The sequence below is a fragment of the Helicoverpa armigera genome, chromosome 12 (genome assembly GCF_030705265.1).
Source record: "Helicoverpa armigera isolate CAAS_96S chromosome 12, ASM3070526v1, whole genome shotgun sequence".
NCBI classification, from domain to species: Eukaryota; Metazoa; Arthropoda; class Insecta; order Lepidoptera; family Noctuidae; genus Helicoverpa; species Helicoverpa armigera.
In genome coordinates, this window is record NC_087131.1 from 8,035,773 (window position 1) to 8,157,668 (window position 121,896).

At 36.0% G+C, this 121,896-nt stretch overlaps 3 protein-coding genes and 1 non-coding gene across 6 annotated transcripts; 3 read left to right on the top strand and 1 right to left on the bottom strand.

The window, feature by feature from the left end:
• The first annotated feature begins 4,382 nt into the window (after window positions 1–4,382).
• LOC110383998 (cytochrome b5-related protein) lies at window positions 4,383–19,735 on the top strand. The gene is made up of 6 exons (XM_049838716.2): window positions 4,383–4,555; window positions 7,612–7,839; window positions 9,673–10,082; window positions 12,552–12,740; window positions 14,551–14,775; window positions 19,213–19,735. Exons 2-6 carry the CDS (start codon window positions 7,624–7,626, stop codon window positions 19,505–19,507), a joined length of 1,335 nt encoding a protein of 444 aa, XP_049694673.2. The 5' UTR covers window positions 4,383–4,555; window positions 7,612–7,623; the 3' UTR covers window positions 19,508–19,735.
• Window positions 19,736–40,327: 20,592 nt separating this feature from the next.
• On the top strand, window positions 40,328–114,388 carry LOC110384032 (uncharacterized). Of its 3 annotated transcripts, XM_064037206.1 has the most exons (37): window positions 40,328–40,535; window positions 65,279–65,337; window positions 80,641–80,719; window positions 84,508–84,532; window positions 98,430–98,511; window positions 98,604–98,917; window positions 99,040–100,161; window positions 100,247–100,426; window positions 100,533–100,715; window positions 100,839–101,123; window positions 101,217–101,494; window positions 101,572–102,002; window positions 102,083–102,399; window positions 102,484–102,665; window positions 102,763–103,648; window positions 103,736–104,229; window positions 104,312–104,525; window positions 104,607–105,077; window positions 105,232–106,073; window positions 106,160–107,043; window positions 107,136–107,515; window positions 107,605–107,770; window positions 107,865–108,116; window positions 108,207–108,748; window positions 108,834–109,046; window positions 109,136–109,291; window positions 109,383–109,524; window positions 109,820–109,891; window positions 110,032–110,222; window positions 110,314–110,487; window positions 110,569–110,745; window positions 110,837–110,998; window positions 111,251–111,375; window positions 111,519–111,669; window positions 112,101–112,299; window positions 112,463–112,788; window positions 113,287–114,388. In XM_064037206.1, the coding sequence occupies exons 3-37, from the start codon at window positions 80,648–80,650 to the stop codon at window positions 113,316–113,318; spliced, it is 10,722 nt and encodes a 3,573-aa protein (XP_063893276.1). In that variant the 5' UTR covers window positions 40,328–40,535; window positions 65,279–65,337; window positions 80,641–80,647; the 3' UTR covers window positions 113,319–114,388. The 3 variants fall into 3 exon arrangements, with proteins under 3 accessions (XP_063893276.1, XP_021200736.3, XP_021200737.3); XM_021345061.3 differs by lacking the exon at window positions 65,279–65,337; XM_021345062.3 differs by lacking the exons at window positions 65,279–65,337; window positions 109,820–109,891.
• Trnar-acg (transfer RNA arginine (anticodon ACG)) lies at window positions 48,119–48,191 on the top strand. Its single transcript has one exon. It is a non-coding gene; the product is annotated as a tRNA-Arg (tRNA).
• Window positions 114,389–115,468: 1,080 nt separating the features above from the next.
• On the bottom strand, window positions 115,469–121,615 carry LOC110383901 (probable phosphoserine aminotransferase). The gene is made up of 8 exons (XM_064037207.1): window positions 121,386–121,615; window positions 121,137–121,267; window positions 120,175–120,290; window positions 119,686–119,847; window positions 119,018–119,112; window positions 117,573–117,742; window positions 116,185–116,448; window positions 115,469–115,716 (listed from the first exon to the last, which is right to left on the bottom strand). The coding sequence occupies exons 1-8, from the start codon at window positions 121,434–121,436 to the stop codon at window positions 115,611–115,613; spliced, it is 1,095 nt and encodes a 364-aa protein (XP_063893277.1). The 5' UTR covers window positions 121,437–121,615; the 3' UTR covers window positions 115,469–115,610.
• Window positions 121,616–121,896: the final 281 nt, after the last annotated feature.

Sequence of the window (121,896 nt, forward strand, 5' to 3'; positions counted from 1 at the left end):
ATCGCATCAAAACTACTGAACCGAATTTAATGTTTGCTGAACTGATAATCTAGAGCCCGAGAAAGGCATAGATAGGCTACTTTTTACCTAATGTCGGTAGATGTTTCGAGATGTATGTACCCCCGAGAATAGCCGATAGGTGTATTTACAAGGTCATGATTCACATTTTCTTATACCTAAGGATCTCACAATAAAACTAGAAAACCCATCGCAGAACTAGTTACTACGCGATCCTCGCATTCATATTGTAAATCGCATGAGCCTACATCGCGTAAAGTGAACCGATTCTTAGCGAAATCGAGTACCATGCCAGCGTCCTGTATAAAATTCATTCCTAACAATGACTCGTGTTGCGCCAGGCAGGACCATGAAGAGTGTATCAATTGCCACTCCCTGCACCTTTACAATGGTTGAGGCTACTTCTACGATTTGAACGCGCAGCGTTCCATCCGCGAATTTAAGTTCTGTTTCTACACTTTGAAATAATTGGCCATTGGCCCGCATATGTTTAGCTAAACTTTCACTGGCAACGGATTGTTTCGCACCCGTGTCTAATAAAGCCGTACCGTTAGCACCAAACACTTCTATATTTAATAGAGGATGCACACGCGGTTTAAACACAGTATTACACGCCGACAACGACTGAAATGTAGATGGCGCTGTCGACGGCGCAGAACGTCTTTCCTTGCACACGCTGCAGTTTGACCTCGTAACACCGAGCGCACCGCATCCGAAACATGTTAGGTTAGGTTAGGTTAGGGAAGGGCGCAGCTCCGGTTGTGCAACTGCAGCTGGTTCGTTCTTAACTGGCTCCTGCGCGGGATTACCTTTATTTAGTAATTTACGGCACTCTTCTTTTAGGTGGCCGAACATTTTACAAAATGAGCACCTCGGTCTGACCCTGGCTTGAGGGGCTTGGTCCACAGTTCTGATCGCAGGAGTATATGAAGACGTTGACGGGTGGACGAGTGGAGGCATCGGGGCGGCTGACGCAGGTTGTGCCCTTCTCGCAGGTGCAGGAGCGCACACTTCCTCGAGCACATCCTCCACTGACCGGGCGTGCTGTAGTAGCTCGGAAAACGTGGAGAAAGAGTTTCTCGCTACTCGCTCGCGTATTCTTCTATTAAGGAGCCCGTACACCATATCCAGTTGTACTGGATTTTCAGGTAGGGTGCGCGGCGGTAACTGGGCAATAAATGCTCTTACTCTGCACACGAAAACGTCCGTGCGCTCCTCAGCTTGCTCTCGACTAAAGATCTCTCTGTAGACTCTGTGAGGCGGAAGTCGTGGACCAAAAGTCTGCTGAAGTAACACAATGGCTTCCTGCCAAGTCGCGACTGAGTGCCGAACTCCTTGCCACCAGGTAGCTGCAAAATCAGTCAGCAGCATTGGCAGGCCTCTTAGTGCAATCTCGTCACTAACACCAACACAGTCCTTGTAAATCTGTACGGCGTCGGTAAAGGCACGCACTGTATCTCGCCGAACAATTTGACAAGTTTGCACTTACTGATGGAAGCGGTGCGCCTTGTGCAGGCTGCGACCGTAACGCTTGTAGCAAGGATAGCAGTTGGTGGTCCGTCATGACCACGGGTGTTGGCATAGGTGGTTGCGGTGAGGCGACGGGCGGAGCATGCCCGTGCTGTGGCATTACGGAGTAGCCAGGCAGCTCACGCCCGTACAGTGGCGGTGGTGATGAGGCCGGGGCGCCGGCGGACGCAGGGCGTCCTGCCAGCGGTGGCGTTGACGATCGCATGTCAACGAAAAACGCGCCTCCATCCGTATTCGACGGCATCGCACCGTCCAGCTGCTCACTAGGCGCAGAGTACGTCTCTGCTGGCTGCTGCGTCACCCGCGAAGCACTACTTGCGCGTGACCGCGTAAGCACCATGGCTAGTATCTTTTTTGTAACAAAATTTACAATATAATACAGAACTCGCACGAAACGTCACTGTCACTGTTTTTTGTTTTTCACAGCGAAGTATGAACTCGAAAACGGCCCCACGTTGGGTGCCACGTATAGTTGGGCTTCGTTCCGAGACTGATTGAAAAGACGGTTGGTGGTAAATAAACGTATAATGCGCACACACGACACACGTATATATTTAATACTAGGGACCTTAAGTAGCGGCACGCGAGCGACGCGGACGTCCGTCAACAACAGAGCGCATGCGTCGTGCTTCGCGGTTAGTCGGTCTCTGTCAACTCTCCGCGCGCGCCGCAAAAGCTGCGCGGCTATTCCACTTTTAATTTCGGTAGCGAGCCGGCGCGCGTCTTAGCCTAGAGGGGCGCGGAGGGGCAATAGATAAGGTCCGCGCTACAGTGCTAATTTACCTTCCGTGATATAATATTATTTATTGTTGGCTAAAAACAAATTTACTTTTGCATCTACTACTTTTAAACTACAAAGATTAAATACATATAAAAAAATACTGTTTACCCTTAAGTCGAACTTTAGGGAAACCCCAAAATTAAAGTAAACACACGGTACTTTTAAACATTTAATCAATTTGATAGATGATTACAACAGACAATATACCAATGTAACAAATTCCTAAATCTTTCAAAGAAATTCCTTTGTACAAAAAATCCATGTTCTGAATCCTTTTCATGTCAATCTATATTGAAGGCATTGATATGAAAATAATTTATAAATGAGCACAAAAATGTACGGGGTAATTCTTGGTAATATAATTAAAATAAAAAAAACGTATGAAGCATGAGGTTGATCGCGACCTTCAATGTTATGTAACTATCCTTATTTATTACAAACATTTAATGATTTATTAAAAACGATTTATCTATATTTTTTCAGGGACGAAATTATTGATTGGGGCCTCCACCAGCTGGATACCGTAGTCGAGAGAATCGATTACGCGGGCAACCATTTCAAATCGATCACGCGGTTTGGCGATCATGCTCTGCATCACTTTTTCCCCACACTAGACCATGCGGAGTTGAAATACCTATACCCGACCTTTTTCGAACATTGTGAAAAGTTCGAATCGCAATTAAAAACTAATACTTTCTATGAAGCGATAATTAGTGCTAGCAAACAATTAATAAGAAAACGCACAAATAATTTTAAGGATGGCAAAATTGTGAAATAAAATATAGATAAAATTAATGCCCAAATGATACCAACATTTACAAGACTGAGGCTGATTTACTTATTAATACATATAGGTATTCTTTGACAAAGAGGTTTTACAAAAAAAAAAACAAAGTTTTGGAAAAAAATGTGTCTTTACAAAAATCAATGCATATTTTACATTAATAATATCACCAAAAATGTTTGTCATATATTTTATCGACACGGTGCAGGTATCGCATGTAAATTAGGAGACCTATAATTAATTAAGATATTACTATGACCAATGGCTGTGGAATTAAATATATAGACTGTTTCAATATACATAAATCATTTTTGTATTTAATTTCCTACTTCGATAAAAAACATCCCAAAACGGCTTATTGAACTAGGCTAATGCTGAAATGTCAAGACAAAAATACTGTATGCTGTAAAATATTTTACGAAATTATCCATATCTCTCAGGGCTTTTTAATTCCTTTTCGTCTTTTTCTCTACTTCTTTCACTTCATCACTGATCTTCTGAGACTTTTACTATTTGTGAAAACCACTTAAACGGACTTAACCACTAAGACAACACATGCTTAAATAAGCTTTAATTTTCCGTGATTTCACAGAGAACTTTCTTCAAAAACACTCACAATAAATACTTCTAAACTTAACCCTGAAATACCAACACAAGAAATCCACATAGCAAGTTGCAACAAATGTTTAATAAATGTCGGACATCTCCGCTAGTCGTGCAAGTAGTTCGCGACACTCGAGCAGTTGAAGCAAAACATTTGTAACACTCCGCAAGTCTGATTGTAGGGATCCTCCCCTTTTGTGGAAGAACTTCGGAAGACTCTTCACCGGTTGCCTCTAGATTATTTTTGAATATTTGTGTCCTTATTTTCTGCGAGACTTTTAATACTTGTACTAAATGGACACATATTCACAACACATCATCATCCTTGATGGGTCAACCTGTACGGCTGCTAAGCAGTAATCCGCTAGCTTCTCAATAGTATAATCAATTCTTATAATGTCATGTGAAAGAATACACCTACATACATATGTATAATATCTTGGCAAGTCGCAGGTAACAGTTAGTAGATAAATAAACAAATACCTATTAAGTTATTATTTCTTTCACATTCTAGTGTTGGTAGATGATCGATTATACTAATTACACTTATCTTTAATCAACGAGTTAATGCAACTTGATCTACTGACAAAACTGGTAGATTAGAATGCTTCACGCAAATAACAAGTCATTGCAGAACCACTGATACAAGTAATTATGTGTGGTAAGCGTAACACTTCGGTATCAACGGAACGCGATCGCGTGCGTCTGCGCAGTCAGGGCCAATCGGCGCCCATTGGCGGTCGCACTTACTGTAACTTTTTAAAACAATAGCTACTTATTTTGTGTTTACTGTGATTATATCAAAAAATTAAAAAGAAAACCGTGTTTTTAATCCGAAGGTATGTTTTTTGAAAAGTTTTATTCATAATCTTAAAAACATTAATTAAGTAGGTACTTAGTACTTTAGGTAGGTATATTAGTATACCGATAATTACATATCAGTGTTTGACGTCAAAATCATTTGGTAAACAAATTGAAGTATCATGATTAATAGCACTATCTAACACAATAAATGGTCGTTACGATAACTTTCCACAATTTGTTTTTCGGAACAAAAACAAAAGAATGCTGGTAATAGTAAACAAAACCGTTTGTCGTCAGTTTTGCTCTCAGATTGCAGATAATTAGATCGAGTTGCCGCGTATCCAATGACACGAAATGTTTTCTTCCATACTAACTATATTGTATTTATTCATTCTGTAATAGACAATTGTTAAAATTAAATTACATAAACAATTCAAATTCTAAAAGTGAACATTCGATTACAATATTTATAAGGGCGTACAGTCGTACATTCTATCCCAACTTATCTTTGGTTGCGTTTTGTTTCTTTTTTTTTGTTATTATTATGTACGTATTGTTTTCTACGGCCCTTTCTTTAACAAAAACAGCGTAATTAACGTCAATTACGCGGGTTTTAGATAACATCATCTGATAACTAGGGATAAGATAAACAAAAATAAGTACAATTATTATAAAATATTAGATAACTCATCATGATATATTTTAATATGGATTTTAAATTTAGACACATTTTAAACACATACCTTGTTGCACATGAGTTGAGTTTTATGGAGTTCAATGACCTTAACTGTCAAAACATTTTAATTACTTCATCTTCGATAAACTTTACAGGCTAATTTCCGAAGACCTTGACCCTTTTTAGATTACAATAGATTAAATATTAAACTTTATGTTATATAATTTATTGCAAAGAAGCATTAAAACAATATAGGTCTTATTTGATGCAAAAACGTTTCATACAATTACTTCCCATCTGTTTACGCCTGGCCTCCTTAACCTTTAATGTAAACTGGTTTATATAAGAAAATTCCAAGTTTAATTGACTAGGTACTGCAGGTTTTCTTGTATGTGTCATTAAGATACTCTGATTGCGATCAAAAAGCCGGTCTTACTATGTAGACAACATTTTATTATGTGCGTGATCAGAAAAGTGCCAAGAGGGACTGAGGATCGAGACGTGTGAAGACGGGATGGGGAGGCCTTTGTCCAGCAGTGAGACAATATAGGCTAAGAAAAAAAAGAAGGACTAACTTCACAAAAAAATACTTGACTGGGGCATATTATTTTGAGCAGAGTCCATTCACACGTAAAACCATTCTCAAGAATTAGTGATTAATAGATCCTTACATAGCTTTAAGTTAGAATGTCTATGTATGTATTCGAGAATATCGATGTATTGATTAATGAGATTTAATTAAAAGGTTATCAAGAAGTAAACTATAGACTTTGTCAAAAGGTATAAAAAACATCGGATGAGATGCTTATATAAGCCTCACTTACTGCTCAATAGATGGATGTTGTTTATGTTGCAAATACTCTGAATAAAACATTTGTTTGGCGCAGTTGGGTAAAAACAAATGAAATGCTAACTGCACATAAGACACGTGATTCGTGAAATTAGTACTTTTAGTGCATGCCATTATTCGCATAATTTCTAAGTCATCATAAATTTGACAACTGCACTTGTAGCAGAAATTACTCTGAATTTCATATAATTAAGATGTGGTTTGCAGTAGATCTTGTTATATACACATATAATCAAAATTAATGAGAGCTTCAACTTTGGTAATGTAAAGTAGTTTTCTGCAGTTGAATGTTAGGACTCAGTGCTAGTTAACACATCAAAATTAAAGTTAAGTTAGGTACATAAAGTAACCAAATAATATGAGTTATTCGGTCTTTTTGTTGCTTTTTCACTCTCGCAAAAAACAGGAAGTAGTGAAGGTTAATTGTTTTGATACAAATGGTTTAGCAATTTGAAGTAAATGTCTGTAAATCTGAATTCAACAAATACTTGGTTTTTTTGACGTTTTCAAAGGGTCCATTCGCAATTTAATCCTTAAAAATCCCAATTTCAGTTTCAGCCTTACTTTTTATCACAAGGCAGCACATACATTTATCTTTATACTAATGTACCTACTTATTACTGCAATTCTTTTTAAAACAAACATGATTCAAAATTATAACGATCAAAACTTTTTACTGATAGTTTTTGTACAAAACCTTCTAAAACGTGATACACGTGTGCTGCAAAAAATTATAGCACCTCATAAAATAATGAACAGAAACTTAAGGCTAATCTACATCGCATGCTTAAAGTTTATAGCATACTAGCTGTTTTCTCGTGGTTTCACCCGCGTCCCGTGGGGGCTGCTGCCCGTACCGGGATAAAATATATCTAGCCTTTGTTACTCGCAGATAATGTAGCTTTCTAATTTTAAAATCGGTCCAGTAATTTTCGAGTTTATCCATTACAAGCAAACAAGGTTTTCCTTGTTTTTCTAACCAGATGAAGCTAAGAACCAATGCTTGAAACAATGTTCTCCTGTAGGTATCTATTATAAAGCCACCATAATCTCTCACTCTTAAACAAACATACCTAGTAAATCAGAACTTAATTATAGTACAACATCTTTTTTATACATAATTTCATGGTACATGCGTCAACTTGTTTTTGTGGAATTAACCCACAAACAATTTATACCGAACTAGTGGTCATTTCGTTAACATTAACGTCAATGGTTCTACGAAAAAATCTTTATATTACAAAAAATCCCATCATCTGATAACGCATAATGAAACATTACCAGTCTAAAATAAATTTTATAATTTAAGTCTAGTTGTAATAAAAATATATAAATACTCTAGGTATACTTAAATCTAAAATAGAATCTAATACTTCATCAGAGTATAATAAATAGTCAGTTATAATGAATTTTTATAATAGAGACCGGTTTGATGGAATGAGCTGTAAAAACTTATTTTAGCCAAAATTTAGTCAATATTAATTTATTACCTTATGTAATTTTTTCTACTTACTATTAACTTTGTCCTTAACCTTGTTGTCTATATTTATTCTTTATATACGCAGTACCAAGACAAGATGGCGCCTGATACCGAAAGACGGCAGATAAGCTTCCCCCAATTGGAGTATCCGATATTTCGCGATGTGGCGCCAAAATCCGCCCAGAACTGGATCAAAGGAAAGCGTGTGCAGGACGGCGCCGAGGGTCTGTGGAGGATACATGACAACTTGTATGATTTAACTGACTTCGTGTCAGCACATCCTGGAGGTTCCGAGTGGATTACTGCCACTAAGGTTAGTAGACATAAACACCACTCCCTCGTTGCTACAAAAAGAAATTTTCACATTTCTCGGACGTTTTGTATTCAAAATGACCGAATGAGTGACCTGGAACACAAGCATTTTGCAATTTTCTTACATGGGAATATAATGAACATTCACTAACACTTTGGCTTAAACGTACCCTTATTTGAATCCTATGTCTACAAGAATCCATTTCATCCATTCCATTCAAATCCGACTTAACTGTAAAATTTTCTCGCTGCAATGAGCAAGGATCAACGGTCATATTTCTCACGTCCCCATTCAAGTTAGCCGAACTTCGCGTTTTGTCTGTTCTATTTAAGTTAAAAAAAAATATTTCCTCTTTCATTGGACGATAAAAAATGACCACTACAGTCCGGCTGGGATACGATCGCGATAAATGGCGACAAGCTCCATTTCTATCACATTGAGACCTGATACTGTCATTTGTAAACAGCCAGTGTACAATAAATAATAGTACTCTGTTACAGTCGAGGCATTATAGGCTTCGACTGTTATTTATTGAATACATACATATCCATACAATTATGTAGCTTTCGCGAGTTTCATCAATGCTGAGTGTAAATCGCGAGACCCTTGATTTAAATATTTTGTATTGCAACCGTTCACTAAGAACAGGGCTGTGTTTCAAGAAACTTACAAAATGAAGAGAAACCCTAGCATTCGATAAAACAAGTAAATAAGCTTTAATGAGGTGAACAATAGAAGAATATAGCCATACTTTATTAATTATATTACTGAACGGTTGGTTGAGTACCTAATAAAAATGTTGCACATTGTAGTTGTAGGTAATGGATAATCATGTAAATGGTTGGAGCAAAAGTGGCTTCATAATGTTTTCAGATAAAATGCAAATCGCTTTATAATATGCATTACGTGTAGCAGTTTGTACTTTGTAACAAGAAGGTTTGAATGATATTCAGTTTTTTTTTTCAAATCAGGCATGATAAATAAATGCTTCATCAAGATAATATTGCCTCATGAAATAGTCACATCATATTGGATTGGCATATGTCTAAATATGAATAGCAACTAAGTAATGAACACCAATAAGAGCTTGCACACTGCAAACTTTTAGTCGGCCGATAGTTTGTTTGGGCTCAGTATAAATCAGTGTGAAGATACAATGATAACAATACAAAGATCGGGCGTTGAGCCTTTATCATGCCGAATGAAAACTTTGATTGAAATTAAGATTATATTACTTAGGTAAAAGAAAAAAAATGCAAACCATCGAGTCAACTAGCGGCCGATTGTTAAGTCTGCAGTTTGCTACTTTTAACATAATAACAATGCCATTTGACAATACACCTTACCTTCAATTATTTATGAATTTAACGGTGTATTATGGTAATTAACTGTCAATTCCATTTGTGGTAATATAGTCAGTGGTTTGTTGTTCAACGTAAACAGTACACTAATGATACATTAAATAGTTTTGAAGCTATTTTACATTTCGTTCTGTTAGGTTATTGGCTGTACATATGTTTGAATATAAGTTGTTATTTAAAATTCGTGAAAGAATATTGCCGTGACATCATCGGACATTTTATCTGACACTATTTAATTATTAGACACACTCTGAAATATTCGTTTATTTCGTTTATAAACTTATTTTAAAGAAAACGTGTCTAAATCCAGTACTTAGGTACTTAAAGACTCGTGCATAAAATTCTACACAAACAAGTAAATTGTGAATGGATTTTATAAATCACATTAACAACGCTCATTTCTAATGAGTCTGATTTGAATATTTATTTAAAAAATAAACAATTCTAACTTAACATTTTTTCTATTCTTCAGGGCACAGACATCACAGAGGCATTTGAAACACATCACCTAAAAGGAATAGCAGAGACTTTATTACCAAAATATTTTATAAGAAAGACAACGAAGCCCAGAAACCAGCCATTCACGTTTAAAGAGGATGGATTCTACAAGACTTTAAAATTGAAGGTCATGGCACAACTGCCTGTTATGCCAAAAGATTTAAGAAGAAAAAGTGATTTTGTGACAGACTCCTTGCTCCTCGCTGTCATAGTATTAAGCCCTTTAAGCTGTTGGGGCTGGAGCGAAAGTTTCCTACTAGGAGCCACATTAACAGTATTGAACAGTTTCGTGCTAAGTTCCGTTATTACTTGTGCACATAATTATTTCCATCGAAGCGATAGTTGGAGAATGTACTTATTTAATTTAGGAGGATTATCGTACAGGTGAGACTGAATTTTAAATTGTATTTTACAGAGTAATATTAATGTAAGGTGAAGGGCGATGACTTAAAATGGACAAGCTTTAAAATAACCTCATAATATTTATACTTGCCTTGAACTTGGTCACCATATTTGATATGCATGCCAAAATTTATTGAAGTTTGGTTACACTTCTAGCAAAAAAAAGTTATTATAATACCTATGGTTTAGAAACTGACGTCAAAACAAGAGAAAAAAATACTGGAGACAATAAAGCATTATAAATTCTAATGTCTACGATCTCCTTGGACTTGAGTTATGACCTCGGACATGAAAACCATAGAGTAAAGAGTAATTACCAGCTTACAGTGTTGCAAGTTTTTTTTATTCTTATTAGGTACTTATTTATTTTATATTTTATCCGGAAACTGAAGAAACTATTTCATGCACATTGACCATTAGCGAGACATTCAAAATAAAATGGTTATTTGATGGTTTACTTATAATATTATGGTAACTGTAGAAATGAGGCGTGATCTTATCGATTACGGTAATAATATACCTCAAATAATTTGTATGCCTTTGTTAAAAATACTTACATTTCAAATGCAATCCGATAAACAATATTGCAGATTACCGATTGAAGCAAAGTAGCCGCCTTGAATAAAAGTTACCAAATAGGTACATTAAATCCCAAAAATAAGTCATATGATAGTTCATCCCAAAAAGTTATAAATATAAAACTATGAACAGAACGAAGACCATTGTTATTTGACGTGACAATGCTTGTCGTGTGTTGACATATTAATAAAATCTGTTCAAAATAGTTACTCATTTAACGTACATTACAGATGTCTTTCATCATTATGGAACTGAAAATGTAAAAGTGCTTTAGGATCGTGCTAACTTTTTAGTATGCTTCTGAGTCACAAAATGTCTAATTATTAACACCACGACAAAACGGTACACAAATGTGTGAAAGCAGGACATACAAACAAATTCGCTTTCACATTTCATTTTTATTAGTGAGTTCGTGAAATGTCTAGTACACCTGCCGCCTAGATATAGGTATATGAAAGAATCAACAGTATTACATACTTTTTCAACTTTTTTTTTACAACTTATAATTTGCATTTGACATTGGATTACTTTTCATATGGTTATACCCGAGTACACGATAACGTCGAAGTAACGTCGCGAAAGTAATGCAATACTTAGTTTAATAACATTAGCTCAATAAAATTGCTTAAAATAAAAAAATGCATTATTTAAACATGTTTTTAACAAGTCAAATCATTTGGTGCGATTTAATTATGTTACTGGACAAGGTAATAATTACTTTTTCTACCTTCCTAAATATTACTCAGTATATTAATTACGCAAGTCTGTTATATTAACAGAAGCTTACATGGTTTAACTTTGACACAGAAATGAAAGGTATATAAGGCGATATAATTCTAAACAACATCTCCACGAATTTGAAATGTCCCACAAGTTTTCATCCTATTCAATCCAAAGTTTAAGCACTTAATACTTGTGACTCGCTTGACTTACACCCAGTTTTAATTGATCAATTATCTTTATTAATTGGCTTTGCCTTAAATAGATATACATACATACAACTTACTAGCATTTTTCCCACGGTTTCACCCGCGTCCCGTGGGAACTGCTTCCCGTACCGGAATAAAGCCTATAGCCTAATGTTAATCGGTAAGAGTGACATAGGCTATATATAGCTTTCCAACAGAAAAGAAAAAAAGAAAATTTTATTTTTAACCAGTCCAATCGTTTCGGAGTCTTCAGGTACCCACAACAAAAAAGATTTCTCTTATTTTTATTACTATAGAAGTAAGCATGTAACCTATGTATTTTAGATAGAGAAGACTATAACCATTACTATGCTAGGTATCTTTTATTTACTTGTGTTTAAAGTCTTGCAAATAATTTGGCTAGCAAAAAAAGTAGCTCAAAGTCCAAATAAAGCAAGTAAGAGAAAAAACTAGTCCAAGTTCAAGGTACAAGTTTAAGTATACCTACGGAATATTTTGCCAAATGTGACGTAGATACATGTTTATTATTCTACGAATAGTACGGACATTATACCACAACGCCCGTGTTATGAGTAGTTAAGTATAATAATAGAAAACTATTCTCGAAATTCAATTTCTTGAGCCTGATGCCTGGGTACATACACAATCCTTACTAATCGGCCATAGATGCTTCTTCTCTGTCTTCTTGTCTCTCTTTCTGTTTGTTGTGATTTCACGCCAAAACTATTATATGAAACGTACACAGACAGTTTAAAACCTGAGAAAGGACAGAAGCTTATTTTTACCTGGTTTCAGTAAGTGCTTTTCCCGGGACGTAGGTGAAACTGCAGGCAACAGATAGTATACTTATAAGCTAGTTAACAGAGTAAATAGATACTTTTGCGACTCCATAAAGCTACTTATATATTGTTGTGTCTAAATATTTTTATTCCTTTATTTTCAGTGACTGGCGGATATCTCATGCGATGTCCCATCATCTGCACACCAACACAGCCCAAGATATAGAACTGTCTATGATAGAACCATTCCTGCAGTTCCTACCATATAAGGACAAACCTATATGGGCTCAAATGGGCGCATTCTACTACCCAATTATTTATGCAATGTCGTTAATTACATTGTTAATTGCTGAGTAAGTATTGTTTGGCATACTGTTAAAAACCAAGATTTTATCTTTCAGAATTATTAATTTCACTTTCCAAGGCTAAATATAATGAGTTTGAACTGTAATAAATTAAAAAGTCTTATTGAAACTGATACTTTAAAAAAGGTCATAATTACGTATTTAGGACAAAACCACAAAGGTTGTAACAGTTGACAATCTCTGATCCCTTAAAACAACATCTAGAAAAGTAATAAAATGCAACAGTACAAAACATCGTCTTAACGAGTTACAAGACGATATTACTTATTAAGTTTCGATAACGAATACGATTCAAGGTTCGATCGTATCGAGAGTTCAATAAATATTGCGTTGGGTTCGTTGGCACATCTATCGATACATATACGTATCTATAAATAGCGTATTAAGTGCATACTTTACTATTACAACATATATACTTTACTTGAGTTCTATTTCTGGGTCCATTAAGTACTTTTACATTTCAGTTTTAACAATTCGAACACAACATGCAAAAATATAAAATGCTTTCAAATGTAATGATATGTTTTATCTAAAATTATTGATAAATAAATCAATACATTAAATGCTTTAAAATTATAATGATATGTATTATCTAAAATAATGATACATAAATCGAGCCCAGTTATTAACTAGGACAAACCGCTACTTGTCGAAGTATTGATAATAGTTATGATAATGTACGCCGACTGCCTCTATAGATTTTAGTCAATAAAATCGAATTAAATTCTTCACCGAATTACAAAGTTAAGCTCTACACGTGTATAAAATTCAAATAACACCATTTACAAGTTATAGAAAGCGTTCTGTGTCCCAAAACAAACAACTTACATGCTAACAATACCGGTTTGCAGAACATTTCACTCTAATAGCCGAACGAAACAGCCTTAACAAAGCGGAAAATTTTAACGAAGTCGTAGATATGGTCAAACTGTCGGGATTATCCTGTCGCCACGCTATTTGATTTTACTGTGTATACAGGTACTTTAATTGGGTCCAATAATATTTGGAAACGAGATAAAGTTTTCCCTTTAATTAAATCGGGTAAGAACAATAGTCGGATTTTAATTGGTTGATGATTCGTGTTAAGTACGCCATTAGACGAATTTTGTAATATTGTATTTGATATAGATTCTGCTAACACTTTTGCGAAAAATAAGTGTTTAGTTAAATTATTACTTCGTAGACACTGTAAACAGATTATGTATATTTAAAGTCAAATATAAAAAAATCCTGGTAATAAAAAACAAATTATCATAGATTATGAATTTCGTGAAAAAAAAACGAATGGCCTTTTGGCTTAAAATCACAAAGGTCCCGCAAAAAAACATGTAAAGCTATAGTCCCTAAACTACATAATAAGTGACAGGAAAGGTCAACAAAGATAATAATTGTAGGCATCATTACGCATGTTTATTCCATTGACACTATTAAGAACTCAAATGGTATGTTGCAAGTTACGGTAAAGACTTAAGTTATACACATTTTAAAATTAAACTGTTTGTTCAAGTTTCTACGAAGCATTTTGACAGCATTTTCGCATTTTGTAATTGCATTCAACTTTTTAAACTGTGTCCTCAAGTAAAACAGTTTCATACAATTCTAGAGAGTCATTTCATCATCATATCATCGTCCAATGCTGAACGTAGGCCTAGACCAAGGAACGCCAACCATCCTTGAAGGTCATTTTCTGCCCTTCAATTATTACACCTCCATTCAAATAAAAATTTATTCTTGTATAAAATCCCAACACAACATGTACAAATAAAATTCTAACGTAAACTCGGTCTCTCATTTTCAGACTGGTTTTCTGTGCAACGAACTATGAAGGCAAATCTTTAAGTTGGAAGAACTTGATACCCTTCACGATTCCTACCTGGATGTACCTGATGGGAGGTCTTCCTTTTCACTGGACTATTGCTGTATGGCTGGTGACGTTGGTGCCAGCCAGTTTCTTCTTCGTATTCTTCGGGTTGACAGCTGGCCATCACAGCCATAGGAACTTTTTTGAAGGCGATGTACCTAGGTAAGAAAACCTTTTTGGTTGGTTTTGGGCTAGAGTTACCTATTTTATGTTGATGAAAAAACAGTCGGTTGCCCAAAGTCTAATAATTTGTATTCCAACCGGATGCTTATTAGGGTGGGTCAATTTTTTTTTTTTTCGTTTTTTAAAAAGGCTCAGCGATAAAAAGGTGCTAAATGGTTTACTTAATTTATATGTTAAATTATATTTCATTATTTTAAGTTTAACTGCCTCCGGATTCTGAAAGAAATTTTTGAAATAGCATGACTATGTTTCCGACACTTTTTTCAAGCTTTCAATGTCCGGTTTCGTACTATACGTATAGTTTTTAATCACTACAAATAAAGGACGACGTTTGCTTGGCTTAATTCAAGGTCACGGAGACGGCGGGTAAGGAGGGGGCGGGGTGGAGTTACAAGTGACGCTTGATTGGCCTGTGAAACAACAGTGTCACACGTTGTGTTCTAGAGTGCAGTCATTTTTTGCCCATTATTGTAAGAATGGAACGTACGCGAAATAGTTGGAAGTGTCCCTTGTTTGGTGATCTATGTGATTTAAAAGACAACATTTTGCCAAGCTATGAAGATGTGATGAAGTCTTATGAGTGGACCAGGCACAAGTTGAAACATGAGAGGGAAACTAAAAAGGAGCCAACGTATAAAGAAATCGAGGCCATCGTAGTTCCAAAATTGATAGAAATATGGGTGAGATCTTCTATTCCTACTGTAGAACCAAAACGTGTAAAGGTAATGTTACAATCATATCATTTAAAGTGCAAAAACTTACTTAAATCTCACCCAAAAATACCCGAAAATAAGTTGAAGGAGTTTCGTCTTGGAAGTAAAGTGCTATTTGATATTGCGGCTTGCAAGTGTAGAGATTTACTCCAATGTGCTTGTCCTAAAAACAAAAAAATACCTCTAAGAGAACACAACTTCATAACAGATCAACGAACAGCTAGGCAAATGGTGATAGGTGGCATTGACGTTTGTACAACTAAACAGATTACAAGATCACTAAAAAGAAAGCTACTACGAGAAAAATCTGCAAGCAACCAACCAAAAGTAACCAAAGTAAGTACGGAAATATTGAGTAGCTCTTCTGGATCGGAATGCACCCAGTCGGATTGCGAAGAACCTATTCAAATTCAGTCACGAGCTTCAAGTATTAATTCCGAGAGTACGAGCATCAAAACTGCAGTAGATTATGCTTTACTTTCAAAAACCTGCGATAGATTTGGTGTGTCAGACAGGGCAGGAGCAGCTATCGCATCTGTAGTTCTGCAAGCGTCGACTTCACAAGTAATAGACAAAAATAAGCTGCGCCGAGAAAGGAAAAAAACTAGAGAAATCATAACTTCGCAACAAAATGAGTCACTAGTACCGGCATTGTACTTTGATGGAAGAAAAGACCAAACCTCAACTATATCTGAGAAAGACGGAAAAAGGTATAGGCGACGCATACTTGAAGAACATATTTCTTTGATTAAAGAACCTGACTCGAAGTTTTTAGGTTACATTACACCTGCTTCAGGCACTGCAAAGTGTATAGAACAAGAAATATTTAACTTTTTCATGAATAAGGATATATCGATGGATGGTTTGATTGCAATCGGATGTGACGGCACCAACGTAAATGTTGGTAAGTACGGCGGTATTATACGGATGTTAGAAAAAAGACTGGATCGACCCTTGCAGTGGATTATTTGCCTTTTGCACATGAATGAACTCCCATTTAGACACTTGTTTGAACACATCGATGGCACTACGTCTGGACCACGAACATTTTCAGGAAGCATTGGCAAAGAGCTTGAAAATTGTGAAAAACGACCTATAGTCCATTTTCAACATATTCCAACGGATTTACCAGAACTTTCCACTGAAGATATTAGTACAGACCAGAAATACTTGTACAAAATAGTTGAAGCAGTTTCCACAGGCACCTTTCCTAACGATTTAGCGAACAGATCGCCAGGCAAAATGTCCCATGCCCGATGGCTAACTCGTGCCAACAGGATTCTCCGTTTGTATGTTTCAGTGGAAACTCCTTCTGAAAATCTCATCACTCTGGCAACATACATTGTTAGAGTTTACGCTCCAGTATGGTTTGCTATAAAAACGCACCCTTGCTGTAAAGATGGACCTCGACACTTGTTTAAGCTCATCAAGCTCACCAGATATTTACCGACAACTTTGAAAAATATTGTTGACCCAGTTATTCAAAGAAATGCTTATTTCGCACATCCAGAAAACTTATTACTTGCAATGTTGACTGATTTCCAGCCGCACATACGTGAATTAGCTGCTCGTCGAATTTTGAAAGCTAGATCAGCAAAACCTAAAAAATTGCGTCTGTTTCAGTTGCCAGAGGTGAACTTTAATGCGTCAACGTATTATGACCTTTTAGATTGGCAAGAAAATATCACTGAACCGCCAATTTTAAAGTCTGTAACCGAAGAAAATCTGCGATTATTTGTTGCACAAAAAGGAGAAGGCGAATTAAATTTATTACGCCTCCCTTGTCACACACAAGCAGTAGAGAGAGCAGTTAAAGCAGTGACTGAAGCTTCTGCTACTTTATGTAATAGAACAGCAAGAGAAGGATTCATCAAAGCCCAGATAGATTCGAGAAAATCAATGCCGAAATTCGACAGTAAAAAGGACTTTTACCCCTAATTAAGCTTCGATAATGACCGTACTGTAATTATTATTTTTGATTTTATCTGCAGTTATACTTATTTGACACGTAAATTCACCTTTAATAAACACAATTACTATTGATTTAAGACTTTTATTTATAAATAGCGTTGATCACTGTAACTGATTCTGCCATACCATTAGGACCTTTCAAACCACATTTTCTTGAATTTCAACGTGAAACCGGAGGCAGAAGATTAATTCCGAATACCATCAAATTTCATAGTCTGTTTATAATTATGATTTGGCACCTTTTTATCACTGTGCCTGAAAAAAAACTTAATTTTTTTTTTTCTCCATACTGATGTGACCCACCCTAATGCTTATCCTTTGCCAAAGGAGTTCAAGTATAATTTTTTTTAAGTATTTTTAATACTTATTAGTTAAATTCTCACTAATTAATTTTAATTGGCTACAAGGACTCATAATTACGCCTTAATCTACCATTGTTCTTCGAAAACTGCATCAACATTTTTTTTATTACGTACCGGCTAATGCTAATATGCCTTCCGCGATACAATATTTATTCTTAGTTAAAAACAAATTTACTTTTGCATCTACTACTTCTTAAATAAAAACTAATAAATACACATTCAAAAATACTGTTTACCCTTAAATAGACCTTAAGGAAAACCCCGAAATTAACTCAAACACACAGTTCTTTAAAATGTGTAAATATTGACAATTCGAAATAAAAAACTGTAAACTGACCTCGCTGCTGAGAAAATATACATAAACTAAAATGCACGTGACTAAACAATGGTTTACTTCCTTTTAAAAATAAACTACTGCAAGATAAATCAAAAGCCTTAACAATAATTTCGCAACGACCTTTCATGGTCTATAATACAAAAAAAAATACTTAAAGACTTCACATGTGTCACGTATAACAAATAAGGTGTCATTCATAATGTTGTTCAATAAAAACAACACGAAGCTTTTATATTAATTTGCTAGATCATTAGGAGTCGATTGTTTAACACACGAATATTTTTTGTCGAAGGAATATAAATATTATGTTCCTATGTTGTCGTATTTTTGAGCCTTTAATCAGCTATGAAAACAGTCAAGTTTTTCTTCAACTAGTATTTTAGTTTGATCCTCAAAAGGCGACAAATTGAACGTTACACCAATTAGCAGCTGCAATTTACCTGCAGTCGATTGAAGTTTTATCGCCGGAACCATCCTGCTAAACTGAGCCAACTTGAGTCCGTTCAAACTGCACCTTTCACTTTAATTACAATTAACTTTTACTGCGAACACCTTTGAAACACTCGATTCAGCTTTCCTATCGATAAAGGTCTCGTTGATTTGATAAACTATTAAAATCGTCTCTTTGATAGTGTTGGAACCTTCTATATTTCGCATGCCGTAAATCATACATCAATCCTTTTTCGTGAAATAAAATATGAAAAATAATAAACAGTATTTCGAAGTTAATCACTTTGATAGATGACTACAACAGACAATATACCAATGTAACAAATTCCTAAATCTTTCAAAGAAATGCCTTTGTACGAAAAATACATGTTCTGAATCCTTTTCATGTCAATCTATGTTGAAGGCATTGACATGAAAATAATTTATAAATGAGCACAAAAATGTACGGTGTAATTCTTGGTAACATAAAATAAAAACGTATGAAGCATGTGGTTGATCGTGACCTTCGATGTTATGTAACTTATCCTTATTTATTACAAACATTTAGTGATTTATTAAAAACGATTTGTCTATGTTTTTTCAGGGACGAAAACATCGATTGGGGCCTCCACCAGCTGGATGCCATAGTCGAGAGAATCGATTACGCGGGCAACCATTTTAAATCGATTACTCGGTTTGGTGATCATGCTCTGCATCACTTATTCCCTACGTTAGACCACGCGGAGTTGAAGGGCCTATATCCGACCTTTTTCGAACATTGTGAAAAGTTCGAATCACAATTAAAAACGAATACGTTCTATGAAGCGATAATTAGTGCTAGCAAGCAATTAATAAGAAAACGCCCAAATAATTTTAAGGACGGCAAAATTGTGAAATAAGATATTGGTAAATTAATGCCCAAATACTTACATTTACAATGAGGCTGACGATGTTAAGTTATTACTTCATATTTTTTGACAAAGAGATTTTACATGACAAAAGTTTTCAGTAATCAAAACTTTTCATGTACAATATTTACAAAAATCTATGTATATTTGTACACAGATTATATGACCAAAAATGTTTGTCACATAATTATGTATATCGGCACGGTGCAGGGAATGTAAATAAGGAGACCAAGAATTAGTGTTAAGATATTACTATGGACTTAATGGCTGTGGAATTAAATAAATAGACTGTTTATATTTACCTACATAGTTTCTGTATTTTATTTCCTACATCTTTAAAGAACATACTAAAACGGCTTATTGACATTTGACCCCTTATTCTTTCTGCAGATCTAGTTCCGGAACGTCAAGAGAAATCCGAATTTACACATAGCTTCTTGGACCTTTTAACCCCTTCTTCTTCCTTCTTTACTTCTATCCAGCATCTGCTTTTGCAGCGACTTTTAATTTGTAGCAACCATTCCTAAATAAATACTTAACGAACTTTATCCTGTTCATCACAGCATACGTAAATAAACTTAAATTTCGCATGATTTCATTGACAATTTTCTTTAAAAACACGTCTAAACTTAAGCCTGAAATACCAACACAAGGAATCCCCATAGCAAGTTGCAACAAATGTTTAATAAATGTCGGACATCTCCGCTAGTCTTGCAAGTAGTTCGCGACACTCGCGCAGTTGAAGCAAAACATTTGTAACACACTGCAAGTCTGATTGTAGGGATCCTCCCCTTTTGTGAAACAACTTTGGAAATCGTTTCACACGTTCAGGTATTTCTAGTCAACTTTTTCTCTCTCACGCTCGATTATTGTTGAACACCTGTGTCAATATTTTCTGACAGATAATTTTTGATATCTACTTCAGAAAAACAAATGAAATTCTAAATAGGCCTTTGAGAGGCAGGGAAAGTATCTGCTATTTCTCTCAGGTTTTCTTGCGTCCTGAAAACAGAAGAACCAGATCTGATACCAGTTATCAACACACACCTCACTACTCACACTATAAATAAACATTTAGACAATCTCATGTAACTAAAATTGGGTAACATAACTTAGAATGAATAGATTGGACAACTTATTTCGAAACAACATATTTATTTCAACCGCTTGATTAAAACGAACCCCTTAATGAATGTCCCAGTTAAATTCACGTAATACACCATAATAAATGGCCAATAAACGTTAAGATAGTGCGGCAGATGCAGAGGTGCGGCTTGCGGCTAACCGCGCGAGGAGGCGACACTTGTACGGGTACCCGCAAGACCCGACATCCACCCACTTTGGAGCTCACCCGTATGTCTTTGGTTAGCAGGTTATTTATATCTGCTAATACTATAAATAGATTAAGTTAATAGAAATAAGTTTTGACTAAAATATTGCGAAAGGACAAATATCGTAGCAAATATCTAAACATTTAATTTTAAACAACCAAATAGCATTTTTCAATGAAATAAAAGTAATAATTTAATTTATTTAGGAAACACGCGACTGTAAAACAACACACAGTTTGCTCAATGAGGTAATCCATATAGTGAAAATCTCATCTTTTCTTTTCAAATAAATTCTGCTTCATTCTACTGATCTGTTTTATTTATATCCAACTTGAAAATAACAGCAATTAACAGCTTTCATTTGAAAACAGTAAACACCGTATTAATTGGTAGGTTCACTGTTGAAGAAGAACTAAGCTCTCTTATACTGAGAAAACGAAATGTTATTGTTTGTTGACGGAACCTAATGATGTTCAACTTCTACTGAGAAAATAAATAGCGGAGCTTGAATTTAATTTATCCAATCACGCAAAACTTCAGAAAGTCTTCGTTTAGAACATAACTACGAAAATCAGCTTTCACAAATTACATTCTTAGGTTTATTTTGGGACCTGAATCCAGTCTAGAACTCCAGCAGTCAAAGTCGAGCCAAAAACATTTTAGTGTATATTTTAAATTATTTGGAAAGCTATCAAGAACTTTTACTATTCTGATATGCAAATTCAATTGCTTGCGGGCTATTTTGACTCTGCAACTTATTGACCTGAAGTAATGCGATACAGATTGAAAAATATACATATTTCACAAATTCTTAGATCTTTTGTTTCTTCAGATAAATGACAGGTTGACTAGACATCTTTCTTTTAGAGGCCTGAGGCCGCAGAAAAACAAGGACAAATCAGTCCTTATTCTAAATTTAAGCCCAAGATCCATTTCTATTCGAAATTTAAAATTGCCTGACGTAGCTCTAGGCTAAACCTCCGTCAATGTTCATTATCCTCTTGCCCTTGTAGTGCCCTTTAGTCTTGTAGAACCTTAGGTACGTCAGCATCACGCGTCGTTAACTGTCTCTAAGCAGTCCCATAGGTATCAGACCCTAACAAAGTTACTGACGTAATGAGCGAACCAACAATATTCGAAGGACCGAAAACTTCTGGCAGATTATTCCTAATACAATTAGGTGAACGATTTATGTGAGTAATTTCATTTGTTGTGACAAATACGTGACTAGTTAAAAATAATGAAACTTTTCAGTTCTCAGATTTTATTCAACGATTCTTTAAAGACGTTTGTCGAACTCTGCTGAATTTAGTTATTCGGTCCCCAGTAGTAGAAAGCAGTATCTCCTAATTTGACCTTTATTTATTGTAAATTGAACATAGACGTAAAGTTTCTAACAAACATCAGTCCATCTGTTGGAAATTAGAAAATAAATAGGTTACAATACTTTCCTTTTAAAAGTTGCTGTCGAAGTCCGGCGTCGGGGAACTTTGACACGAAACAGAACACAAATTTCTTTCAGTACCATGGTTTTAGAATAAAGTTTGATACAACTTCGAAATAAAAATATGATATAAACTTTCTTCTAAAGGCATAGTAGTACGTAGGAATCATCATATGAAAATCTGTAAAACAAACTCAAGGTTTTTAAAATAAATATTAAAGAGTAATGTTACTTTTGCCAAATCATCATCCTCCGAGCCTTTTTCTCAACTATGTTGGAGTGGGCTTCCAGTCTAACCGGATTCAGCTGAGTACCAGTGCTTAACCAAAAGTTTAATATTTTGGTTTGAAAAGAATGCTGTGGATTACCAGTATGTAACAAGAAAAAAAAAGATTTCCTAAACCTTTTTTAACCAATAAATGCCTGGAACTAAAAATCAAACTAACGTCAATCTGCTATAAATATCGGCTCAAGTAATTTTACCTTATTTCTTTCATTTATTTGGATACAAAGATAATTGCTTACACAATAGGCTCACAGCCAACTTTGTATTATTGATGAAACGCTATGAGTATTATTATGGTAATCCGATTAATTGGGGATCAATTACTATTAATATATTTATGTGTCCTCCATTGGCAAACAGACGACAAACCAATAGAAACAGAAAGTATGATATCATTTGTTGACTGTTATATACGTTACACAAAAATATCTTAACTTTGTTTTTCGATAAAACCTTTGAATTATTAAGCTAAATCAAACATGAAAATGAAAAATATTTTTAACTGATAAAATTTTTACTATAGTCAAGGCCCAAGATACCACACTGGATTCCCAGTGTTTTGGGATCTGGGATATAATTGTACGATTTAAAAAATTGCCTTAAAAAGAATACAATGTACGCAATTCTATCGTCCAATTTCTTTCCCACAAATGCTAAAAATCCCTAAACAAACCAAAATTCACGACCAATGTAAAAAATCATGCTAATTACAGTACATGTCATCGGTTAACTCAATAAAAGGCAATTGGAGTAATCACCTGAAGTCTGGGAGAATAATTACAAGCTGGGTACAAAAGGCACACATCGCGACCCGCGAATACCAGTTATTAGCAATCAATTTTATACGGACTTTTCAGCTGAAATACCGTGTTTGAGGCATTTGAAAGTCAATGTGGCTGGATAACGCTTCAGTAAATAGAATAGCCAGTTTGTTTAAGTAAAATTTTGAAATAATTAAAGATGGTATTTAAATACTTTTTTTCATATTATTTGCCCAAAGATTGTCTATGAAAATTTCCATTTTCTTCTTGCTAATAATAAAGGTTTTAAGTATCTATTTTTACTAGAAGTGCCAATTCCGACCTGAGACCTGTTTCGAGCCTAAAATAACAACGAATCATAAAGGTTTTTTTGTTCTATTTCAGAAGTCTAGGAAAATTAATTTTATTTAAATAGTGGTTAGGAAAAATGTTATACTAATTTTGACTTAGCTAGAACTGTTTTATGATGGAACTCGGTTAGCTACTATTATTAAAACAGGACGTAGTTTAGTTCCAAGGATTACGCTAACAAGATAACTTTGAGAGTTCTCAATTAACAGTCGATAGAAGATAGTGACGAGCTTGTAAATGCACCTTCGCTTAACGACAGGTTCTCTACGGGTATTTGCATCGCTCTAGAATACATAAACTATATTCAAAGCTTCCAATTTGGGGTGGTTTACATTAATTTTGAAATAACTGTTTTACAACAAGAAATTTTCAAACATAAACATAAAATATCAGTAGCTATAATTAACTTTTACGTAAGGTGAAATAGAAAACATGTCACAGACATGATTAAAAGCAAAACACTTTACAGAAATTGGAACAATCTAATCTACATGAAAACCGTATTAAAATACGTTTTAATACGTTAGTACGTAGTCAAAGGGGAAATTATGCCGCGAAGTAGTCTACAAAATACATCTAATATTAAAGCGCCTGTAAAATAACTTTGAGCAATAAACCAGTGGACGTCCTTGCTATAAGTAATTTTTAAGTACGGCCACACATTTCAACTTTCGTTTAGACACTAAAACCCTTTTACATAAAATGTGGAATGGAATCTTCTTCACACATAAAATTAAAGTATAACGGAGCAAAGTTGAATCGCGTTGGTGCCACCCTCATTACGCTGTCTCGTAATTTCTACTCGCTAATACAGCATAACCCGGAGAAATCACCTGTTATGGCGCACAAAAGGAATTTATTTAGACAACTATAAATTCAGCTTAATGTAGACGTGATGTAGTAAAATAAATCGTCGGTGTATTCTATAACAAGAGGGGAGGTTTCGTCTAAATTACATTTGATGAGGATGAGCCAAGCCAGTGAAGGGTTAAATGTGGTCGGTGTTGGGTTTTCAGTTTTCATTCAAAAACGCGATGATGGACACTTCTAAAGAAATAGCAAAGTTCAGTCGCAATAAACTCTATATATAGTTTTGCTACCAACCCAGACAGATTCATACTTTTTCTGTATCTAGGTTTATAGTTCCAATGCAAAAAAGACAGGACACAAAATGCCATATACAAAAATTTCACCCTCAGTCCAGAATCCACGTAAATACCAAACAAACTTTATGGTTTGCCGCCAGTCTTTCTTTATGACAAGTTATTGCATAGAACAGTGGACTTCACCCACCTCTTAAAAGAACTCAGGTGTGAGGCTACATGGTGCACCTACAAATTGGACTATCAAAACTTTATGAACAATGTAATCTGCATCGTAGATACTCCGTACGTCGGAATATACTTTACCTGGTCCTGGTATAAATATTCATAGTCTTGAATTCTGGACTGCTCACCTCACGTTCCAACTTGGAATATGAAATGGGATTGGATTGTGGTGAGCACATATATTTGCCATTTTATGTATACATTTAGTTCAATTGTGAATTTTGTGAAGTGATGCTATGACCTCATGGTATGTAGTTAGTATTTATGTTAAATTAATCTTGAAACTAAGGTTTGTATTGAGATGAGCTTCTATGTTTTTAATTTTTATATTAGCTTCACTTGTAACTAACTATGAATGTAAGAAAATCTTGGAATCTTAATTTGCCCCACCTCCCGGACTTCGATCAGGTTGAAATGTTCAATCTAAACTTGACATGTGCGTTTTCAGACATTTGTGTATTTACATGTTTAAGTGTTAAGTGTGACAAGAAAAATATATAACATGGTACAGTATTAACGGATTGGAATAAAGTGGAATAATATTAGCTGATATTTTTAACCCATCTACTTTTTAATAAAACCAATATTTTGATTGATGTTTGGTTTCTCCGATCCCTAATTCAACCATGTAAGACAAGCGTTGGCAAATCAGTAATTTCAAAAAGGATTTATGAATAAATCAAATATGTAATACTGTTATTTCAACCGACATGCTTAAAGTGATTGATGTGAATTCAAATAAAATTAGCGATGAAAGCATTTTACGAACACGAATCAGCCTGAGTGAAGTCTAGCGGGTGATTATACCTATATATTTGTATATTTGGGGGCGTAATTTTATTGGAATAAAATATAAATATAAGGTACAAGTTATGTATCGTCTTTGTAGATGAATTCAATATTACAAATTGGAGTGCTTCTTAGGTACCAAAGGTTTTTATCGCAAAGATCTGAGTGGGCTGTTTTGAGTAATGTTTTTATCTTTGTATATTATTTTATCATAATATGATAGGTACTAAGGACATTTATTATTTTACACTAGTTTGATGCTCTGCTATCTGCAGCTTTTTGATCTTACTCCACATCAAGTTATTTGCTGGTAAAAAAGATTTTCTAAATATGAACTGCATACAATCCTAATCTACTCAGTATTTAGCCCAAAAAACTTCAAAGCAACTTGCAAAAGACTCTGTAGACTACCATACTCCTACAGTCATATTCGAACAAAAAATCTAAAAGTAAAACACGAGCCAAGTCCAAAAAAAATGGGCAAAAAACCTATCCGCTGCGTTGCGTTGATTACGGCACGCTCTGGTGAGCATGCAGACTGTCTGACGTGATTATTTCCGTCCTTTGCCAGAGCCTACCTTGCAATCCCCAGTTTTACTGCTACAAAATACTTTCAGGCCTCAGGCCCAATTCTGTTTCGAGGACGAAATAGAATACCAATGACGTTTCGACGTGAGCATCAGTTTTTCCGCAAGTTTTTTTTTTTATGGTATTGCCGAGTTTTTTTAAGACTAGTTTTTTAAACTCCCTTTTGAGTTTAGTTAGTTTAGTTAAAGCCTTTTTATCGCCCCACTTCTGGGCACAAGCCTCCTCTCCCATGTAGGTTGGTGATTTCAGACTATTCCAGGTTTCCTCGAGATTTTTCTTTCGCCTTTTTATCAGCCATTGGTGCCTAAGATTTTCTTAGATGGTACACACTCACACATGAGAGGTTGGTGCTTTTACCCACTAGGCCACCACGACTACACTAGTTTTATTTGTTTAAATTAAATATCTCGTGAATAATTAGCCCATTAAAACAATTAATGATAACATAGGACTACTAGAATTTCACAGTATTTTTATATGGGTAATGCCCGAGAATATTACGCACTAAAAAGTATTTTCTGTAAATACGGCTCTAATTAAATTCCACAGTACTCTATGGGAATGTATGAACACTATAGAAACTCTTTTAAAACTTTAACCCGATTTATTTATCGCTTTTATGTTTTTAAACTAATTTAGATTTTCTGGAAAAAAATAGCTTTTAACGAAGCAATTTTTACTTCACATTTTTTAACTAAATAGTTATGATTAAAATTAATAAAACTTCTAACTTTCAGGATCGACTGGATTAAACAGATCAGTTCGAGTTAGTCAAAATTTGTTTCCTAACTGAACCCCGTATGAAAGCGTAATCTAGCAAAATGTGCAAGTTAGACAGAAAGCAAACAAACCGGGTTGCATTGTTGTGAGTAAACATGAATAGGTACAACTTATGTAAAACGTATGCTTAGTTTGTTGGTCTGGACAGAACTAATCTCGAAAAATGGTACCGTGTTAGAAATTGTTTAATTCCTCACTGAATATTGCACTGTTGTTATTGGTATTACAGAATTGTTTCTAATGACAAAGTCTTTTACTTGCTTATTAGTTTTTTTTAAACCAGCTACCTAGCCTACATGCGCATTAAAAGCTGTAAAAATCAACAGGATAAATCTGAATCATATTTTTCATAGAGGTATGTAAAAACAAATATAAAGTATTTTTTGGATTAATATAAAAATAAACTGAAATATTGCGAAAAATATAAGCTTTTTATATGGACAAAAAAAATAATCTTTTAGTCTTTCCTCTGTGCAGGCATCCGAACATGGTAAAGATATTTTCGGAATTTTCATAAAAATACAACCAATACATTTTTTTCAACAACATACACAAAAATGCACTGTAGGTAAGCTCCTACGATAAAGGAAAATACGAAAAAATCACAGTACAAAAACCATGTTTCAAAAATAATCAGTAATTAAATTCTTCGAAAACTCGTAACACTTTGTCAACTAATAAAATGGTAGGTAAGTACATATTTCTGTGTACCTAACTACCTTCCACAGGTATCGGTCCATTTTCTTTTATAGTTATTAAAGATGTAAATAAAATACACGAACAGATTGACCTTCAAAGACAAACATAATTTTACTACGATGCATACAAGCAGTCAAAAAAATATCGTCGATTTGCCAAGACAAATAGCACCTTTCAAAATACCTAACATGTATGTGCCATCGCAATACATTCCCTCAGTGTGTTATCAGCCAAACGTACCGCTTCAGGCGTCACTTGTACGAATATAAACACGAGCCAAAATAAATCCACTGAGTAGTTAAGCTTATCACACACGAGCAGACTATGAAAATAGTGGAGATATCAAGGCTATAAACTGCGAGTTTTTCTTTTTACGACAGCAACCGTAAAGTTAAGCTGTCTTCTATAGTTATTATAAGTTCGCATGTTTGATGCTTTGGCTACATGGAGGGAGAAAATGCACTGAAAAAAATAAGCAGTAAAGAATTGAGGCAGCCTTGTAAATTAGGTACTTATTTTTAACTTAGAATTAGGTAACTGTTATTTTGTGGTAATTAGTTTTGTTTCTTTTTATGTAAAAGCCCTGAGTACCAGTAAAACACATTGGTTAAATAGGAATCCAAACCCTTATATAGTTGAGAAAAGGCTGGGCAGATGATTATGTAAGTGGCCTGTATATTTTTCAACATTCCTGGAAAAATGTTTTTTACCTATAATTTTAAAAACCGTTTTGAACAGACCCTTAATCCTTTTATAATTACACATAACAAATCATAAACTCTCATAAACCATAACAATTTAATAAGGATGACATAAAATGCAAATAAAATTAAAGATGTCGCCGACCGTTGTGGCAATTAAGTTCCAGCTAAATTAGCTCGGCGTGTAATTTGGACCGGTCTGTCACGTCTGGCGCGAAACTTTCAAATTTTTATGAAAAATTCTTGATTGCTACCTACGACTGAGGAACTACTTTTAAATTTTCCTTTTTTTTCAAAAGTGACCTATGGTTTTGTAGATTTGAAAATCTATATGGTCTAATTGCACTTTTCATTCTTCAAATAGACCAACATATCATCATATTTAGTTACATTTAATATCACAACACGCACCAAATCGAGCCACCATCTCAACTTCAACATCCCGTAGAGCCAACATCCCGTACATTGCATCTCACTGCACACTAAAACTACAAAGTCGTATATCCCGAAAACTACAACCAAAATCGTATGTTTTAGTATCACTAACAATTGGCTTAAGGGAGCTAAACCATCTTACTTTATCTAAACGGTTCTAAGCCAACCCAGTACGAGGTTAAGCTGTCAAGAAGGTTTTACAACGTGAACCTCCATATATAATACGGATTTATACTCGAGGAATTGTCCGCTGTTGTGGAGATTTCTAATCTAACTGTCACCGGGATGCTGAGCTTCAGACGTCCTTCTGTCTCAGTGATTAATGCTTAATACCTTTCATATACAGCGCCGAAATATATCTACTAGAGTTTAGAATAATACCGCCCACGATATAACAATGGGCTGGAGATATATTGTTCATAATGTCATTTATTTGATTGCTGGTCTAGTCTAGACATATAGATTGTTTAAGCACTGATATCATATTAGTTCTACAATATTGTAAACTATATATGGGCCGTTAATTACATATATGTCGTAACTAGATACACATCAGTTTTGGAACTATATAATATACTTATCAATAGCCAATTTTATTCACATTTCCAGCCTATAAGTTTAGTATATTGAATCGACAGCTGATTAAGCAAAATAAGGGGAAACAGCCTCTAGTGCATTGATGGTATCAAATCTGATTTCCATAGGGATATTGAAAACCGTCCGACCAAATGGCAAAATTACGAGTTTGACCATCATGTTGTGCAGGTAATATGTAAAGCCCCTACGTGAAAACGCTTAGTTACTGTCTGCTGAGAGACTTATGCATTTGAATAAGGGAGAAACAATATCTGTTGAGCAGCTTGTCGATTTCTCCGAAAATACTTTACTTCTTGTTTCTGCCCTATTCCCAATTTTATTCGGGTAAGACACACAACTTCCAGACTCCGGGCAACTTTGTTAAAGTTTCTGAAACTCACAAAGCGGTTTCAGTTCAATGTGGGAAGTGTCCCCATGCACAGCAATCGCGCTATGCGACTACTAGACCAACGAGGGAGTCTAACTGATCTAGTCTACAAAACAAACATAACACTAGTAATATCTTTCGTTCAATAATAAAGTACATACTCCACCGATTCAACGAACAAAAACCTACAGTTTCAAGCGACACTAAATCACACAGAATAACAAAACCGAGTAAAGAAAATGAACGAGTTTGCTAAACACAATTTACCAGTAGATAAACGGTTCGCAAAGTGAAATGAGAAAAAATAATGGCGATGTATATGCAATTATCCCTTTTTATTGGTCTGGAGTCGTGACGTGTTTAGAAGTAATAACGCCCACGCCATGCAAATAAATCCTTGATAGCTGGGGTTCTTAACTTTACATTTATGAGCCCATTTGTTGCGTAAGCACTTGGAAAGCGCATTTTTTAATGATACATGCTCTAGGGTAAGTGAGTGTTGTTATAATTTATAGCTGAACGTTTTAGCCGGTCTAAGATTTTTCTTGCGGAGAAAATCATTTTGTAAGTGCAAGTTGGCTGGATTTTTTAAGATAAATCACGCTGAAGCAACCTAAAATTGTAAAAGTGGTTGAAACGTACTAAAATATCTGTGATGGAAATACGTATTAATTTATTTAAGTTCTTTTATCGTAGGTTTTATTTATTTCTGTAAATCTTGGAAATTGTTTTCACCAAATCTTATTAAAAATGAAACAACTAAAATTCTAAACCTACTAAAACCACGGCATTTGCTCTCTTTACTTATTCATCTCCAGTGTTCATGTCAAAACATTGTGCGGCCTTATCATGAATAAATCGTGTAATTTGTACCCAGGCCCGCTTAGGGCCTCGCTTAGGGCCAAGGGCACGACTTAATTACGGGCTTTAAGAACTCCAGGCTAACATGACGTTTTGCGTGACAAGAACACTAGACCGTTCTTGAGACTGAATTATCATGACAATGTTAATTCTATGTAATGTTGCTTTTGAATGTCTACGTGTCTTCCATTTAGATTGTTTTATATTTCTTTTATAAAATCTAGGTTTACATAAAATATATTTAAGAAGTGATACCTACTTGTTAGCCATCAGCGCAAGTGTCAAAGCCAAACCACCTGAAACGGATGCAGCTTTAATCATCTTTTGTAGATGCTATCAGGCCATCCAATTTAAGAAGATGGCAAGACAAAAAACCTATTGTTCACTCATAATTCTGAATAGCAAAACCAGTCTACAGCTTACACAAATGGAAGCAAAATCATACTCACGTTCGGCTTCGAATCCATTTAGTCAGACAGAATTACAAACAAGCATGTCTATTAACAACAACGGCGGGATCACTAGACCGATATAGCGGATTAAAACAAAGCAGTAAAGTTCATTCAAATAGTATTACTAAAACGTATTTACCTCGAACAGTCTGTAAAAGCAATAACGCGTTGTATCGCGTGTATCGTCCGCACGGCCGTAAAACTTTTTAATCCGGATAACAGCTGTATGTAGCACCTCCCATAGATTTGCACTCATATTGGTATTGGGAAAAATGTAGATGTACTTACATTTGACTTCTATGATTCAAGTGACCGCCGGGACCCACCAGATTAAAGTGCCTTCCGGATCCATCCACGAACCAAACACGCCAAGCGTTGCTTAACCTTATGATCGATCCATAATATCAATACCTTTATATTACTTGGCGTAATTTTTTTTTTGTCATCGTTTTGAGTAGGTGGGTATTCAATTCAGGATTCACAACACCTAAGTTATTACATACTGCTTTCTTATTAATTTAGCCGGAAGCTTATACCAAGAATATATAGAATATTATATTGTCTAGGTAAACTGTTAAGTGTAGGATGTTAGTCGATAGTCCATTAGGAAGTTCTCGGAAGCAGTCCGGAGTCTGCATTACCTCGATTTTATATTAGCAGCTATTGTTCTAACACCCCATTCTAATTCATAGGGTAAACTACACTTACCACGATTGCGCCATTCATAGATGTATGTCACGTGACATATCGGACCGCTTGTGTTTTAAAACAGGCAGGCATGGGGTATAAAAGTCTAGAAAGGCTAGGGTCAAACTGGATTTCAAACTTTGTGAAGTTGTAGCAAACTGGTAGATACCCAAACTGTCTTAAAATATTTTCGGCTGCATTTTTTAAAACAATGAAAGCTACAATGTCAATTCATTTTAGACAAACACTAGTGAAGTGATGGAGGCGTTCTGCCTACATGTTCCATTAACATAGGCACGATGTTATGATGTTAGTACTTTCACATAAAACATTCTGTAGTGGTTTCCTAGTTAGGAATACATTCACGTACCATTGGATTGCCCTCCAACATACAGAATACGTCAGGCGGAAAAGTCAACGGACTATCATATCCTTGTTGTAATTCTGTACCAGATGCTAAACAGAATAAAGAAACGCGAACAACGTATAAAACTTATACGAACCAACAATTCTTTGAAACATGTCACGCTTATACTATCTGAAGGAGTACGTAGGCATTTTTGTGCGCACTCACAGATTTAAATCATAATAAAAAGTGTTTTTTATTTGTATTATTCAAGTAATATTTGACTATATCGAAATACTAGTGGGAAAGAAGAGTATTTTTCATACAAATAACAATATGAGGCTGACATTGTGATAAGCATGAATAGAAGCTTTGTTTAAAACGGGAACTAAAATTTTGTTTTGCAATCATTGTCATTGTCAAGAAACAGATACAGAGAATAATTATTTTATATAAAATATCGCTTAAGTATAAAAATCCATATGTATAATCACGAAAATTAAATACCTTCACAGCTAATAAGCTGTAGTTGACCAATGTGGTGATTTAGGTCCTTCTTAATAAAGTCATTCACTAGAATAAATAACCAGAATGAACCGGATTACGGAATCAATCCCAACATACTTCGTCCACGATTTACATGAAAGGGAACATACCAGTCCCCAAGTTTGTCTCCTTCAAAACTATCCCCATTCTTGAGAACTCCCAAGTCTGGGAACTTAAATTAAGTCTGTTTCTACACACAACATGTGTATTAATTCGTACTGTTAGACATGTGTGTGTGTGTGTATAAACGTATGAGACTGGTGTGTTGATCTATGTAATAGTTAGAAGCACGTCTAAGCATGAGGTTTTAGACTCAGATGCCATTACCAAAATGAAACATAGCATGGGCTTTTCTGTTACAAGCAGTAAAATCGCTCATCACCTCGGACTCAGCTGATAGAGTAGGTGTAAGTGATTTTCATCATCATCATCATATTAAGCCAATTGCCGTCCACTCCTGAACGTAGGCCTCCCAAAACGCTAACCATCCCGGTCATCATAAAAGCATTTCACTGTTATAAAAACTTCTCAATAGCAACCCGAAAGACTGCTCGATAGATCATCAATATAAAATAACTTCAACTTGCCTTACAGAGCCAACAAAATGTGTCATGGTATCCCTCCGCTCGAGTCTTTAGGGAAAACATAATGCGCGGTGTCATGTAATGTATATGTCGAAGGGAAAAACTCCAACATACACATACCAGTTTATCCTTTGACCCTACAAACTGGTAATTAGGATCACTCCCGAGAGGCCAAACAGAACATTCTCGAATTAAACGATATTAGCACTCGTTTCTTGTTTTTCTTACTTACAATACTCTTGGGAGCAATTGATCCTGGTCAGTAATAAAATTCTTATAATAGGTTTCTTTTTGTGTCGTAAATTGGAGCTTAGTGAAGTAGTTGTAAGATATATTAGGTAGGTACATGTTATCTAAAATTAAATTTAATATTCAAGACAAATTATTGTTGCTTTAGGCAGATTATTTTACTAAAACGGTTGTATTTTGAGCTAGATAAAATATTTTTACTAGATTTTGTATTGAAGGAAAGTATATTTCTCCAAAAATTCCAATGTTGACAATATAATAATGTGCTTACCTACGTTTTGACCTTTTTAAGTAGATGGTAGTTTGTAAACGGTGTCATAAGTAAGTTTCCATTGCGGTTAGTCTTCTAAACTTTGTCGTTCTTGTTAACCTGACGTTCTTTAGTCTCACCTAGGTGGCTTACCAAACTCTCCATTTCTATTTTCTGTCTGAGTATGCAAAATCAGTATGCAAGTAAATTTAAAAATAGCAATAAACTATGGTAATTTACGATGCATTAGGATGATTATCTAACAGAATTATAAAAGAATATTACAATAATATAAACAAAATGCATATTATATTATGCATTAAGAGAGAAAAAAACATAGTCAATATTTATTTTAAAGTTCAACGTCCGGTGAAAGAATGCAGACTTATTTATTGTTAAATAAATAATACCGATTATATAAAAAATATACATATTTGAGGGAAAAGAACATTCACTTTCCAACACAATAACTTCTTCGTCTTTTTTTATTTTAGTCCAAAAATTTTGAAGTACGCAAAATCTAGGTCGATCATACAATATGGGAGTTCACAAAAATGTGTGATCAAAACCGTCGAACAAGGAAACACAAAACGTAGTGAAACAATAGAGGACTCGTCCACGTAACGTTTCCTACTATAGTATTATGTGGGGTTCGAGTCACAGCGGATACTGCACAGCATGAAATACATTAAGTTAATATGGTTTACGAGGACCATACTGGAGTGGACCTCCTCTGTCAAGCAGCTGTTCCGGCTGGCTATGGGCATAGAGGAGAACATAAAGTTAACGGCTAACCTTCAGGGATGAAGAGGCATCAAAAGAAGAAGAAGAAGTATCTTTGCCAAGTAAGTGCCTTTCATGCCTTTAAGGGGTAGCTTTATTTTGACTACCAAAGCTAAATGTTTTTAAAATAAGCAATTTACATTTTACAATGCACAACCTTCTTTCATCTGTCGCGTACACTAGCACCCAGCCTCAAAGCACCCGCTCGCACTCTCCCACGAAATTAACAGACAATTGTTATGGGTTTTGCAAGTGCCAACAGCTATAATAACTTTTTTAAATACGGAATTACACGCACACTTCGTAATAAAACAACATCGTAACTACCTAAGTATCCAAATTAATCTAAAATTGCACACTTTCTAAAACCTCCACGCATAATATCGCCATGATTTAAAATTTTAAACACACCGTTTGACGAATCTATATTTTTTACATCGACACGAACTCGCATAATAAAAAGATTAGCAAACTTTATTGACACTAAATCAGATGAAAGTAAGATAAATGGCTATGCTGATGCTCTAACGAGAGAGATGAAAAGTTATATCGACATGTTACGGAAGGTTTATTCAGAATTAAGTGCTGAAGTGCACTGCTTTATGACTTACATGGAAGTAGTTATGTACACTAGTGGATTGCTATTCTTAGAAGACAAATCGGACTAAATAAAGACAGGCTTACGAAAGACCTTGAACAATGTCTCGGATTTGTAAGGATAAAGAACTGTAATAAATTCTTGCCGGTCTTTTAACACAATTATTTTATCCGATTCTTTCTGCTTGTACAACACAAGAATAATAATTCATGTAGTTACTAACGTAATAAGTCTGAAGAAGATAAGAAAGGAGTTATGGCTCTCGAAATGGCACCTGAATTTGTTAACTAAAGTATGAGGGATGGTGCTAACGGTGCAGCAAATTATGAGAAAAGAAATTTCAGCAAAAATGGTTCGGAAATTACGCGTTATGAGTTCTCTACGGAAGGTGACAGCCGTATAAGAATAGTAGATGAGAATTATTTTATTAGAGATATTAAAATCTGAAATATTATTCATATCTGTCAAGGGAGTAAGGTGCAGAATAACTTAAGTTTACGTAGAAACGCCAGTACAACTTGCAAGCAATTGGTGCCCAACTACCGCAAGTTAGATAAACTGGTGAATATCAGAATGGACTGTTTACATATTCATGATTCGCCAAGCTACGTACAAATTGTTGTTACTGACTGTTCTGCTAAAATAAGCAATGGACTGTTTTTAATAGCTTTGCATGACTAACAATGCCAAATCGTTTCGGGATAAAAGCCTGTAAACTGAAGTTTTGCATACACCATTAAAAAGTACCTAGTTATTTGTTGTGTCTACAATTCTACGTAAGATTTAAATCATCATCATCATCATCAGCCTATAGCAGTCCATTGCTGGACATAGGCCTCTCCAAGTGCACGCCACTGAGATCGATTTTCGGCTTCTCTAGATCTTCTTCTAGATTTAAACGCGTTCACTTTAAAAAAGTAGTATAAAGGGCACATGTCGTGCACAACAGAGCATAAATACAAACAGCAATTATTACGCAACAAACACCACAATGATTCCCGGAAAATATTCCGCGGACACGCAATTACAAAGTTAGTGCGTTAACCTTACGTAATCGAGATACAAAATTAACTAATTCGATAGTCCCAACGAAGCTGCCGTGACATAATTAGCTAATCAGAAGGTAAAAGTAGTTTTTGGACAATGAAGTAGAAGTTTGTGGGTAATTAACAAATTGCGGGGTTAGCAAACTTCCCCTTACTTGTGAAACGGACATCTGTATCCTATATTCGGTCGGCCTCGACGTTTTGAGTGCAGGAAATCCCTGAAGGCAGAACATCTAAAACTGTTCACTTTAATGTTAGAAACTGGTAGACATGGGGTGTTTCGTCTTTATGTGCTTCATAGTAGATTCGTTTGACGAAGGAAATGGAGTGTTATTACTTTTAACTATAGAAAATTCTAAGAAAAAGTAGGCCTAATCACAGTTTCATGTCTTTATCTCTTTCCTGAGATAAATAACAGGTATGCTAATAATGCCTTTTAGTGGATGGTGACATCGTAGGTAAAAGAAACTGACTGAACTGAGTCCAAAAATTAATTGCATTACATGCTTCTTATTACGGTTGATATTATCTGTTTATACTTGCTGCAGCCATACGGCTTGATTTATACAAGACGAAAAAAAACAGAATACAAGCAACCATATAGGTTCAAACTCGAAATAAATATCTAACCTCTTTGAACCGGAGGAATACAACACAAAAGCAGGAAGCGAGCCCGCATGGACATTTTTCTTTGGCCAGTATTATCCGGACTAAGTGGACGGCTCCAATTTATATAAAAGATGTGACAGCCCCGTGAATTATGGTGATCGGTTACCGGTTGACGTGATCCCGGGATCCTATACGTTTTTTAGCTATCAAACGCTTGCAGGTGCGTGCAAAATGTTTTTGTCTGGATTAGGTGTTGACTTACTGCCGCAATATGGCCGGCTGGGACAAATTGCTTTTGTTTATTACTCCGATGCGGTTCGTGCTAGTTGGAATTTTTACTATTCAATTCCAGTATCTCCAACAATAATAGTGTTATTTTTTTATACATTTCTAATAGATCCTCATTATTCTTAATGGTGAACAGACACAGAGACAACATTAAATGCAGCATTCTCTACATTACGTTGTTTATAGCCAGCTACACTAGCATCACATTAACTGCGTTCTTTACGAACCCTAGCAATCTTTATCTTTATGTGCCAATTTTTCCCTTTCCCTATTTCGTACAATTGACGTCACCTTTTAAAACTCGTCCCGTGCCTCGGTGGTAGATCTATATCGCACACAAGTTGGATCAACATTCACGGTTGCAACATAAAAAGAGCAACGAACCACGTTTGGTTGGTTATTTGAACCTATCCGGGTAATAGGGATTGGGGACCACTATGTAGGTCATCGTGCTTCCACATCCCTGTATTAAAGGAAATGAGTGGGTTGGAAAAATTGTGTCGTCACACATCAAATATTATGAAGATACTAGCTTCCGTCGTCGGTTTTGCCCGCTGTTTATGAACGACTCTCCGAACTCAGATAAGTATATAGCCCATACCTGTTATTCTGATGAGCTATACCTATATCTGCATTTTTTTATAATTTATTCAGTAGTTTATGCCTGTTAAACAAATTATTATCTAAACATACAAACTTTTGCAGTTATAATATTAGTAGGATAGAGGTTCCCTTTGATCCATGATCACAGACAACATTTTCAACAAAACATCCTAGCGCTCTCATCCGATAAGGTTTTGTGTTTCAAGAATATTTTTGTGCCAAAAGACGTTGCGAAGGGAATTAACTTTTTATGTCCTTTATGGATATAACGTTCGTGTTTACATGTAAATTTTACTTATAAAGGCTGTTACAAGACAATGTCTTCAAAATTAAATTAGAAATATTGTTTGAACATCCATTAGAGAATTCATTAGTAACTTACTGGTGAAATTAAATAGAATCGTCCCTCGTATAAGATTACTAATTTGATTAATACGCTGAATTTAAATTTCTTTTATAGACACAATTATGAAATTCAGTCTGAAACTAATGAACTCACTTTGTAAGTTTTGATTTACTCTTTGTTCTCAGTACTATTTTTGTTTCTACTTTGAATGAATAAAACCCTTCTAAAATCTAAGTTGATGAAAAAACAAATGAATGGAGTTTTTGAAAGTCACTATAGAGAGTTTATTTAAATTACTTGTAATAAGTTGCTTAGACCAATCCAAGCTCTATTTATTATCTTTTTACTTTGTCCAGCGATTAATCAGCCTATTGGCTACTACTATACTACCAGCTCGCAGCGATGAGGACCAATTTGACGAACATTTTAGTATAGTTGCAAGTTTCGTATTTTTAATCTAAAAAAATTCGTATGTTTATGTTTAAATTGAAAAGACCCCTTCTATTGCTGTTGTTCTTATTGTTTTTTTGAGTTTGTTCCACCAGTTCAAAAACACATAGGAAATGGCTGTCTTTTATAAATTGACCTTCAAAATCTGCTATTTATATTTTTTTGCCTACTTTGAATTGATGATTTTTTAACTTTTATCTTTATTTCTCAGAATCAGAGTCTGACCAGTCTAACAATAAAAATATAATCACCACGCTTAAAACGGTTCATCGTTTGCCCTAATCAGTTCATCCTCAACTAACGGTGCCATGTTTATGGTATCCTTGTAGCATGAGTCGTCGCCCTGGATCGTGACGTCACAGCCGGCGAAAGTACCACATTCTTAACCTATTGTCACACTCGGCCTACTTTGAATGCTTTAGGTAAGTGTGTGTATGATCTTTCGTGTTAAGTTAGGCTTAAGTTTTGTCACTTGATGATAGGAATATGTATTTTGTGGTAGAGCCACCTGGTATTTTTTTTCATGAAGTTATATGAGTTTTTATATAACATACATGTTATTATGTAGGTATGTTAGTTAAAGGTATATATATCTACTGATAATAGAGGCTTAAAAAATTAATAAATAAAATATGTAGTTGTTGACATAACTTATTAGAGAGAGGTCAAAGTATGTAATAAGATTTTTTTTCTACAGCATTGATAAACAATATTATTTTCTTTTAACATAATTATATAGTCTCTATTACAAGTGAAAGAAAATAGAAGCCCCAAGCAATTGCTAGTTATTCAATAAACTAACAAAGCAATAGTTTGTTGAAACGAAATTCAACAATATTTTGTGTATGGAACGTTCATTTGTTTTGACATTGACCCTCTGACTTTAACATTTATTCGTGAAGCCATTTTGTAATAGTAATATAATATTCATGACTCATTAAGTTGTTTATCAATTATCGAAATACTAGGATGTCTAGATTCATTGGAGATTTCGCAATAAATATAAAATTCTGCTAGAACTTGGCAGTATATAGTATTTTTTTATTACATTTTTAGTATGTTTTAGTTAAGTAAAATATTGTAGTGTTGTCCATGTTACCGTGTATGAGTGTGCCGTTGTCTTTTGCGTTAAGTTGAATATTAAATATGTAAGCCACAAGTGTCTTGGTAGTGGTAGTGTGTACAGATAGCAGAGTCGCTAGAATGTAATAGTGGAGTGGGGAAGCGTTGCGGTTCAGAACAAATGTACTGAGCGAAGTGTTGATAAATAAATGCTTTTAATAATTTCTGTAATCATATTTACTGGTGTACTAATGGTTAAAGATGAATTTCAATATCAAGTAGTTATAAATAGAAATAAAGTAATGGTAAGTAAATAATTAAATTGTGTCTAAAAATAGTTTTCTCGAGTTTGCTCAGTACAGAATAGGTCGTTAACTTGACATGTAAATTGTTTAAAAACACCGTTATTTACAAGAATGAGACATAGTGTGTCAAATAAGGTATATCGACGTATCGACACCTTAAATGAAACTAACATGAAAAGTAAATACACACACGTGTTTCAACATTTTCTTTAGCCTGAAACACGTCGATGTCCAAGACGAACGCACACAGAGACACTTGTAGCGGTGTGTAAGTAACCGTAGTCTCATTCTTACCTGCGCACGCGCGCGCGTCGTCTCGAAGAAAGCCTCAGTGCTGACTTGGCGGCCGTCGCGACCGCACCGGCCTGCCGACATGTGGCAAACCTTGTGACTCAAGTGTTGTGAATTGTGTACAAGCACAGTGGCCGTGCGTTAACCCCAACCCCTGATAGTGCTTAACCGGATTTTTAGTTGGAACGCCCCGCGGCGTGCAAAAGGTGGGTACAGCCTAATTCTGTATTATCTAGACGTATCAGTGCTGGTCGAGTGTTAATTTAAGGTAATGTGAAAGTTGTGACGATCGATCGTCGAGTTCGAGGAGTCAGCGATGTTGACACACTTTTGGTTCAGGTGTGGTTGGTGGCAGGTGGGCGCGCCGGCTGTGTGTCAGTAATACGTGTCCGACCAAAATTCCGATCTCGAGAGACCGCTTTCGGCTGAGCAACTTTCTTCCGCGGGAGGTTTTTGACTCTAGCGCTCTATGAGGCTGTTATAACGTCACTAATGAATACAGATGCGGTGAGGTAACAGTCGAAATGCTCGTGATATTGAAAGCTCGAGATTATGCGAGCAAACGGAAGACATCAACGCGCTACGTTGTGTCTTACATCGAAGCGCTTTGCATTGTTACAGCACTTCGTTATCTTAACTGTTATCTGGAATGGGATAGTCGTGAGATTTATCTTAATCTTCATCATTGCATTCACCTGTTTCTTTTTTAAGAATTAGTTTTGCTAGTTTGTTTTACATAATATTTAAATCTGAAATTAAGAAAATCTAAATCCAAACTATTATTTACTTTATCCTAAAAGTTCGTTTCGTACCTAAGCATCTCTACATTCTTAACTCGCATACAAAGTTGATAATCTCCAAAAAGCAAACACTAACAAAAACTCTTTTGTAAATAAAAAGGCTCAACTAAGTATGTACAGTCTAATACAAAGCAACCTCAACACAACGAACACAAATGAGGTATTTAATGGAAAATCAGAATTATTACAGTATAAACATGAGGCGGAGGTAAACGGGGACAGAGCTGAGTATACCTAGTGACGAGGTTGAACCGGTCTCCCCCGCCTCCCCCGCGCCTCGCACCCCTCGCACCTCCTCACTCGACGCGCGGCAACTCGCGATGCGCCTGAGTGCATCCCTCGCATCTCTATTTTCATAAATTATCATAAACCGCTTACACGATATGCAATATTATTAATTGCTACTAAATAATACAGTCAAAACTGGTACTCAGCTGAATCCGGTTAGACTGGAAGCCGACCCCAACATATTTGGGAAAAGACTCGGAGGATGATGAGATAAACACAGTCAAATCTATTATAAAGACAGAAGGCACTACCTATATTTATTCGTAAAAACCGATAGTTGTAATAACCAGTGACAGGTATACATCAAGCATTCAGCAAATTGATTTTGGTTAATTTAACCTGTATGTCGCCATAAACGGTTATGATTATATTGTAATAAACAGTTTCCTGTAAAAAGTTCCTTTTAAATATGAGACATAACTTGGCAAAACTTCAGTTACCAATAATAACTTAATCAAAGAAGACAGCTATACAATCATAAATAAACCACGCTTATGATCCTACACTTAGTGCCAAAGCGCCAAACGGTGCCAAACCTGCACACATTTGGCACAACCAAATAAGATGATATTCAAATGAATCTTCGGTAACAACCTGACAATTCAAACAGGATTATCTTTTCTAAGAAACCATTTAGAAGCTTAACAAAATCCTCACCTCTCAAAATTGTACTGAGATAAGCTGTTAACGCTCTGGAAGTGCCTAATTAGTGAGATTATATTTATCTGTACAGCAATGCTTCATTCCGAGAGACTTAACGAGTACAAACTTATTCTAACTATGCTCAGTTTGCTTCATATTTGAAATCGCTACTTCTCAATTAAACATAATCAACAAGTTAAAAATGTCACAAAAATTACTATTCCACATCGCAACCTCCTTCATTTTCATTCCCCAGAGACTTTTTATTATGTGAAACGGAATTAATTATAATAAAAATATTCAATTCCATATCAATCATACTACTAAATTAGGTTTGTGGTGCCGATAGGGTGCTACGGCGCTCTGATGAATAAATCATTTTCTCGGAGAAATTCGTATGACTCTACCCGAAGGTTATTCTCAAAATATCGCCTTGTGCATAGAAATGTTATTCCTTATGGCATGAATCGAAAGCTCCACATGAATATATACAAATACGTAATGAATAATATTGTAATGAAGAAGAATGATGTAATCAACACTAGTGAGGAGACTAAGAATAATTCTATATTTTCCTATACAGTTAGGAATTTATAAAAGAACTCGTTAACAACTCCACGTGACGCCAAAACAATGCTACAAATCATCGATTGAAATCCATTCAGAAATAAATCGAACAGAGCAAAAAACATGTCAAACCTTCCTAGAAGCAGAAAGAAAAATGACAATAAGCAGGAACTAGACGAAACCAGAAATGCCTCATAATAACGCATTACAAGATGAACTAAAATCCCACGTTAGTAAAAACCTGCACATATTTCATGTTGTGCTATAATTACGAACAAAGAGTACATTATAAACGACTGGCAAAAAAGAAGGCGCGTCGGTGAAGGGCAAAGTAAAGCGTTTATTTGATCATTTCTTAAGATTCCAAAAAGAATGAATCGTGCTCTCGAAATTCAATTTTTGAGATACAGGATCTGATATCATTGTTGAATCATTTGAATAGTCATCATTCAAACAAAATAATTAAACGTCATCGATATCAATAACTGGTTGTGGCGCAAAATTGGGAGAGGCCTTTGTCCAGTCACGAATTGACTAGGGCTGATATTATATTATTAATCATAGCATTGATTTCAGCAATAACTTTCATTTTAACTCTAAAATAAGACACTTTTCTCGATTTCTATGAAATTAAAAATAATAGTTTTATAAAGTTCATGATCTGCAATAAACTCCTCACGAATTTTCATCACTTTCACCGATAAGATAAATTGCTTGCACCTACCATTGGAGACCATTTAAATACCATATGAATGTAATCCATTGCGGACTTGCCCATAACCCATTACCATGGTGCTTCAATGAAATTGAGCCAATTACATGATTCATGATTCACATATGAGTATGATGCTCTGATTGACTAAACACCCATAGCCGTAATTATGCTACCAGAATCGTATACAAGGTGAAAGTGTTACATGCGTCCAAAGACTTTAATTTTTACTATCCACGCTACGAATCGACCCGCATGGAAAGTGGAGTACCTGCATTTGCACCAAACAAAACTATGACGGTTGCAAAAACTGCACAAAGTAAAACTGTATCTAATTGTCACAAAAACTTCGCTGAAAGAGATAAAGTCAAATCGTTGAATTCTTCGTATCTTCGTATCTTTTTGGAGTTTCTTTGGTTTGAATGTACCTAAGCGCAGTAAAGGAATTCGTTAATATTTATACCTAACAACCGGTTGAACGTTTGGTTCCTGACGTCAGTTCTAAGTTTAGAGTTATAAGTTTTTGCTGTCATATGAACTTGATCTTTTTTTGATCAGAAGAATCTAAAATTGACCTTACTAATTTTTTGGTCCTTTTTTGTTACAAGTAATCATAGTCTATGTTAACCTCTAGCTTGAGTTTTATACCTAGGTATTTTAAGTTAACTATCTACACAAGTAAATACTGATCAGCATGTCGATTCTATAAAATATCACAACTCACTTCGACATCACTCTCACTTCGACTTCGATCTAAAGGTAGAATTCCGTGGACGCGACAATAGTCAACCTATGAAAATGTATGGCACCGTTGTCGAGGCCCGTGACAGTCGCGCGCGGCCGACGAATTTCGTAAGCTGCTCGCGGCATTGTCAAAAATTTAATTCTGGTTTTACTAAAATTCTATAGATGTTATTAAGCGCTAGACCATGTTGAGAAGCGTACGGCCGCGAGCGGCTCACGAAATTCGTCGTCCGCGCGCGACTGTCGCGGCCCTCGGCAGCGGTGCCATACATTTTCATAGGTTGACTTTTGTCGCGCGCGGCTGCGACAATCGCGACCCACGGAATTCTACCTTAAAGTTTCGTGATTGACATTGTCAAACTACACTAGCGCTACACTATCGAGCGTGTTGACAAGTTGAACTAAATCAAAGTCGAGATTTTGACAGATCTGTCAAAATCTGTCTATCTATAGGGAGGTAGGGAGAGATGGGCAGTTGGGAGACATGATCAAATCAGAATAAAAGGGGGGTCCTTTTATTCTGATTTGATCATAGTTTTTTTTTTTATTGGGTAGTTTACGTTACCGACTGGTAACGGTGTTCATCCATAGACTATCTGTCATTTCTGTGAGTTGTCAAGAACAAACACTCGTAAAAGTACTTAAATATTTTGTTGCGGTTTCGGATCGTTATAAAGAGAAAACTAATGAAAGGTATGTGTATTTTCTATTATTAATTATTGATTGTCAAAATCTCCAGTTACAATTATAGTAAGTCGATGCAATCCACACCTATTATACCTTTAGAAGAGAGTACTACAGCAATAGTTAATGGGCCCCACGTTTTTATTTTAGTCTAATATGACCGGGACCACCTACGTAGGTTGACAGGTAAGTAACTATTTTTTATTTTCTAGTTTTCAGTGCACATAAGATAAAACCGTTTAACTTAAAAGTTTTTTTACCGATTTTTTTTTCATAAACTAAGTCAAAAGTGTCCAATGCTCCCTATGGTAGGGAGGCTTGGACATACCATGTAATGTATAATTTGTAAATTTTGCTCTTCTTCGTCAGTGAAAATTTGTGAGGTTATAAATCTGCGCGAAAAATCCTTTATAGAATCTTGTTTCAGGTACCGTTGCCAACTTGATCTAGAGACTATTATATTTAAAATAGTGTTTAAATAAAGTTCTAAGTGTTTTAAAGTGATTAAGTGCCTACCTTTAACGATGGCTAGAATGTTTTTGCTTAAATCTTTATTAGAAGAAGCTCATGCTTTAGATAATTTAGAAAAGCGTCAACAATCTGCTAGAATTCGTAGTTTATCTTTATTAACTCGCGATGATGACTATGTGAGCATATATAGATTGTCAAAGGAGCTAATTGACCAACTGGAGTCTGATTTACTGCCCTGATAAAGCCCACAAAACGTCGAGGCAAAGGACTTACAACTCGTGTAAAAGTAAGTATTGACACAGTTTATAGTTGAAAAATTGTAATCAAGCACACAATAATAAGAAAACACTTAGTTCTTAATAAGGAGTATTCCCTTTATGTGGTTTCCCCGCCAGCTGATATGTTTTCAAAAGACTCTGTACTTCAGTTATAATATTGGTATTCTCTTAAGCATGAAAATAACCAAATTGGTCTCAATTTTGTTTTCACTAAATCCAGATAAAGTAGGTATTACATTTTTTATTGATTTATTGTTTCACAGATACTATGTACTTTATCATTCTTGGCTAGTGGCGGTTACCAGAAGGTTATTAAAGAGGGCATCAGAACTTATTTATCGCAACCGTCTGCATCTCGTTGCATAAATGAAGTAGTGGAAGCTCTGAACAATCCGGCCGTAGTAAAAAAATATATAAGGTTTCCTCAAAATCAGCAAGAAAGGCAAATTGGCGCTGTCAGTATTTTTTTTCGTAGGGTAAGCATAGATTATATTCACAGCACGAATTTAGAGATTTCTGTTTATTTTATACTTAAAAGCTGCCTCAAATTCCTTACAATAACAAATTATAACTAAAACATCATATTTAGCTAAAATTCTGTGTCAAAACTGATAAAATTAAAACTGATTAATCTCGGTTGACATTTTGTCGAGTGGGGAAGTCACTAGCACAGCATTGGTCGATGTCGAGCTCACTTCACTTCGCAAGTGATTAGGTGATGTTTACAGAATGCAAAATCAAGGTCGTTCTGAATCGAATGCGAAGTGAGAGTGAATAGCGAAGTGAAATGCGAGTTGTTGTTCGAATTTTATAGAATCGACGTGCAGGCAGGCCTTGGCCCTGTTGCGCCCGCTGGGGTTGCTGACAGTATTCTACTTGTGTAGCCCTTTCATTTGATACCCATATTGAGGGCTGTGCCATTTTTTGCCGGCGGCCATATTGGATTTAATTAAAGGTGTATACAAAATTTCAGACCAATCGGTTGACAGGAAGAGGGTGAAATTTGAATTACTAAATTTGATCCAAGAATAAATAATAAAACAAACGGGGTGAGCTAAATAAAACCGTTTAAATATCTCGTAATGTTGAAACTGATTGTAATTTTTAGGAAAGCTCTTTCATTATATCTAGCCGAATATAAGAAATGGCAATAAAAGTTGATAAAGATCTGTAAAATCTGTTTTTTTATGCAATAAATTGTGAAAAAGTGCCCATCCCTCCCCTACCTCCCCTAAAGTATGAAATGACATTACGAATCGAAGTGAAATGCGAGTTGTTGATCGAGTTTTATAGAATCCCAGTACAGTATTCCATACTTGTTTCTTTGCACACTTCAGTTTGCTCAGAAGAAATTCTCTCTAATAAGCAAATATTGGTTTTCGAACTCTCGAAATTTTCTAAGGTCCGTCAGACCTTCAAATTACTCAAGTTATATAACGTGAGTAGGTAATACCGCAAAGTGATCCGTCTGGAGTTGTGAGTACGTCGAACGGTTACCAGTCCGTTAGAGCTAAGGGGGTCATGCGCGTCGCGTGCGCAACTTTCAACACACCCGACATTAGTTAGTATTCGACCTGGAATACGCGAATATTTTCTTATAATAGGAAACGTGCTGTTACAATTTGTTCTAATGAAATCATTAGGCAAAATACTTTTACTTCAATTTGCATTCATTTTATTAAAAGACGGGCTCTATAAAGGCGTTTCAAAGATAATAGAAACTACAATACTGCCTTTAAAAAGACAGGAGGTTCCACTAGAAATGGCTAGTAATTATAAAAAAACAAACTGAAGATATAATGGAGAAATCAGTCTAATAAAATGATAAGTGTATGTTATAACTAACAATATTACGACAATTAAGTAATAAAAACGTCGAATATGTAAGATGATATCCGAGGGACGCATTTTTGGAAAGTTTTCAGTGGAAGTGAAAGTTCAGAAATGGCATTATGCAAAATAGATGTCGACTATAACTCGATTATTATGGCAGTTATTTATTTAAAGGGATTTACATATTATGCTGTCTGTGAATTAAACAGAAAATAATTCATCAATTCATGGAAAGCATGAATGGTTCAAGCTGTAGTAATATTTCGAAATGATAGAATTAAATATTTGAAATTCTAGGTCATAGGATGGAGCAATTTAAATTTAAATTCTTGGAATTTAAATTTAATTTGTGTTTTAGAAGGAAACAAAATAGAATGAATTTTCCGGGCATGCCATTAGGTAGCATCCCTCAGAAGTTATGTTTACCTGTAAATATCAGATGTTCATATTTTACATTTGACGAAAAACGATTTCTATAACTATATTTTTTTTTTAACTATTGTAAAAAATAATATATTTAAATTAACGTTATTCCTATTTACTAATTTTAGTTTACTAGAGTGTGAAAAAGTAAATCATTCATTGCTGAAACAGTATTCAGAATGTCGTGCGATAGTTGTGCGTGACACGAAGTGTAATAAAACCTTGACGAAATTGATTTTCGAATTGAAATTACCTTCAAAACTCAAATTCGACTTTTTCGTAGCTTTTTACACGGCACAATACAAGTCAATGTTATGTATACCTAAATTTTGTAAGGAAGAGCACGAGGTCCTGTGGCGCAACGGATAACGCGTCTGACTACGGATCAGAAGATTCCAGGTTCGAATCCTGGCAGGATCGAAATTTTTGTTGCTATTTTTAAATTTTTATCATTATTTATGACAACATTAATTTGAAAAATAGCCCTGTACTACACTTGATAATTATAATTTTACCCCAAATACAAAAAAGCTACATTAATTTTATGTAGGTAGATACATACTTACCTTACTTTATCATATAATGATGATTTTCTTTTAATTGCCTTCTAGAAACTGGTGTCATTATTAAAATGCCAGCAAAAGGTCGAATCATCCATTCAGTACTAACAAAAGCAGTAAAAGTTTATAAGAACAAAAACTCTGGACTCCAATTTTGGACCGAAGCCAGCTTATAATTAATTACAATTTGCGACATCTGCAGGTTACTAATTTATTGCAAAAAAGTTTTAAAAGATAAAAAAGAGATACTGTTACTTAATGCATGAATTTCTCTCTGAAGATAAAGGAATATTTTCATAATATAATTAATGCAAAATGAAAGTGGAACTATAGACATTCTGCATTTGTAAATAATATGACGAAGCAGTAAATATTTTACTAACGAGAAAATATGAACGCTGTGTAAATATATTTACAAAATTACTAGCAGCTCAAAATATTGTGCAAACCAGTACCGAAATAACCTCCTTTTCGAATGCTGTAACTAAAATTAATTTCCTAGACAAGCTAAGTGCACTGGACCATTCTAATGTACTTAATTCTCAAAAGCATTTCGAGACATCTCTGCTAAATGTAAATATTTTCCCAACTGATCAATGAGAAGTTTATTTAATCAACGATGCTAAAATATAAGGTACACTTTTATCTAAATACGAATACCAAAGTTCAAGTTTGATGTTGCAAAACAAACTGTGAGAACATCAAATAGTAAGAAATTGCAACAAATGAACATCATATTGCTGGATACTCGAACAAATACCATCGTTGTGTAATCCCATGAATAGAAAATCAATTGTAACGCGAATCAAATGTTCGAGCATTCTTCGACATATTTTCATCCCTAGACACATGAAATCTAGTGTGTTTACTTCATGGAGAACAAAATGACTAACGGAGGTGCCATAACCGAATTACTCCAAAGAATGTAGCGCGCCAAAATGCGAGTGTACGAGGGACGAGGAACGTTACTGTCTTCGCCCTTATACTACGTTTTCTTTGGACCCGACCATTTTCTGTAGTACCAAAAATCGTTGACAAATGTCTCAAAGAACCCGAACGCCTCGCTAGTTCACCCATTACTTACCGTTTCGGTCATTCCCACCGTATGTATTCGTAACCTAAACGTAGGCGCCTGACCTACCTGCAGTATAGCATCTCTTCATCTTTCCTTACTCCATGGTTTAAATCAATCGTAGTTGGATGCTTCCACGCTGTTCCACATACAAAACTTGTTAATTTGCATTCGTGCCATCTCGCATTCAAGCGGCATTATTTAGGAATCGCCGAGGAATCTCTGTGTAACGGTTGACCGAAGAGTCGCCGGCAATCGGTGTGCGGTACTTAGAGCTACTGGTTTTATGTGATCCCTTTGAATTGTATTTCGATAATTAACGATGGCTGAGGTTAGGATGCTGGAGGATTTAAGTTTAGTGTTAGTTATGTCGAGCAAGTAAATAGCAGAAGTATCGATACAATTTTCGAGTAAGTTTGTAATTGTTATTGTAAAAGCAAAAGTACTTTTGACTTCAATGCTTAGTGCACTACGTGCCTGCCAACGCTTTGATCTGTTAACCTTGATAAGAAGTTTCTCAGTTTTTGCATATGACCAACATTTTCAATAAACCGATTCGTGCAAATATAGATAAACTAGAACTGTTACAAATATTGGTACCATTTGCCATTTATTTACTGATTGATTTAAAAGGTATTAACATGTAGTATAAGCCGTTACCAACACTGGTAAAGACAGCTTATCCAAAAGATTAAATAAAGACCGTTCGTGAGCATTGGACAACATTAGAGCTTAGGGCCTTTAAATATTTTCTACGAACTTAGGTCACAAGAATTTATTTATAAAAGCTTACCAATTAAAATACATACAGACAATATTAACGATATGGGAAACAATAGTTATAGAGTATGCTATGTATGTTATTTTCTCTTCATCCCAGAGTTTATTGGCACAACGCTCTTTGTCCTTTTGGCTCCAAGAAACGTTCCGTGACTGAAACGAGATTTAAATTTCAAGCTTGACGTCGAATACACGACAACGTCATACTACATTATCTAGACAAGCCGGGCTTAATGAACCAGTACCGACAGAAAAAAATGTATTTGTATTTGTTCGATGCACGTGGGTGTTAATGATAACCTGACTACCAGACAGATAGATGAAACCGTAACTGATTTGTAGATATATTTGACTCCCAACACCAATATTCAAGTAATTTATTTCAAATTTAAATTCTCAGCAGTCTCCTTCGCTCATTGTAACCTCGAGACTCCAAGACTCAGGTCGAGCAAAAACTATAATTGGGTTTTATTCACCTCCTTTTATTTCTTGTTAGCCGCACATCTTTTATTCTTGTAGGTCATAACCAGTTTTGAGGCAGCTGCATAAATACAAGGAAGTAGTTTTAAATAGCTGAGAAGGCGTTAATATTGGTTCTAGAATGCGAGTAGACACGTAGGCTTAAATCAGGGTTGACAAGACTTGCTATTGGTATTTATTAACTTGAACGTGATAATTGTTGACCTAAATATTTTGATACAGATTATCTACTACGATTAAATTCCTATCAAAAACACATTATCGATCTACCTTTTTCATCCAATTGAATCTAAGAACGCTTAAGAGAAATCTCGTCACCTTCAAGCAAAGAGGTGTCACAATACCAAAAAAATACGTACCTATAAGTAGTAGTAAACATTAGGAAGTTATGTACAGCAGTAATTCTAAATAGAGCGTCGACCCTATTTCAGGTCTCCCTTCACAAATGACCTTGTGTGGTCGCAAGGCCTGCTGTCGTTCGCCTCGTAGGAATGCGAACATAATGCCACCAAGTTGACGAACCTTAAAGATAAATTCCTGCATAGAATTCATTTGAACTGCAACATAGTTGCGAAAGGCTCGGAAGTCTATGTTTAGCTGTTTTAATTAAAATCCAATATGGGATTAAAACAAGCTAACTGAGATACATAGAGCAAAACACGCTAAAGTTAACTATAACCTCACATATTGTTTCTAACTTTTAACAAGACCCAATCATTTCTTAGCAAGGAGGCTCAAATCATAATTGTGTAAACGATAATGCTAACATACTTCACGGCATTGAACAAAATATTTTCTTACCAAACATTTTTCTCAGAGCACGTCAAAATGAAATCGTACCCCGACGTGACCTTTCCGTCTGCATATTATTGTTATTATATGGTTGTGTCATTCAGTCTTGAACTTTAGAATTTTAAAGTGGATACGTTACATAAACTCTAGCTCGATGTATCCTCCAACACGTCTCACAACTTCAGTCCAGTTTTTAAACTAGTTTTTAAGTTAATATGATTGAGAATATGCGACTGACGCAGAACCAATTTGTTTTAATACCGAATTAGGCATTGACGTAGCCTGTTGCAAGCATGAGCAGTCGACAGCCACCATAACGGATATCGAAATAATCCCTTTTATTAGAGCTAGCAAAATAATAAACTAATGATTTTATTACAGCAGTCGACCTCCATTGGTAATTCCGAACGTTGCCAAACCAACCGGTATTGTAGGAGTCGGAATAAAGCTTGCTCCTAATAATTTGTGAACGAACTTGCAATTGGCGCAATCCACGATAGGAGTACCTCTGATTTCGTTATTATTGTGCCTACGTCCAGCATTTCAGAATTAATTACTTGTCATTTACAAACCATTTGACAAAGCGTTCGTCAGGCTTTGTCATTGTCGGTACCACATTCCTTTAATACATGATAAAACTTAAATAGATAATAAATTGAACATTCATTGTCTAGTCTAGGAATTTTTATGTCTCAGGTTATCTTATAGCATTTATCTTGAAGCCAATACAAGCATTGTTTGTAAACTAATTTTCAAAGGAACCATTACAAACGCAAGTACATTTTTAAAAGATTCTGATCTCCAAGACAATTCAGCTCATGAATAAAATTACGTTCGTGAACGCTTTCGACGCCTGCAATGAGATAACAAAGTCTTTACACAATATGTTGAACAACTTATTATTTGAAGAAGCGGGTTGTTACTTTGTCGAACAAAGTGGTATCACGCAAGAAATTGAAGGTGGTTCCAAAGATATTCCAAAACATGTCCCTACCACCATCAACTTGGATTTACGGCGTCTGAGCCGATATTAACTATAATGTATTGTCATTGTACGCTTTTGGCAACTCACATCGAACTATATTACTGTTTTACGATATTAGTTGTCGATTTAGTGGGATCGTGGCGAGATACTGATGATAAGTTGGCCATTGCTCATTGGGTGGAGATAAATGTATACATTTAAGAGGGTTTTGCCCCTTTACCCCATCAGAACAATGAATATTTTTTGTTTGGAAATTCTTTCACCCTCTTCCCCGAGATATTAAATTTCGTTTCCTCTCAAATTCACTTTGCAGTGTTTTGGCTGGTTTTGTTTTTACAAAAAGAAAAGAAAGGGAAAAACTGACCGTAAAGTCCCGCTTACTCAGAATTCTCCGGCCGTGAATATTTCCGTAAAAATAAATACCTATACAAAAACTGTATTCGTGAACAGGTTTGAACGCTCGTTACGAAATTTATATCGTGAAATCAAATTTGTGGGCCTACTTACTTGACAAGTCGACAAACAACTGTATATCAACAGTAAAATTACAGATACTTAGTACCGATTGCCTGTTAAACATAAAAGCTTTCAGACCGTATAAATTACATAAGGATACTTAATTAAGAATGTAGAATAAAAGGACAGACATTGTACAGTACTAAAACTGCATTCTTGCAACTGCTCTGACTAATTACTGACTCGGTCTCATTCAAATAAAACCTTCGAATAGTCCAGCTGTAACCGCAAGCACTGCAATGGACTCGGAACGCCAGAAAAATAAAATTGAAGCTTAAACGCGAAAAATCCCTCCGTTTATTTCAAGTGTTCGCGTAACTGTGGGTAACATTCTTTGGAATTATTTAATCGGAACTCCATCACAGTATTCACAGTCGCTACTTATCAAAATGCATACTTGAGCTGCCAAGAATTTGGGTCAGCTTTAATACGTGCATAGTAGATTATAACGGCGTGTGACCAATATATTGAAATAAAGCTATTACGTTAAAACACGTAACGTTACATGCTACTGATTTCATATTTAGGAAATTGTATAAAACGTCTGTACACGCACTTACGCGCAGTGTTCCAACTTGCAAATAAGTAAGCGAGGTGGCGTATTATACAAATATTCTCACGTATGCCAGTCAATAACCATTCGTGTAGATTACGTGACTGTCAGCTCAGATACGTGTTATTCCCGAGATATATATTATTTTCAAACAAATATCTATAAAGTCGTAATTGGCAATTTCTTACTGAACGTCTGTCATGTCGAAGACATAAAATATTTGTCTAAAAATAAAATTCGTAAATTCTAACAAGCACACGCAAGTAATAAAAAACGAAATTTAAATACCTTCACGTTCATATACTGGATAAGTTACATCTTCGAACTTCAAACAGCTGCAATCCCCAAATCTGCTATTTAAAATCGCTTAACCTGCGCAAAACTGACACACCAGAACCAAATCTTTTCTAAGCCCGTTCAAATCTGAGATTGAAGTCATAAAAATGCTTATTATTCTACACCCGGCTTGGGGCCACTTCCAGAATAATAAATGTTAACACTACACTGCCATTCGCCAAAGAAACTGACGATATCACCGCAGCACTTTCGAACGCCATCGGAATATAAAACAACATCAACCTAGCCTGTTACCCACAGGTAACAGTTATAGCTAAACCTTAAAAGCTAGATAATTGAACCAAATTCATAGTGTGACTGACCTCGATATGACGCCCATTTCGATTTGCAAAACAATTGAACGTTATAGTTATATCAATTCGCTATTTCATCATATTGTTATTCAGTTTTGTGGCTAGACCTGACCGGCTTTAGTGCAATCTGTGTTTTAGTTTGTCGGGTATGCCAACTGTGCAGACATTAGTCAATTTCCAACATTTTTCGCCGAAGTTTCGATTACTGGTTTGACAGTTAGACGCGCTACCAAACTGGTATGTTGTCGAGCAAAATGTAACTAGACATTAATCTCCTTTCAATTTACACTAAACACTTAACGGGCCTTAACTTTGCGTTCGCGTGTATGTAATTACCTGGCATGCATGTCTCACCGCAAATATCTGTACCGGCCATGTGTAAAAATAAAAACTTAGCCAATCATAATTGCTCTGTGAACTTCAAAGATTAGAAAAAATCCAGTGGAACTGTTTCAATCCAATTTGTCTCCACAACCGCACTCGGATTGCAGAAGTTTATCAAGTCGCGCGGACGAAGCAAGGTTGTCACTGCACAGACACACAATTTCTCACCGCTCGTAAAAAAATATCAATTATTGTCAATGTTTTTCAACGGTAATTAACTACATGCAATAACTATAAGATTGTATATGTATGCTTTATCTTGCGGCGAGGTTATGAAACGGTATTTACAACATTGGAGTTTGATGATGGTGAAAAGTAACTGCAAAAACAACAACAGTTTGACGAAAGTCATGTCGCAACAAAATAATAACATCAGAAAAACTCCCATATAGATTCAAGTATATGGGAATTTCTAACCGTTTTAAAAAAGGAGGTTCTTCTGATGTTAGCATTGACATTACAGGACATATTTTTTATAGATTTCGAAGAACTTCGATCAGTTTTCAATAAACTAACTGGAATGATTAAATTTCATATACTGCAGCCCTAGACTAGTTGGCAACGGTGGGTAAAGGCCGGCCGCACCTCTGCGCCATGCGACGTGAATGCCTCTCCGGTGACATCTTTAAACTCTTCCACTCCCATCAAAGGCATTGTGCTTTGACAATACGAAACTCTCGCAAACTTTTCCTATTTCTGTTCCCAGTTGTATTTTTAACTAAAGCCAGGGATTTTCTTGTAACTGGTGTAGTTAACGGGTAATCAGTCTGCGGACTTTGTGAGCTTTAAGACCTAACTGCACTCTGCTAAGTCAAGAAGCAATTACGAGCACATGGGTGGTCTGCAGGATATCATTACGATCGTCTACGCACACATTAGCTTCAGCAACCCTGAGATCTTAGTACAGAAAACGCAAAAACTCTAGATTAAAAATGAATCGTTTCCGCAGACTTTTTAGATGAGGGAGCCGGGGAAAATTGAGCTTGGTTTTTGAGATCAGTTTGAATCTCATATCTGCGCAATCGGATCTGAAATATGATTATCCAAAAAATGGGATGCTGTTCAAAATTCCTGTGCCTCTACTACCTTTAGGAAAATTTTACCCTAATTTTAGAAACAGCAGTGGTAACATAAAAAGGTGAAATTATCTCATTTTTATATCTGCACGGTAACATAACTGAGCGCAAGCAGAACGTGTCAAATGTTCGTTGCGTGGAAACAAAACAGTTTGTATTTGTTTATACGAATAAAGCGGACGTCAGCGGAAGGGTTGTGTGCGCAAGGTCGCGCGTCGAGACACTTCATAGAAGTCAGCAGTTTTGTACACAATCATACTTCAGTTGAAAACATTAATAGGTACTTAAATCTTTTCATCGTCTAAAGAAAACAGTTTCTATTGTAGGTATATCGAGATGAAAAGTTGTCGGAAGACTTTAAGACTTCTTTTGTGTATTGAAACTGTCTACACTGTGTTTTATATTTAAATATTAGTTATCATTTACTTTTCATCGCGTATGACAGTTAAATCACACTGTGAAATTAAATGAAAGACGACTCCTCTACACCTTATAGAGGCATTTTAAATTGCAAATGCAATATTTTTCAAACGAAATACTCTAAAAATATGTTGAGTAAAAATACTACTTCCTCCCAGACGTTTTATTTAATTGTACCTACATTTAATTTAATGTGGAGTTTCTCGACGTCGCGTCGTCATTATTAATTTAACTCAGTTTTGCTTGAATCAGAATCAGACTGGCTACTTTAAGCTCTTTCTCTCATTATGCTGGATTCCCACTCATAATGAAATTTCCTTTTGTTATGATTAATTATTAATTTTAGCACAAATAGCCAGGTATAAGGTAATTTCAAATGTCAAGGATCTTTTGAGGAATGTGAAAATTCGTTTATAAATAGGGTTATGACCCTATAGATATTACTGACTTTGAAATCAAAGTACCAAAGAACTGTCTATACCACGTAATAGAGAAAGTTGAGGCCAGCAATCGCTTCATATATAATTTAATAATTATCTCATGACATATCGAAAAGTAAATACATTTGATGGGGACTGGTGGTCAGAGTCAGTACATCTGAATTATAAATTGCTCACCGATTTCTTCACACTACTGATGAGAGTCAAGTTACAGCGATTGTCTTATGTTTATTCAATGGTTCGTTAATGTATGATGTAAGTAAATATTGCAATGCAAGCCGTGCTGGGTGTGCATCGAACCTTGAACTTTTCGCCTCACGAGAACTCCCAGCGGTTAGGTCGTTTCGTAACTAGGTAGTTAATAATTCACCAAGAAGTATAGATATTTATGTACATACTTGTTGCTTGAACATGGAGTATCATAAATACGCTTCTTATTTACGATTGTAGCTTTATACTAGTACCTATTGTAAAATGTACACAAGTGTGTTTAATTGAACACACGATACTTATTAATCTGATGTTATCTGTTTTATGCTATCAACGCATCTTGCGTGGTAATTATATTTTTTATATCTCAACCGGTATTTTATGCAGATCAACCATTTATAGTACAACTGGTAAGATCTCTGATAGTTCCGTCATTATCATTGACATTTGGAAAAAACGTCTCTCAAGTCAAATTCATACTTGCCTACCTTGTTAGTCACCTTCAGAATATTTATATCTATTAAAAACACAAATAAAATCTGTTTCGTTTTCAATTCTGAGAAAACTAAAGTAGCCCAGATAAAAACATATCCTGTATTTCCTCATATTGCAATCTATTTTAACCACAAAATTCATTAAGACCGATGTAACCATGAAAGCGTAACAAATTAAAATTCAGACATAGAGAGTAATGTTCTCAATTAATAAAAATACAAAGTGGATATTGTTTTACGTTCTAAATGACTAAAGAGCTGCTCCCCAAAACTACAAGCTTAATAACGATGACGAACAATCTTAGACATCCATCGACTAGTGAGGTAATACCTACAATAAAATAGACTCAAGTTTATCGATAAAAGAAAATACAAAATCATTATAAAGATGCTGACGACGTGACTCACGCTGTATCTTGAATAACGTAACGTTATAAATAAAGTTAATCATTAATATTAATAAGCATATCCTCTAGCTCTTAGTCATGCCTATCGTACATAACATTAGTGCCACTATAATTTTTATAATTAACGTTGTTTGCGTAACTATGGTTAGTTATTTCCATACTTGTTCTCCCTAGGCTTGCGTATCGATGCAATATAGTAGCCACCCACGGTACAATCATGACTTCTTGACTCTGGATCACTCCCTTTATCGTTATTAATTTCTCTAGTGTACTTTGCCCTGAAATATAACTACTTTCCTTTTCTAGCCTTGAGTCATTAAGAAGACTTAAATAAATTAAGAATCATTTCTTCCCACAATACGATCTTATCTCCATACTCATTTGCCATACATTTCGTACATAACCAAGAAAACAAGAGCTCTAAAATCACAATAGGATTTCCAAAAGATCTTTTCTGTCACGCCTCACAAAACAGCGGGCATCATTCGACAACTGTCTCGTTAGCTCCATTCAAACACTCCATAGTGTGGACTCTACGAGCTACGTACTTTTTGTTGCTCATTCAACTGTTTATTTTCGATGTCCCTCTAGGACCCATCGTAGGTATTCGCGACTGGACAGATGTATCCTTGGGTATTTTTAAGTTTCCAGTTATTAATAAAATCAAGAAAAGGTTTTTGTTTAAAGGTCTACAATTATCTCTTTACTGTAAGCTCCCATAGCAATTAATTCAGAATAAAAAGTTTAAAGGAATGCACCAAGGAAGGCGAGTAGGAAATGTGCCAAGAAAAATCCCAACCTTAAGAAACGAGATTTTTGATGACTCCAACGCTGCTATTTTAAAAGATTGTCGTTAATGTAAGATAGGATAATAAAATATTTTTGGAGGATATCTCAAGTATGTATAATGGGACCAGTTGGCCTTGTCGTGCAAAACCACAACCATATTATCAGTAATCTGCCATTCCGAGCGAAGCTTCTGTTGCTTTTGGTTTTCGTTGACTTGCGACCGCAGCTCGCAAAACTCGACTCCATCTTTAAAATTTTGCGGAACTATTGCCGACTGAACAGGATTTACAGTTTGACGATTTCTCTTTAAGTTGTGTGTGAAGATGTTTCGCCAAAACTTGTTTGCCTTCGGTTCTACAAAATATTTGCGGTTCAAAATTTCACAACTTCCTAGTAGTCGATTTTTACTGTCGATATAAAAAATTGGTAGAAAAGGTTTCATAGATAGTCGCATCGTGTTTTCAACAGAGGAATTTGATAGTAAACCGGATACTAGAAACAAACATAAAAATAAGAAGGACAAAATAACGAAGTTCTGCACAAAAATCTAATACTCTCGGCACGTAAATCCTCATTGAACACGTATTGGCAAAACACATAAAAACAGGTCCCAAATACAAAGAAACAACAATAAATTACGTAGGAATCGCTTTCATAAAAATGTATTACCAGTTACCTGCGTTAGAGGTCAAAACATCAGAAATCCCACGTCTCGAATTGCCGCCACGCCGCCCGAATATAAGGATTACGACAAAGGCTTTCTTACTGACTCAACCGCGCAGGTACCTTTTTTTTCAAAGGACCTCATATCCTGCAAAGAATGTTATACACGGTAATTATAGCAAAAATAGGCATTAGTAGTTTTCTGTGAAATTTGGAAGCGTTTCTCAGCTATCCCATAAATTACCTGTTTAGTAAGTGAAAACCGGTTTGCCGCTCAAAGTAACATGCCACTTGTGATAAAAGCCGGTTCATTGTCTGACTCACCGGACATTTTCTTTTGAGTAGGTTTTGCTTTTTATTTTTTGTCCTCTTGGCGTTATCTTTGTCTACAAAACCAAATTCTATTTACGTAGCTGTTTCCTGATTAATACACGTGTTTCTACTTAGAGTAACTTTGTTCACAGTTATAATATGAAGCAGATTGATTTGCTGCTAATCACAATATAAATACCGTTTGCCCATAAAATCATTATTATCAACCAGTCTTACAGTTATTCATGTAAAAACTTCTACTTTGCGTCTCTACTTGCAGTAAGCTAACTTTTTGTATCCTCTCAAGCAAGATCCAACCATCATTTACGTTGAACTTTACGAAAACGAGTCATAAAAACCAAAAACGTTGCATTAAGTTACCACCCACTTCGATGTGGAACAGAAAGAGCACTTTCGGAATGTCCGCAAAAGTTACGCCACATTATATTACTCCCTTTTCCGAACAAAAAGCCTATTGACACGTAGCCCTCCTGAAATTAGATGATAAAATATTTGCTCCGTTTTTGCCGAAGGATACCTATGGTTACTTGTTCTTTGAACTCGGCATGAATATGTCCGCCAGTTTAAGCAAATCAACCGCCCGTGAGCAGAACAAGTGATGCGAAAGAAAGGGGCTATAACTAATAACCTTGTATAGTTGTCTTTCACGCCGCGGTTTAACCCATAAGGAGAGATAACATCGCTAGAATATGTTGTACATAGGCACCTACATTACCACCATAAATAATACATATGTATCTCCAAATGTTTAACGAAAACTTAACGACATTCGTCGTTCCAGTCAAACCCGTTTTTGTCGAAACGCGTGAAGAAATTCTTCATTTCTAGTTTTAGCAAGATCGCCAGATACCGGGATGTTTAACGACCAGTGTTATTAACATTAGACACCGGTTGTAAGCAATTAGAAATGTTTTTGTAATAGAAGCCGATACAGGAAAAAGATTTTGCATAGGCGTAAGAAATACAAACATTTTTACGATAATAATGCTCAATGCTCAATGCAGAAATGAAATAATGGTTTCAGTGTTGTATTTGAATGCTAATTTTAAGAAAAGGTGAAAGTTGTCTTTGTTAAACATTGCTAGTTAACCGCATCCATCAAGATGGGCAGGGCAAGGGAAGCCACGATATTTGCAGTTAACATTAAATATCATTCACCCATCTCAGAGTTGGTACGTAATCTCAGTTTCACTTTTGCCATAAAACAAGAAAATTCCGCGCATGACGACTCCCCGCAGGAATACAAAATGGCGGTGCAAAAAGGCGCGAAACCACAAGCGTTTATGTCTCGTTTGAATACAATGTCGCAGTATTTTCCAGATTTAACTTCGAATGGCTTTATCATGTCAAATCACAGGTTTATTAAGTGCGATTGTATCTCGTAACACGTTTACACCTGTCATGTCAGTTATTGAGAACAGTTCAGACACACATCGCACAACCGTTACTGCCGCCACCTAAGAACAGCAGTTACCAATTGGCCAATTGTTATTTGTGTCATGTCGTATGGCAGCCGCGAGAGCTAAATGCGTAAACGGAGTAACGGTGTCGGTTCAATGAACTGAAAGTGGTACTACTAATAATAATCATCACCTGCTGTGTAAGGGAAGCCCGGCCGATGTGCTCGCCATATTCAGCCTATCCTTCCGAACGAGGAAGTGCGGCGGGAGGGGAATGTCGCTGCCAATATGGCGTTACTCCGATCTAAGGTCGTTATTGCATTTGCCACCTATTTGGTAAGCCTACTAACCGGTACCGTAGGAATGCTCCAATTTTGAAATGTTGTGTACTGTACATATACAAAAGATATTTTATATGAAATGATTAACGTAACAATCTGTATCTAACAGTGTATTCAAACAACACGTCGTTTACTATTTGTATTGCAGAGCATATTGTTAATTCTTTATGTAACCCCACAGCCAGCGTGAACAATGACTTTTAAAAGTAAAATAATAAAAGTAAAATCTGGGTGGGGTGAAGCTAATGTGCATTATGTCTCCCACCTGACCGCGAAATTCACTTCGTGCTCAAAACTGTGTTTTCATTCCGACACCCACTTGTTAGTCCAAAAGACATGACCTCACGACACAATCTCCTTAAACACTCATTACGTTGTGTACTTTCGTTTGTTTCTGCACTTACAACTATTTGAACATAACTTTTACTTTCCCGGATTGAGGCGGGCCTCACTCATAATTATGACAATAAAACTTCCTAGATCCGTCTTATCCGAATAAATGAGTTAAGTAAACTAAAAATACTTTTACTGAGATCATACTTGCACAACTAGTTTCCAACTGTTGGCTTCCCATTTTCTAACGAGATTTTTTCTCTCGATAGAAGCGCGCGAGTCGTTCAAGAGTTGGGCTTCTTCCGCGCCAGTGCACACTGCAGCGAGTGGAAAAAGCCACTAACATTACGCTCGAACAACTTAAGTTCCTGACCAATGTCCATTTTTATCCAGTACTCTGATGTATGTACTAGTTTTTGCAGACGAAGTTTAATAGTCAGGGCGAAAGATAACGGCATTGTTCAACGCTTTTGTAATTACGGTTACAAAGACTATTGCAAAATTGTAAAAGATCATACGATTTATGATGCTCTACTTTCGTCTCAGCAAATTAACGATCCAAGAGAATTCAAAATTCTTAAAAGAATTCAAAATGAAATTGCAAAGTTGAGGTCAAAACCCGAATGTATCAATCAAGAGATTTCACCAGAAACCATTAGAATAGAATAGAAGAACAATCGCAATTCTTTAGTGTCAATAACTTTCCCGCGGTTCACTAATTACGTTCTGTCGCAGCACTTGAGTCCACATTTCACGTATTCAATAAGAAAGACAACATAATTGCCGTGCAGCCACTCCGTGAATCGCAGGAAGTTGGTACATGTTAACATGACACACTAACCGACTAAGTCCTTCAGACCAAGTCTCGCCTATGCAGAAATTCCTACTTAGCGTCATGTTTGCTTTCTCGTAGCTAATTACTCGCTCCGGACGCTAAACACCTCACCTTTACTTCAGATACCATACAGGTATGCGGAGTCATGAGGATAATCGCAGATATGAATCATAGCTTGGAACTGAGCCAACCAAATGTATTTTTCTCGAATGCTGATATAATACGGCAATAAAAATGCAAAGTAGCTGATGATTAGTATGTATTTGATCATAACATTGAAATGGTTAGGACTATCAACTTTCAGCGACCATTCTCGGTAGCTCTTTCACTTTGGCGCATAAATATTGAAGTCGCGTACATCACCATTTAGGGAGGGGAGGTATAAAAGGTTGTAACTGTTAAACTGTCAATGGACGAGTGACACTGGCAATGAGGAGCCGCGGCCCGCTTTAGGCAAGCATCACGTATGCGACACGTATCTACGTACGTGAATCGTTTGCGACCGGACCGACCGGCTTACGTACGACTTTCCACCGCGTCACACAAAAAAGACTCGTGAAAAAGTTTTATTCTGTTTTAAAGATTCAATAGGCTTCCTTTGTTGCTTTCGGCATTGTATTTTGTTGGCTATTTCGAAAAATTGCCAAGCCTGTAGTTTCACAGCTTATATTATATAGAACTTTTATGCGAACCGCAGTAAAAAAGACTTTTGAGAATACAATAATTGAAAACTTTATGAGTTGTGTGTTAACTACAGGAAAATTCTAAGGATTGATTAAATGTTCGGAAACTTAGAAATAGATTCTAAGTTAAACCGGAACGAAGAAATTCCAAGAACGAAGTAGGTAATAAGTTCCTGCTCGTAGTTCCTCCACAATTCTCTGCAGGTTATTGAGCTTTTACTATTTCCATTTATTGCATGTGAAATATTGGGCCACTTAAGCCATTAAAAACAAATGATCTTAAGATGTTTATATCCTTGAAACATTCAAAACTAAACCGACGCGCCTTGATATATTATAAGTTTTCCGAGATCTTCATAATCTAGATCAGAGTCATGATTAAATATGGTTATACGCAGTTAACTTGATACCGCGATTATTTTTAATGTCTTTTCTCCATATTTAAATGTAGATGCAATGTAATGATATCGTAACTAACTTCCGCCATCTTGTGGTTCGCTCATGGCGAGTGCATTCCGTTATACGCGAGCCCCTACTTAGGTCGCCAGCTTGATTAACGAAGCGACAAGTCGCGATTACTTCGAATTGTTTACACGTTACGAGAGAATAAGAACTACACCACAAAATGGGTACTTGGCTTAACATAAATTATTAAAGTACTGAAATGCTAGATAACTCTTTAAAACAACGGCACCACGTTCGGTTTCTTCTTACAATTGTTTATCTCCAAGCTTTACAAGAAAACGTTAGCTTTATGCTTTTTATAAACCTGACGTTCTGACTTCAACCTTCATCAGGTACAACATCCATCTTTTTTGCTCCTATTAATAACCAATGGGAACCGGCGAAACAAAAAAGTTTGCGTGACTAAACCCAATCGAACATCGCGCCGGCTATTCAAGCTTTTCATAAACAGTCAATTTTTGCGTCCGATCAAAAATAGTCGAAATATGGCGATACTCGATGTTTTCATGTTCCGATGCCGCGTTGATTGCTTGCTCGATCCAGACGATATCGAATAAACGATGCTTCGCGCAAAATACTTTTTAATACAACCGTGTAATTTGATCTTCGTCTTGTGGATTTTATTAAGTGAATTTTCTTTTTTCTGATGCTGCAATCAAGTTGCCAATCGCCAATTTTTCGAATTCTGTGTTGAAAATATTGTGTGATATTTTTTGAACTATTCTTAGTATTTTTTTTCCGATCATAAATTGCTAGGCTTATGCACTCTTTATTGTTTATCATAACAATATAAATAGTAATTTCTTCAGCCGTCAGTAGGCTTAATAACTCTAGCAATCAAGGCACCTATCGCATAAAATCTAACAGCATCAGTTAATCAATGGCCGCGTATTACATCGTTAGCTATTTCTAAAACATTGCAGTCAAGTACTGTTACGTGAAGTAGGTCACAGACAGTTTCGTACCGTAAAACGATAATATCTTCGCACAATAAAATGCGGCTGCGCTTTATCGTTGCACTACAAGGAATAAGCAACAAATGGAGTGATATGACGTAAATATGCAACATTCATAAATCACAAAAAGACGGTAAAAGCGTTGTGAAATTGACGAAACTGGTCCAGACAGATGCAATTGTTAAAATATATTTTTATGTACACTGTCCGATATCGATACCCAGTTGGCTCAGGTTAGACCTTGTTAAAGGATTAATTTGATGCTGTTTTTTAAGAACCACAAAAGTACTGTTATTCCCGAAAAGGCCCCTTTTCTAACGGCCTTTTGATATTTTTTCATAATCCCTATATTTGTCTCGAAATATCCAAATAGTTTTTCTCAGTCTCTATTTCATTTACTTATCCTGTTTTCCACCCATACGTTAGGAAAATACCAAGTTTTTTGTATTAGGTGTGTTTGTTCGGTCGCTTCAGCCAGTTCTATTTGTGCCCGCATGTTTGTATCAAAGGTTTTGTCAAAGGGAGGCTTTTTATCTGTCTGACGCGGTTTCACTTATCTTGCATAAGCCCGTGTATGCGTTTTAGAAATGACAATCTTGTTTATGTTTTTGTTTCGTGGTCTTCAATTGTTTTTGTTTATTTTTGCACTTTTTTGAGGTTTTTTTTCATATATTTTTTTGTTGATAGCTCTCCCTATAGCTAATTATGTGCAAAATTGCAATCCTAAAGTGCAAAGCCTCTTCAATTATTCCCTTTACAACTTCGCTGACCTCAATCTGCATCTAATTTAATATCACGATTAAAGTAAGAGTTAAATATTCTCAGTAAGAATTACTACAGCACAGTTTGAAATTGTTCTTAATTTTTAATAGTTTTGTTCTCTTTTACAGGTAATTGCCGTCTCTATCACACAACAGTGGAATTAATCGAGAGCGTTCGTAAAAAACAGGTAACAATAGAATAGTATATAGTAGAAAGGTTTTTATAACAGTACATAAAATAGTCATCCGTTTTTGGATTGTTTTTTTTTTTGAAGCGAAAGCTAAGTGTGCGTCATGGAGGAAAAACTTACATAAGCAATAAAATATTTGTCACCGTACCCACTTAAGTAAATAAAGCGCTCCATTCATGAATTTCCCTGACATCTAGAATGTAGTCACGTTATCAACCGGTCAGCAAATGTACAAACAGTTTGAGTAAAGAAAAAGTTACGCCTCTCACTTTCTTCAAAACATATCTCAAATAGTACCACGTGTCTTGAGAAAGTGCCCATTCGTCTGACGTTCTCACCTATCGTTTATTGCAAGCCAGTTATTGCCATTGATTGTCTGGTAACTTTCCCATTAACATAAAGAATTTAGACAATCTGATTATGTAAAACTAATCGTTTCGTGGTTTTCTACTTGTCGGCACACCTGTTTAGTTTGAGAAATTCTGCGTTGAAAATTATCTTTATTGTAACTTTTTAAATTACGGAAGTTTACGTTTTATTTTAAAAGGTTTTAGTAGGAAGCTGTTTTTACTGATATTTCTCTTAAAATATGCAACAAGGTAATTTTATACTCTACAAAAACGCAACAGCACGGCTTTTCATTTTATTTTAAATGTAATTTTTAAATCCCAAATGTGTAGTACATTTTTTGAGAAAAGGTTCATTTTATTAATGGCACTTACTTTTTGATTTATTGCTATGTCTGCAATATAGCATCAAAAATATAAATGAACTGAAAAATATACTGCAAACATTTATTTAGCCAATTGAAAAGGACGAGAAATGTAACCTTCTTGATGGTCTTTTTATATATTTTTTTATACAACATAAAATATTACTAACAAGAATTGTGCAAAGTAATTGATCATTATATTATTGTTAACTTAACTTACATATATTTCACAATAAACTGTCATAATGAGACTCATTACCGTTATTGGGGAACATTATTTATTGCAGAAACCAATGATTAATAAATTGTCACCATCAATAAATAATATTAATTGAAAGCGTAAACATTGTTTCATTGGCTATGAAGCTATTTTGGACTGATGTTTGGAAATGTTGGTTTTAAATGAGTAAACACCAAATCATCTCTCACAGTAAAAACAGGAAAATAAAAACGAAAAAATATCGGTATTACTTTGAATCAAATGTAAATTCAAGAGTTCTGAAGCCTGATCAAATTACAAGAAAGTATTTCAGTGTTGAACAAATTCACATAGGTACTAACTATACCACTCATTTTACATTATTTTATGTAACAACATTGTATATATTATATATCTATAATTTATATTATTTTCTCAATTATATTGGGTATACAGCAACAGTTTAACTGATTACATATTACGAACAACACCTTAAAGCTAATTGATATGATTGATCATAATGTAACAAGTTCGCACGCTTTGTGAGATTTTGTAAACATGAAACACATTTGAATGTGTTTCAATCAGAACCACTTAACGTATTCACACATCGAAAACGTATTACCGAGAGCAAAATAAACGGATTTAACAAACCAAATAAAGCTCATCTGTTAATATAAATTACTTGGTGAGTGTTAATTTAAATAATTAATTGAAATTTTGTTTTAATGTTTAAATTATAGAAACTTTGCTGTTGGACATAGTCTGAGGGTTACCTGCTAAGGGGCATTTCATGCGAGACTCATAGTAAACACATAAGTTTTTCTAGACATTTCTAAATGATCTAAGACTAAGAACTAGAAAGTTGTGTAAAGTTTGATAGCATTCATTTCCATTTTTGAACGGTCATAAAGCGCAAAATACTCAGAAATAAACTTTGTTGCAATTGTGACTGTTTGTTGAAAGCTGTCCCATACAAAAGAGTAAAAGTTTTTAATTTTCCGGAATGAAAGTATCATGTTTCCTTAGTAACAATACTCACATTCGAACATTTTGTTTACAGTGCAGTGTAGATATCGACAATATTTTTAACAAGTAAATTAATATTCATGACAGCGTTGACGACTTTCCTTTGACTGGACTTTTTATACGTAACGAGCTTTAATTGCTATTTTGACCCTACTTGTATTATTTTTAAGAACTATTGTTCTTTAACGGTGCCTTGCAAAAAGGCACGTATGCTTCTAGAGTCAACCCCATATTTACCTTTCGAATAAAACGTTCTGAAAAAATTACGTCTGTCATTTGTTTTGCAAAACCTATCAAGAATTTTTATTTTTAAGTGAGTCCAAAGTCTATGTACCTATACTATCTCCATGAATCACATTTTATGTGTTCGAATACCATAGGCGCATTAATTTACACTATATTAAAGGCTTGATTTGAATAAATAATGCTGACAATATCACGCAAAGCTTACGATGGGATGCTGTGAGAATATTTTTAATGTCTTTCAAAAGGACAGGTTTTATTTATGTAAATAGCAGTCAGACCACTTGTTACTAAGGCGTTTCTCAAGTAAAATTCTATAAGTTCTAACCGCGGGTGGAATGGTAAAAAGTATTACCTTTTACAATACTTTAAACTTAAAAAACTTCTGAGTAAGATTAAAATTAAAACAATAAACGTAATTCTTGGAACTATCTTTTGGAGAAAGGACCAACCAATATTGAAGCTTTTTAAAAAGAGAACTCATTCCGTATTCTGCCGTTGCTCATTTGTTTTTGCATTCTTTATAGTGCCAAAAAGCCTTTTTGGTTTGACATACTTACCAAAAAAGCTCGCGAAGGTTAATAAACTCGATTAAGATTTGATAAATTCCAAAAATGGATGAGCTAACCCAAGTTTCACCAAGGATCACTTACCTACATTCTTATGATATAAGTAAAACTGTAAAAAAATACCGTTTTATCGAAGATCACAGGCAAACGTAAGACCTGCAATAAATATTATATTTTATGAATGGGATATTATAAATTGCATATCAAATAAATAATCGCCTATCAATTAATACTCATCATTTATATTCTTTTTTACATCAAATAACTTAGTTCACTACAAATAAACTAAATGTTTAACAACACTCAAACTGCAGATAATTCGAAATTATACATCAATATGACATTGCTTTTTTTATTATAATGCAATACACTTAAATTTATTCTTGTACAAAAATACTACATACATAGCATTAATACTGACTGCACAGCAAATTTTCCATATTTCATAGCAAAATAACTATCCCAGTCGCATATTAACCAGTAAGTACAACAAAACCTGTTCATCATATTTGTCTTAATTTTCAAGAAGCCATGCTCGACAAATTAAATGATTATTATAACAAAAAAATCCTGTCACATTGCATTATTTCTAAAAACAGAACAAATTAACTGAAAAAGGTTCGCGGCTTCGCGCGCTTTTTCGTCACTGGAGTGCAGAGTGGCGCGAGTGAGTAAGATAGAGTTCAATTAAAAAATATTGTATTAAAAATTGAAGCTAGTAACGAAAACAAATCGCTGCAAAACCGACTCCACGTAGTCTTGTCTGCCCTACCCCTAGAGTGCAATTCAAAACCGCGTAGGCGCGGAGGGGCGAGGCGGCCTGCGAGCTGAGGAGCAGGTAATTTTAACCACAGCTTCGGCTTACTGGCCGGCCGAGCCGGTCAGCCTCAACCGCGTTGGCGAGCGTGAAAATCATCTGCGACGATAAGCTCGCATTTGACCGCCGGAGCCACGAAGCGCCGGAGCCGTGACAGAAGTGATGCTTGCTGCATGTTGCATGCTTACTTCCATGTTGCATGCCTGGTTACATGCTGCATGCCTGCTTTCATGCTTCAGGCTTGTTTGCATGCTTCTTACAGGAAAATAAAAATTCCAAAACTATGCCAAAAGATGATTCTGACTATAAACATTCTGAAATATGATATTATAGTAGTAGCCTTTTAATGACTACTTATATGAAATGTATGCCAAAAGGAAATACTGACAATGACTGACAATGCACCAGCCCTATTTTTTTAAAGAACTATAGTATGTATATGCAAGCATATCATCGGACTTGCGATCCGACTCAAGTACGTGGCGCCAGCTGCAGAAGCTAAAAATGTTGCCTATTATTATTAGGGCAAAAAAGGAAACGTGTACGCCCCGCGAAAGCAAGACGCGCTTTAATAATTCAATAAATTACAATTTTGTATTTAATTTTATATTTTTTTGCTGGTCTCATTATGCCGTAATTAATAAATAATAAGATGACTGAGACAAATAAAATGCTGTTTCATTCTGAAAAACTGCTGTAAATAATATAAAAATAGAAGCTATATTTAAAAGAAAAAGAGTTAACATGTATAATGTGCATTAAGATTATTAGCTGTGCATTGATGAAAAAGCTTTTGCTTTAGGAAAAATCGCTGTACGCTGCGAAAATAAATTGTAGTGTGTTTAGTGATATTTTGAGTTGAATATTTTGCTGTGCAATCAGTAATTTTGATGGGAATTCGGAATCTTATTGCATAGAAAAAGGATATTTTTTGATTTGCGTTTAAATACTACCCTTTATGAATTATATCTCGCGCCAGCCGCGAAAATTATGTCATGAAACTACAAAAAACCTTTTATTTCAAAGTTACAATATATCTAATCTTACCATCTATACTTTATTGATCATTGTTTGCATAACAGTGTGTTCACCGCAACTAAGTTACAATCGTGAGACAATATTTCGAAAAACAGCTGCGATTACCAAGCCAATAAGCAGGTCAGCTTAAGTTTCCCATTATGACAATGGTCAATTATATGGAGCATCGGCCTGACGTGAGAAAACTCCAAATTCCATTTATAATAGAAGATCTTTATCTTTTTCACACAAACAAGCTTAACTCATGCTAGAATTCCATTTTTTTTTTATTATAAGCTGATGACATACATTCGTATGAGGCCACATACAACTGTTTCGTTGCCGAAATTGGGCCTGAGGCCGTAAACGTCAACTACCAATCATGGAGCTCGTCGTTAATTTAAATTATGAATGTTCGACATTCAAAATGGTGATCGGTTGCTATTAGCGGAGTCTTTGGCTCAGTAACATTGTAGGGGTCAATCAACCAAGGTGAGGGATTGTTCACACCAAACGTATTGTCCGCCGCTGACTGTGAGTATACTCACTGTCTGCCCCAGTGTGAACGTCGACTCAATCTGCAGTACGCGTACTCACCAAGCCGACAATAGGCTATAGCGTACGATGCGCTACATGTGTGAACAAAAGAATAGGCTCGTGTAGGTTCACACTAGATGCGTATGCTGAGCGGCTGACTATTCTACACATAAAAGGGCTCAGTATTTGAAGTTGCTCGTAGCATTTTATAAACGATAAAACTAGCGTAATTTATTTTTTTCAAATCAGACGTTTTTCTGATATTTCAATTAAATGATGCGCATTCAGATAGTTGCCATTTGCGAAGCTCTAAAGGAAGACGAAAATAATAAAAAGAGGAGATTGTGGGTACATCCCTTAAATTTGAAGAGATGTTTTCTTGGTCAATTTCATACTTTATATTTCGAATATAGACTTTATCCAAATAAGTTCAAGAAATATTTTCGTATGATAGTAAAACATTCGATGAGTTACTATCTTTAATACGTTTAAGTTTATTTAAAAGGGACACTAATTATCGACGTGCTGTACCGAGGCGCGGCGGTGCGTACGCGGCGGAGCGGCGCTATTCGGCAACTGCGTCCGCGTAGCCAATCCGCGTCCGCCGTGCATAGTCGCGTAGTAAAATAATCGGCCACTGAGAGTCAGCTACAACAGACGACGTAACAGCGTAAAGTCGGTTCGGTGTGAACGACAATTTCAATATATATGGAAAAGCAATAAACTGCGTAACGCGCGCTCACAGTCAGCGGCCGACAATACGTTTGGTCTGAACGATGCCTTAGGCTACGTTTGCCGCGGCTGGTCCTAGGGTACCTTTTAACTTTGCCAGTCACTAGTTTATTAGTAAAGAACACTTTCTTGTTAATCTTCAATCAGCAATAAATAACACGATCCATTGCATTAATACCGGATGAAACCAAACTAATTAAACCAGCAGGGTAACATATTCTCATTCATACCCTTTCATTAACCAATGATAGCGATACATTGAAATCATAATAAAACCAGCAATCATTTGACAAAACAATAGCGGCCCGCATTGTTAAACATACTGTTTTATCGGCTAAATTACAGCGTAGGTGCTCAGCCGAAAACAATGGTTGTGTCAGTCTAATTCACCCTTATCTGGGCTTTACGTACCTAAATTGGGTTTGGATGAGGAATACGGTATGAGTTTTCTTATTAAAGCTTGTCTGGGACTAAATTTATAGTTTATAAGCTTGATACTCGATTTCGTGAGCGTGGACTTCAGAATTGCCAGGTTAAAAAGGTTGTATGTACTCAGTCGTATTGTAACTAATTTGTGTTCTACGAACCAAATCTGTTAAATTGATTTTGCGTGATAGAGTAGCTTTGAATAAACTATCATGTATATAAGATGTACGACTATTTTTTTTACTTTTAATGAGTAAAAGTGAAGATGGAAACACGCTTAATAAAAACTGATGTGACTCATAACTTTGTTAATGTAGCTTCATAGATATCTAACCACCCAAACAAATTGCCACAGGATTGTAACGGTGTCAGACTTTGAAGCCTACTTTCATAGTTCTCCTAGTTTACTATGAAACGACGGCCTAAAACAATGTACTATAACTGAACCGTAATCCAGATATTCAAATAGCATTTGTAAAATAAATCAATAAGTTAAACCAGTACATATTTATCGTGATGGCAACAAACAGCTCGTTATGTGTTTACAGAGAAATTCTTGAATAAATTCCAAATACATAAATGCCGTATAGCTGTCCATTGCATCATGGTTGTTTCATATATTTGTATCTATTTTTATATTTATTTATTTCTATATTTACTGTGGCATATATGTATTACTCAGTATTAGTTATGTACTTATTGTTTATGTAGGTGTGATATTCAGATAAATTCTTTAATTTGCATTTTTATTTAATTTTTTTATATACACACTACACTGTCGACATCTCTGTTATCCTTATTTTCCTTCCGCAGGTATGCTGGAAGAGATTTCTTTAGACATAAGCATTACCTTTGTAAATTATTTTTTTCCTGTCGTATTTATTTATTGTGTGTTTACAAAAACTTGTAAATAAATACCATTGCTATTCACATTTCAATTGTATAATTGAATTCTACACACGTTACAATAATTTGATAGAACTAGTTAAGTACATTTCTAACAGTAACATAACCTGTAACAAACCCTAATGATACAACACAGCGACCGACTTTCGCTTAAATAATAAAATTAATTAGAACGGAACAAAATTGTCTTATCTGTTCAAAGATAGTAGCATCAAAGCGTCAAACTAATCTCACGGCTGCGCCGACGCAATGCTTAAGACAATGGGGAGGGGAGGTGCCGTGCGCGTGAGAACAGGCCACGGGGGCATACGATACATCACGAATTATGAGGAAGTTCTTCCTATTGGTCTCGTTTCCTCTACTCAAGACTTTTTTATTCTGTCATCATCATTACTAGAAACGGAAAACTTGCTTCAATCGACTGCAGCACTTAAATCGTCGAAACATTAGAGACTCACAATTTACATTTTCACAGACTACCTATTGCTTAAACGGAAAGGAAATACGTATAACTAAAACTGGCCAATTAAAATTTGATTCAACAGGTTTCAGACGGACAGTCGGACATTCGGAATCCAAGTTATTCGCAGGTGTGCTTTAATTAGACGCTAAAGTTAATCGCAAGTGATTCCCAGTCTATTGTAGACACTCAGTAATCAGCACGCGCTTTGTAATAGGTTCACGACTGTTCCTATTAACAAAACGGTAGTGGAACGAGAGGCGTGAACATACATAGAAGGAGACAAAAGTGTTTTTGGTAAACCAACTGAGAAATAGGAAACATAAAAAATGTGTGAATAGCTATACGTCCGGTATCGGCGCACTATAGTTCGATGTAAACAAATTGCTTTGGCCAATATTCAAGGGAGGTGAAATAACAATGTCCCTGCACATGATTTCTACACTAACAGTGAACCCTCGTCAACCGCGCCAATTTCAAACATTTAACGAATCTGACCCAATCCATCGACTAGTCGTTACTGCGGGAAAATGTATTCGTGTCCCCAAAAACGAGGGTTCCGTATCCAATCCACAGTTAGTCAGCAGTCGATACAGCAAATACGATTACGTGGAATCCGAAAATATTCATGGGTCGTAGTTTTCCCGTGATATGGGAGTGAAGGAAAATAGGATGTATGCTTGGCTAATCTTTCCGCCCTAGTAGTTTTCTCTGAGAAAGGTTATTTGATGCTCGTACGCAATGAGCTGGCAACGCGTCATTTAATGCAGCTGCAGTAGATAAAACAGACACGTCAACCTCACCTACTTGTAGCTATAAAATACAAGGAATTCCTTTTATTTTTATTTACTTTTTTTTCAAAAAGATTCTTAAACCAAGACTCTCAAAATACGGCATCTCATATGACCCATATGTTTCAAAAATCTGTATTTCATATTGCAAGATGCAGCCACGCAAGGCAGACGATAAGTTCAAAACCCTCATTTGCTTCGGACCGTTAACCTTCTTGCATTTAATGCCTATAGAAACGCAATTCAGTTTTTCTGTTGCAAGTCCTGCTACGGCAAGGAATTGGCAGTCACGATAAATGTAAGAACCAGTTGGAATCTGGTGCCTTTGGGGTAAGGCCTAATGGTGTAAAGGAGTTCCTACTTTGAACAAAAATTAGTTTTTATTGAAATGTATGGAGGCTCGTTTATGTATGCGGCGACCCGGTTACATGTTGAGTTTTCATTTGAAATGTGGTGCTATTGTGCAATGGATATCAATCTATTTAAATTATATTTGAGTCTATTTGGTAATTAATAATATCAATCAGATTGCTATATGTAAGATTAGCTTGCTTAATCGAGACAATTAGGCAAATATAAACCAACCAAGTATCAGAGACAGTCTATTATGTACATAGATACCTGCATCCAAAAACAATTCATTTAAAATACCCTAACAAGCAAAGTAAGTAGCAATATCAAGTCTACAATGTAATGGACGTCATAAAAACTTGAATTCAAGCTAACTTTAGTTTCAAATAACAAACTCTCTAAGTTTTTTTACCTTTTCCTACAACGTAATTGGTCAAATTATAACGAGTTTCATACTAACTGGCGTATCACTGTTGCAATATCCCTAGAAGTAATATTACCTCCTGTAATACCGATTTCCTTTCTTACAACACTTCTACATCCACATTAAACATTCATAATGGTACAAGTCAGTTTCGTTGCTCAAATGTTGTCATTTAGGCTGAAATTGTAATCTTACGCAATGTTTCTAATATCTCTTAATTAACAAATCTAAACAGCAATATGGAGATAATTTAGAAATGTTAGTTAATAATTATAATTTTTGATTAGACGACATACTAATCCAAATAATAATTTTGTAAATATGAATCAATACAATTTCATATTTACAAAACAGCAAATCTTGCACTATTGTGGATGACTGAAGCAAAATCTGCTCTAGATTTTAAAACTATAATTATTTAAATATAGTATACCCTCTCCATGGCTTTTATCAAAGATACCCTGTCTTATTAGATTCACTACGGCCCCGATACTAGTAGGCAAGTTTCCACTAGGTTATTCATCCGTGACACACCGATATTCAAGTTTGAAACCAGGCGATTGTCTGACCTCCTCAACCCTAGCAGAAACCTGATTTTCTGGTATACTATCAGCGTACAAGTAGAGGCTTATTTCTTTACGTTATTAAGTATGAAATTAGCAAACCTGAGGATCTAGTAAGAGTAAGTGAAGTATTTCTAGTTCCAATACGAAAGCGTCACTGGTGTGTGGTTGTCTCTATAGGATACAATATAGAAACGTGTACTGCCGTGAAATACTTCATCACCTAAGCCCTTGAGAAAGCATAACTTCATAGGTATATGTGCCTATTCAGACATACATGATGGAAATGAGGTCATAAAAAAAAATCGTGTTTATTTAACAAATATTTGGGAAGCTCTAAGTAGCGTTTCTTTATATTTAGTCAACACAATCCCGTTTAAATACCACTATAATATTGGTCAATTCATAACCATAAACACACTGATTAAATCATACATATACAAATATTATATGTATGTATATCCAAACAGAGAACTTATGTTAATTAGTCAATTGTTAACATAAAAAGTACAATCGAAACCGGACACGAAGCATGACATCATTGATAGACGGTAAAGGTTACAATGCTAGTTGTTAAAGAAGATAATTTTCAGAGGTTTTAATATAACCGCCTTAACCGTCATCTGCAAGGTTAACCCTTAGTTTTTATAGAGGTATTGTTATTAATAATGAATTACGTAAGACCGAATAACCTTCCTGCATTCCCGAAGAGATGTGATTTTAAAAGATCACCTTACATTATGTACCTACAGCAACTATATTTTCTTACAATAATGTAACCTCTTAACTTAATTTTTTGTTACACATCAAAAATCCTTATTCTCTAAAAGTCAGTCTGTCTCTCTCAGAAGCTAACTCAGAAGCAACGCATTCCAAAAATATATATAATTTTGATGCATTTCTCCTTCCTTTAGAATCTTCCCGAGCGCTTATTATTTAATTAAACTTTAAAACAGTTTTATGTAACTAAAGTTTTATTAATTCATAAACGTCTCCAACTAACTCTTTTTATGGTTTCACTAGAAAACCCTTAAAAATCCAGGAATTACTCACAAAATTTTGTTATAATAAACTTTTATATTACTTACTCAGCTCTCCTATGAGTCCTTAACGTAAAACTTGTAATATAACTAGGATTATACCGTGCTCTCAAGTTAGGGGTAACTTTCATAACTTTTCACATTAAAATTGTATTTCAAACGCACACCGATCCCGTAGCCACAAAGTCCCAAGGAATCGATTGTTGCGTCTAGTGCATAAACTTTATTGAGCTTTATCGATTTTGAACATTTTTTTAACGGATCCTCGATTTCTAGTGTCGGAATAACTGTATAATACCTAGATATAAAGTTACTACTCAATATGATTTCAAAAAAGGAACCTACATAGTTGCCAGCTGGCAGGTAATATTTAAAAAAAAAAACAAAGCATATGATGAACCACAAAATCCTTTTCTCCAGCGTCCCGGTGGTCCATTACACGAAAGAGCATAGACCAGTATGTTATTATGTAATAATCGCGTACACTTACACTACATATGTGAGTACCAATCATTTCTGTACCGTTACAAGGAACCCGAGCATTCCATTACCAGTTTTTACGATCAACAATAATGACATCAAAACGTGTATGCGCATAACTTTTGCTATTTTGTTTTATTTCTACTCAGAATTGATGATAATGTTAATTGTCATTTAGATTTAATAACACTTACCTCTTAATATGGCAGATTTGTTAATATTTTCTCGGAAAAGTCACGTCAATTTTCTCAATTGTCTTAGAACCAGTATTTCCTAGGGCTATCGGAAAGTGGGTTATAAAGGTCAGAAAAGCTTTCGCACTATGTAAAACGTTGGTAGCTAAATCTGATTCAAATGGAAACCAACTGTAACGTAGTTTAGAATATTTGTAAAATGGCGAACCTTCTCGTATAGACTCGAGAATATATTTACGATTAAGATTAATTTGAAAATTGCTTTTACCTTGCGTAAGTAATTCCTTAAACTAATTTCTATATTCAATGCAATAATAAATTGATTTCCTGTTCAATGGTATAAACGACCGTCTATACATTGATTGCCCTTGCTCCACTTACTAATACAAATCGGTGTTGGTACGTTTTCAGCCACTTAGCACGCACACGACAATGTTCGTTGCACTATCATGATGAAACAAGTTTACACAATCAACTCATTGTGCTTTGACAAAGCTTTGCCACTCTTATCTTTTAATTGTAGCGTACTATTCTCATAATTTTAACTTACGAAAAACTGTTTCTTCAATCCCACAGTTAGAGTTATTTAGGAAATGTCGTCTTGCAAATTGGATACTTAAGTACATATGCATGCTTTATAAAAAAACTTTGTGAACTTTATGTAGGTAGCACCTTTCCAAAATTACTCTGTAACGAAAATACATTTTCAAACTGAATTTTATTACGTAATTGGTTTTTGTACTATACCCGCCTTTGTTCGTACCGTCAATCATTGTGTCGCTGTCGCAAGTTATAAACTACTTTTTACAGGTACGGGAGAAAATATAAAAACAACGGATCAGATTGGGTTATGACAGATTTCGGACCATGCTGACAGAATCTAAATAACATAAAGCCAATGAACAAAGCTGAATAGTTTCGAATGTTCCCTCAGATGAATACTTATCTACATTGTTCGCGTTGATGTTAGCAAAATAGAATGCAATTGCATTTGCAAGTATGAAACCATTCCAACACAGAATAAACAGTACAACTTAATACCAACTAGAACTTGTTGTTATTTATTTATGGAGCAACTAACGTTAATACTGAGAGAATTTTAGTGAGAAAATAACATCTAATGTTATTTGAAGTAAATAAACAGCTCGTTTATATTATTTCTCTTAGTTAATCAAAATTCTCTCACGTCTGCAATTTAATGGAAAAATATATTTGCAATTTCATACCGTAATGAACAAAATAAACGTTTATCTACATAAACCACGATTAAAACCGATGACGTACTCATTTAAGCACGCAGAACGGTTGTACTCATTTGGGTGCGCAGACGGATTTAAGCTGGCAGATTAAATTAAACCCAACATTTGTCGGAAAAAACCAATAACCAATTATGATGAATTCACAGTTCAAACTGACACACCTAGGTACTTGCCTGTACCTGATTTAAGAGTAAACGAGCAAACGAAAAATTTCATTTCACGAATCACAATTCGATTTCGAAATCACTACACAAATACGCGGACGATAATTTCAATTAATACATAAATGAGTTGAGAATTGATTTTTGTTATTTTCGTTTCGTCATAAATATTAATCGGATGCCGAAGTCTCGCTGTTGACTTTTTGATTATTTAAAGAGTGAAGCACTGGAGAGGACATGCCGTTAATGCGATGTAATTAACTGCATAATTATTAACTAGCAGTGAAATGTTAAATAAAATCGGGTCTGGTGACCCATTTTTGTAGCACGAATAAGGTGAACTCAAGACATGTGAGAAAATGTCACCATGCGAACCAAAAAGTATCCCAAATCACACACTTTCTTAATACTTAAATGAAAAGCTTTAAATAAAAATCTTTTTTACAAAAAAATTAAACCGACTTCCCAAAACACTAAAAAGCAAAAAAAAACTATTTTTAGGTGCATCGGCCTAGAATTCGGTGTCTAATGGATGTTACTAAGTTAATTTTGCCACCGACTTCTAGGCCGATGCACCTAAAAATAGTTTTTTTTTGCTTTTTAGTGTTTTGGGAAGTCGGTTTAATTTTTTTGTAAAAAAGATTTTTATTTAAAGCTTTTCAGTGATACGTATAGTTGTCACTATCCATACAAGTGGGAAGTTCTCATCAATACAAAGAATATAAGTCCAAATACGAGGTATTTTACATATTCAGTTGTCGAGTTCCCTCGACTTTCTCTGGTCTCCATCATCAGGTCAGCTTCAAACCTTCACTGTTGCAAAGGTCTTGTCAATACAAATAATTTAAGCCCAAACACGAGGTAGTTTACATATTCAGTTGTCGAGTTCCCTCGACCCTCTCTGGTTTCCATCATCAGATCAGCTCCAAATCTTCACTGTTGAATAGTGCTTTTAGGCGTACATCTGAGCATCAAGTTTTTACCCTATGTATGCCTACAACTTTCGAAGGTTGCCCTCGATTTCTCAGGGTTTCCATCATCAGATCCTGACCTGATGACTATGGGACCAACTGGCAGCTATTCTGAGTCGAACAAAAAAAGAATCACGTAAATCGGTCCATAAACCTCGGAGTAATCGATGTACATACATAAAAAAAAAAACATACCGGCCGAATTGATAACCTCCTCCTTTTTGGGAAGTCGGTTAAAGAGCTTTAACGATGCAGCAATACCATAAATGGCCAATGATGAGAGTTTTTCTTATGTATTTAAAATCTGCTGCGATCTCCAAAGATAAGATACCAACTAGAAACCCTTTTTGGACGTTTTATGACCTGCAAACAAGAAATCTTATCTATTCAATCGATGTTTATAACTTACATATATGCACGGACGCTAAGTCAAAGTATTCACTATGATACATTACTAATTCTAATGTCAAGAGTACACGCGTTTTGTTAAACAAAAACTTTAATAATAAAAACATAAATAAAACGACATTGTTTTTACTTGAAATACAAACACAAAGTATTGTAGATTACATTTCACGTAACAAACTAAGAATTTTCAGAGTAGCCAGTTTGCAGTTTGTAATAAAACACCCACTAGTTTTCTGTTGCAACTCCATTTACGATTATAAGTTCGTGGGTGGAGGACTGAAGTACAAACGACAAAAGAATTTAGTATTTGCTTTTACAAATAAATTAATAAGTATCTATGCTTTATTAAATCCAAACTAATATTATAAATGCGAAAGTAACTCTGTCTGTCTGTCTGTCTGTCTGTCTTTTCTTCACGCCTAAACTACTGAACCGATTTGTGTGAAATTTGGTACAGACATAGTTTGAAACTTGAGAAAGGACATAGGATAAAAAATAAAATTTATTACGGACATATAGCGCCATCTATTGGTCAAATCAAAAATCTGCTGGTAGTCACTATTCCACGCGAACGAAGTTGCGGGCAAAAGCTAGTCACTTATATACTTATAGATCGATTGCTTATTATGTCATCTATGGCTGTCATGGCTGGCGGTATATGCCTTGCTATTTTGCAATAAACTGTCTGTAATTTGCTTTGTCGTTGCTCTGATTATGAGGACTTAATAAGTACCTACCATCATTTTTTCCGGAATAGAACAGATATACTACATAGTGCATATTTTGCAGATAAAATCTTTAAAGTAAAAAACATTCTGATTTAAAGCAACAGTTAAAACAAATCTAGTATTCATTGAAGAAACTAGAAAGCATGCTAAATGAGACTTTATTCCGTTGTTATTTCAGACTTTTCTTTTTCCAAAAATATAACGCCTTATTCTGTCAACTATATCCATGTTTCTGTAACTGTGTTGTTAAGAAAAGCTAAGCATTATTATGTTTTGTTCACAGATTTACGATGTTGATAAGGTGTCCGGCGGCACTATGTGTCGTCGCGTTTCTACTGGCTGCTGTGCGAGCCAGCTCAGAGGTAAGCTTTTATTGCTTATTTTATTTATTTATTTACTCAGCTCAACTGCATCTGTTGTCCGTTGTACTGAATGGATGATTGCATCTAAGCGTTCGTCTGTAGACATAAAAATACGTAGCTAGATTAAAATCGAACTTATTTAATGATTTGCTAACTATAAAATACCTACTAAACATTTTAAATAAGTCATCTTAACTTATGTTACTTGGCTTGCATATTTGAATTTTACAGCTTGGCCCATACCATTTGTAAAAAGATTGCAACACGTAAAAAATTTAGAAGCTCAGTTTTTTAAAGAAAAAGTTCAAGCGACTTTTACGTTTATTATTTTACACATGAATACTTAATTCTTAATGCGAGAAACTAATCAGTCTCATATCCCAGTAGACTACAAAGTCCGATATTGTACTCGGTTATAGTTCTCATAATTTCAGGTAAAACATTTTTCTCTCAGAACTAATCTTAAAAGTGCTACTCACTTAAGTAGAAATATAATCCGTTTCAACTTTTTACAAAAGCAATTTGGATTATTCCATTCTAAGATGGAATTTTATATTGCGACATAATAGTAATTACTCTATTAGTCGAATTGGTTAGCTAAACTCGAAATGCCATTAAAATTGGATTGACTATCAATAAAACTAATAACTGAGCCATTAAGGACTAATAGATAGGTTTATTTTGACATAAAATGGTAGGAGACGTAAAAAATAATCAAATCGAATTAGCCGAAAAACAAAGGCTTCTAGAGTCAAGGAAAAAGTTCACGAAGTAGAAAAAAGATTCGCTTTTCTGAGCATATTTTCAAATACTTTAATTATTCGATTTCAGAGCCCTAAAACTTGATCAAATAATTAAATGTTTGCTTAGCACAGGCGGATGTACAGACATCCTTCTCGATCATATTAGCGGAACATCTCATTGTATGGTAAACAAACTGTTATATTAACACAATGCATTGCAACACTATTATTGCAAAGTTGATTGCTTTTACCGAATTATCGAACAAAGAAAATACTTATTGTTCTTTCGTGTTCATTATGTGGAGTATTGTCTTGTTTGTGCATCAACTAAATTATTACGCTGTAATGCCAAAAGGTCAGGCAACGATGTTCTACGAGTATTCCCAGATGCTTGAACTCGCTTGTAACCTATGCAATTTGAGATAGTCAGTCGCGATGCTAAAACCCTTGACACAAATATAATAATGTTGGAAGAAAAATTCTAACATCGCAACATACTTACTTAAAATATATAGCCGACTTAAAAACGTTGCTTTATTCTGCAATATGAGTCAATGTCGAACCCTTCATGATACTCGTATATACGCTTCATATTATAGTAATCAAGTATGCAGTAATCAGCAGTTCTGTATCTGTTTCAACAATACACACAGTCATTAGTCGTAATCACCACAGTACGCTATCCACACATCTGTACCACAATTCACAAAACGTGTTAGTTTTGCCACAGCTAATAATACTATCTATCATTACGCTCGTAACACCTCCGATTCCAATTAATAATTAATACATGTCAATGCCGCAAAATTGCTTCATAATTATTTATCAGATCGACGATTTAAGGCATAGAAATTCAACACTACAAAAGTGGTTAAATTCGACACGGCAGGCGAGGTATCGTTTATTTTACGAACGACGTAATTATCCGTGAACACTGAAATTTTATAAAATTGTCTGCTAGGCCGTCTCATTATAATATAATAACGAGTTACGTAATAACTGCTTGTTCTGTGCAGTCACTCTGACGATCGATTACAAGTCGATTACACGTAGAGACCATAGCCTGTCGGAATCCATTAACTTTCATGTCACCGGGTGTCATGTTGGTACAAATCGGCGGCTATGTGATTTTGTAAGTAGTTAGACAAATATTGCGACTACGAGTTTGCGCTTTCAACACACACTCTGTTTGATTTGGCAAAAGCACCACGTATAATTCCAGCATATATTTGAATGCAACGCTTTCATGTGATATTTACTTAATTAATTATGAATTCAGGTTTTCAACTAGAATTTAATAACGTTATGAGTTGCCGCAACGTTGTGACAAAACCGCAGAATCGAATCAGCAAAATTCACTGAAATAAAACTTGACTCATAAATTCTCTTTTCCTTATCGCTCATAAAAGTTCCCGGCAAACAAAGTAAGTAAAACTACCAAGCTTCCAAGTCAGTTTAAGTGTAGAGGAACATAGTTGATTCAATCCACTTCTGCTGACGAACTGCGTTATATTGTAAGTACTTTCTAAGTATTTGAATCTTGGCTCTCACCATCAATCAGTAGTTGTCGTTATGTAACAATTAAGAGAACAGATTCGTAGTTTTATTAGTTGTGAACAATAGAAGTTATTGTTTTATTTATATCTGTTTTAGTCGGTCACGGGTGGCGAGTGTCCTCGCGAACCCACTTTCCCCAGTTTGGCAAGCCGCTCGAAATGTTTCATTCTGTCACGACCGCCCCGTTGTATCAATTTCCAAATGGAAAACTGTGAAACTGACCACATTTCGGATTTGTTTCGATGTATGCGGTCTGGGAATATCAATCTATAATTTTTTTGTTTATTCTGATTAGCCGCCGGCAGTCAAGTCGACCGTGTTTACAGTCCGTTATATGAAAAGTAGTATTTATTTACCCAGGTACACAATAAACCGTTATTGGAGATTTATTTTATATTTAAAGTCAATCATTCAGCTCCATGTTTATGACATTTGGTTTTCAAAAGACTACAAAGTGTAGATAAATAAGCAATATCCTACATTTCAGTACATTCCTATTAAAATTAATTTAGCGTTCAACCTCAAACTGTACGTGTACGTACGGCCATAACAAAGATTCATTGCTGTAATGTTGTCACACACAAACTAAATTGAGTGGCGGGATAACGAGATTCCCAAATATGGTGACCAGTAATATGACGGGCGGCCTACACAAAGTTTACTTCAGCATAAAGGGGGCACTAAGGCCTTACAATCTAGCCCATATATTAAGTTACAAGTACCTAAGTTACCTGGATAAACGAAGCGGTTCCTATATACAAACCCGGTATAATATAACAGGTTCAGTTGCTTGCATTGGAAAGCACGTTACATCGTTGGCTCTATTTAACTGATTACGTTAATATCTAATCTCATGTAATAAATAAATTCATTCAGAATGAGAGCAAGAATTTAATTAGTCAGTCCGGAAGTTTTGAGGCCGTCTCTGAATATTCGTAAAATGTCGTGGTGAGTCTTTACGCGTAAAACTTCTTTCGTACAAAGGCATATTTTACTTTACTACTGTCTACGTTTGCTTTCTATAACATAGGACTCTTTACGTACAGAGAGATCGTTATCGTTACGACAAAGCCTTAGAGTTGTTACAGAGGACGTTAGTTTTCCGAATAACTGGGGTTCAGAGCGTCCCAGATTAAAGCAACGACATCCAGCTATACCAAAATACAAACGAGATGATTCCGTACAAAGATTTTTAGAATTGAACCTGCCTTTGTTTCTATGTACAACACGAGTACTGTGCAGAGTTTTGAAACGTTGTCCATGACCAATAGGCAACCTTTTAGTGTATAAATTGGTGTGGGTCTTGTACGAGACAGTTTTTGGGGTGAATGACCAAAAGCTTAACTCGATATCGCATTATCCTTCCTCGGCTAGCTACTCTATCGGATCCAAATACTTCAAAACTTCGCAAGATCAAAGTGCTGCCAGCCTCAAACATTTTACAAAACTTGAAGTGCAAATATCTAATAATTTTGTTTTTGTTCACAGGGCAACCTTTTCACGTGTCCGAATGGTAAGTGAAATCTCTTTATTGTTTAATATCTACTTCATACAACTTCTGCCAATACTTGAAATAACTTCGACGGGGATCGGACTTTCTATTTAATTAAAATCGGGGCCAGTGCCTCGGTTTACCTTTGGGAAATATAAAACTTGCTAACATTGTTGTTTTAGCGGTTTAATGAACAACACGCTGTACATGAACTTTCATTGTTTTATTGTGGAGTTGTTTCAGACATATGACTTGTTTGTATTTGTTACTCCCAGTGTGTTCCGTAAGTGTGTTTACTGGTTTAATCAATAAACTAAACAAGTACGAACTAAACTAGAATTTTGTTATGAGCGTTAATTCTGAATTATATTCACGTCTCCGTATTTAATAAAAAAGGGGTTTCTCTGATTATACGAAACTTAATCCGAGAAGGAATTAGTAGTCATCGGGAGTGCTCACTAACTCCCTTATATTGTAAAGCGAGGTGGCCAGAAAGAGTCTGATTATGCCCCTCACTAACGAACGTAGCCTCCTTTATTCGTGTACGCTTTGACTATTAAACCCGCTGTGTATGAGGTTATTAGCTCAACTATATTTCTGTATACGGTTAGTTTTCTTTTTGCACAGAAATATAAATAATATTCAGTCAAATATAACCTCTAAATTGCACATTATTGTTCGTAGCGTAGTCTTGGATACTTTCCAAATGTCATACGAATGTATACTATAGGTATACCTAATAGAGATTTGTACCTATTGTGTTGTAATCAAGACGCAACGGCTGAAATCCTGAATCCTTCTAAGTTATGGAAACTACCAATTAATATTCAGACGTAAATATATATATTTTTTTTCTTAGCCCTTATTGTCCCACTGCTGGGCAAAGGCCTCCCCATTTTGTCTCCACACCTCTCGATCCTTAGACTGCTCCCACCAGTCAGGGTTGTAGGCGTCCAGATCGTCACGCCACCTCTTCCGGGGCCCCGGAAGAGACGTAAATATAATGAAGTAAAATGGCTGAGTAGGTAAACAGCGTGACAATTAATCACATCTAGTAACGTGTAGCGCGCCAGTATTTAAACACTAACATATACGGCTGTTTGTTTAGTGAAAAGCGCAAGCGGAAAGCTTAGAGAAACTTTTCCGACCGATTAAAATTACTCAAAGTCATAATACCACAACAAGCATTTATTTGATAAAGCGTAGGCATGGAAATAATTTTCGTTAAATTGTTCTCTTAAACTTTTTATATGTTGACGAACGTGACTAGTTGGACATGGAAACTTTTTATATGTTCTAGCCTTGAGAACAAAAACGATCACTTAAACAAATATGATAAAAATAGCGATAATTAAATGGTCGAAGATCAGAATAGTGTTATGAGTTACCTGAGATTATTGAAACATATAATGTAGATAATTCCTTTAATCAAATATTGGGACCTAACATTGCATAATTTGACTAATTATTCTCAATCTACTCCCGCTCGCTTGTTAATAAAACTGCAGCCTAATCAGGCAGGTACTACCCACAGCGAGTGCGTAATTATTAAAGCTACCTACGTCGCGGCGCTTAGAACAATGTGTTATGAAACTCTGACGCAAGGTTCTTGTGAGCTTTCAAACCAATATTTTATCAACTGGTTTGCTACTAAATAAAACAACAGAAACAAAACACGCTCATTCAAATCTATCAGTATTAAAGTAGATACACCTTGACATTGATCTACTTAAGAAAAATGTCGTAGGCACTATCTTTTTGCACGTCACACATAATTTTGTGTATCGAATTGCATTTTCAAGTACCTATCTTACTTACTTCCTAAAAACACATTAGCACATGTACCTTTACTTAGGTACTTGTACTACCAGTTGGCATATATTTATGCTGTTAGACATACTTACCTGCTACGAAATAGTATAAATACATCTATTTATCATCTCAATAGAAAGCACACAACTAAAGTAATCCAGAGCAAATCAAAACCAATACCTATTAGAATAAATAGTCGACAATATAATACGCTGTTCATGCAGTTCAATTTCAAAGCGGTTTCTAACGACCTTGCGCTCGCGCATCCGCCAGCTAAGCTAAATAGGCGGTGACCACATCTTGTGGAATTTCGCGTCGCTTTGACTAACGACTTAAAAACTAGCCTAAGTGTGCATAGTGCATAGAACAGACATTATATGTGTTAGGTTGTAAGGTGTGTTGTAATAAGCAAGCGTAATAGATAAGTAATTATGGTGGAAAATAGGCAATAATATCCCCGTGGTTACACCGGTATCGATTGCATCTGAAAGTACAACACTATAGAATTAACTAGCTACATAGAGAGAGGCTTTGAAAATCTGTACCACCTACCGCATGCAAATTGCACAATATTATTAAAATAGCAATCTTATTCGCTGTCGTCATTAGAATGCTCGGAATGTGCTTAAATGTAATAAATTTCTTACTTTTTAAATACGTGCTATTTGTTAATTTTTTATATTGAACAAACAATTATTACTTCCTACATAGTTATCTACTTTTTAGGGTTCCGTAGCCAAAATGGCAAAAACGGAACCCTTATAGTTTCGTCATGTCCGTCTGTCCGTCTGTCCGTCTGTCCGTCTGTCCGTCTGTCCGTCTGTCACAGCCGATTTACTCGGAAACTATAAGTACTACAGTGATGAAATTTGATGGGAATATGTGTTGTATGAACCGCTACAAAAATATGACACTAAATAGTAAAAAAAAGAATTGGGGGTGGGGCCCCCCATACATGTAACTGAGGGATGAAATTTTTTTTTTCGATGTACATACCCGTGTGGGGTATCAATGGAAAGGTCTTTTAAAATGATATAAAGTTTTCTAAAAAACATTTTTCTTAAAGTGAACGGTTTTTGAGATATCAGCTCTCAAAGTCGTAAAAAGTATGTCCCCCCCCCTCTATTTTTATAACTACGGGGTATAAAATTCTAAAAAAAATAGAGGTGATGCATGCTAATTAACTCTTTCAACGATTTTTGGTTTGATCAAAGTATCTCTTATAGTTTTTGAGATAGGTTGATTTAACTGTAATTTACGGAACCCTTCGTGCACGAGTCCGACTCGCACTTGGCCGGTTTTTTTTTACAATGTCTTTGAAAATGATAACAGATGCATTTTTTTTTACAAACGATTTAAAATAAATTTATACTCTGATACAAAAACAAAAAGAAAGCTATGACGCTGTAAGGTTAATGTGTAATTTGAAATGTGTATTAAGAATGACCCTTAGTAGGAAAATAATCTCACTGCAAAACAATAACTTCAATCTCCTTTATACATGACACCAACGCGTACCCCTATTTTTTAAGGGGAAGTCAATCTCAGGACCCGACCTCTAGATAAATGATGCGGTCGCCCTAACATACGTTCGGAGCCCCTACGTGTTAAGTTTAGATAACTTAATGTGTTTTCCGCGTATGCAAAGTGAAAAGAAAGTGCTTTTCTTATTCGAAATGAGTTTTCTAAGTGCACCTATTGCATTTAAAATACCAATTTCCAGTATAAGTACTAGCGTTAGTATTTATTAGACAACAATGCACATTGATGTCGAGAACATGTACCTAGTATATTTTCTCCAAGAGGGAACTAAAATAAGTCTCCAACACGTCCTCAGTAAACAATTCACGGACATGTAAATATCATTCAATTGCTTTTGCAATTAATTATGAAAGAGGAATGCATACAGATACGTTATTTTATGTCAACCCTTTCAAACTGTTTGACCTACTAAAGGATTCTATTTTGAATCATGAGCCGAAACGTAAGCGAAATGAATTGAGTTTGTGACTACGTACGGTTTTCATCAGCCACATAATTAGCCTAGGAAATTGCCTCGAGTCCCGACACACGTGCACTGATGAACTCGCGTAATCAAACGTTGAGGACCTACGTCACTGGGCTAAAGTATTGCCACTGATTGCCTGACAAACAACGGTTTAATGCGAAATGAAGGGTGGATGAATACGGAAAATTTTAATATGGTATCGATTGACGTTTTCGCAGAAATTTTAATCAACTGAAAAAGGAAGAGAAATATCCTTTTCAATTTTACAAGGAACAGAATTTTTAAAATAAAAAGGGGTTTGTTTTTAAAAATATGAGATTAATTATTATCCTTTGCAATATATTACACAATGTTATGATACAATAATACCTAAATACATCAGGTTTTATGTAGTTTAATGTTGTCCATTAGAACACCTACCAACTCTTCATTAAAACAGATAACCTTATTACACTTCATATTAGGAATGAATCAAATACGTTTTTTTTATGAAAATCTCGATTCACATTAAAAGGTCATTGACTCCGTTGCATTATCTCTCGTTCTATTTCCTTACAACGTAACACCTACATAGTTAAACATCAAGATTATTCAACAGAGTTCTCAGCGATTCCTATTACCTACTGTTACACAACATTGCACAAAAACTAGGCTCAGTGCTTAGCAATAAACCACATTTTAGATCTGAAAATAAAGTTAGGGTGCAGCCACAACCTGTTATTTACCCAGTAATATAATTACGCAGGATATTGGAGCAACAGTCGCAAATGGCAATGTTCCTGTAGACAGATTGAATCGAAAATCGCTCCAAGCTGGAATTAACGCGACAGACTTGTGATTACACGTAATTCAATGGAGTTAATCCGTGTAGCTGTTGTTTACAGTACGTCGATATAAAGCTTTAGAAACTCAAACAGCATTACAGAACAAAGTTCCCGCGAAGATGCCATTAGAGAATCGTTTTGACACGAAATTGCGTCTTGTTAATTACTTGATCAAATAAATGGAACAAAAAACAATTTTTACTCGCAAATTAGTTGATTGAGATAATTTGAGAAGCAAATTATACAGGAAACTCAGATCCAAGGCAGTTCGCATAAAATTACCGTCAGCCACAGTATTGCGAAGAAAAAACAAATATTGCTCGTTGGTCTAGAACAGACTTTTTTGACTTTTGCATACGATGTTTTAATACGAAAAAATAGTTGGATTTGCCAATATATTATTATTCTTAATCAAACCTCCCTGAAACTCAATTTATTTAATACAATATTCCAATTACAATTAGTATGTTCGATTTCGTAGAAAAACAAAAACGAATCGCTTTTATAAAACTTTTGAAAAACGAAGGCAGTATGGCTGACGTCAGCTTATCGAGCAAAGCTGCGTAAACGTTAATTAGGAGTACAAACTGGTACATACGTACATACATCTGTTTATTTGTATATAACGAAAGTTAGAGCTAATTAGAACCTAACGAGGATTTAGTCCTTGAGTCAGCCTTGTGTTATATCAATCATAATGAACGGTAATTATTTATGCTCATTGCTCACTGTTATTGTTTAAGCACCATGCGTAGGTTTCAACTCATTAGCTAATTACTTTGATAATGGTTTCGATAGATTGTTAGTTCTTATTAAAGTGAGCTTTACAAAAAGTAAAGGAATATATACCTATTTTCAGTATTTCAGGAATTGCAACAACCTTAATGAATACACATTGAAAAAGTACTTTAAAAAAAGGTTCAACAAAGTACACTCTATTTAGCATAAAAAAGTAATATACAACTCAAATAAAACTGAAAAGATAATTTTAACTTGGCTCCTCAAAGTTCTTAAGGCAATAAACGTGAGATGCTTTAGATATATGATAATCCCTCTTATTTACACTCCCTGAGATAAAGTTAAATTATATTATTCATGAAAATATATAGCTCTGTATCAAATTTCTAATACCTCAAACATTAAAGTTTGTCTCTAAGTTAAACTATAGATTACTTGAGAAATAAGTGAACAGTGTTCTCAAGAGCAACTTAAGCTTTATCTATCTTTATTACAATTCTAGAACATATTACGTGTCTACACACTGTTTCGCTACCTTTTTGAAATTGTGACACAAATAAAAAAATAACTATTTCTCGATATAATAACTACTCCAATGCAAAAAGAAACATGAGAGGTTTTTAACCGTCTTCACAAAAAGGATGCGATTTTCAATTGGGATGTTTGTAATTCATTTTATTTTTACTTTATTGTATTTTTCACAAGTACATAATTACCAATGTGTTTTTCTATCCGTTTCTTTATAAATGAATTGTAAATCGAGATAAAAATAACACAACAATCCTCATCCTCAGTCAATCCGGTACAAAATTACAACCAATGTTAAAAAATGCGGTACACCCACGCCAAATTACGGAGGTCGGCAACATATCTGCATATATTACCAACAGCTCTCCCTTTTGTTTGCTTTCCGAAGCAAATGAATGTCAAAGGTCAACAATTTAATGATGAACAATCATTTCGACGAATAATTGGATTTACTTTGAATTTAAAATGAATAATTTTTATATGTGTAGCTATAGACATGTTTACCAGCTTTCGTTAGCTGCTTGATAAAAGCTCTGTGAAGGCTGTAAAACCATCACTGGCTAAAAATGATTTTATATTTTACTTTTAAAGTTTATATTTGTTTTTACCGTATATTTTTGGGTCACAAAATGCGATATATGCTGAGAGTAAGTCTAAAAAAATGAATACCGGGAAATGACTCACCCATATTTCATAGAACTCCAATAACTTTCGAAAGCAAACATAAAGGTAACATATCGAAGGACTTTTCGTTTAACGGATATAAAACTTTGAAAGGATAAAATGCTAAATTAAGTTGATTACATGATCCTGCAGGAAGTAACGTATGTATATGCAATCTCAATTAGTCAATAGCCTTGTTTGAATAGCTTCTGTCACTGGAAACACTATCGCTCCGGCTCATAGACAAGACCAGTGGTACTCAAACTATGAAACTCCAATGCAACACGTAGGATTTTTTAAAGTCGCAAGACTAAATTATAAGATTATCGAAGGATTGCTAAGCTTCCTTATCTTACGTACTTAGACTAAAAAAAATAGTCCATGAGTTGAAATTGATTTAATTAAAGTTATGAATGATAACTTTTTTTTAATGCGGTACAATGTCATAATTCATAATTTAACTGAACTTACAAAATACATCTACATGCTCAAATATTTACCCATATCTCGTAGTTAAACAAATCAGGCTCATAACGAGTTACGCAGAACAATCGAACAATCTTTGTTCAGGAGATATTTGTTCTCAAACCGATTTCTTTCCTTCCAATGGTACACTTACTGGCAGGAATACAAATGCGGCCGAAAGATTGAGCACCGCCGACGACACTCTAGAGACAAATTAATGCTATATTCTAGTGGGACACTGCGAACACTAGAAAGGTGGTTGCCATTGCACTGAATACTAATAGCTCCTTGAGTGTATGTCGATACTATTGACAATCGAGCAGACGGTTCACCATCACCTGGTACTGTATGCATTTTATAACACGATGCCATGAAAACATGCATAAATGTCACTTTATGGCACTGTGACAATATGTTTTTAGGCTTTGAAAAGACGTATGGTAAAGTCATTATTGCAATGAAGTATTCATTCGGTCATTGTATTTGATGTGCTGAAAAAAGCACAGGTTAACTGACAGTCGAAAGTTAAGTTGATAAAAATATTCCATCATTTTTAGAAGCTTTTAACTTAGGTACTTATGTCGACATTTACTAGGTACGTTTATTTACATTGCGTTCCTAAACGACGCTAACAATGCCATGTTATATAGCACCGCAATACATGTCAGCATGTAGTTTATGCTGGCTTATGATTGAGCAACATTCACGCCTAAGCTGCGCCGACGTGCTACATCTTGCCAACATACCTTGTAAATTATATCTGCATTTGAATACCGAGATTAATATACGCAAGGTATACGATAATGTGAATTGCAAGATGATGTGTTATGGACACTCGGTTTTGCATTCGCAGAAACTGTGTCGCAGGTGTCTTAAAATATTTGTAATGCTTCGAATGAAGAATCTACTTCACGCAATATTTTATAAAACAAGATAATGATTAAAAAATACATGACAGACTACCTATTTCGTACTACGTATGTATCTCTAAAGTCCACAAAGATTAATTAAATTCCCATCACAATTTCTCAGACCAATAACGATGACGATATTGCGTTGACAAAGCAAATACTTTAGACTTCATAAGCGAAGAAAATTAACTCAAAATGTTGGGCAAACAGACGTGGCTATTGTTCAATAAGCGACAGGGCTGAATTCCATCGCTTTCACCGCTGCACCCGAGTTATGAAGCTCCAAGATAAATGCAACCGACTACGCTGTACTTTACACTTTATACGACACGACGTGTTTACGATTTTTCAAGAGCTTTTGACGCTTTATGACTTTTTTTCGTTTTATTAAATCATAGTTTGTCGCTGGCTAGATGTTTTAATAACAGTAAAATCCAAAAATATTTTTGGCTTAAAGTTTTCTATCTGACATTACAAAGCTTGGTGTTCCATGTTGCATTATGGTCATCTTAACATTCGGTACAATAGATACAAATGTTCCCTCAATGTACCTTCAAAGGTCCCTCATAGGGCAAGCATATCAACCTTTTTAGTTTAAATCTCTATTGAGTCACTATCGGATAAAACCTCACAAACCAGTCGTGAACCATAAAAGTAATCCCGTACAGCGAATGAATGCTGTGTTATCGATCTTTAGTAATTGCAGCCCCCAGTTTTCTATACTGGCTGTATCTAGGCGTACCGTTAGATCCTGGCCTACAACTGGGCTAATCATAACCACAGCTACCTACTAGTACGTTAATAGTTGACCTTCTTTGCTTGTAAGTTGTATGCAAACTTTTGCCTTTAGCTACTCATTGGATAGGCTTACTCTGGCCATGTGGAGTTTCTATATCTATATTGCTTCATTAGTTCGTTTAAAGGAGACTTTTACACAAATAAATTGGATTTCGATAAAATAAAAATAGCCTTAAGATGAAAGCAACTTCCATTTATTTATCGGCCTTAATTGCGCGTACGTGACAATATGCTTAATATACGGATTAAAAGAAAAGCCAGACAGCTAAATAAACATAAGAGGATCTAAACGAGCCATCATCTTTTAGAGTCAGTAATAATACTTTAAGTAGTAAGCTAGTAAAACAAATACATAAAATATTTCTAACACAAAGATAATAATTGTCAATTCTATTGTTTATTCGACAACAGCTATCATTTGTTTTTGGTTACGTCATAAAAATGACTTAAGCGGAGTGACCTTTATGCATCTTCCGTATTCAATTTATAAAAATACATTTAGTAGAAAAAATATTAACTTGAACTCGGAACACTAATTTGTTTAATGAGTCAATTGGAGAATTTAGTAAATATTATCTTCTAGGATAAATCAAGCCTTGGTTAACCTTAGAATAACAATTGTTCAAATCGTTTGATAAACGACGGTTATCTCCGCGCGCCCCGATAATAAAATACATACAAATGTTCAGAACCTCCTCCTATTTGAGAAGTCTGTTAAAACGTAAATTGTTCAAAAGTAATAAGTTTTCATCACAAGAACACATCTTGTTTTCCTAACGTGTCTTTGATTACTTGACTGTCAGTTACTGTCACATAAACGTCAGTCGTGCTAAACATAAAGTTATCAAGTGTATTCTAAACTTGGCACGCATCTGCCATGACATTTGGAGCATCACAATCTGGGTCAGTTGTTTAGTATGGCGAATAGCTACTTGCATTCGCTCCCACTAACAATACGTGTGATTGTTCAATTACGACCTACAGGATTTCTTAACTTGGCGTTACATACGGGACTTTAGTTCCTTTTCATGTCAATTTAACTACAAATGCGAAGTCGATAACAAAGTAAAAAAGTTTTTTTTTGCGTGCGGATGTCTTAAAATTGTAAAAACATAGGCATTATCTAAATAACACGCAGGTAATTATGATGTAAGTATATTTTTATGTTGAGTAGGTACACGTGTGTAAATTCAATATGTATACATTCTATATGTACCTATGATTTTTACATGTCTTTGAGGGTTTACCATTATCTCAAGCGCTCAAAGGAATCGAAATGTCTTTTCCTTTCGCATTTTGGTCTAGCTCCGTAATTCCACTATTTTAGATTCTTTTTGAATTCACATACTAACATGTGTCGTAAGACGAATATCATTGATTGATTTTTTTATCTAACGAGACAATGTAGGCTTTGTGCCGCTACAGTCAATCGAGCGGCAAACAGCCAGCCTTGGAGGTTCTCATTTGTAATGAGTGAAAGGCAGCGCCTCGATCATACATAGTCGAGACGTGACTCACTGATGACGCTTTATATACGAATATAACCTATGCACCTTCAACTTTAAGATGAACAGAGGTTTTAAAATTCAGAAAAGTCTCGAATCAAAGACATATGGATGGCGATGAAACATATATAGCTGGGTTAAACCATTATGCAGGGCGAGTGTGCTGCATAACTAATGTGATATCTAAAGAATGATATTCAGTTTTTTTTAAGTAGTGCAATGGCAAATGCGAGAACAATCAAACTAGAAGAAGCAATAATTATGAGTAACAATTCTACTAAATCAGACTGAAACTTCATTGCGTACGACTGCATTTTTCCCACGACCGCTCCGATTAGATTTGCAGATAACAATATAAAAATTAACGCTCCGGGCTACAATGTTGCAGCATTCATTTCGAATTTAAAACTATAATTTCATTTTGAATCGCTAATCACATTACTTGGTATTTACAAATGCAGAATTTGGTATTCATTTGAGAATGATGTTTAATCATGTAACGCCAAAACTACTATTTTTGCAGTATGTAATACGATAGGCTACTTTGATCAAGATGTGGGAAGGAGTTCAGTTCAGAGACAAGTGAAGCCACGGGGAACGGCTAGATTTGTTATTAACCAATGCAGTGCGCTCGATAGAATCAGTAGGTACGTAACTAAGCCACAGAGTAGGCGCGTGCCCTCTACTACAGATCTAAATAGAGCAGTAAGTCAATCTCCGGTGCGGAGGCATATCCGTATATCCTTCAAAGGTTTCAGGTTTGCCTCGCTAAGAGGCACTCGACACAATTGATCGGCAGCCACCGTGTCGGCGACCGGTCGACATTGCTCTCGTCCCGTTTGGAGCCAACCTTATTGACGCAGAACTGTTTTGTATGTGTTTGGTTACGTAGGTTTAGTTTATTGTTTGTGCAAGTTGGTCTTGTCTGATGAACAGTTATATAAGACAAGTGAATTTATTGTAATTAATGTTCGCCGTTAAATTCACACTCATATGGCCAACGCCTTTTCAAAAGTCTCTAAAACTGTTCGCTGGTGCTCTTCATGTTACAAAACATAATTGACTGTTACATTACTCACAAATTAAGTTATTTTGTTGCAAGGCGTAATGTTTGCGAACACGAAGGTCCATCTTCAAATTTTAATGTAATATTTATTCACTTAATTATGCGAACATTGTTTCGCAAAGTCAAATCATTAAATGTCAATGATGTCGTAACTCCATCCGTACAAACACGAATATGAATGCATACCAAACTGATCAATTCGTGCGTAATCGATTAAATACGTAGCTTTCTCCAATGAGAAAAGTAGTCAATCGGTATGAACCGCGTTGATTGAAAGCCCCGTATCTCGATACTCAACAGTTACAAAGCTCAGTCATCCGAGTCCGTAGACATGGGAAATGAATGCGATCCCCTATGAAGCCCACTGATGATATCCATGATATATCATGTGGGAATAACGTATAAGGAGACCTAACTGTAATACAGCTACCATATAACAACATGCTCTCAAGCGTCCTGACTTTATATCGCAAATAATAAATCTACGTTGTGTGTAGGATTAAATTATTCACTTAGAAAAAGTGTACTAAGATATTGTAAACCATTCCATTTTATGGAAATTCCGTACCATTTAGGTTTATGTACGTAGCTCGTACAACTTGATACGTTAAATATCGCCATAGATATTATAGCCTATAATGCTCCACTCAATATTCTCTGATGATGATGGCGAATATCGGTCTGTGGAGATTTTCTATAGCCGCAATAAGCCACAAAATCAATGGAAGCATTGGCTTTGATCCTTCCTTTGCACGTTAGAGCTATTCAGTAAAACTCAGTGACTTGTCACTATGCGGGGTAATTACGTCCATCGCACGTAACTATTAGCCGTATGTAGGTGTTCTCCCGCGAATATTCTCATGCAACAATAGTATTTACTCTGTCGTTCAACTATGTTGATGCAACCCAATAAATCACTAATTGGCATATATTTTACGTTCAGTTTTTTAATAGCACTCAATCTCAATGCTCATGCATTCAGCTTTTAAACTTCATCATGCATTATGCCATTGACTGGTCCGAAACTGCTTCCATACTGAATTGTTTGGTCGTGTTCCGGACGCGATTTGCGAAAAAGACGGGCTATAAAGCGCCGAGTTTATGTTGGCAGTTTTAGGCAAAAGCGTACAATATACTCGTATACAGAGTGATTGCATTTTGCTGCAGTAACATAACTAGCTAAGTGGGTCAAACACATTGCATCGTGGAGCGCGGTGAAGCGTAGATATACCGCGGTCTTCGCGATCGCGCGTCAAACTCGCACGCTCTATTTATGCCTATTTACTTTTTTATCTTGTAAGTTAATGCGCGGAAATTGAATGAAAAATATATAGGTTTTCTTTGTTGTTTTATTTGTATTGTGTTGGAGCTTTCAATTTTTCGAACGACTCATTAAATTGTTTGGGTAACTCAACGCTCGTGTATTAATATTAATGCCTTGTGTCCTCAAAAAGCATAGGTACTAATCTTTTAGTGTTCATAACATTTAAGATAATGATTTATACATATTGTCACGTTAATTCCAATCATTAAAAAAAGATTAGTCGTGCTTAGCTGCAGACAATAATAGCGGGCATTATCACTGTAGAAAAAGATTTGATTTTGTTTGAAACTTTAATGATCATAGTCGATATACACATCTCCTTTAGGTAATTTTCCCCGAAGAATTTTGACGTTCAATCATAAAATATTGTAAATCATGTTGTTCCTAACAATTTATGAACAAACTAGGCATTAACTAAGTGAAATTTACGAACGTAGAATAGACTTGGCTACGAGCGGTTAAGCCTTGTACAAAGCAGTAAGCTTTCCTAACTTAAGCACGTCTTGACGTCCATTATGTTGAGTTTACAGCTTACAAAGGTCTTCAGGGCACGTCAACAAACCGACACATACGAAAACACGTTTATGTAGGTACGCTTCTTCCAAGAAGTTTCATGTTCAACTGAAACATAATTTAACATCTTAGTTTAATAAATACAACATTTAAAGGAACTCAACCAGGGCAAATTACCGTTAACTAAATTTGCAGAGTCGCAAATTTCTTGAAACACAATTAAATACTTCGCTTCGAATTGTTCCGCAAAATCTAAAATCTCTGATTCAATCTCTTATTCGGGGAGTTTCATAGGCTAGTTAAGCACACCTGTTGAATAACTAATTTTGAATTAGTAATCGCTTTGGACTGGTTCAAGTCCACAATCAGGCGCATTCAACTTTTGCTTGAGAAAACATTTGGATCCGTCACCGCGTTTAAGAGTAATTCGATGTTCACGATCCATAGCCCGGACAAATAACTGCGCGGTTACTTTATTACGTCACTTCAATTTTTCGTGAAATTGTTTTCCGTTACTCGAATAGTTTGCGTGCTTAAAGGCTCAAAATATAAACACAATTTTGTTTGTCTCGTTGCGAAATAAATGGCTTTCACCGAGCCCTTTTAAAGTAGAAAGTCTAATACCTAATACCTGTTGATTTTGCACATATTTTCTAATCTTGCTGTTTTCTTTGCGTGAAGTAATGTAGTTTAGTATCTATTAAGAAGTTGTTTGTTTATTTAGTTACTGTCTTATTATAATCTTGTTTTCTTTTCCTTTCAGGATGGGAGTTGAAAGGCTTACACTGTTACAAATTCTTCAACATCAGGCATTCATGGGAGAAAGCGGCAGAACTATGTCGAAGGTAAATATCACACCAATGCTACTTTTTATGGGCATGTGATTTATAAAATATGAATAGGATTTAATAATTAAAATTTGTTTCTCCTTCTTCAGGTACGGCAGCGAACTCATGGTTGTAGATAGCTATTCTGAAAACAACATGACTGCCAGCATGGTGCCAGCCAGCCCCAGCAACAATCACTACTGGCTCGGCCTCGCGACGGTCGACGACCTAAGAACGAACACACTCGAGTCAGCTGCTGGTGCTCTAGTCTCACAGTATGCCGGTTTCTGGGACCTGCGACAACCGAACCCAAAGGAAGGAGAATGTGTCGACGTTCACGTCACATCCGATAGTCAGTCGTGGGAGCTAACGACCTGTGAAACTCTTTTGCCATTCATGTGCCGAGCTACTGCCTGCCCTGCCGGTGAGTAACATCAACAATCAATTGTTTTAAATCAATTTGTAATGCTCAATTACCAACCTACTCGAGTCATACAATGTTAAGGTCACACAAAACAATACTTACACAATTAAAATTTGTTTTAGGAACCTTCCATTGTTCAAATGGAAAATGCATAAACGCAGCCTTCAAATGCGACAAGCAAGACGATTGCGGTGATGCTTCCGATGAAATGGACTGTGCTTCCGAATGTCACTTCTACATGGCCAGCAGCGGAGATGTAGTCGAGAGTCCTAACTACCCTCACAAATATCCTCCCTTCAGCGACTGCAAATGGACTCTCGAGGGGCCACAAGGTCAAAATATCGTGTTACAGTTCCAAGATTTTGAAACTGAAAAGTCTTTCGACACTGTTCAAATTCTGGTAGGTGGCAGGACCGAAGATAAATCTGTAAATTTAGCGACACTTTCTGGCAAACAAGATTTATCTAACAAAATTTTCGTATCCGCTTCGAACTTCATGATCATTAAATTCAGTACAGACGGTTCAGTAGAAAGGAAAGGTTTCCGCGCAGCTTGGAAGACAGAGTCCTCTAATTGTGGAGGTATGCTACGAGCTACCCCTCAAGGTCAAGTACTCACTTCACCCGGCTATCCTAATGGTTATCCTGGTGGTCTAGAATGCGTTTACGTGATTGAAGCGCAACCAGGTAGAATAGTCTCATTAGAAGTCGAGGATCTGGAATTGGGAATGAATAGGGATTACATCGTTATTAAAGATGGTAATACTCCATCGAGCCCTGTATTAGCCAGGTTAACTGGACCAGGTGAAGAAAATCAAAAGGTTGTGATATCGACAACGAACCATCTGTACATGTACTTCCGAACGAGTCTTGGCGATTCCAAGAAAGGATTCAACATGAGATATTCTCAAGGCTGCAGAGCAACAATAATTGCAGCAAATGGCACCGTTACATCACCTGCATATGGTCTCACAAGTTACCCGAATAATCAAGAATGTTTGTATAGAATCAAGAACCCTAACGGTGGTCCACTTTCGTTAAAATTCGACGAATTTAACATCCACCCATCCGACGTAGTGCAAGTATTTGACGGAGCAAGCACAAGTGGCTTAAGATTACATTCTGACAATGGATTCACCGTGAAACCAAGAATAACACTGACTGCTTCCAGTGGCGAAATGTTGATGCGATTTATGTCTGATGCTTTGCATAATGGAATGGGTTGGAAGGCGACGTTCTCGGCAGGTAAGCTATTTACACATGGAATAGAACAAATGTGGAACAAACAAGAACGCACTCAGTTTTTCTAATGTCATCTTCTATTTTTTAGATTGCCCTACACTTAAATCCGGACTCGGTGCTTTAGCGTCAAACAGAGATACCGCCTTTGGAACAGTTATAACATTCTCATGTCCGACTGGACAAGAATTCGCCACAGGGAAATCTCGTATCACAACAAAATGTTTAGACGGAGGAAAATGGTCAACGACTTACATTCCTAGCTGTCAAGGCAAGTAATAAACGAGAAACGGTGGCATTTCATAATGCAATACTACTTTAGGTTATACATTTATATACGTTCATATATACTTATGTAATTTTATTGTTACTTACAGAGGTATATTGTGGTCCAGTCCCACAAATCGATAATGGATTTTCAATTGGCTCCACTAACGTGACTTATCGAGGTGTTGCAACTTACCAATGTTATGCTGGATTTGCTTTCCCGACTGGACAGCCTATCGAGAGAATCTCATGTCTTGCTGACGGCCGATGGGAAAGAACACCGACTTGCTTGGGTAAGTTTGTAAATTCAATGCAAATTCAATTTGACATACTTTGTATTTTGACATTACAGCGAACTTTTATTTTATTCTGAAGGGTATTATTACCTATATAACTATTGTAATTTTTTTCAACAGCTTCACAATGCGTGGCTCTTCCGGATGTCCCTCATGCCAATGTCACAATATTAAACGGTGGAGGCCGTAGCTACGGTACCATTGTTCGATACGAGTGTGAACCTGGTTACGTCAGATCTGGACAGCCAGTATTGCTCTGTATGAGCAATGGAACTTGGTCGGGAGATGTACCAACGTGCTCAAAGGCTTTATGCCCCAAATTTCCAGAAATTAAAAACGGGTTCATCGTTGATCAGACTAGGATTTACATGTTTGGTGACGAAGCCCGTGTTCAATGTTTCAAGGGTAAATATATTTTACACATTACAATATAGTATATACCATATGCGCTATACAAAATTTCATGAATAACTATTTGTTATACAATTATATTTTCAGGATACAAACTCAATGGACCTAGTGTGCTCAAATGTGGACCCAACCAAGAATTCGATAACCCACCAACTTGTGAAGACATCAATGAGTGCGCAAATAGCCAATGTGACACAGCCTCAACAGAATGTAAGAATACTCAGGGTGGTTTCTTCTGCCCCTGCAAACCTGGCTTTGCGCCAAGCTTAGACTGCAGACCTGTAGGTGATTTGGGATTAATTAACGGTGCTATTCCTGATGAGTCAATAACAACTTCTGCTCCAGAACCTGGATATACCAGAGGCGTAAGTTACTTTTCATTTCTAATTATTCATTAAGTTTATTGCTCAACATGTATTAATGTTCACATTGAATGTTATAGATGGTGCGTTTGAATAATGGCGGTGGTTGGTGTGGAAACAACTTAGAAGCCGGAGCTAACTGGATTCTTATAGACTTAAGAGCACCGACAATCATCAGAGGATTCAGGACGATGAGCGTCATGCGTGCCGACGGCAATATCGCGTTCACTTCTGCTATCAGAATTCAGTACACTAACGACTTGACCGATGTATTCAAAGACTACACTAACCCTGATGGCACTGCAGTTGAATTCCGAATTTTGGAGCCCACTCTATCTGTCCTCAATTTACCAGTACCAATTGAAGCTCAGTACGTCAAGTTCAAAATCCAAGATTATGTTGGCGCACCGTGTCTGAAGGTTGAAATTATGGGCTGTGCCAGGCTGGATTGTTTAGATATCAATGAGTGCAGTGAAAATAACGGTGGATGTGATCAGAAATGTCTAAACACGTAAGTACTTCCTCAAGCATTAATTCTAGTTATTTTACATAAAGAGGGAGAATAATAACGATCATTTGTTATCTTTCTAGGCCCGGAAACTTCTCGTGTGCTTGCAACATTGGTTACGAGCTTTATTCATCTAACGGCACAGCTGGATTTGCAATTGAAAAGTCAGAAACAGGTGAACGAGATGGAGATACATACCAAAGGAACAAATCCTGTGTACCAGTTATGTGCCCGCCTCTTGGACCTCCTGAAAATGGAAAACTACTGTCTACGAAGAATTCTTACCACTTTGGAGATATTGTTCAGTTCCAGTGTGACTTTGGATTTGTTATGTCTGGATTCTCGTCACTTCTTTGCACTTCAAGCGGAACTTGGAACGGAACAGCACCTGAGTGTCAATGTAAGGAAACATCATTTGTATTCAAAAACAGCTAAATTACGATTCGGAAAAATACAGTGATATAATGGAAATTTATTTTTGCAGATGCTCGTTGCGTGACATTGTCTGATGATAAGAACGACGGTTTGAAGGTAATCAGAGATGACCCAGAAAGCGTGCTAGTTCCTTACAGGGACAACGTTACAATTACCTGCACATCACCAGGAAGACAGCTAAGAAACACAGTGACATCATCTTTCAGGCAGTGCGTGTATGATCCTAAACCGGTGAGTTTGAATTGCACACATATTTTAACTGCCTAGCTTTGAATGAAATATTAGTTTAGGTAATAAGTAACAAACAAAAATATTTCCTTTTTTACAGGGCCTACCCAATTACTGGTTTTCGGGAGCTCAACCTCAATGTCCAAGAAAGGACTGTGGTACTCCAATGCCTACGCCAGGTGCTGAATATGGCCAGTACCCAGACACTAAATACCAAAGCTCTTTCTTCTTTGGATGCCAAAACACCTTCAAGCTGGCAGGACAAACAAGCAAACACGATAATGTAGTCAGATGTCAAGCTAATGGTATTTGGGATTTCGGAGATTTGAGATGTGAGGGACCAGTTTGTGAAGACCCAGGCAGGCCAGCTGACGGTTACCAAATTGCAAGAAGCTACGAACAAGGATCTGAAGTGCTATTTGGCTGTTCTAGACCTGGTTACATTTTGATCAACCCAAGACCTATAACTTGTATACGCGAGCCTGAATGTAAAGTAATCAGGCCTCTTGGACTGGCGTCTGGCAGAATACCTGACTCTGCCATTAACGCGACATCTGAAAGACCTAACTACGAGGCAAGGAACATCAGGCTCAACTCAGTAACAGGCTGGTGTGGCAAGCAAGAAGCTTTTACCTACGTTAGCGTTGATTTAGGAAAAGTATACAGAGTTAAAGCTATACTTGTCAAGGGAGTCGTTACCTCTGACATTGTGGGCAGACCAACAGAAATAAGATTCTTCTACAAACAAGCTGAAAATGAGAACTACGTGGTTTACTTCCCCAATTTCAACCTAACAATGAGAGATCCTGGAAACTATGGTGAACTCGCGATGATCACTTTGCCCAAATTTGTACAAGCTAGATTCGTAATTTTGGGTATTGTTAGCTTCATGGATAACGCTTGTCTGAAATTCGAACTGATGGGTTGCGATGAACCAGCTACAGATCCTCTGTTAGGTTACGATTATGGATACTCGCCTTGCGTCGGTAAGTGTCTCAATTCCTTACTTTCATTTACATATCTTAAGGTTCTTACTAGAAACAACCAATCATATTTTTCGCCTTTTTTCACAGATAATGAGCCACCAGTTTTCCAAAACTGTCCTCAACAACCAATCGTAGTTCAAACCGATGTCAACGGAGGTTTGTTACCAGTCAACTTTACTGAGCCTACAGCAACAGACAACTCGGGTGCTATTGCGAGATTAGAGGTTACACCCCAACACTTCAGAACACCGATCCAAGTATTCCACAACATGGTGGTACGATACGTCGCATTCGACTTCGATGGTAACGTAGCTATTTGCGAAGTCAACATCACTGTACCAGACTACACTCCGCCAAAACTCAGCTGCCCACAAAGCTACGTTATAGAACTAGTTGACAAACAAGACAGTTATGCAGTTAACTTCAACGATACGAGAAGGAGAATAAATGCAACAGATGCGTCTGGCGAAGTTTTCCTCAAATTCATTCCGGAAAGAGCTGTCATTCCTATTCGCGGATATGAAAATGTAACTGTTATCGCTTCTGACAAATACGGAAACAGAGCTCAGTGCAACTTCCAAGTAAGAATATTTTTCGCAAATAAAAGTGTCGAGGTAAAACGTGTACGTGAAATCACATATTTAACATTACTTTATTTTCTAGGTATCCGTTCAAGCGACACCTTGTGTAGATTGGGAGCTTATGCCACCAGCAAATGGCGCTATGAACTGCTTGCCTGGCGATCGAGGAATTCAATGTATTGCCACGTGTAGTCCTGGATTTAGATTCACCGATGGCGAACCCGTTAAAACGTTTGTCTGCGAAACTAAACGCCAGTGGGTGCCTACATCAGTCGTACCAGACTGCGTTTCTGAAAGTACGTATTAACGTACTTAATACATATACATATGTAAACGTGTTAATGTAATCTAGAAAACTAAACGTCATTTCTTTACAGATACTCAACAAGCTGCATACCATGTCGTGTCTACTGTTCAGTACCGTGCTCTTGGAGCTGTTTCCAACGCTTGCTTACCCAAATATAAGGACTTGGTAGCACAATACGACAACGTATTAAATGAAAGGCTTACCCAACGTTGCTCAGCCGTAAACGTTAACATAAACGTTACGTTTGTCAACGTTATACCCACACTACTTGACGAAAATGTCGTCAAAATGGACTTTGTATTAGCTATCATACCAGCTGTGCGACAAACTCAGCTCTACGATCTGTGTGGTTCGACATTAAACCTCATATTTGATTTATCTGTGCCATATGCCAGTGCTCTTATTGAACCCGTCCTGAATGTATCGTCTATTGGTAACCAATGTCCACCATTGAGAGCGATCAGAAGTTCCATCACTAAAGGATTCACTTGTAGTGTCGGCGAAGTGCTGAATATGGATACGAACGATGTACCAAGATGCTGTGAGTATACGAGTAGCATTTTTATAATTGCTTTTTCAGATATGAGTAACTATTGAGGATTTGTTTAAATATTCAATTACTTATATATTTCAAACTTATAGTTTTTACTCAAATAAAATAACAATTTACTAATTACATTTTGTATGAATTTCAGTACACTGTCCTGCTGGAACGTTTGCGGAAGAGAAACAAAAGACCTGTACAATGTGTCCTCGCGGTTTCTTCCAAAATCAAGCTCGCCAAGGATCATGTCTCAAGTGTCCGCAAGGTACATTCACTAGAGAGGAAGGCTCTAAGGACATAAACGATTGTATACCAGTGTGTGGATACGGTACATACTCGCCAACAGGATTAGTTCCTTGTTTGGAATGTCCTAGGAACAGTTACACAGGAGAACCACCTCTAGGAGGGTTCAAAGATTGTCAAGCCTGCCCAGTTAACACCTTCACATACCAGCCAGCTGCCCCTGGAAGAGACAGGTGCAGGGCTAAATGCGCACCTGGTACTTATTCACCAACTGGCTTAGCTCCATGCTCTCAGTGCCCAAGGAACTTCTACCAAAACCTTGTTGGCCAAACATTGTGTATGGAATGTCCCACGAACATGAAAACTGTCGGCACTGGATCGACAGGCTTGGAAGAATGTTTACCGGTAGAATGCTCAAACAGCGCATGTCAACATGGTGGTCTATGCGTACCTAAAGGTCACGGAGTACAGTGTTATTGTCCTGCTGGATTCTCCGGACGCAGATGTGAAATTGACATTGACGAATGCGCCAGCCAGCCCTGCTACAACGGTGGTACTTGTACCGATCTACCACAAGGCTATCGCTGCTCTTGTCCAACGGGATACGGAGGCATTAACTGTCAAGAAGAAAGATCCGACTGTAGAAACGATACCTGTCCCGAAAGAGCCATGTGCAAAGATGAACCTGGATACGATAACTACACCTGTCTCTGCAGATCAGGATATACTGGCGTTGATTGTGATATCACGGTACGTAATACTATGTTTTAACGTTGATAAAAGTTTTCAAAAATCAATTTTGATCCATGACATATAACTTCTACTTATTTTTTCAGATTGATCCATGCTCGGCTAACGGAAATCCTTGCACTAATGGCGCGAGTTGCATTGCTCTTCAACAAGGTCGATACAAGTGCGAATGCTTACCAGGCTGGGAAGGACAACTTTGTGAAATCAATACTGACGATTGTATCGAAAAACCTTGCCTGCTAGGCGCACCTTGTACTGATTTAGTTAATGACTTTAGTTGCGCATGTCCGCCAGGTTTCACAGGAAAACGATGCCATGAAAAGATAGACCTTTGCTCGAACGAACCATGCAAACACGGTATTTGCGTAGATAAACTCTTTATTCATCAATGCATCTGTGACCCAGGCTGGAGTGGTCCTTCTTGTGACATTAACATCAACGAATGTGTTATTTCTCCTTGTGAGAATGGTGGCCAATGTATTGATGGCATCGATGATTTCAACTGTATTTGCGAAGCTGGTTACACAGGCAAGAGATGCCAGCACACTATTGACGACTGCTCTTCCAACCCATGCCAGAACGGTGCATCGTGCGTTGACCAAATAGATGGATTTATCTGTAAATGCCGTCCAGGATACATAGGACTTCAATGTGAGACAGCAATCGATGAATGTCTGAATGAACCTTGCAATGCTGTAGGTACTGAGAAATGCATTGATCTTGATAATAAGTTCGAGTGCGTCTGTAGGGAAGGTTTTACGGGTGAAACTTGTGAAACCAATATCGATGACTGTGCTTCGGACCCATGCTTCAACGGTGGATCGTGCAAAGATGACATAGGCGACTACAAGTGTGCCTGCCAACCAGGTTGGACTGGCAAACGCTGCGAGCATGATATCGGCAACTGCATGAACTTACCTTGTCAAAACCACGCGAAATGCATCGATCTCTTCCAAGACTTCTTCTGCGTGTAAGTGTAGTTAAAGTTTTAATATTTACAACAATAATAGCATCTTACGCCCTAAGTTTAATATAATTAAATATATTTATTTCATATTTCAGTTGCCCAAGCGGAACCGATGGTAAACAATGTGAAACTGCCCCTGAAAGATGTATTGGCAGCCCATGCATGCACGGCGGAAAATGCCAAGACTTCGGTTCTGGACTCAACTGCACGTGTTCGCAAGACTACACTGGAATCGGTTGCCAATATGAGTTCGACGCTTGTGACGCTGGTCTCTGCCAGAACGGAGCTACCTGCGTAGATGAAGGCGAAGGTTACAACTGTATTTGCGCTCCAGGCTTCCAAGGAAAGAATTGTGATGAAGACATTATCGATTGTAAGGAGAACTCGTGCCCACCTTCCGCAACATGCATCGATTTGCCAGGCCGATTCTATTGCCAATGTCCATTCAATCTTACTGGTGACGATTGCAGAAAAAGTAAGTAAATATATAATCTTTTATTTAGATAATTGATGATAGTATCTCAGTTTTACGAGTAACTAACGATGCAATTATTTTTCTTCCAGCTATAAGTGTAGATTACGACCTCTACTTCAGTGACCCATTGCGTTCGAGCGCGGCTCAAGTGGTGCCATTCGATACAGGATCGGCTGATAGTTTGACCGTAGCTATGTGGGTGCAATACACGCAACAAGACGAAGGCGGAATATTCTTTACAGCATACAGTGTTAGGTGCGTAGCACATCGAAATACAACACATCTTTACATAGGTACAATAATATTTATCTCTGATTTTGATATTAATTAAATTATTTTGAATTTTCAGCAACTCCCATATTGCTCTAAACAGAAAGCAAATAATTCAAATGCACTCGAACGGCGTACAAGTTTCTCTTTTCCCGGAACTACAAGATGTTTACCTAAGCTTCGGTGAATTCGCAACAGTAAACGACGGACAATGGCACCATGTCGCTTTAGTCTGGGACGGTAACAATGGCGGTGAATTAACTCTTATCACTGAAGGTTTGATTGCTAGCAAGCTTGAAGGATACGGAAGCGGACGAACACTACCACAATAGTAAGAAATTTTCCTCTGCTATTATATAAAAAAATCTTGTTGCATATTTTTTCTGTAACGTAATATTCTCATGACTGTTTTTATTTTCAGTGTATGGGTAACACTTGGCAAGCCTCAATCTGACAACCCGAAGGCATACACCGAAGCTGGATTCCAAGGCCATCTAACTAAAGTACAAATATGGAACCGTGCCCTCGATGTGACGAACGAAATTCAGAAACAAGTCCGTGACTGCAGGACGGAGCCCGTCTTGTATAGCGGTCTGGGTCTCACATGGGCTGGATATGACGACCTTCTTGGAGGAGTTGAGAGAATAGTGCCATCTCATTGTGGTCAGCGAGTTTGTCCCAACGGTTATTCCGGATCTAAATGCCAGCAATTGCAAGTAGACAAGGAACCACCAAGAGTAGACCGTTGCCCTGGTGACCTGTGGGTAATTGCGAAGAACGGATCTTCTGTTGTTAGCTGGGATGTACCTCAATTCAGTGATAATGTTGGTGTTGCTAAGGTTGTTGAGAAATCTGGCCACCGGCCTGGACAAAACCTTGCATGGGGAGCATATGATATTGCTTATATCGCGTATGATGCTGCAGGCAACGCGGCTACTTGCACATTCAAAGTTACTGTTTTGGGTAAGTTTTGAAAATTTTAACATCACCGTCACAGAACATATTTGCATATTTATTTTTGGCTAATAAACACATTTTCTTTTTATAGCTGAATTCTGTCCTCCATTACCTGATCCACTTGGAGGTTACCAATCGTGCCGCGATTGGGGTGCCGGTGGACAATTCAAAGTATGTGAAATCGCCTGTCGCGACGGCCTTAGATTCTCTCAACCCGTACCACCGTTCTACACATGCGGAGCTGAAGGATTCTGGAGACCAACTACCGATCCATCCCTGCCACTGGTCTACCCTGCCTGCTCACGTAAGAAATTTTATCCATACTTTTGGTAACGAACCCTGTTTAGTTATTCAAATTGGATGTACTAATAAATAGTTTTGTTCCTACTACAGCGGCCTCACCAGCTCAGCGTGTCTTCAAGATATCGATGTTATTCCCAAGCTCAGTACTCTGTAACGATGCCGGACAAGGTGTACTTCGCCAGAAAGTACGCAGCGCCATTAACCAGCTTAACAGAGACTGGAACTTCTGTTCATACGCTGTTGATGGTACGTATTATGAATATTTTTCCATTTTTCAATATATGAAAACGTCGATAATTTGTTTGACATGATTAACAAAATTGGTGATAAAATACAGGTACCCGCGAGTGTAAGGAACTGGATATCAATGTGAAATGCGACCACCGCGCGAACTCCAGGCAGACGAGACAAGTATCCACCCCTCCCGCTGAACCTGCTAAAGATACCTATGTACTGGATGCCATCATACCCGTCGAAGAGTAAGTTGAAAACTATGTACTGTTTCAAAGTATAAAAAAGTAGGAGTTCAAATAAACGGGTGTCGGCGTAGATACACAATATTACGCAAAAAAAATATATGTAAAAACCTCATCTATGTAGTGCACATAAAAGCATGTGTTTACATAACACAGTACCTATTGAAAAGATATCACGCACTTTGGGCCCGTAGCAAAATCTAGACGTTTCCATTCGTATCCAACTGCACTTAGGCTTCTTTACAAATAAAGCATGTTGTTCTTCTATCACAATTGCATGTGTTTTTGTGGCACTTAGGACACGAAGCAGTAGGGAGGGTCGTCAGGTTGGCGATACGTACAACGTTGAGATCTCTTTCCCGTCTGTCAAGTAAGTCGTTTGCATGCTTCGAAGTAGCACTTTTGCACATGTTGTAACCGAAAATGTAAAATTTTGCTGAAATATGATGTGGCTTTTCATTTATGTCACAAAGAAAAACAGAAAGTTTCATCATTTTCTCAAACTTGCAGCGATCCAGTAATTCACAATGGAAACAACGAACGGTCTACCGTACAACGATTATTGGAGAAATTAATTCTCGAAGACGAACAATTCGACGTGAGGAACATTCTACCTAACACTGTACCTGATCCGGCGAGCTTGGAACTGGTTTCGGACTATGCCTGCCCCACTGGACAAGTTGTTATGGCCCCTGATTGTGGTAAGGCACTTGCAAAAATTGCAAATTGAATTCCATTTAATACCTAAGGAATACTGTTTATGTGTGTACTAATAATTTCGTCTCTTCACAGTGGCATGTGCGGTGGGTACCTTCCTGGATGCCGCAAGCGACACCTGCAAACCTTGCCCACAAGGAACATACCAATCAGAAGCAGGACAGGTGCAATGTACTGCTTGTCCTGCCATTGCTGGACAGCCCGGAGTCACACAGTCTACCGGAGCCCGTAGTGCTGCGGACTGCAAAGGTAAATACTTGAAAATTTTGAAGTCCACATTAGACCCTCTTTACCATAAGTTCCATTACTAAACCGCTGTTTGGTTTTCAGAGAGGTGCGCTGCTGGTAAATACTACGATGCTGAAGCTGATCTCTGCCGTCCTTGTGGTCACGGCTCATACCAACCTCGCGAAGGTGCCTTCTCTTGCATGTCCTGCCCTAGAGGTCAAACGACTCGTGCTACAGAAGCCGTATCGGCAGCTGAATGCAGAGATGACTGTCCTTCAGGTACGCACACAATAACCTTCATATTATTTCACCACAATCCTCTTGACATAAATGAAGAAATACCTAATGATATTGACTTTTATGTGTTTAGGAGAACAGCTAAGCAGTGACGGTGGCTGCGAGCCTTGCCCACGAGGCACATGGCGCGCCAATGGATCGGGAGCAGCGTGTGCACCTTGTCCCCCGGGCACCACTACACCTAAGTCCGGAGCGTCGTCCCCCGATCAATGCTCTCTACCCGTCTGCAGACCTGGTATAAACCCACAACTAAGATGCAAATTACTGTCTCCTCCAAAATCTCGCCTTGTAAAATTATACTTTATTTGTACTTTGAGACAATACTCCGAAATGTTAAATATTTTGACAATGGAATTCTGATCTTCTAAATTCGAGGAATCCACCCTAATCCGGATTCTATTGTTGAATGATAATACAACAGAATGCTATATAATTTATTGTAAAGGAATATTCTATTATTAAATTATATTATTTTCGTGTATTCCAGGCTCATACCTCAACGTCACCTTGAACACATGTGTTCAGTGCAGAAAAGGAACCTATCAATCAGAGGCCCAACAGACAGTGTGCGTCCCTTGCCCAATCAACACAAGTACGAGAGGCCCTGGTGCTGTAAGTAAAACCTATTTATTTCTAATTACGTTTTACCAAATAATGTCTTAGGTCCTCATAAAATTTTACATTGCATCTTTTAGGTTATAGCATAACTTTGTAAGTATGTCGAAATAACCTTCAGCATGATTTTATTTTTCCAGACATCGGAATCAGAATGCACGAACCCGTGTGAGATGAGTGGCCCGGAAATGCACTGCGATGTCAATGCTTATTGCCTTTTGATACCGGAGACAAGCGAGTTCAAGTGCCAATGCAAGCCGGGCTTTAACGGCACTGGAAAAGTCTGTTTAGGTAAGACATTTTTCAAGGATATCGATTGGTTCATCTTTTCCAATATTTCATTTAAGCACTTTGTAGATTCTTCAGTGAACTTTTCCGCCAAAATTAAGCTCCTATTGGTAAAACCTCATTCGAAACTTGATGCCTGTATAATGGATACCGAATTCTTGTACGACAGCTAATTTGTATTCATCGTGGGAAGTATTCTATTGAATTTCGCAAATTTCGTGTAACTCACAAATATCTCAATTGGAATTGATTTCGAAATCAATTCTGCGAGAATGTTGACAACCTTTTTATACAGGAGCGTTGAAGTGTTCTTAATGAGAAAATTTAATGCGAAAATCGGTTAACATTTTGACTCCTTCACAACACTTCTTTGAATAAATTCATGTCAGACAAAATACAGTCATATTTACAATTTTTATATGTTCAACCAACAGATGTATGTCAAGACTTCTGTGACAATGGAGGCGAATGCGTGAAGGACGCGCGAGGCGAGCCTTCTTGTCGCTGTACTGGTTCGTTCACCGGCCGTCACTGCAGAGAAAAGAGCGAGTTCGCCTACATCGCCAGCGGAGTGGCGGGAGGAGTGATCTTCATCATATTCTTAGTGCTGCTTGTATGGATGATTTGTGCGAGGTAAGTTCAACTACTTTCATGAAATGAACGACAAGATGTTCTAGTTTTACAAATTGCTTCAATTGGTCTCCAAATAGCATTCTCATTGTTCTCTAAATCAATAACTCTTTCACAGACCTAGTTTGTCTGTTAGCTGATTTTAATACTGTTTCCCCTTCCACAGATCAACAAAGAAGAAGGAACCAAAGAAGACATTAACACCAGCTATCGACCAAAACGGCTCCCAAGTGAACTTCTACTACGGAGCGCATACGCCGTACGCGGAGTCCATAGCTCCTTCGCATCACTCCACGTATGCACACTATTATGATGACGAGGAAGACGGTTGGGAGATGCCCAACTTCTACAACGAAACCTACATGAAGGAAAGCCTTCATAATGGCATGAATGGCAAAATGAACAGCTTAGCGCGATCCAACGCCAGCATATACGGGACAAAGGAAGACCTCTACGACAGACTAAAGAGGCATGCGTACCCGGGTAAGAAAGGTCAGTATGTTTGTAGCACTTAGATTAGTGCGCACTTTTGTTATTATGAATGCAGCTTTTGCACGTTTCGCTTCGTAGATGTGGGTAGATGCTTTGCTGTTTTACAGTAGACCGTAGTTCGTAGAGCACACACAATGCAAAAGTTCACCATAAGCACACTGTTGCATCAAAAAATCCTTTTTGCCCTGAAACCTGACCTGAATCGAATCATCATATATTTCTCCATAAATAAATACCTTTTCCCAGCCTACGCTCCTTCAATAATTATCAATTTATGTTTCACGACATCGTAAAATGACGTAAACTCATTGTTTAAACAAACATCAAAGACTGAATGCCTGATGCAAATAGACACAGAATGAACACATTTATCACGATTATTTACGTTCGTACAAACAAAAATTCCACTTGCACAAACAACATTATCGGTCACTGGGGTACGCCTGCAAATCGTAAATAAAATGATGAAATAAACTAATAAATGTATTTCGTTTGCAGATAAGAGTGACAGCGACAGTGAAGGTCAGTAAGTGTAACAAGGGACTGCGTTTTGTCGTATTCTGGTCAATCTTACATAATACTTCGTACTAGTTTCAATTCTCGGTGTCCCCGGCAACAGTTCACATCATTGCGCACTACATACCGCGACAATGTGTAGCTCGCGACACAACCGAGGGTTCAGTATGTTATTGTAGAATGTCGTATTCTATTAGCTTTATTAAGAATTTTAGTTGTAACGTTATGTGTATTAACACACTCACTGTTTAAATTACAGCCCCCACCAAATATACTTATTTAAACAAAAATATCGTCACAAAAGTCAAAGTTTATTGAAGGCGTTACATTATTTCTAAAACAGTGATTGTGTTGATGTTCTTAAATAATGATCGACGAACAAAATGCTCAAGTACTTTAAGGCGAACACTGCCATATCCGAAGCAGGGAGTACTCACAATTATCAACGAATATTGTAAAAATTACATTCCAACAACATTCCGATTTATAATCGTGTAAATATAATGTTATAAAATATTTTGTATATTTTTTTAGAAATCTGTTCTTGTAATGTTAGTAATAATTACTTTAGTGGAACAATTAGCATAACGTTTAATTGTTACTAACATTAGGAACGGCTAGGTAATATAAATTAACGGTTTATGTTTTGTATTATAAACTGGACTGTATTATTATAATTCTGTGTATGAATGTGAGTGTGTGCTATGTGACAGTGAAATGTATAGAATGATATTTTTTTTATAATTATCACGTGAATATATGGGACATGTATTATATACGTTTTGTATTAAAGTATTTTTAAGCTGATATAATTTATAGTAAATACATAATCTTCCTAACCCTGAATACTGAGCGTACTAGGATCAACAGTAACAAAATATATAAGAGAGTAAGACTAGTTCTAGTTGACATGTATCCCTTTTGTACGTACCTAAAGAAATGTTATAGTGAAATACTCAAAGATTCTTCATCAGGTGGTCAATATTCCATCACAATCTATTACCACGTTAGTGATTACATAATAAAGATATTTTTTTTACAAAAATTTAATGAAATAAATTTTAATACGTATATTTATTAAGAATTTTATTTTATTTACTATCCATTTCCATCCCCTATAAAAAACCATTGATCATATATGCTATGGCTTCAGAATATACTGGCTACATAAACATGTGAAGGCATGAATGCCTTTTGGTAAGTATTCTATTACTCGAAAAATTATTAAGTAATTCGGTGTAATTATCAAGGTATTTAAACATCAGCTCTTAACACCACTAGTTAATACCTACCAATTAATTTTTCTTATCATCACTTATCTCTTATAACTATTCTTAAAACATGATATAAAAACGATACCAGTTTCGCGATAAGGTCAGGTGACCAGAGCAGTTACTAACTGGCTCGGGGTCACATTATCCAAGTCTCGCCGAATTATAAATATCTACTGACCCGCCGACCTGGCACGGTTAGACAGAATTGTAACATTCTTATTTTAACAGATAAAAATAAAAATGACTAGTTTCTGTCTGTTATTTCACCTGTGACCTGAAGGAGACAGATTATATATGTACCCGGGTGATGTTACCCGGGTAGAAGTTAATCTCAATTGGTTTAGCTGTTTCTGCATGGAAGCGTAACTGTCAGACAGAGAGTTTATTATCGAATTACTTGCATTATTACTGTTAATGGTTAATCACTTTTATTATTTAAATATTCATAAAATTAACCAAATCTTTATTTGATACAAAACTACAAAGATTTCTTTTTTTTTAATTAATAGAAGTCTGTTATCAACAACAATAGGTCGTGTCAATTACACTAGTGATTACATTATTCCGAGCCAAGTACCTAAACGTACTTTTAGTTAAATGTCATCGGAGTCAACTATCGCAAATAGTTTCTGATACGATACGATGACGTAAAGTTACGTTAGTCATCAAGTAATCATGTTTTAAACACATGTTATAACGTACTAAGTAATATGTATGTGTATACTTTTGTTTTGGAAAGCAATGTTATTGTTATAGAGATCGATAGTGTATATTATGAAGGCAATCTCAAAAATTACCGATTTAGAAAGATTTAATTATGAATTTAAGGTGTTCCAATAAGTTTTATTCAGCATATTTTGGAATTTAGGGAAAGATTAAAAAGATAAAACATTGTATTAAAAACTATAATTGATTTTTCGATAAAACCTCAGCACAGCCAATACATGAAACTTAATTTTACTTAAACAATACGCGATTATCGCCATAGAATGTTGAATACTTAGTAAAAAACAATAAATATAAACTTATAAATTACTTGGCATGTTTGTTCATGAAGTCTTTCATGAATTTCGCTAGAACTTCCACCTCATCTACTGAAACTGCATTGTAGATTGAAGCACGGATGCCGCCGACATTTCTGGAAAGTAAAAAGAATTGATTGATATAGGATAGAGGAAAATAATATTTACATGGCCCTTTTAAAAATATACAATTGGGGCTAGTTTTAGGGAAGTTTAGCCGGCTACGGCTAGGTGTAAGCCTATTTGTATTTCCATCCTCTTATTTCGGTAAGGACTAGGTGTAGCCTTCATCATAACGGAGTACATAAGGGTAGTAGGTAGAGCAAGTACATATGGGGTAGTACATAAGGGAGCACAGAAAGATATTACATAGGGGTAATAAGTAAGCAAGTACATAAGCAAATCTCAAAGCTGAAGCGTTTGCTTGAACACGCAAATCTCAGGAGCTAGACCGATTTGAAACATTCTTTCAGTGTTTGACAGCCCATCACGGGACACGAGGGAAACCGCTGGCAGAACCCAGTATGTCAGAACCCAGTATGTCAGAGATTATAGATTTGAGTATTCATTTAGTAAATATTTACCTGTGTCCTTTAAGCTGTATAAGTTTTAAAGCTTCAGCGCCCTTCAAAAACTCCTTTTCTAAATCTTCATTGGGTGGCGATCCAATTCTGAATGGCACGTTCATTTTGCTCCTCGCGTTCTTAGCCACCGGCGCGGAATAGAAGCCGTTGGATTGTTCTATGGTTTCGTATATTAGGGAAGCTTTCTTCGTGGCTAATTTCTCCATAGCTTCTACACCTCCATTCCTTTCAACCCATTGTAAGACTCTTCCCATCACGTAGATTCTGTAATTAATAATGGGAAATAATAAGTGTAGCCACAAAATTATTTATTGGACACATGATTAAACTTCTAATTTTATAACTAAGCAACGGGGAAATGACGTAGCCTCTAATAAACTAATTCGTCTTTTTTACAACGTCAACTACTAGAAAGCTTCAATAAAAGATCAACAATTATTGTAACTTGTCCTTCTTATTTATACATTGTCATCTAATTTACTAACTCGGTCTCATTTTTCCAAAAAGGAGCCAAGAAAAAGCAAGCATTATTTATATTAAGCATTTTGCCATTTATAAATGATATTAAAAAGAAGCCTGTTTAATTAGCACCCATTAATAATGTCGTTGTGTTATTTGGGGATATACGAAACTCCGATTTGCGCTTGGTTTATGGGAAGTACTAGGGTCAAAAAGAAGTAAAATCTTTTTCTTTTTTTCCTCTCCAGTTTTACATTATGAAATGTTCTGCTTCGAGTAAACTAATAAAATGTAAGTTTTTCTATTATCAATGCATATAAGTAATTTTGTACTGCAATTGTATCATATGTCATAACCTTGTTGATAGAGCAATTGAGATTACCCCCTGCGTAGAAACAAACAATATCAAGTAATTACGCTTTACGGCTTTATCAGCCACTTTTATTTAGACAAAACATATGAGGCAGATAACAAGAATACCTACTTATAATAAAAAGTATTTTTCCGTCACGCTATCTAGAAAACATCAGAACAATAAGCACCTTTATGAGGCACGCATTTTAAACTATTAGGTATTTACTAACGTAAATGATAGTAAACGACGTAGGTACTATTTTTCTAATAGATAATAAACGATACAAATCGCAGGCAATGAAAAATAATAACGATTGTGCGCCAACTTTAACATGAATTATAGTGCAAAAGCTTGGCAGATGATGAAGTGCATTATCTACACTAATAATATAAAGAAGAGCTTTGATTGTTTGTTTGGCTCCGAAACCACTTTATAGATTTGAAAAATTCTTTCACTGCTGGGAAACTACATGATCTCCGTTGAACATAAGCTATATTTTATCCGATTACGAGAAAAAAATCCCTCAGGACGCGGGTGAAACTGCAGGAAAACAACTAGTACTAAATATACTTACGCAAACATAGGAGGAGTATTAAGAATAGAGTCGGCCTTAGCGTTGGCCGTCCAGTCGAATATCGAGGGACATATCGGCAACGCTTGGTTGAGCAAGTCTTCTCTAACGATTACTAGGGCTACTCCAGATGTACCGATGTTCTTCTGTGCTCCTGCGTAGATTACTCCGAACTGAAATTAATGGCGTATTATAGGTTACAGAGGTGAGTATACTGGCCTCAACACTACATAAGAAGTATAAAACAAAGTCGATTTCTCTGTGTGATTTATATGTTCGCTTAAATCTTTAAAACTACGTAACGGATTTTCATGCGGTTTTTTTTAATAGACAGAACTATCGAAGAGGAAACCGGGGCGGGTCGCTAGTTAATTAATAAATAATATTTCCTATAGTTTAGCTAGCTTCTAAGACCACCCACTTGGATAACAAGCTTGTTCCTGTCTCCAGGGCACTTTGTCCAGGTCACCTCATATCTCGGTACGGCCAATGGATATATAATTTTTTATTAGTTTTTCCCATTATCGTCACCGTAAGATTGTAAAACCCAAATTAGTTTTCAAATAAGTTACAGCAGTAGTTGCTAAGGAATGTTGAAAACAATGTTTATCATTCATAATATCATCATATCAACAAGATACCGTAACAAAGTACTACTCATGCTTATGACCCCCAAAAGGGAAGGACGATTATTTATCGTACAAAAATATAGCTGTTTAGTGTTTATCGGACATCTATATGTTATCATATCATTCCTTAAGCACATTCTCGGGTGATACTCACTCGATTGATAAAGTTTCGATATACGAATTTTAATTTCCAGCATAATAGAAGTCTCCCAAGGCCAAAATTAAGAAAAAATAACACTAATGTAAGGAGCAGAGTCTTATCAAGTGAAGCAATATTGACCTAGTTATCACCGAACAAGCGAACAAATATAGCAAAAGATTCCTTTTAAAAGATTAAGTCCTTGATTTTGTATCCAAGAAAGCAAGACTGTTTTTAATACAATGAATAAGTATCTCATACACATGTATGCAATCCACACATATGTATAGCATACACGCATATCTCAATACATAGAAATACTTGACCTTTATACATAAGTGTGATGAGTAGTAAATATTTCATCAAATCAAGAAATTGCTATCAAAGATTTCATAATGTTTATAATATACCCAATAGTTATCTGTTCTGTGAAGTAATTAATAAATTACTATGAGTTGGAACTGGTTTGTTTAATTTACTATCTGATTGAGTCATACTGAACTATGCTTGGTAGCCTAGAGATAAATATGTAATTAATTAGTTTTTTTGACCACAGTATCAAATAATTGAATCAGTTATTCTCCTTGACCTATACTGTGAAATTTTGCAATAGAAAAAGTACCTAGTTTTGACATTCATAAGGCCCATTTTACAGCTACATTAATAAATAACATTCTTACCTTAGAAACATCAAACTTTCTTGACATAATATTTGAAGACATGTCAGCAACTAATGGCACTCCTTTCGTGTCAGGAATAAAGTCAAACTCCACCCCTGAAATATTGATAAGAAAGTATTAGAAAACTTACTAGTAAATTAAATTCAGTGTGAAATCACTTGGACCTTGGGCTAATAACTATAAATAAACTCAATGGAGCTAATCTAGTAGTTCTAGTACCTATGGGTTATTATCTACATATACTAATATTATAAAGCTGAATCTTGGGAACTACTGGTCCAATTAGAAAAATTGTTTGAGTGTTAGATAGCCTATTTATTGAGGAAGGATTAGAAGGATATAGGCTACCTTTTATTAGGTTCTTGAGGAAGTTCTCACAGGATGTGGATCAAACTGCAAGCTTTATTTTCTATGAATAAATATGTAGCCATGTTGCATAAATTCAAAATGAAAATAGCAATTCAATTATGCAGTACATCATTCATCTTATTTGATAAGGCATTAGTTATGCCAGTTACTAAACTAAAGCATGAACTTTTGTAAACATATTTCTAAAATTCATGATGTAGAATATAATATTTCTATAAATTATACAATTTTAATAAAACATTAAACTTATTTGATAAAGGACTTTGCTAAAGGACCAAATAGTGTTATTATAAATTTACCATGTATAGTTTCATTGGCACAAATGTGTACATATGAGGCGTTGGGGTCAAGATTCCAGGTGGATTGGTCAGGAATTTGATCATAGCGTTCAAGGGGAGGTAGCACCAGGTTCACTTTGCCATATTTCTTAGCTTCTTTTGCTGCCTTTGCGGACCAGTCACCTAAAAACAAAAATAATTATTATTTTGGTATAGCAAATTTTCAAGTCAACATCTCTATTCAACAAATAGGATCTGAGAAAAATTTACTACTGAGTTTTTTTGACATTAATGTTTTTCAAGACATCCTGAATGGCATTGATTCCAGAAATAGACTTCTGTAATTGTATTTCTCTTAGATCTTGTGCGTGATAAATAATTTCATTTCATTTTCATGTTAAAATTTTCAATTTGTCACTGCCCCTAAGATGACCCACTAACCCAACTTGTTTTAAAAAGTAAAACACGCCGTTATTTTCAGAACTACAAGAAAATCGCTAAAATATTTACCAGTAACAACATAGTCTGCAGTTCCAGTTCTGGATATCAAGTTAAGAGGAACAGCAGCGAATTCTCCTGTACCACCTCCAGCCATAAAAATAATTTTATAGTTAGCAGGAACATTTCTGAAAAGTTAAAATCGGATTTGGAAATAGAACACCTATACAAGTATCAGTCACTGTCGTAAAAAGAATTTACCATGTAGATGATGACAATTTCACCGACTAATATTAGTTAATTGAGGCACGAAAAGGGCTTTCGTTTTAGTTTTTCAAAGCTGAGTATGATAATAACGATTATCTTGTTTACATTTTTGGAGATCAACAAAATAATAACGACAACAGTATCTGTCATTGTCAATGTCAGTCAAGAATTTTTTAAGCAAGTCGTCCTTGTAATAGGCAAAGGTCAGATATATTAACCCTACAATGCTAGAAAAAATAGTTTTCAACCATCTTTCTTAGCAATAATATTTGCATCAAAATACTGTAGCCGTAATATCTTCATATTTTATAGAAACTTATGCTGAGTATATATAACTGAAGCCTATACAACATAACAGATAACCAACCCACATGGGCAATTTAAATAAATTGTACTCACAATAGTAACAGAGATATCTATAGAACAAATATTATCAAATAAAATGCTCTATAATCTTATCATTTCGCGAATTCTAGGTGTAACTAGGCCAATTACTGAGTGTTACTACGTCAATTATTTGTTAAATTACTGCGTCCTGCCAATCATACCTTTTATTTATACATCAGATGACTATTGTACCAAATAGAAATTACCGGTTTCTGAGTACTTTTGTCCGCGTATTCTGAGTATTTAAAGTATAATAAACAAGGCGAACACACATAGGTGCCTACTTAGAAACTGGGCATTAAGTCCGCTCATTCATAAGACATGACTGATTGATATTAAAATACTGTTAATTAAAAATTAAGTAAGATATAGGTACTCACAATAATCTTCTCACAACATTTTGTACTTCTGTATTAAATTGCATATAAGCCTTGGTTCGGTGACTTGTCTCAAGTAAACTTATACCAGAACCATCAAAGTCTGTTAGTTCTTTCCTCATGATTTCGTAAACCTGGTGATGAAGACATATTTAAATTATGTAAAGTACTGAATTATATTAAACAAGACATGTGTGGAATGTTTAACTAATTAACTGTTAAGGGTACTTAAAAGTCACGAAAAGTACTCACTTCTTCTGGCATTTTGGCTGGGCCAGCACCAAAGTTGTATATTTTCGACATGTTTGTTGAATTAAAAAATAGCGCGCAACAGATTGTTCAAGTTATCAAACGACACTATGTCACAGTCACAGGGCTCGCGCGATGTACTCAAACTGATTCGTTGGGTTATCGCCCTGCCTTATTATGTCGGCGAGACGACCGGTTTACTGAGCGCATGAACGACATTCATTCGTGTGCAAAACACTGAGAACGGTACGAATATTTGCTGAAATTAAGCGTAATATTGCACACTGTTTTTATGTAACGTTTGAAATATTTATCAACAAAGTTATTTTTGTAGAAAACAAGTGAATCTTTTTGGGTAGGTAGGTAGGTACCTACTTCTAAAATATTTATCTAAGATTTAATTTAGTGGGTAGCACTCAAAAAAGATAAAATTGCACTTGCGGAAGCCTTGGTCATAAAGTAAAAGTAAAGGAAATAATTAATTGAACTTATTCGGTTCTTTGTTTATTGGAGT

What these genes read in the sequence shown, in the direction of transcription:
- LOC110383998 (XM_049838716.2), top strand. Translation starts at nt 7,624, where the DNA reads ATGGCGCCTGATACCGAAAGACGGCAGATAAGCTTCCCCCAATTGGAG. An exon ending in TTAGGAGGATTATCGTACAG is followed by an intron (nt 10,083 to 12,551) that starts GTGAGACTGAAT and finishes CTTTATTTTCAG; the next exon opens with TGACTGGCGGATATCTCATG. An exon ending in ATTACATTGTTAATTGCTGA is followed by an intron (nt 12,741 to 14,550) that starts GTAAGTATTGTT and finishes TCTCATTTTCAG; the next exon opens with ACTGGTTTTCTGTGCAACGA.
- LOC110384032 (XM_064037206.1), top strand. Translation starts at nt 80,648, where the DNA reads ATGTTGATAAGGTGTCCGGCGGCACTATGTGTCGTCGCGTTTCTACTG. An exon ending in TTCCAAGACTTCTTCTGCGT is followed by an intron (nt 107,044 to 107,135) that starts GTAAGTGTAGTT and finishes TTCATATTTCAG; the next exon opens with TTGCCCAAGCGGAACCGATG. An exon ending in TGTTATGGCCCCTGATTGTG is followed by an intron (nt 110,223 to 110,313) that starts GTAAGGCACTTG and finishes GTCTCTTCACAG; the next exon opens with TGGCATGTGCGGTGGGTACC.
- LOC110383901 (XM_064037207.1), bottom strand. Translation starts at nt 121,436, where the DNA reads ATGTCGAAAATATACAACTTTGGTGCTGGCCCAGCCAAAATGCCAGAA. An exon ending in TGCAGACTATGTTGTTACTG is followed by an intron (nt 119,848 to 120,174) that starts GTAAATATTTTA and finishes TTTTGTTTTTAG; the next exon opens with GTGACTGGTCCGCAAAGGCA. An exon ending in AATACTCCTCCTATGTTTGC is followed by an intron (nt 116,449 to 117,572) that starts GTAAGTATATTT and finishes TATTAATTACAG; the next exon opens with AATCTACGTGATGGGAAGAG.